The 144179-nt window shown below is 44.0% G+C and overlaps 1 protein-coding gene and 1 long non-coding RNA gene across 4 annotated transcripts; one reads left to right on the top strand and one right to left on the bottom strand.

Annotated features, from left to right (window-relative positions):
* Nucleotides 1–33887: 33887 nt before the first annotated feature.
* Nucleotides 33888–141183, bottom strand: LOC137464438 (vasoactive intestinal polypeptide receptor). 3 transcript variants are annotated; one of them, XM_068175796.1, is made up of 13 exons: nt 141113–141183; nt 98462–98558; nt 83516–83623; nt 73503–73606; nt 67998–68098; nt 65941–66073; nt 52501–52654; nt 50022–50082; nt 47702–47771; nt 43871–43962; nt 38980–39109; nt 38153–38194; nt 33888–36330 (listed from the first exon to the last, which is right to left on the bottom strand). In XM_068175796.1, the coding sequence occupies exons 1-13, from the start codon at nt 141167–141169 to the stop codon at nt 36139–36141; spliced, it is 1341 nt and encodes a 446-aa protein (XP_068031897.1). In that variant the 5' UTR covers nt 141170–141183; the 3' UTR covers nt 33888–36138. The 3 variants fall into 3 exon arrangements, with proteins under 3 accessions (XP_068031897.1, XP_068031904.1, XP_068031911.1); XM_068175803.1 differs by lacking the exon at nt 141113–141183 and adding an exon at nt 109890–110209; XM_068175810.1 differs by lacking the exons at nt 33888–36330; nt 38153–38194; nt 38980–39109 and adding an exon at nt 43095–43312.
* LOC137485514 (uncharacterized) lies at nt 117232–120753 on the top strand. Its single transcript, XR_011005361.1, has 2 exons — nt 117232–118990; nt 120538–120753. It is a non-coding gene; the product is annotated as an uncharacterized lncRNA (long non-coding RNA).
* Nucleotides 141184–144179: the final 2996 nt, after the last annotated feature.

Genomic DNA, 144179 nt, shown 5'->3' with positions numbered 1-144179 from the left:
TGTTAAGTGGCACCAGAGAGCCAGCCTGGTGTCTTGTCCTTCTCAGAAGTTTGCTGTGGGTAAATTTAAATGGGATTTGGGTAGGAATTCTTCCCTGTGAGGATGGTGAGGCCCTGGCACAGGGTGTCCAAGGAAGCTGTGGCTGCCCCTGGATCCCTGCCAGTGTCCAAGTCCAGGCTAGACAGGGCTTGGAGCAACCTCGGACAGTGGAAGGTGGCCCTGCCATGGCAGGGGTAGAACCAGATTTTTAAGGTCCTTTCCAACCCAAACTGTTTGGGGGCTTAATGATTTCCCTCAGTGGATTTGAATGCAGACTGCACTAAAATGTGCTTGAAAACATTTTAAATTTGCAGGCCAAGTTCAGCCATTGCTGCTGAAAACACCAGGGAAGCAGCAGATGCAGCAGTGGATTTTTAGGCTTCTGGATCTTACTGCACTCACCAGATTGATACAGCAGCACAGAGAGTTCAAGCAGTCCCTCAGAGAAAAAGGGTCTTTCAAACAAACAGGAAAGAAATGAATGTTTGCTTAAAATGCTAAACATGTCCTAATTAGTAAATAAAGTGTAATTCAAATAAGGCTTAAGAATTCCTGCCTGACACTGTTATGCCACTTGTGATATTTGTGTAGTAGGAAAGATGAAAAAACCCCACAAATAGATGAAAATCAATGCAAAGGGAAATAAAGCTTTAGATTTAAAATGGAGATTCAGATTCAACTCTTTCTTTGAAGATCCTTTGCAATCAGCAGAAAATAAATCTCACCAATCTCAATAAATTTCAGTGTCCCAAGAGCAGGTTTTTTTTTTTTTTTTTTACAGGTAGGAGCTTAAGCATGGACACAGCCACAACAACAAACCCTCTTTTATTCTCACAAATACAAAATGACATGAACCTGTTAAAGACAATTGTAGGAACGCCACACAACCTTCACCTCTGGGCAGCAGATCCCCAGGACTCTTTACAGCACTGACTTATCTCAGTTTGTATAAGCCAGACTGTTAATAATTTATTTTATTCCATTTTCTGAACTGTGACCAAGCAAAGTCTGTGGCTCAGTTTTCACTCCTGAGCCTTTTACCCCTTGCTGACCCTTTTCAGCTGACATTATTGAAGTCAAGTGGAGCTGTCTATTTTCTCTTATTTGTTCTCCAGTGTGTGTTACTCTCTGAAGCTCTGGTGCATTAATAAATGTACTGCCAATCTTAATGTACCTCATGCTGGTCATGTGGCAGAGCATGGCCTTGGTGAGAGCTTCTCCACAGACAACATAAAGTCAATTTGTATCTCTCCAGGTGACTTTTCACCCCTTATTGCTGGGAGGAAAATCACAATCTTTATTGTCTTAGGTTACAAGATGTGGCTGGGGGTGTGTGTTGTATTCCCATCTGTCAGAGGTGGGGCACTTATCTGCTGTTCCTTGGGCAGTTTTCTTTATCTCTCCCAGAGCCAATCCTCCCTCCAGGAGATCTCTTCTGTTCATGGCCAGTGAGTGTCCCTGCATGGCTGAGAAAATTCCATCATCCCATGGGGAGAGGCTCCGCCCAGGGGAGGAGCCAAGCATTCCTACCTGGATACAATCTGACTCCTGCAGCACCACAGCAGCCTTTGCCCACTGCATTCCCAGAGGAGCAGCTTTCTTCCCCACTGCATTCCCAGAGGAAGCCCAGGCCCATCTCCAGCAGCCCTGGAGCTTCAGAGGAAAACTCCAGCCTTGTCCAGGATCCCTGCTCCAGCAGAAGCACAGCTGGCACTGCAGGAGGGCTGAGCCACCATGGGATGGGACTGCTGCCACCACCCTGACCCAAAGGGTGCCAGGGCCTGTTCTCACTCTGACAGTGTTTTTGGGGTCTCTTTTTGTACTATTGCATTTATATTTCTAATTTTCCTTTTAAAGAACTGTTATTCCTATTCCCACATCTTTGCCTGAGAGCCGCCCTTAATTTCAAAATTATAATAATTCAGAAGGAGAGGGTTTTGCATTTTCTATTTCAAGGAAGACTCCTGCCTTCCTCAGCAGACACCTATCTTTTCAAACCAAGACACTTATGGTTATTGGAAAGAGGTCATGCTGGAAAGAATGGTCAGGGACAGAGATTGGTGTGAACTGAAAGAGGGGAAATTTAGGCTAAATATTAGACAGAAATTCTTCCCTGTGAGGGTGGTGAGGCCTTAGCAGAGGTTGCCCAGAGAAGTTATGGCTGTTCCATCCCAGGAAGTGTCCAAGGCCAGGTTGGATTGGGCTTGGAGCAACCTGGCATAGTGGAAGGTGCCCTGTAGGTTAAAACTGAATTAAGTTCTCTTCCAGCCCAAACCATTCCATTCTGTAATTTCATGTCTGAAGGTCTCCAAGGGTTATGCAGTGCTTTCATCCATGGATTCGCAGGCATGTGGGAGGCACCTCTGATAGTTTCTCCCACACCTGCACTTCCCAATCTGTGTACAACAAATTGCTGTGACACCATTCTGACAGTGTGGCACTTGTTCTGTGACACCACGAGAGCCTGGACGGGACCAGGGGGACAGGCAGGTGGAGCACATCCAGCCCTGGATTTGTGTGCTGTCATTTATTTGGGCCACGTCTGCCCCCCAAGGGGTCCCTGCTGTCTCAGGTGATGCTTTGTGCTGCAGTGGGAAGGGAAGCACTGAACAAGCCACAGGGACTCCTAAATTAACTTCTCCCACATCATTTCCAGGGGTTTCTCTCCTCCTGTTTCAGTCCACATGTGAAGAGTTTTATTATTTCTGAGTCGCTATCAGCTGTAGGGAAGCAGATCATGTTTTATTGATGTCCTTTCAGATTGAACATGGGCTGGATGGCTCTTGGAGCATTTCCTGTCCTCCACTTTGTCAAGGATTGCAAGGCTTGTACCAGCCCTCCCCAATGCAGAAAATCCTGCAGATTTCCAGAGTTTAACTGGCAGTTACTATCAAGAAATTTGCTTTTTAAGGGAAAAAAATCACAAAAACCGAAGACATTTCCCCCCCCCCCCTTTTTTTTTAATAGAAGCTGATAAATACACACACATAAAAAAGAAAGTTTAAAAATGACAAAAATAAGTGACCTCAATTTGTCACAGATCCCTTTAACTCCCCAATTTTTGTGTCTGTGCTGTTACACTGCATGTGATCTTTGACTTTGCATGTTTAATGTGTTACTCCCCTACCTTTAATCAAGGGAACAATTGGCAAATCAGGGCAAAACAGCACTGGGAGATGCTCTGGGACATTTTGGGCTTTAAGAACATTTTGTAAAAGCAGTTGTAAACTCAGGTACTTGCCTTGTACCTTGACTTTATAAAAGTGAGGCTGCTGCTCTGGCTGTGTTAAGCAATAAATGGTGAAATGTGTAAGAAAACAGCTCCAAAATATTCCAAATGCTCCAGTTTCTTTGAGGCTGCTGCATGGATGATACACAGAACTCCAGGCATATATTTTGTGCTTATTAACATGCAAAAAGCAGCAGCTTCTGCTCTTTTCCTTGGAATCCTGCTCTCCAAACCCAGCAAACTGCACATGGCTGCAGTGGGAAGCTCCAGGCTCCCGGAATTCCCAGGTGGGAGCAACAGGATCTGCTGGCTCACAGGGAGTTCCTGTGCTGCAGATGCTGTCCTCGGGGACAGGCACTGACTGCAAACCCACAGTGCTAAGGGGGGAATAAATCCCATTTCCTGGGAAATTTGCAGCATCAGGAGCTGCCTTCCTGAATTTTTTTTTTTCAGACTGACAGCAGAAGTTAAGCATGCAGATGGTGTGCCTGTGGCTGCCCTAGTTTTTGGCAGCTTCAGGAAAATCTGGACAACAGAGGAGAGATGGTTTTGCTGTGCCTCATCCCAGCCCTGCTTTTTATGGAGTCGAGGGTGGGATTGCCCAGCATGGGTTCAGCTCTAGGGAGGGTCCCCAAAGTCTTTGCAGCTGTGTCAATGAGAGAATAAGAGGTGTGGGCTGCAGATTTTTGCTCAAGGTTACTCCCTGGGGAAGGTGCCAAAATTACTGGCAGGTCCTGATGCTGTGAGAGGCTGACCTAAAACACAAGCTAGACAGAGCTACAGAATAAAGCAGGGATTTAGTAAAAGGATCTCCTCCATGGATCCACCTTGGGCAGCACCAGAGCCCAGCCAGGGCTGCACCCAAGATGAACCAAAATGCTCCCAAAATGCACGAGCACTCCCGGGGGCTCTCACTGTGATCAGTTTTGCTCCATTTGCAGATTGGAGTTCATTGTCCCATTCCAGCTTTAGCCCATGCAGTCCCATCCTGCTTGTTTTTCTCTCTCCAGCCCACGTTGTTTGTGCTCCTGGGCCTGAGATTTGGCTCATTTGTCCTTGGTGCCCAGCTGGAGAAGGAATTGTTTTGTCTCCCTGCTCTGTGAAGAGAGCTCACCATCACCTGATCTGAAGCTGAGACCCACACACTAAAGCAGCACAGAATATGAAAATACAAAAGCTAAAACCTGAGGCATCATTTTCCACCAGCCTGGAGCAGCTGGAGGTCAGTGTTAGAGGGAGTGGAGAGGTGGTGGGAGCTGCAATGGGTACATCCAGACATCAAACCTTCATCCTGAGGCTCTGCCTGACCCATAAATATCAGCTCTGTGGGTCAAAGAAGATAAAAAATGTCTCCATCCAGAGCCTGGCCTCATCCTGGGCACAGCTCCAGCAGAAGGAGCTGTTCAGGGAGCTGGGAATGTCTCTCAGAGGGCTGGTGTTTCCAGTCCAAGCTTCCCCTCTTTTCTCCTGCAAGGACAAAGCTTTCTGGTCCCTGCTGCTTGCAGGTCTGCCCAATCTCACGTGTTGAAGGAGAACTGGCCTGACCCTGTCCCTCTGGAAGGGTGGCACCTCAGCCTGGTCCCTGGGCCACAAGAGCCACAGCTGAGCTGCCCATGGTGCCAGCAGTGCTGGGAAGGGCACAGAGGAGCTTGACAAAGTGGGACTGAATCACAGACGGAATGAATCCACAGATTGAATGATTTGGGATGCAAAGAATCTTAAAGCCCATCCCATCCCACCCCCTGTCATGGGCAGGGACACCTTCCACCAGCCTGGCCTTGGACATTTCCAAGGATCCAGGGGCATCCACAGCTGCTCTGGGCACCTGTGCCAGGGCCTCAGCACCCTCACAGGGAAGGATTCCTCCCTAATATCCCATCTAAATCTACTTCCTTCAGCTTAAATTCGGTATGGTTAAAACTGTGCATGGTGCTTACAGCTCCTCTCTCTCCCTGTGGCCACCTGTGCTTCATCCCAAAAACACTTCTTGGAAGACACATCCTCTGGGGATCTTTTAATCTCAGGTCAGGAGGGTTTCATGTTCACTGCTGAGAAGCCATCTCTGGGATTAGGAAAATAACCAACCTGACCTGTGTATTTCTGTGGTTCTTTAAGCTCCATGTGCCTCCGGGAGGTCCCTTCTTATAAGGAATTTGCAGTTCTAACCCAAGGCTCCTCTAACACTCTGCAGTTCAGGGAAGGTTGATCTCCTGGAGGGGAGCCTGCCTTTGTGCTGAGCTGTGGAGAAAATCCCTGGCTTTCTTAAAAGCTGGAGTTGGTATGAAGTGAGCCCAGCTCTGGGATTTTCCCAAACACACCACACTTGCTCTGACTTTGATCAGCAAAGAGGAGTCATCTCAGGAGGTTGTTTATTTTTTTTTTGTCATGGGTTAGGGCTCCAATGTCTTTGGTAGGCATCTTCAAAAGCTGCCCTGGCTCCAGCTGCTGTGCAGATAACAATGAGCTGCTCTTTGAAGCTGGGATCTGTCTGCCTGGTGTGTCAGGCCTTTGTAGCACTGAGCATCCTTGCTTTGAGATCAAGGACCCCTCTGCCTCTGTTAAATTTCCTGTCAGACATGAAGCTGTGTCCCTCTGACTGGAAACAAGAGAGGCTGAACATCTTGGACAAGGAAAGTCCACAAAAATGAAGAGGAAACTGGGGCTCGTTATTTTGTGTCCTGATTTTGGCTGGGACAGAGTTAATTTTCTCCCTAGTAGCTGGTACAGAGCTGTGTTTTGGATTTAGCATGAGGATAATGTTGATACCACACTGATTTTCTGGTTGTTGCTAAACTGTGCTCACAATAATCAAGGAATTTTCAACGTCTGCCCGGGAGGACAAGAACCCATTAGAATATATTTGTTATAAATATTCATTATATTAATTGAAAATATGCTGGTCCCCAAGTTTATTTGTCTGCTCTCAGAGGTGGTGTGCTGGATCTTAGAGCTGTGCTGTGTGACACTTGCAGGGTGTGTTCCCTGATGTGCTGTTTGTCACCTGTGGGAACTGGGATAAGGTTATCCCATTGTTGGCTTTGTAGCACTGACAGGATGGAATTGCTGGTTGTGGAAATAATCTGGTGTTTGTGCTCATTGTTCCCATCCAGACTTTGTGAGCCATCTGTTGGTACTTACTGATCGTTATGACTTTTATCTTTTCCCTTCAGAGACTCAATCCATGGGCATGGCACCTCCCTTTGCCCTCCCCTTCTCCTCCAGGCTAACTACAAATTTTGAATATCCTTGGGATGTTCAAACCATCATGTTCCCATTGTTGTAACTTCTGAATGTGATCCAGGCCTTCAGCTTGAACAACCATTTCAGAATTCCATACAGAGATCTGCCCCAGAGCTGGATAATTCCCAGTGGCAGGATGTGTGGGATGAGCCTAAGACAGTGGGCACCTCCAGGGTTTTGGAATTTCATCTCTGAACGAGAGCAGAATCTAGCCAAAAATATTATCCTGGAAGAAAAGAAGGGACAACCCCATTAAAGTCTTTACCTGAGGTATTTTGGTGTCTCCCTGGTGTGGGATAAATGGCCAAGCTTCCTGTTTGAATAATTTTAAGGTTCTGCAGAGCTCTTACCACGAACGGCTGTGACTTGCTTCTCCGCATCTCCTTCCAAACAATGCTTGGTTTTCTGGAGCCCTTTTCACACTCGTTCTTTCTCCATAGATGGAGCTGGATTAAGAAAAAAGCATCTCATGGATGCCCTTTATCTATTCCTGATGGCGCAGGCCATGTCCTTATCCTCCTAGAACTCATCCAGCCCATCCTGTAGTGGTTCTGTGGTACCAATGCCACCCCCGTAGCTGTGGGGGAGTATTGGCAATGATGAGAGAGATGGGGAGATCCCGAGAGATGGTCAGAAGAATCCAGATTTATTGTGGATTTCATATGCTTATATCCTGTTCTAGGAAGGCTACTAATTTTTTACTACAATGATTGAGTTAATCATTGCATAGATAAACTTATACATTTTACAACATCTCTTGCTTGCAGAAGCCTTGATGTAATTTTCTTTTCTGGTAAATCTTGATGTAATCTTCAGCTAGTCTTGATTCAATCCTCAAAGTTCTGTTTGCTCCTGCCAAGGCATTCTGATTATCAAATCTCTTATGCTATCCAGGTCTTGTGTGTCCCGATAGGGTAGAAGTGTTGGATTTTGGATCCTTTGTATCTGGAAAGAAGGAAAGTGTGAGCTTCGTGTGAAGAGCTCCATGTTCAAGTATGGCCAACAGAAACGTCCATCATCCCAACCTGAAAATGCTTCAGTTCTGAAAATCCAGGCCTAAACCCCTGCAGGCATCAACCAGCACAGCTCCAGAGGTTCTTCTCTGAGGTTCTGAATGATCCCACCAGAGTTTCACTAAAATTTCAGTTCCATTTTCAGTTTTGGAGAAGATGAAGGGTGTAAAGAGTGGATGCATGTAGCAGAGGAAAATCATCGAATCGTGGAGTTTCAGGGTGGTTTGGGATTGGTTGGAAGGGACCTTTACAGTCATCTTGTTCTGAATCTGTGCAGGGACTCCTTCCACCATCCCAGGTTGCTCCGAGCCCTGTCCAGCCTGCCCTTGGACACTTCCAGGGATCCAAGGACAGCCACATCTTCTCTGGGCACCCTGTGCCAGGGTCTCAGGGAGGAATTTCTTCCTTTTATCTAATCCAAACCTGCCTTCCATCAGCTTAAAGTAATTTCCCTTGTCCTGTCACTCCATGCCCTTGTGAGATGTCCTTCTCCAACATTGCTGCCTTGGTGAGGTTAATAACTTATTTGTAATCCTTCAGCCTTGTAAAAAGGGCAAAATTATTTTTCTACCAGCCAGATACTGGAAGATTTAGAATAAATCCTCATCAGTCTTTAATGCTGGTAAAGAGCTCTACTCAAGCACTCTTAAAGCTGCGAGGATCTGAGCTGGCTCCTCCTTCTCTGTGAGATTCCCTGCTCTTCCTGTGCCACAGCTGCAGGCAAACCTCAGTGCATTGGTTATTCTGAGCACCTGTGAGTGTTGAGACACAGTAAAAACTTAATAAGGTAGAAATCCATTTAGATTTAGGTAAAATGTGCTGCTTTGAGCTTACTAGTATAAGTAAAATATGCTGTTTACTCTAGTAACTTTACTAGTAAAACTGCCCTAGCTAAAGAGAAAGAATGCAAATTTCTAAGTTGAAGAGATAAAAGATAATAGATAAGAGATAAGAGATAAGAGGAACTCTTCGAACCTTAAAACAGATAGGGCAGAGTGACCCAGAAGTTCTTTCCTTACTTTCTGATAAAAAACTAGCTACAAGTGTAACCAGCTATAAGTGTAACACTAAATCAGCAAAATGAATATGCATAAACCAATTGTGAAATTCTATGCATATGTTAACTAGTGAGGGAGAATAAAAGGGGATCAAGAGTTCTCAGGGGCACACATGTCCTTTGAAGAGGAACAATCCCCCAATGTGACCAGCGCTGCAATAAACATACTGTCCCTACAAATCTTTATAGGAATTATAGGGTTTTGATTTTTCATCCACGTTTCAGCATGACCCAGTTACTGCATGGGATCTGTCAGTGGAGAGCAGCACAGGGCACACACCTGCCTGGAGCTAATTAGTATTTCCTTTGTGACTTCCTCAGGAGGTGGGGAGAGGGGAATATGTTGAAGAATATATTGGAATAAACGTATTGCAGGAGCTTGCAGTAGTTTTAATTTCAAGCCTGGCCAGGGTCCTTTCTGCCTGCACTTTGGGGCTGAACTTATAAACCCTGAAACAAATCTGTCTCTGTAACTATCCAGACACATGTGTGTGCATAGAAAAAGACAGGAATACATCTGGAAAATCTGTCAAGCTCAGAGTGCCAGCATATAATTAACAAAACGTCAATCTGGAGCATAATAGACTGAGCTGCTCTTACTGTCAGTGAAGAGAGCTTTTCTGGACCAGAAAAGTAGTGGATATTTATATTTATATTATTTATTATACTTATATTTTATTATGTTATATTTATGCTTATTGTTATGTTTATAATTATATCTATATATTTATAGTATATGGATATATATATATATATATATATATATATATATAAAATTACATAATATATTATTATATGATTGAATTGTTATAATTGTTATATATTTATATATATATATATATTCATATATATATAATATTTCCAGTGACGGAAATATTCACTGTTAAGCTGATTTGTACTGAGGAGGGAATGGGCACTGGTGGGGCTTGGAGCAGCCTGGGATAGTGGGAGGTGTCCCTGCTCATGGCATAGGGTGGGAATGAGGGGATCTTTAAGGTCCCTTCCTACCCAAACCATTCTGGGATTCTGTGATTTATCCAGGATTTCTGTCCAGTTTGGGTAACCCACAAAGAGAAGCTGATAATTATGCATTTGCATGAGTGGTGTTAATTAATAGTGGCCTGCCTGGAGGGACCAAAAAAGACACAATGAGGTGTGATTCTGCCAGGAAAAATTCTGCCTCTCAGAGGAGACATCACCCCAGATATTGGATTTCTAACAGCCATTGCCATCAAAAAGCCACTTCTCAAAAGGAAAATGGGCATTTGGCTGAGTTCTCCCTCAAAAAATTACACCAAGGGCCATGAGAGTCTTGACACAGACTTCTGGCTGCTGCAACTTTTGCTGCAGTTTGGAAATTCTCGCTGCTAAATAGAGATGATTTTCAATAATATTGAAAACACATTTCTGTGGAAATGTCAAGATTTTAGTGATTTATTTCTGTGGAGTATATTTGTGCTCCATTTCCAGTTTTGAATCATCCAAGTTTGCTCAGAAAAACTCTTCTCCTGAAGTTCTGGATTCTGGATCTTAGAAAAAAGTGTCTCCTCTGTAAATATTTCTAGGCAGGGAAGAGTATAATGAAAAACTGGGTAACATTTTACAGTTAAAGCTTCTCTTTTCCATGGGAGACTTTCAGATTTAGGGGGCAGAAGGTTTATTCTTCTGGTTTAATAATAAAGCAGAATGTTTATTACTGGTATTTTCATTTTATTTGTGTAGAAATGGTACAAACAGCAATTTTGAAACAGACTTGTATTGCCTCTTTTCCTGCTTTTCAAAATTAAATCTTTCACCTTGTGGATTTGAATGGAATTCTGAATTTGTAATAATGCCATTTGAGCAAAAAGCCCTTTACTACAGAATCCCTTAAAGAAAACATTTGAAGCTGAGACTGAGATTATTATTTACCTCCAAACAATGCTTTTGCACCATTTATTACTTCATTTTTTTAAAGAATGGGATTTGTTTTATCCTGAAATTATTTTTTTCTGTCTGATTTATGCACAAGCTGAGAAAGCAATGCTCTTGGAGCTCTATTAATAAGTGCTGTGAGAGGCCGTGGGCTGCAGCTGATGAAAAGCTACAGCATGAGTAAAACTCCATATTATTCTATATATTTATTAAATAAAATCAGTGTTTTATCCCCTCCTTTGACTTCTGCTGCTTCATTTACATTTGAAAGTGGCATATTTTTCTTTAGGTGCTAGAAACTTCTGTTTGAAGACACAATCATAAACTTGCTTTTCCCTTTTTCCTGCTGAAATCCGGAGGAAAAATAAGTCTGGGAGGGGCTTTGTTTGCCAAAGATACATGCAAACCTTTCTTAAGGTTCTGCATTCATTGGAGTTTTTGGGGTGAAGGGATTTTAGGTAATTAAATGGAATTTTGCTGATATCACTGTGTTGATTGTTGGGTCTGGAATGCTGGGGAATTTGTAGCCAAGATGCCAACATGGACAAAACCCTAATTTGGGCAGCTGGGGGTGTTGATTTTCCAGAAGGGCACAAAGGACATCCTTTATTGGACAGAGAATGGTTCCTGTCCCATGATGGCTCCTAAAGGACACCTGGGCAAGGACTGGAAAGTTGTTGGTGGGAGGCCAAAACTGTAACAAAAGCTTCTCTAAGGGCTTAAAGAGTTTGGGTGAGCCTGTGACAGTGTTTGGTTGCTGGTGAAGATGTTTCTGGAGAGTTTCCCTTTTTTTTTCTCAGGTCAGACTTCTCCAAAGCACCAACCTGCTCTGGAGGGTTTGTAGCTTGGAAAAAAAGGATTACTACTAGTGATAGCACAGAACATACTTTGGAGAGATCTGGTGTTCACCCCTTTTTCAGAATGTACATTTAATGTGAATGCCAAATTACTTCATTAATAATCTCTTATGTAAATTAAATATAATCAAATAATTGTTTTATTTTCTCATCATCTTTGAGACTTCCAGAACAATTATCTGGAGGCATCCAAAACATCCAAGAGAGGATCGAAGTTGTGATTGTTAGCGTCAGGATCCACACTCAATCTGAATTGATTGTATATGAAGGTGTGTTATTGAAGCGCGCGGAAGCCCGGGGGTGAGGCCCCAGATCTGGGCTTCAACGATACACCCGAATCGGTAGCTTATAACCCTTTCTACTCCTCCCCACCCTACACTGATTATTAACTTGTATTGTTCTATTCTAGTTCCCATTTCCACACAGGTGCAGTTTCGCTTGACTTACTGAAGACTATACTTGATTTACTGAAGACCATGCTTGATTTGTTTAAGACAATTGCTGTTTACAGGGCTATCATTCACTCCCAAGGCCTGGCTGTCCTGCAGGTCCAGGCCTGTTCCTTCTACCTGCCTGCTCTGGCCACCACCAACCCCCGATACAGTTTAGAAATCTTTCCTATGATTTCAATTCTAAGCTACTAAATTTAACCCTTACTCTATCATGATGAAGATTCAGTGAGAGACGTATGCCATTCTGGAGCAATATCTGGAGCCTGACGAGGTAGCTAGAAGCCTCTCAAAAGGCAACAGACTTTTCTGTGTGGTCACCTGAGATGAGTTGTTCCTCAAAAATCTCTCAAGAGACAAAATGGCCTCAAGATGGCTGGATAGCCAGCACAGAGGGTGGTGGTGAGCGGTGCTGCATCCAGCTGGTGGCCAGTCACCAGTGGTGTCTCCCAGGGCTCTGTGCTGGGGCCAGTTCTGTTCAATATCTTTATTGATGACATGGATGAGAGGATTGAGTCTTTCATTAGTAAATCTGCAGACAACACCAAACTGGGAGCCGTGTCCATCTGTTGGAAGGTAGGAGGGCTCTGCAGGGAGACCTGGAATAGTTGGATGGATGGGCAGAGTACAGTAAGATGGAGTTTAATAAATCCAAGTGCCTAGTCCTGCATTTTGGCCACAATAACCCCCTGCAGCGTTACAGGGTGGGCACGGCATGGCTGGACAGTGCCCGGGCAGAGAGGGACCCGAGGGACAGCAGGCTGGACATGAGCCAGCAGCGTGCCCTGGTGGCCAAAAGGCCAGTGGCTCCTGGCCTGGATCAGGAACGGTGTGGCCAGCAGGAGCAGGGAGGTCATTCTGCCCCTGTACCTGGCACAGGTGAGGGCACACCTCCAGTGCTGTGCCCAGCTCTGGGGCACAGGTGAGGGCACACCTCCAGTGCTGTGCCCAGCTCTGGCCCCTCAGTTTGGGAAGGACCTTGGTACGCTCAGGTGCGTCCAGAGGAGGCAACGAGGCTGGAGAGGGGCTGGGAACACAAACCCTGTGAGGAACGGCTGAGGGAGCTGGGGGTGCTCAGCCTGGGGAAAAGGAGACTCAGGGGTGACCTCATCACTCTCCACAGCTCCTGAAAGGTGGCTGTGCTCAGGTGGGCTTGGGCTCCTTCTCCAGGAACTGACAGAACCAGAGGACACAGTCTCAAGCTACACCAAGGGAAGTTTAGGTTGGATATCAGGAAAAAGTATTTTACAGAAAGGGTGATAAAGTTCTGGAATGGCTGCCCGGGGAGGTGGTGGAGTCACCATCCCTGGATGTGTTTAACAAAGCCTGGATGTGGCACTGGGTGCCAGGGTTGAGTTGATGTGTTGGGGCTGGGTTGGACTAGATGATCTTGAAGGTCTCTTCCAACCTGGTCATTCTGTGAGTTCTGCGAAGATTTGCATGGGAAGGTTTAGGTTGGATATTTAGGAAAAGTTCTTCACAGAAAGGGTGGTCAGGCATTGGAACAGGCTGCCCAGGGAAGTGGTGCTGTTGCCACCCGTGGAGGGATTTCAAAGATTCAGAAATTTGGAACTTGAGGACGTGATTTAGGGGTGAACATGGTGATGGTTCTGGCTTGATTCTTGGACTTGATGAGGTCATTTCCAACCTTAAGGATTCCATGATTCCAAGGTGGTGGCCATGGCCGTGAGGATGCTGCCTGCAGGTGAGACTCAGGTGTGAAATAAAACCCTCCCAGGTTTTCCAGGGCTTGGAAGGCTGGGCTGTCATGCCATCAGTGGATTAACTCTGAGGAGTATTTCCAATAGGGCTGGTTCCCTGAATTCAAGGAGCAAGAGATTGCTCTGCACCTTTTCCCCTAACAAAAACAAAAACCCCAAAACAAACACTTGCAAAATTCAGCTTAATTCCAGAGCAGCTGGATTGGTTATTTCATCACAAAAGAGTCATGACAATGCATAATCATGGACAGCAGGATATTTAAAAAGATATATAAAATGAGACCGTTTTCAGTGAATAATAAAGGGCAGGGATAACATAAGAAATGATTCTGCCTTTCTTTAGATGTGTACTTGAAAGAATCAGCTTTATCCCAGCTCCTTCAGTGTTAATTTTTTTCAGGGGAAAATCAGGTTTTTGCTCAGGTTTCTCGAATACAGAACTGTTTCTAACACTTGCATATTGATGCCTGCAGCATTGCAAATTTAATAGATGCACCTCATTTGCATAAATCATTTAAGAGCACAGCTCCATGGGGGAACAGAGAAAAATTAGCCTCAATATTTGATCCAAATCCTAATGATGCCAATGGAGAGACTCATCAGGGCCCTCCCACACCACTCCTGCCTTAGCTGGGAAGCCCAGTGGCTGCTGTGGCTGGATTGGGGTGGCAAAGGTGCAGTTTTTATTCTCACCTTTGACCTCTGGGTAAACTTTACCTGAGCTGTTTTTTTATGGCTCCAATTCCTCTGCCTGATAAAGGAGAGAACTGTTAAAGAGATTCTTGGAAAATCATTTAGGGCAGGTTCCTAATGCAGTAGATTTGTTAATTTAGCCTGAAACAGGGGTCTTCAAAATTAATGCTTAACCCTTGCTGGGTACAGTCAGGTGCTGATAAAACCCCAGACTATTTCAGGCAGAGGTATTTCAGCTGCCTCATTCCAAATTAACTTTGATGCCTGCAGGACACAGTAATTTGCCATAGAAACTTGCTCCCAATTCCATGGAGAAGGTCTTTGTGAAGGCACATGTTCTGCTGATGGCAACGTGTTCAACCTGTGAGACAAACACAGATCTTCTGGATTTGATCTCTGAGGTCTTTTCTGACCTTAGAAATTCTGTGATTCTGTGGAGGTTTCAATTAGCTCCCGTCCTTGCCCAGCCTGGTAGATTTACCATGCTGGGGAACTGTTTGCTGGTTTGGGGTTCCTGTGAACAGCCAGGAAGGAATCTGGGAAGTGTCTCTGTGGGAAAAGCCCCCATGAGGCTAAAACCTTGATCCCGGTCTAAAAACTTGATCCCAGTCTAAAACCTGCAGGCAGCAACCTGAATGCCCTGATGTGACTTAGCTGCCAGGCTTGGAGCTTGACAGTTAGATGGAAGGTGATTAATTATCATAAATATTGGAGTATAATAATAATTATATAAATATTGGAGTAAAAAATTATCAAGGGAGATTTTAGACTTGTTTTTTTGAGTGAGCGCTTTTCTGGAATGTCTCCTGCTGAGAGCTCACTCAAGGAAAAATTAATGTCCTTAATTCAATGAATGAAACCATGAATAGAGAAATGTTGCTGCTAAATTTGATATCTGTATTATCTTCCAGAAAAAAGGGAGAAAATTTGCTCCAGTGGCTTTGGACTAGATCCTCACACCTCAGGAGGAAAATCTTCTTGTGCCTCAGAAACCATCCCCTTGGGCCAGGCTGAAGGTCACTGTCAGAGAAAAGTCCAGAGCTGTGACTAACAATGCTTTAGTGGCTTTTGGTTAAATCTAAAAGCATTTCTGAGGTGCTCTGTCAAAGTAACAAAGGATTTTCCAGCACAAAAGGAGCACAGAGAGACTTCAGGAAGATCTTTCTCCCTTCCTGTGCCACTGGTGTGAGAGATGTCTCCATTTGTGCCAGGCTTCACCTCATCCAGCTTTCGCCACCTCCTCCTGAGGTCAAGACAAGTATTTCCATGTATTTCTCTGACTGCTGGATGAAGCCCTCACTGTGCTGACACAACCTTTAAGGGATGTTCAAGAGAGAAGTGTAGTTTCATGAAAACCATTTGCTGGAGTTAAAAGTAGCTGAATGGGGCCAGTTTAATGTTGATTCATTGTTTATTAGCACCTAAACCACCCCAAAAAAATCTCATTTATAGATCCAGTCATAGAACACAGATTATTTATCTGCAGTAAAGACACTCAGCTGACTGGTTTTGAAGCACAGAAGAAAATAAACCTTACCAAGCTCTTTCCCCAGGCACACAGTTTTCCACTTTCACCATCACAGTAAAAATCCCATTTCTCCCCTCTGCCAAAAATTGTTTTGGCCATGAGAAAGGCTGAGAACAGAAAAGGGGCAGTACCAGGAAACACTGCAGGGATCCAAAATTATTCCTGTTCTGGACCACTACCCGGAAATGGATCTATTGCTCTCCCCTGAGTGGAGGTAAGAAGCTGGCCTCACAAATCTGCCTGAAGTTTAAGCCTCCAAATATGCTCCAGACATTTTAATAAAGATAAAAATATTGCTACTTACACTACGCTCACCTCATTTTCCTGTTTTCCTCACAGACGGAGCAATCTGGGCTAGGCATGCCTTTTCATCCTGTTTTTCCTCTTGGGACTGTTTTTACAGGGAATGTGTTTCTGGAATGGTTGAGCAGGTTCCAGTGGCAGGGTCACTTTTCCTTCCTTAATCTTGCAATCTGTTTCTTTGAGGGATTCCAGCCGTGCTGCAGAAGAGGGATGAGAGCTGTCAGAGTCCAGGACATCCCTCTGGCTGCCCTGGCTGTCTTGAGACCCTGGCAGGGGGCTCAGAGACCTTGGCATGAAGTCAAAAACACCTGTGGCTTTGATATGAGCCCTTGGAAAAAACTGCCAGCTCTGCATGAGGAATTACAAGTCACAAGGGTTTGAGTAGTGTAGTAGTTGAATTAACACAGGGTGAAAAAGTAGAATTTTGGGGCCTTTTTAGTCTAGGATTTGGGGGATCAAGATGGAGGGATTTGGGCATGTCCTGAACTTCTTCTCCTTCTTCTTGTCCTCCATGTCTTGGTATGATGGTGACACTTTTCTTTTGGTTTAAGGTAGAGACACACAGTCTAACATAGATGATAGGTATTGGCACGATATTGTAAACAGACTATATGTAACTCGTGATATAAAATGTAATCACCACCCTAGAGGGCACACAGAATGCCGTGGCCTCCTTGCTAGACAGAGCTCGGCAGGTCAGAGAAAGAATGTTATAGATAAGGAAAAATAAACAACCTTGAGGATCTGATCCTATGCATTCCGGCTCCTTCTTTGGCTGCACGGGCTGGGAGAACAAAGACTTTTACAATCTTGGGGTCATCCTGACACTGCAGACCCTGAGAGAGAGCTTGAGGGGTGACTGATCCCACGGGATGGTGTTTCTGCTGTTTCCCCCTTTTTTTATGGGGTATTACACACTGAAGTTGCATTTCAAAAGCACTTTTAAAACTGCAAAGCCAAACCTTCAAAAGTTGGGAAATGCCAATGGGACTTGGGCAACCCTAAACAGAAGGATAAGGGGAAAAATACTCTCACATCTGTCTGCTCATGCTGCCCCTGAGGTGAAATCCCAATAAACAAGTTACAAACCAGACTAATTAATTTACATGGCTTGTCTGCCTTGAGGAGAGACTCACAGAAAAGAGGAATTACAGAGGACTGGAATGAGTCACTGCACTGCCTGCAAGGCTGAAGGGAGCTGGGATTACTGGGCCTGTGAAATATTTGCTGCTAAAAGTAGATAATAGGAATATAAATATCTAAGCATCAATTTAAATATAAACATAAATATGAAATAAGCATAAATATAGATATATTTCTTATAAATAAAACATAGAAATAGAAATATCCTATAAATTCAAAGCCTTACCAGGAGGAGAACATCCACGGTCATCTCATCAATCCTACATGGAGTAATACATGAATTTTAATGCCCATTTCTGAAAAGTCTGGAGAGAACAGAAAGAAAATCATAGTCCATGGAGAGCAGGGGTTGCCCTGAGGTCAGGTTTCTTCCTCATGACTGGTTTTGGTGGCACTTCAGACACCCTAAAGCCAGCTCAGGGATGCTGTTCATGCCATCCTGCTGCCCATGCAGTGCCCTTATAACCTGTAAGGTCTGACAGTGCAAAGAGACCCAGAAACATTTTGGAATAAACACTAAGGAGACAGCTATTGCAGTGGGTGAAATAGGTTTGGGATCCTTCTCTGGTACTGAGGCCTGCTGGAATGGCCCACTGCTATTTTATTATGCTCTGACTTTCCAAAATATGATGTTCCAGCCAAAATGTTCATCAGGAATGACCCACACCACCTTCCCCCATGAGACACTCCCAGAAATTCTTTGGGAATGTGCCATTTATCCTCAGCACAAGGCATGCCAAGGAGCACTGCAGCAATATCACCACAGGATTGATCAATTTGAGTGTCTGGAAATGTTCCCTGGAACTTTGTGGACATAATTTCAGTTGTTATCAGGACTGCCTACGCGGTTAAATCCCACCTGCAAACCTGGTGTTATGGTAGCAGGGTCACAGGGCAATGCACCAATGTCACTGTGGTCTTTCATGGAGCCACGGAATGGTTTGTGTTGGAAAAGACCTTAAAGATCATCTCATTCCACTCTTTCCATGGGCAGGGACACATTCTCCTGTCCCAAGCTGCTCCAAGCCCTGTCCAACTTGGCCTTGGACACTTCCAGGGATCCAGGGGCAGCCATAGCTGCTCTGGGCACCCTGTGCCCGGGCCTCAGCATCCTCACAAGGCAGAATTTCTTCCAAATATCTCATCTAAACCTGACCTCCTCAAATCAAAGCCACTTCCCCTTGGAAATGTGACAAAAGTCCAGAAAACTATCCTTGGACACAAAGAGAGTCTTTGCCACAATAGCAGAAGATGGTTTGGAGGAGGAGCAGTAGCACCTGTGTGAAAACCCTTGATTCTCTCTTTATTTCTGCTCTACCAATACTCAGCTGCTCCTCAGTTTTAATGCAGATGCAGCAGAGATGCAGCAGAGCTTCCAGACCAGGGATCACCCAGGGCTCTTTGAGGGAGGGCAGGAATGCAGCTCCTCCTTTTCCACAGAGGGAGACAGACTGGTGCAGAGATGTGGAAAAAGGGCATTGGACCCACATCCAAACCTGCTCCTCCTGCTGTGTCTCCATCATGGCAAAGCCCAGAGAAAAGGAGGGATTCAGAGAATTAAAGAGTGGTTTGTGTTGGAAGGCACCTTTGGGATCATTCCTGCTTAGTTAGGAACAGTTGCTTGAGGTATCATTCACAGAAAAGAAAAAGAAAGCTTTTTCTTCATGCTGTGGAAATGGGGAACGGGAAAAGGACAATGACTTAATATGCTTTGATCTCTTTTTAAAGTGCCTCCAACAGCTGCCAGGCCCTCCCCCCTCCTCCTTTTGGGCTCCCTGCCAGTGCAATGCACCTCTTGAGCAAGGAGAGAGCAGCTCCTCTGCATATTAATGTCTTACAGCTCCTACAGGGGCCAGGCTGGGCAAGGACACACCTCTCATGGCATGTTTTTAATTTCTAGGATGCAGAAAGGGCAATGTGCTGTGCAACCCTCTGGGACATTATCATTATCACCCCTAATAATGAAGGGATGGAACTATTTTTGGGCTAAGAACTATATATTGCTCAGATAAACATCAATCTCAGAGGCTGTGAGATTTTAGAGGAGCAAGCAGTCAGCCATAGCTCAAGAGTAGTCACAAGTTCTTTGTTACAAGACAATATAGAACTTTCTAACCCAATAGGCAGTTGCTACAAGGTGTATTTTGCTTTTCTAACCCATCACTTTTACTTCTCCTGCACTGCAGATACTTTTGTCCAAATGGCTTCTGTCTCACATGCACACATATGCTTCTATTATAGCTCCTAAACTCTTAATTTACTCCATACAACCACACCCCTACGTGATAAACCCCTCACCATTTTATCAATGCAGTTTCTCTCTTACTTAAGGCGTATTCTTACTTACAACTACAGAAACACAAGATTATTATTTTTCTGCTTAATGTCTGTGTATTGTATTTTTACATCAATCCAAGCTTCACCCAAGGCTGCAAATCAAATTCCTCTGTGTTTGTGGAAGCTTCTATTTTTCTGATTTCCACAGGACATCCCCGTGATGCATCCCTCCTGCACAAAGGCTTCTGCACAGCCTGCAGGAAAGTGCAAAGCTTCAGCACACACAGCACACACCAGAGGATGTGTTTGCTGCTTCTACCTGGCAAGAAAATCCTTCAGGTGCCCTGTCTGCAGTTGTAAAATGGCCCATGAAGGCAATGAAAGCACCTGGTTCTTACCTGTGTCTTACCTGTCATGGCTGCATCATGGATGTGTGTCTTGGTTTGGAAAGACAGGTGTCTGCGAAGGAAGGCAGGAGCCTCCCCTGAAATGGAAAAAAAAAAACAAAAACAAACAAGTAGACCCCTTCCCTCTGAATTGTTATAAATTTGAAATTAAGGGAGGCTCTCAGGCAAAAATATGGGACCAGGAATAACAGTTCTTTATTAGGGAAGAAAATAAAAAGATAAAATAAACAATGCAGTGACCAAAGCAACACTGACAGAGTCAGAATACAACCTGACACCCTGTTGGACAGGGTTTTGGCAGCAGTCCAATTGGGAATTATGGTTGCAGTCCTCCTGGAGTGTCAGGTGTGGTTCTGTTGGAGCAGTGATCCTGTAGAAAAGGGTGTAGTCTTCCTCTGAAGAGGCAGTGGAAGAGGCAGCTGTTCCTCTGGGAAATTTATTGCAGAAAAAGCCGTGTTGGTGTTCCAGAAACTCAAGATTATATCCAGGTAGGAATGCTTGGCGCCTCCCCCTGGGCGGAGCATCTCACAATGGGAGGCTGCAGCTTTTATCAGTCATGCAGTGACATTCCATAGCCCATTAACAGCAGATGTCTCCCTGGAGGGAGGATTGGTTTATGGAAGAGACAAAGAAAACTGCCCAGTTAAGAGAAGATAATTGCCACACCTCTAACAGATGGCAATTGAATGCATCTTGCCTTGCAATCTAGGACAATGTGGCACCTGAGTTGTCACTGCAGGAGCTCAGGTCACGGTGTTTGGTAAATAAATACTTTTGGTAAAAGGAAAAGATTGTCCGAGGTTTTCTAAATTTAGGAATTCTAATTTCTATGTTCTAAATCAGAGGGAGCTCTAGGGACCCCGTGCTTGTTCCCACCACTTGGGCTTTAGCTCCTTCTCTGATTCCAGCTGAGGAATTCACTCTGGAAAAGCTGTGGGCAGTTTTACTGTGCAGTCTCTCCTTGTGCTAAACTGGATTAAGCTGAGTTCAACCAGTAAGCAAATCCTCTTCTATACCAGAGAATTTCATTTTAGGGTAGAACAGAATTATTCTGTCCCAAGGCACACCCACAGAAGGATTGTGTGCAGTGACTCCAGCATCCCAAAATCCCATCTGACCATCCTAGACGTGGATTACTGGAATGGTTTGGGTTGGAAAGGACCTTAAGGGTCACTCAGTTCCAGCCCCCTGCCCATGGAGGGGGTTGGAATTAGGTGGTCTTTAAGGTCTTTTCCAACCCAAACCATTCTGTGACTCTATGAAAAACCACAGTGGGAGAAACGGGCCTGTAGCTGAAGACGGAGCCAAGATCTGTGGTTTTCAGGATGTTCACACAGCTCCTGCTTTCTTCCACCTTCTCCACTGCCTCCCGCTTCCTGCACACGAAGAGCCTGCTTTCAGCTCCTTCAGGAAGGTCCAAAACTGTTTCCCTACACTTTCTAAATGTCTGGAAAAGGCAACTGGCAGCAGTAGAATGGACAACCACTGGATATCATAGGGAATTATTATTATCATTCCACTACCACTTGCATTTTCAATGTGGTTTTCAGAGCGCTTCATCCCTCCCTGGTAACTTAGGAATGTATTTATCTGATATCTTTGCTTGTGTAAAGTGGCAGCTTTATCCAGAATGGTTTTTTCTGTTTGGGATCTTGAAAGCCACAGTGTTGCCCTTGGACTGTACTAGCTTGCCCAAAATTGTTTGAAACAATAAATCAAAATTCAGATTGATAGATATTGCACCCAAAGGAAAAAAAGGCTCCTTGTTTTGTAGCACTTACAGTCAAAAAAAAATCACGATGTGCAACAGTGAGTGAATTGTCCTGGCCAGGCATCAGACATTGCCACTGCTGATAGCTCCAGCTGAGACTGTCCCAAGGAATCCTTTATTCAAGGAAAAAAATGGGCACTTTGCGTGAGGTTTTCAACTAGCCAAAACTAGGCTTGGAGAGGTGTAGCAGATGCTGTGGGGCTTGAAAAGAGAGTAGGTTTAGATTGGACATCATGAAGAAATTCTGCCCTGTGAAGATGCTGAGGCCCTGGCACAGGGTGCCCAGAGAAGCTGTGGCTGCCCCTGGATCTTTGGAAGTGTCCAAAGCCAAGTTGGATGGGGCTTGGAGCAGCTTGGGATAGTGGAAGGTGTCCCTGCCCATGGCAGGAGGTGGGATGAGATGAACTTTGAGGTCCCTTCCAACCCAAACCATTCCATGATTCCATGGTACTGACCAAGTCTCCCATGATTATAAAGAGATTTGCTGTAAAAATGCAACCCAGGAAATAAAAACATGATTTCAACTTAAACAGATTCATGGCAGAGTTGAAAATTGGGCCTGAGAAGTTTGTCTGAGCTGGTTTCATGGACTCTGAACTGTGTTTTTTGTAGCCACAAATTGAACCTGTGGAAAAATGCCTCGATGTGGTCGTGCATTGGAGAAGAGACAGAGTCAGGAGAGAGCAACACACATCTCTTGTCACACGTGCAGCAGGATAAATGGAACAAGCAAAGGTCTAATCTGTTACTGCTCCCATCTGGAGGGTAAACCTGACATTTCTATCTGCCAATAGCAATTTATTGTGAAGCAGAGCTGTGGGGAAATTTTCCTCACGCTAAATCAATGAGCAGAAGAAATGAACCTTGTGTTACAACCAAATAAGAAGCTTAATCACAGCCTACATGTCTGGCTGCATAAATAATTCAAATACATACAGCTGCAATTTCAATATATTAAACCCAAACCTCTCAAACAGCCCTGTGAAAAACAAAAATTAATATTCCATTAGTAAAAAAACGGAATAAATTGAAGTTTGGGTTTGTTCTCATTTTGTCTTTGGGGAAGGAAGAACTTTTTACAACCCACAAGGAAAGTAACTGTATTAATGATCATCCGAGGGTTACTCCCTCCCAGTTAATCTCTTTTTGCTGGAGCCACAGTCAAATTCTCTCTGTTGAACCCACAGTGCCCCAAAAAATTATTCCTGTCACTGAGCCAAGGTCATGAATTTTAGGTGTATTATTGGAGGTAGAAAATGTTTTCTCTACTTTTTTTTTAAAGCTCTGAATTTAAGTTTTCCTTGCAAATGGGAACATTCACTAAGTGCTAATAGTAAAGATAATTATGTTCTTAACAACTGCAGTGTCCTTTTGGCGACAAGTATTTTTTAATACTGTAGTATTCAAGGTTTCCATATGCATTGATCACCAAAAAGTTCTTATTATAAGAATTTGATTTCAATATTAACATAGAGCAGAAGCAAAGCCTAAATATTTCTATGAGGAGGGAGTACTGGATATCCTGTGGGGTGTGCAGGTGTGTATTTCAAATAAAACTATAATTGTTGTCACTTTCCTCTCCCAGCTTTGAAGGGAAATGGGTTTGTGTAACATCTTCTTCATCACACCTTTTTTACTGGTGTTGTTTCCCATGATACACATCTTTCTTCACAAGAACTTGTTGGCAATTTCTGTATTCACTAATCTGACGGGAGCCAGAGCAGCTGTGTCTCAGAAGGCCAAGGACAGCAGTGGATGCTGGTGATCCATCCATTCCTTGGCTGTCCAGTGTTGGAGTTCTGGCTGCTGAGAATTTCGGACTTTCTGTGCTGACAGCCACTGACCCCCAAGAAGAACACTGCATTGACCTGAGGCTGTGGAGAAGCTTCCAAAATGGAATGACAGAACTGGGATTGTGGGGGTGGAGTTTGAATAGAAGTGTGTGATATCACAGGGTGGAAAACTTAGAATTTAAAGTTTTAGAATACAGTAATATATATAAAGCAAGACGGAGGTTTTGGGATGGAGGCTGGGCCTTCTTCTTCACCTTCTTCTCCTTGGGTTTGGGTGGTTTTGTGTAATTGGATAAAAAAGTCCCCATTGTGGGCCACAGGTCATTGGTTATTGTGTTAGAAGTAAAAATAATTCTGGTGTCATTATTAATTGGACAGCTTATCCTTAAAAGGCCTTTTAGGGATAGATACGGGGCCATTTTGTAGCTCGTTAGTGAAATGCTGTAGAACTCATGGCTGGTAGGACTGTGATGTAGATAGGAAATAATGAACACCTGAGTCTGAACACAAAATACCACCTTCAGCACTTTTCATCTTGACTCTGACAGAGGCAGAAAAGAAGATAAAGAACTGATAATCCAGGTTCTCCTTGGCAGCACGTCCGTAATCATCACCTTAGACCTTTGCAGAGGAGTTCACATCCATCAGGAGTCCCTAAATCCCTTCTTTATGGTTTTCATGCAATGCAGTCAGCAAGAGGAGGACTTTGTGTGGTGCACATTTTGCCCTTTTCAAAGAGAAAAATTGGGAATTTCAGTGTCTTCTCTGTCTTTTAGTTTCCAAGGTCCTAAATCAGACAACCTGGGTTTATTTAAATATATTTAAATTGAGTATAAATTTATCTGCTGCACCTGCAGAGATGAATTTTCTCCTAAACTGAATTAACTGCATTGACAAGAACTCCCTAGAAATGAGTTCCAATGCGTGGCTCTGGCATTAATAGCTGCTTAATAGACACCTAAAACCGGGTGAGAGGATTTTCTCCCAGGAAGTCAATACTAAAATAACAAATATGTAAAAATAAAATAACAATTCTCTTTGTGTTTACAAAGCTGACAGTAGTTTTTCACGCCCTGTCCCACCCAGCAGAAGGAAACCAAACCGTTGCTTTTTGTGCATTGAAATGTTTTTCAGCTTCTCTCTATAGAGACACATTGTTTTTCTGGAGAGAAACTGAGTGGAAGGTTTGTCCACATTCTAGGGCTGAATTCCACCTGTGGGATCTATTCCTGATGTGAGGAATTTGTGCTCACCCTGCTAGGATTGGGTGAGGAAAGCAAATCTATCCAACAGAAGTGCTCACACCTGGAGAAGGTCAGAACAGCTTTAAATCAGGGTTCAGAATTAAATGGAATTCAGAATAAAGGAAATTTTCATTGTCCACCTCATCTAGCTGGGCTGTGTTAGTTTTAATTTGGTCATTTATTGATTCCTAAAATATAAAATTTTGGTAGTGAGCTTCTGCAGCCAGATGACAACAGTGAGGACTCTCATTTGTCTTCATTGCTTAAGTGCTTCAAACCTGTGTGTCAGCCTGCACTTCTCCAGCACCTTGCCAGCCCTTGGCTCCTCAAGGACTTGTTCACCTCCTGACAAGAGATGTGTCCAGCTGTGTGTGTGGGACCCCATCTCAAAAGCTCCCTGGAAATTTCTCTCTTGCTGGAACAATTTCTGCTTTGAACTTTGCCTTAATGACACCTAAAATGCTTTTTCCTTGTGAACAGACCATAGCACTTGATGTTGAATCTGAAGAATTTCACTCTTGTTCAATGCTTGGGCAGCTTCCAGAGCTGGCATATTACTATGGATGTGAGCAGCTCTCCAAAGAACATTGCATTAATTTACATTTTGCACTGTAATTAGATTGGATTTGAATGATGAGAGTTGCTGAATTCTATACATCGTTTTTTTATGTTAGAAAAGGTGCTCATTGACTCTTGCTGCTCCTGAGCCCCACAGAACAACCTTGTGTTTCTAACCTGCCATGAGAATGCTGTATATTTTAAGTACAGACAAATAAATCATCATGTGCATAGAAAAAATGAACGGATGCAGTTGGATATTAAATGCCAGAATGGTTTGTGTTGGAAGGGGCCTTAAAAACCTTTTCCCTTTCCTTTCCTCTCCTCACCTCCCCTTTCTCCTTTCCTTTCCTCCCCTTTCTCCTCTCCTCTCCTCTAACAAATGCAATCAGCTGCTCACACAAGCCCTAATCACTGATCCAGCTGATGAATTTCAAATCTTTCCTTGGAGATGGGGGAGCTGTTGAGAGCCCAGAACTGAGTTGTACTCTATAATTTTGATTCCAAGCTTTATCCTTGCCCAGTTCTGGCCAAAATTACAGTAATTGTCTCAGAAACTGAGGGTTCCTGGCCAGTAATGGAAGCAGGGGAGGATAAAACCATCCAGTCTTCTCCAGGTCAGGTAGTTTGCAAAGAGATCCTTGGAAATGTGACCATCACGAACTGGGAAAGGGTTGAGCTCCTACCCAGCCAAGAAGGATCTTCTCCCACCATGGACCATCATGTTTGGAATTATCTCAAAATCCTGAGAATTCCTGGAGCCCCCTGTTTAGACTCTTACCTGTGAACTAAAGAGGGCACGAGGAGAGCTGGAATTTAGTGGTCAACTAGATCACACTTGATGGGAAACAATGGGATGGAATGAGAACCTGCATGCATTCCAACCCAAAAATCATATTACACACATAAATCTCTTAAACATAATAAATTCCTTTCTCACTGCCAACTCAGGTCATATTTCTCCCAGATCCCCATATTTTTTTAGCTGGAAGCAGATAGGACATAATGAAATATTATGGATTTAAATGGCTTTATGCCAAAGAGCTCAGGATTAAGTGGCTGATAAGGAACAGCCATTGAATTAGGTATCCCAGAGCAATAAATCTGTAAGAACTGTGGGAGGCAGATTTTTGGCAGCAGTGCCCACCTCAGTGTTGGGTCCTGTGGCTGGTATTTTACTTCATTTGCAAAATAAGTTTCACAAGTGGATTCAGGTAAAAAAAATGACTATTAGGTGCAGGCACTTTTCAGGAGAGAAAGACAAATCTGTGGGTGTTGGTTCAACCCTAGTTTATTTCACATTGAGTATTGGCATCCCTGTGCTTTAAAAGCCACTTCCTTGATTTGGAGCTGATATTAAGTGACAGAACTTCTGTTTGTCACCCACGACACCTATATTATCAATGTATTGAAGTTCTGAGTTGAATTAATTGTCCCACCCCTGGAAATGTTCATGGCCAGGCTGGATGGGGCTTGGAGCAACTTGGTGTGTGGAAGGTGCCCTGCCCATTGCAAGGGGTGGAACAAAATGAGCTTTGGGGTCTCTTCCATCCCAAACCATTCTGTGAACTTATGATTCCTCTTAATGTTTGGACAACGAAATGTGCTTTAGAGTGTCCTGTCTTCCCCAACATCAAATCACAGGCTTACAAGCCAAATGTTTTCCTTTCTTTTTCCTCCCTCTGTCTCAGTCATTGTACAATAATCATGTAGATTTGCTCTTCAAACCAAGGGCAGGAGTGATTGATATTGGCTGGTTTCAGCATTCCAAGTTACTTCCTGTACCCTTAGGCTGTGTGTGGGAAGGATTCAAGGTGTTGATTTAGACTGGGAGTAGTGGAGATGTTTCCAAGGGGAGAGGTTTAATCAGTATTGATGGGGGGGGATGGACTCTAGGAGAGGTTTAGATCAATAAAAAGGGATTTGTTGCCATGGACAGGAAACTTTTGCCTCTCTGGTCTTTGGATGCAAGGCCAGTTTAATTCTGAGCTTTCCACACCAGTGCCTGACAGGAGTTGGTGGAGTCCCCACCCCTGGAGGTGTCCAAGGAAGGGCTGGAGGTGGCACTCAATGCTCTGGGCTGGTGGCAAAGTGGGGATCAATCACAGGCTGGACTCAGTGGTCTTGGAGGGCTTTCCCAACCTCAGTAATCCTGTGATTCTGTGACCTGGGAAATGGCTATTTTAAGATGACATTGCCACTCACCTGCCTTTGTTCTTATGATCCAACAAAGGAGGAAATGCATAAAGAGTTCTGTGGTATTCACATTCTCTGAACAGAGGGAGACACAATTCTCTCTTCCAGGATTTTTCCTGGGAAGTTGTGAGACGCAGTGAGAAAGCTCAGAGAAAGAAGAAAACAATTCTTACCTCTACTGGCTGCTCCTGTTGTTTGGCACACGTGGGATGTGATATGGAGATTGTCTACCCAAGAGTGATTTGTTAATTGGACATTGGTGATGGTTGTTTGGATTGATTGGCCAGTTGGGTCAAAGCTGTGTCGTGACTGTCTGGAGACAGTCACGGGTTTTCCTTGAGTATATTTTTAGTATGATAGAGTTCTAGTATAGTACAGTATTAATGTAATATAATTTAGATTAATAAAAGCAATTAATTCAGCCTTCTGTAACATGGAGTCAGAGCACGTTATTCCCCCCGCAGGGGAGGGGGGTCACACTGCTTCTGTAGGGTTCTGTAGTAGGAATGATTTCCCTGTGAACCCTGTCAGTGCCAGAAGAGGTTTTTAGGCTTTCTGAAAGTGCAGCGTTACAGCTGTTTCACCATGCCTAGGCTCTTTGCGCCACGTGTCCTCGGGATCCTCGGACAACCCAGCATCCCTCTGAGCTGGGGACAGCAAAATCCCCTCTGTGGATTGTACTGAGTCACAGTTCAGTTTATATCTCCAGTGTGAGGGTGTAGGTACAACCTGCATGTGGTATGAAGATGATTTAGCCACTAGGATTAATCCACTACATGGGAAATTGCTTTAATGTCATGGAGATCACAGAATTCCTCATCCTGGTATTTTGCCATGGAAACCATGGGGCATCAAAGGAAGAGGATGTCATTTGCCATCTTTAAGCATGATTCTTTCTAATAGAGAAAGATGCTATTGCAGTCATGAAAACTGAACTTACAGAGAAGCCCTAAAAGCCAAGCTCAAAGCCTTCCAGAGGTTGTGGTTGCATGTTCCATCAATTTCAGAATAATGTTGTGTGCCTAAGAAAAGCCATGCTTTGCTCTTTGCCAGCCAAGAAGGGACCAAAGAGGGCTGGGCTGATTTTTTTTCCCCAGACTTCTCAGGTGACCTCCATCAAACCCACTTACATTAACTTCTGAGCAGTGATTGGAGTTTCTCATGTGGAAGCTGTTTTTTGGCAGAATGAGATTATCCTCACCTCTACAGACACAGAATAAATGTAACTGGCTGGTTTTCCTTTTCCCCAGCCCTCACAAGCTGTTTTCCTGATTTCTGGCTTAACCCACAGGGAAATCCAGTGGAAGTCAGTACAAACACCTTCATTTATCAGTACACCCAAAGCATCAGACCCCTTGATTTTAAATGAAAATGGTTAATCCATGCAGAAAGAGGAACAAATACAGCCAAGACTTGTCATTTCAAGTTGTAGGTTTGGCCTTTATCAACAGTGTCAGCACTGGGTGTAAGTCAGTTTAAGAAGGGGGTGAGTGGCCAAACTGGCCCTATGGACATGGAGAAGCTCGCTGACCTCTTGTTGACGTCTATTTTTACTGCCTGATATCCATGTGCATCAAATAATGTGTCTTGGATATGAACAATTATGGTTCACTTGTGGTTGCCTGCCGGGCTTTTCTCCAGCACAGAGGAAGGCTTGTGCTTTGTTCTGAGCAATGAAGATGTCTGCTGGAGGATATTCCAGCAACAATCAACACATCTGTATTTGTGTGTGTGGTTGTAAGTTCCTGTGAATGCAGGAATCATCTCACACCTGTGGATTGTGACAAAATGACTGCAGCGTGTTCGTGATTTCATGGTTGTCACCTCCACGCATCAGTCCTGCCTCCAAAGGACCGTCCATGCACCCCGCTCGTGCAGTGGTGGAGGTTTTGGGGTCAGTTATGTTGGATTTGGTACTGGTTCTTCTGCTGGCACAGATGTTCCCAAAGAAGGTCTACACAGAACTCCCATCTACTTGAAGATGGCCTTTAAAGGTCCCTTCCAACGTTAGTATTTCTATGATTCTCTGATTTTAAGAGTGATTTGGTCTATCTGGTTAACCTTTCAAAGTATGAGGTCATTACGCTTAACTCTAAGCAGAAACCTCCCCAGCTCACCACTTCCTTCTTAGTTTTCCTTCTCTGTGTTTTCTCCAGGACTGTGAGGAATAAATTAAAATACCAGGTGGAGCACCTCAGACACAATGTCTTCACGATGGTTTTATTGCTTGTTTTCAGCAGTGTTAACCACAGAGAAGAACCCCCTCTGAAGCAAGGAGGTGAACCAAATACAAAGGAAAAAAAAATAGCCATTTCATTGCATATGTACAGAGTCAGACCAAAAATAAATAACATCAGGCAAAAGGCCATGGAACAAGGCAGAGATTTCACCTGTGCTGAGCAAGCAGGCCTGTTCTTGCTGGCATGGAGGATACATCACAAGCACCTGGTACAGAGAAGCCCACAGAGACAGAGATCCTCTGCTCACAGCCAGTGCCCATCACCCTCTGCTGCCAAAGCCTATTTACAGGAGGGCAGAGCACAGGTGTTTACAGCTTGAGTGAGAAGGGTCAGATGGCACCAGCTGCTGACCCACAGATTGAGGTGTTTGAAACAGGCTCTGAAAAATGCACTTTTGAGTTCAAACTGCCTTTTTGAACTCGATTTATCATCATCATCTGAGTATCAAAAATGCGGTGTTTCTTTTTTTTTTTTCTTTTTTTAAATGTGCTCTTCAGATTTCCTCTATGTACAAATGTACAATATCCACAAAACTTGGGTATAAAACACTGGTGCTCTGATGCTGCCAATGTGTGTGTCCTCAGGTTCTGGCCCTCAGAACACAAGTGGGCATTATTTTCCTTACAGACCTGTAGCCTCCAGTCCCAAAGGTTTGCTTTCTCCCCTGTGATTTCACAGTATTCTAGAAATAACCAGAATTTCAAACCCAGGGCTCTTCAGTACAGCATTATGCAAGTTAGGACGTTCAGGAAGAGGTGGAAAAGATGATCTGTGCTCCAAAGAAACTTCTGATTAAAATCCTTAGTTTACATCTGCACAGGTCTCCAGGGAAAACAACAAGGTCAGTCACTGTAATTTTACCTGATCAGGCTGAAATGCAAATATTGGGTTTAGGGAGGAGACGAAAAGCTGACTGACTGGAAGGAAATTGATTGAAATCCACATTTTGGGACATCTCCTCCTGCTAGACTGGGACTTGAATATTTTCCTTTTTACAGCAGTTTAGTGCCTGAATGATGCCAGCAGTGTCTTTCTGGATGGATGTGGGTGTGTGTGATCCCCTGCTCTTCGAGGCTCATCTCCAGTGAAGCAGCTTTTTGGTGCTGGCCCCATCAGCACCGGGGTGGGAAAAGTGCAAATTTGCATTGTGAGCCAGGGAATTCAGGATTGCAATCCCTGTCCCCAGGAGTTTGGCACATTCATGGCTGCAGAGATGCCATGGGGGGAAGAGCGAGGCTGGGAGGGAACATGGGCTGTGCCAAACACCCAGCCTGAAAGCAGGAGCTGGGACACAGCAGGAGGAATGTTTTACTGTGGGCTTTCCTGTTACAGCTGCATTCACCTGCCAGAGAAGGGACATTGCTTCTGGCCTGTTTGCACAGGCCATTTATCAAACCAAGATGTACCTCTGTGGTCAGAATAAAATAAGCTTCATGGAGACACACATTGGCACTTCCCAGTTTGAGAGATTCCCTTTTAGTCTGAAGTTGTGTTGTATTTCCCTTCCTCTTGTTTAAACCCTTCACCCCTGGGGTGAAGCTGGAAGGAATGGAGACAAAAAAATCCCACCAAACCCTTTTAATCCCTGCCATGGAGCCAAGTGGTGTTCATTCTCTCCTGAGCTTTCTTTGGAACTTCATTTTGCTTTTGAAAAACTACCATCAATCTTTCATTAATCAGCAGGTGCATTTCTCTCTGAAAGCATTTCCATCAGATTGGAGCAGAGATATGGGTTTAATCCCTCTGCCCTGTGGCACACACATGACCCTCATTGCTTTTGAGATGAATGAGAACCCAGTGGGATATAGAGAAAGAAGGAAATCTGATGATTATTTCATGTATAAAATATCTTTTCTGCAGCAACACCTTCCTGGAGAAAAACCTAACTTGTTTCCTAACAAGTTCCAAACAAACAAAAAATAAAGCAAAATGCTCAGGTCTTTCATCTTCTGGCCCTTCCCCCTTTTAATTCCACAACTGCAGTAATGCTGCTGCTCCTGCATACATAACTCTGATTTTAAAAACTTGTTTGATTTTAATGCCCCTAAAATTCTGCAACATATTTTCTTTTCTAAACCCTAAACATGGTCATATTCTCATTTCTTTCTATTTGTGAGAGGGTCACAAAGCAACACAGGTCCCAGCTGAACAGAAATACCTACAGTCCAATGTTAGCATTGAACCTGCTACCTCTAGACCTTGACAATAATTTATTGTTTATATTTTAAACGTTCTATATTTATGAATAAATTTAATAATTCAATCACTGAAGTATAGAACAGGAGGGGGTCACTCTATCCCTGATGTAAAAAGGGAGTAAGCAGCTCCAGAATGAAGAAAAAGGGATTATTTTTGAAGGCAAATCCCAGTTTAATGCTGGTGTAGTTCAGGAGTCACTGCAGTGAGCTGATTGGTGCAAGCAGGATCAGAATTTGGCTTTATTTCTATAAAGAGTTTTGGAGCCCAAATTCATGACCCTCAAACATATCTGTGCCTTTTTACAGAGGCAGAAGAAGCTTTAATCCCTTTTAAGAGGCACGCCTCAGATCTTATTGTGCAGCAAATGGATGCAGTTGCCCTGCTGGGGTCTGCTCTGGGGTCAGGGGGTCAGGCTGGAGCTGGGGGAGCAGCAAAAGTGCTGAGCTCTGTTCTGTGTTCTGTGTGGGGCCAGGTCATGGGGCCAGGACAGGTCACTCCACATTGTCATCTGCAGTGAAGTCCTTGAATTCCATTTTATTGATGAGTTGGATGAAAAACAGAGGAGACCAGGCCAAGTTATGGAGCCAAATTCCTGCACTAAGCCAGTCAAACAGGGCCCGATCCCAATGTCATCATTCGCTTGATTGCTCACGTCCCCAGAGTGAGAAGCTCTGATTTCACCCCCAGCTCCTCTCTTTTCCTGGAACACGGGGCCAAGGCAGCTGTGCTGGCAGCTCTGCATCGCTGACATTGCCGTGCCTGTCACAGCAGGTCCATTCAGCACGTTCATTTAATCCCTCAAACACCCCTGACAGCAGAAAGGCGGCGTGGCTGGATGTTCCATAATGAAATAATTGTCAGTAGGGTGCCTGGGGGCACAGTTCTGGCATGCTGATGCACTCCACACTTTTTGAAGGAGCTCCTCAGCTCAGGAAACATCCCATCTTCAGGTTCCTGTGCAGAACAGCCTGGTGGGGATTGTGACAGGCTGCAGAGGAGCCTGTGGTGAGGGTGAATAACCAGCTGGGGTTTTTCCCTGTCACATCTCCAAAAGGCAAACCTTTCCTGGCTGTCTTTGGCATATGGCTGGTGCTGGCATGGGTTAGCACAGGGCTGGAACACAGGAAAAGCTGCAAACACACAAATTTCCTCCTGCAAATGGAGAGGAAAAGGGAGCACAGGGAGAAGAAAGGGAAGGTGAAGAGCAGAGGGAAAATGCTCAGCGTGTCTCAGAGGTGGTGGCTCACAGGCTTTCCCCCAGCAAGGCTGCCTGGAACAGATGGGAAGAGATTCCCTCACATCCCACAAAGGAGGCTGCTGGCAGTGGTGCTGCACTTCTGCTCTACAGCTCTGTGCTCCAGTTCCTCTGCTGCTTGGCTGGGACCTGAAATTCCAGTTCACACCTCAGTGGATGCATTCCCAAGACTGGGCAGTGCTCCTCTGCAGCCCATCAGTTTTGTTGGGTATAAATAGTTACCATGACAGATGAACAGAGGGAATGGGTTTGCAACATGATGAATCCAATCTTTCCCAGACTGACATTGCTTCAAAACTCTGAACCAGTGAGACAAAGCATTTTACACCAAGTGGAACAACTTGGAAGCTGAGACAGATTTTGCCCTTGCTTCTTCTGGGCTTCCTTGAAATTAGTCATTCACCTGGAAAAATGCAGGTCAAATCCTTGCTTTGAACCAGGTACAGCAGAAGAACTGGTGGTAATGGTGGGATTTCTCCAGTATTTCCTGGCTGAGTCCTAATCCAGGTCTGAAAATGCTCAGCAGAGCAACACAAGCACCAAACGCAAAAAGAATCGCAGAATATCCTGAGTTAGACGGGACCCACAAGGATCATCGAGTCCAACTCCTGGTCCTGCACAGGACAACCCCAAAAATCACACCAAATGCCTGAGTGCATCATCCAAACTCTTCTAGAGCTCTGACCAGGACCACTTCAAATGTTCTTGCCTCTGAGAACCTTGTGGATTTCAGTGGGATATTTTTGAGGGGTGTCAAGGCATAAGGGCTTCACTGCAAGAGAAGTGGGGACATTTTGAGCATCATCTTGTTTTCTCTGCATTTTGGGAATCAAGGAGCTGCGTTTTGATAATCTTGTGGCACATCAGAGCTGGATCCTCACTGTTGATGTGGGCTCAGTGTAAAATAGCCATAACAAAGCTGGCTTACACCTGGCCAGCCTGGGATTACCAGCACTGTAATTCCAGGAATTTTCACATCTTCCTATCCTTTAAGGACCTACAGGCTGGGTAGCCATGGCTACACTGTGACAGGACCTGAGCTGGCTCCCTGCAAACTCAGGACTCCAAGTTTGCCTTTGGTGGATCACAGTTCTTCATGGCCCTTTACTGACTCCAGGCCCCCACACTGTTCTCAGTCCCAGAGCTGTAGAAATGCTTTGGGAGCATCCAGCCCAGCTGATAACATGCTCTGGGAGTGGTTATGGCATGGAACACTGCCCTGTCAGGACTCAGAAAGGATCTGCAAGTCTCCTCCTGGGCTCAGTGTGGTTTGTTGTCATCCTTTGCTTAAGGCCAACAATCCCCCAACCCCACCAGGCTGCAGGTGCTTCCCTCCAATGAACTGCATTTCATTGTGGAGAAATAGAACTGGTGAGTTGAGATCTCTGAGCTCTAAAAGAGGAGCCCATCTCCCTCCCCAGGTGCCTGTGTTGGTGACCCAGACACTCTTTCATGAGGACATGTTTTAGTAGGATGGCAGCAGCCCAGTTACTGAGCATAAAACCGTTTCAACCCCACTTGATGCAGTTGAGTGGGACACAAACATGAGCATCTGTATCCCTGTATTTTCTGTCTTCTGACTGAGTTTGGGATTGTGGGGTTGCCTCAAATGAGCAGGACTGGGCTTTAACATTTTTCCTTTGCCTCTCCACCACGAAAACAAGAATTAAAAAAAACCCTACTCCCTTGGTTTTAATGGGATCCACGTGCATTCTTCAAGTAGGAATTGCCCCTGTATGGAAACTAACAGGCCTTCAGAAAAGAGGTAAAATGCACACACACATCTTAAATATCTAACAATGCCTTCATATAGGATGAAAGCTCCCCAGAAAAGCTGAAGAAGAAATCCATTTAATATCTCCTTCACTCCTTCCTCCTTCCTGGAGTGCCAGTTTTGTGCCGAGACAACCTTGTTCTGATGAAAGCAATTTTATCTGCTGCTGTGATGCTAATTTTTTTCATCTGGAGAGTGGCTCCTTATGGCAGCTCTGATTCAATTAAGGATTACAGGGCCCTGTATTTCCCTTTCCTGACAGTGTGTGCTAAGCAAGTGCAAATGAATTACAGCCCAATTATTTTCTCCTGATCCCTAATGATCCTGGGTGCATCCATGCACCAAGATCTACGGGAGAACTTAAAGAGAATGAAAAAACCACAGCCGTGCTCTGCTTTTGGCATCTGGCCCTGGTTTTTATACATGTAAATCGAGTTTCCTGTTCGTGGAACACCACCAAGCAAAACACCATGTCACCAACACAGTGCAGAGAAGGGCTGGTCCTCCTCAGTGATCTGCTCTTCCACAGGGCACCCAAGGGTGTCTGGAAAGCTTCTGCTCCCAGGGATGGTGGGGAAATAGCAGAACACACTGGGGCATCCTCCGAGGGGTTCTCCTGGTGCTGCAGCTTCATCTCCACCTGTGAAAATGTGGGGGCCATGTGCTGGCCTCTCCCTTCCTGCTCATGTTCCTCCTGTCCCTTCTCCCTGTGTCCCCAGCACCATCTTTGGTGCTGTATCATCACCTCTTATCCACAGGAATTTTGGCACATTCATATGTTTGGCATTTTTTTTCCTGCTTCCTGCCTCTGTTTCTCCTTTACAGGCTCATTTGTTTGTTTTTTTTTTTTTAAAGTGCAATTTATCTGTTTCAGAGATGCAAGTTCTGGTAAAGCCACTGAGGACTGAGGTTCTCCCTCCCTTATCCCCAGTACTTCATTATTTATGACACACCAGCATCTCCCAGGCTGTCCTCAAGCAACTTGAACAATTCCTCAGAGTTATCAACACCTGAGGGCTTGAAACTCAAGAGTGAAAGGCCTGAAAAGAGGGAGAGCAAAAGGGTTTCTCTGCCTCTTGGTTTGTCCTATCTCATCCTGGATGCCAGCGTCTTTTCCAGTTGTGTGTCCTCTGTTGGCTCATGTGGAGCAGGTAATTTCACAGGGATTTGTCATGGGATCACTGATTCCCGGGGGTCCTCGTGCCTCAGTTTTGGATGCTCAGTGCCTGGGGAGCCTCTCACACCAGGGAGAACTCAGCCTGGAAGCTGGAGCAGCGGCGTGTCTTTGGCGAGCACTTGGTCAGCATAGAGATCTGGGTGCTGAAGTTGGTGCCGTTGCTGCCCAGGGAAGGGTGGTGGTACTTCATGTCCGAGCCCAGGAACCGCTCCAGGTGCCACCTCCGCCACTTCCTCTTGAGCTCAGCTTGCACCTGGGCATGGGAAAGACAGAAAAGGCAGCACAGGGCATCACTAGATGTTGTTCACAGAATTCCCAGAACGACCAGCTTGGAAGAGACCTTCAAGATCATCCAGTCCAACCCAGCCCCAACGCCTCAACTCAACCCTGGCACCCAGTGCCACATCCAGGTTTTGTTAAACACATCCAGAGATGGTGACTCCACCACCTCCCCGGGCAGCCATTCCAGAACTTTATCACCCTTTCTGTAAAATACTTTTTCCTAATATCCAACCTAAACTTCCCTTGGTGCAGCTTGAGACTGTGTCCTCTGGTTCTGTCAGTGCTGCCTGGAGAAGGAGCCCAAGCCTACCTGAGCACAGCCACCTTTCAGGAGCTGTGGAGAGTGATGAGGTCACCCCTGAGCCTCCTTTTCTCCAGGCTGAGCACCCCCAGCTCCCTCAGCCGTTCCTCACAGGGTTTGTGTTCCCAGCCCCTCTCCAGCCTCGTTGCCTCCTCTGGATGCGCCCGAGTGTCCCAAGGTCCTTCCCAAACTGAGGGGCCAGAGCTGGGCACAGCACTCGAGGTGTGCCCTCACCTGTGCCCAGTACAGGGGCAGAATGACCTCCCTGCTCCTGCTGGCCACACCGTTCCTGATCCAGGCCAGGAGCCATTGGCCTTTTGGCCACCAGGGCATGCTGCTGGCTCACGTCCAGTCACTGTTGACCAGTACCCCCAGGTCCCTTTGGGCCTGGGCACTGTCCAGCCACGCCATCCCCAGCCTATTCTGACCTGGCTATGTGAGCAGCCTTGGGTAACCCACCCACCATGGGGTCAAGAGTTACTTTATAAAGGCCACTAAACATGGCTTGGCCAGAACTTTCAACCACATAAAAGGGACACTCCAGTCAGTAAATTACTGGAGCAGAAATCCCTTAGCTTCATCAGAAAGGAAATTCTTATTGATATAGTCAAGGTGCCAGACTATTTAACTTCAATGACAACACTTGGTGAGTATAATTAAGACACTTTCCTTTTCACTGCCCTGTTTTTGGTCCAAATAGAAATGATTTGACTACAGCTTGTTTGTAAAGCTGTCAATACAGCTGTGCTTTTTTTTTTTGACAGAAGCTGCTTGCTGCTGCTCAGAGTGTTTGCAGAAATAACCTGGTTCACAGCATCCCAATTCAAATCCTGGACAAACCTGGCCACTGTCCTTGTCCCGTTCTGCAGCCCTCCAATGAAAATTTTTAGGTAACAGCATGAATTAGATGAAACAGCTGTGTCTGAATTGCTCTGGGATAAACAAACACAGGAACAGCACAATGCCAGGATGAGAATGTCAGGACTAAAATGTGGGAAAGTCAAGATTATTCCTGCAAGGCAGAAACACGTTCACCTGCACTGCTCTGTGCAGTCACACCAGTGCCTGGGCTGGTTTTGGCTGTGGGTGTGATCCTGGGGAGGATTCCTGGAGGCACTAAGCATGAACAGGGCTTCGATGGGATTTATCCTGCCCTGCTGAAGGTGGTGCTTTGGATCAGGGATTGTGCATGTTCACACAGGAGTTCTGCTGATGCTGTCTCATGAGGAGAGGATGGGCTCAGCAGCAACGCTACAGTGCAAGGACAAGTCCTGATTTGTTTACTGATTGTTTTTATTAATTGTGCTGAAAACTGTCAGGCAAATGGTTGAATTGTTTTCCTGGAGAGAGAGAGAGAGGTGATTTGGATGCTTCCCCCCAGTATTGTAACACCAGCATCAGGAATGGGACACTACTCAATCCACTCTCCACATGCATTCATTTTGTCCTAGCTGCAAACATTAACCAAAAAACCCTGATGGTCTGGTCTTACCTCTCCATTGAGAAAGCAGTACAGAACAGCCACCACAAATCCCTGGGGAAAGGAGAAAACAGGATTTTAGCACTACAGACAAGGAGAGAGTGTAGATCCATTCAGCTCCCAAAGGAGAGATCACACAACCGCAGAAGTGTTCAGGTTAGAAAAGACCTCTAAGGTTACCAAGCCCAACCATTCCCTCAGCACAGCCAAGTCCACCACTAGCCCATGTCCCCAAGTGCCACATCTGCACAATTTTTGAACACTTCCAGATGTGCAGTGATGGTGATGTAGTCAGGGATGTTAATCATTCACTGCTGAATGAAACTTGCTGCTCAAAGCCCCATCCACCCTGGCCTTGGACATGTCAATAATACAAAAACTGAAACTGGGGTGCTTCTTTTTCTCCCTTAAGTATGAAAAAACACAGAGACACCAATGTACAGAGGAACATTTTCTTTTCATTTCCTAAAATGAGGGAAGAGAATCTCCTTCTGGAAGGCAAAATATCACAGAATCACAGAATCACAGAATAATGAGGTTGGAAGAGACCTCTAAGATCATCAAGTCCAACCTATGCCCTAACACCTCAACTCGACTATAGCACCAAGTGCCATGTCCAGTCTTTTTCTGAACACATCCAGAGATGGTGGCTGGACCACCTCCCTGGGAAGACAATTCCAGTACTTTATTATTTATACATTTATCTTTCATCCTGGCCAGGCTGGAGTGAGTAGATTTTCCACAAAGGTACAAGAGCAGTATGGGGCATGTCCAGCTCACTGCATTTCTCCCTGGTGACAGACCTAGTGACAGACCTGGTGACCCAAATGGTGGCTTACCTGGAATGACCCAACCACGAGCTCAAAGACCAGCTTCACTTCTGCTTTGAAATTGTCAGGGAAGAAAGCAAACATGATGTAGTGAATGCCAAAGAGAGGGATCAGCAGCAGAGTGGACTTGGCCAGCCTCCTGTTGGAAAGACAAGCATGAGCCACGAGGGGAGAGGGAAGAGGGTGAGAGGCTGAGGAATCCTGCAGCTGAGCCCTGAAATAAACCCTGAAAATTTATTATTGCTCCTTGTCCCATAGACTGCAGATGGCTGGTGATTTCAGACCTGGTGGCACCATAAAATGTGACATTTTTATTCCCAGTAGCTCCACTGGAGGTATTTCTTTCTCCCTCCTCTCTTCTTCCCCTCCCACCAGAGATCTTTTTTTCATCTCCACAAACTAAATCATCATCTAGCAATGTCTTTGTTTGCCTGGGATTTCTGAAAATTACAGCTTCTGGGAGAGAAATGGTATGTTTAGCTCAGAATAATGACAGGCTACTGCACAATGAATGTCTCCAAAGGAGGGGGATGAACAGTATTAGTGCTTAATGGCATCATGCTGGGTAATCAGGGGTCTAATTAAGAAGAGATGATAATGTATTGGATCTAATCATTATTAAAAAGTAGCTGGCAGAAAGAAAATTAAATCAAGGGTCTAAGGATGCTTGTGGAGGTTTTGGCTCCCTTGGTCACTTGTATCCTCTGACATCTCTCCCTCTCTCAGAGGCTCCTGGAGGAAATAAAGCTAAGGCTGGGATGTTGGAAATACTCATTTTTCCACCTGCAACCTCCAAAGCCTCCTCAGGCTCAGACCTCTCAGACCATCTTCATTTATTTGCCACCTGCAGGAGCCCACTGGGAGGCTGATGTGGCAGCTTTGTGCAGAGGATGCTCATCCCTGTGCCTCCCAGAGCTCCTCTGTAGCTCTCCCCGGGCCTGGCCCAGAGACAGCTCAACATTAAGGCTGTGATTGAAGGCTGTGGCTCATCCCAGGCAAAATGAGAGCCTGCAGGAAGATGAGGAACTTTACAGGAATTTGCCTTTCCCACCTCCCTCACTAGCAGGGATCCAAAATCTGAGTTCTCTTGGGTGCCTCGCTCTGCCACAGGACTGTCACTGTCTCTGGTGAGCATCAGTGTTCCCTGTTCCTCACTCCAGGAGCAGCTCTGTCCAGTGGGACCCATGCTGGCATTACCAAGCCCTTATCCCCCCAGCTATGTGGGAAGTGGGAAGTCACTCATTTCCCAACCAGTTCAGCAAATATCAACAATGGCTTTGCAGAGATCTCTCCTCTCTCCCCAATCTCTGAGGAACATCAGCCTAGAGAAGGAGATGTGGGGCTACCTTTGTGTCCTGCATTGACAGAGATGCTGTTTGCAACCTCCAGTGGGTTAGAACATTTTATCTTACCATTGTAGACAACACTGGGGCCTTAATTACAATATTTTCCCTCCTGGCTGGACTGTGGTGATGAAAAGGACATTAATGACAAAACTTGAGCCCCCTCCTCCAATTTGCACACCTCACACCAGTCTCTTGCTCCCAACACTGAGCTTCACCAGATACTGAGTTTTAGATTTTATTTTGGCATCAAGGCAAGGGCTTTGAGATTTTTAAAAGACTCCACCACCTAAACACTTCACTCAGGAAAATCTTCACCTACACCCAGTGTAATTTCTCCCAGGAAGCTCAAGCCTGGCTGTGCAGGAGGCAGAACTGCTTGGGGGATTGTCTAAAGCTGGTTAAATCTGCTGGAAACCACGGATTCTCAAATCCTCATTACTCTGATTCCCAGCACATCCCAGACCTCCCCTCTCTGGCAGGTACATGTGGTGACAGGTAATTCTGGGAGAACATGTGTCCATTAACCTTCATGGAACTTGCTCCTGTCCTTGGAGTGGGCAAGAGTGAACCAACATTTCAGTCACCCTCCTTGAAATCATAATGGAAAAGTTACTGAGAGGATTTTAATGACAATATTGATCCACAGACATGGACAGAATGAAGAGATGAATTTTGCTTAAGTTTTTTGTTGCAGAAGACAAATTCTATTTGCCTGAAATATTGCTGTCCCATTCTTGCACATGTCCCTGTCATTTCCACAAAACTGTTTTGGGAGACTTGTTTTTAGAGCTTCCTGTACATGAAAGCCCAGTTCCCTGTCTGCAGCATTAATGAGGGAGTCAGCAGCACGCCTGAGCTTCCAGCCTGCAGCTAAGCTCAGACCTTTTGGAATTGAACAATGCTGTCAGCACGTCAGCAGGCTGTGTGTGTAGAAAATAAACAATATAAAATACACATGAGAAGGAGGGAGAAATGCAAATGAGATATCCAGGATGCTGTTAGTTTAAAACAGATTTGTATCAGATTTGGCAGGAGGAATGCACACAGAACCACAGAGGTATTTGGCTGGTAAAGACCTCCCAGACCATCGAGTCCAAGCTGTGCCTGATGCCCACCTTGTCCCCAGCCCAGAGCACTGAGTGCCATGTCCACGTGTTCCTTGGACACCTCCAGGGATGGAGAGTACAAACCTCCCTGGGCAGCCCCTTCCAATGTTTCACAACCCTTTTGGTGAAGAAATTCCTCCTGATGTCGAACCTGAACATCTCCAGGCACAACTTGAGGCATTTCCTCTCATCCTGTCACTTGTTGCCTGGGAGAAGAGCCCAGTCCCCATCTGGCTGCAGCCTCCTTTCAGGGAGTTGTGGAGAGCAATAGGGTCACCCTGAGCCTCCTCTTCACCAGGCTAAACACCCCCATCTCCCTCAACATTTCAGCAGCAGTTTTCTGCTAAGAACTGTTGGGTCCTGCAGTCAAACCCCAGAAGCCTCCACAGATTACTGTCTAAAAGTAAAAATCTTAGGACCACACTGAGAACTCGCCTTGGTGGGGTCCAGCCTTCAGTTACAGACAATTTATATTCATTTCCATAGGAAAGTGTGATGTCTTGTACCTACTGCAGTGAATTCAGTCAACAGAGTTTTCCAGATGTCCCAGCCAGATGTGGCTGGTGGCCAGGTGCTACTGTGCAAGGGGACAAGTGTCCCATAGGTCCTATGTCCTGTCTGACAGGTCCGTGCAAGTATTGGAAGTGTCCTAAAGCACCTCACATGGCTTGGAAACCTAAAATTTTAGGGCCAGGTTGGAAGGAGCTCTGAGCACCCTGGGATAGTGGAAGGTGTCCCTGCCCATGACAGGGGTTGGAACTGGATGAGCTTTAAGGTCCTTCCCAACCCAAAATGTTGCAGGATTCTATGATTTTGTGAAGTGATTAATTCTCCGGTGAAACTGAGCCATCTTTCCAGGAGGTAAAGGAAGGTGAGGATCTGTAGATGTCAGGATCAGTTGTCCTTCAGCAGAACTCCCTGTTGAGCAGGTCAGTGAGGGGAAATCTGTGTTTTACCAACATGCCCTACGTTTGTTTACAAGACAAAAAGAGCTTTCTTGACTACTCCACCTCCCTGGAAAATGTGTCCTGAGCCCAAAGCCCAGCATGACCTCTGAGATAATCTGGGCCTAACTCATCAGGTGCACGTTGGCAGCACTTTTGCTGAGGTGAACAGGAGCCAGCAATGCCAGGACGCTGCTCAGTACTAGAATGTATTTAAATATGCTGATTTAATCTGTGCACCTGCTGCAAAGCTGGTGTGCAAAGATAAAATTCCCAGTTGGAAATCCAGAAGGGCAGGTGGTAGAAAGCAAAGGGTCTGGTAATGTAGGTGTCTTGTGATGACAGAAAAATAGGTAATTGGCTTTGGCTGCTGCCAGGAAAATTAAGGTCAAAACCTGGCATTTCCTTTCATAAATCTGAGAATCTCTCGAGGTAGATGAAATGAATAATTCACCATCACCAGAGAGAAAGTCTCAGTGCCATGGCTGGGCAGGATTTAAGGAACATATTGTTACCTTTTTCCATCCTGCAGGAAGATAAAGTGAGATTTTTCAGGGTACCCAAAAGCACACCTCTTTCCAAAGACAATGACTTATAAGCAGTGACCATGCAGACACTTTTCATTTAATTATTTAATTTAATTATTTTCATTTAATTATTTAATTTAATTAAACATTAATTATTTTCATTTAATTATTTTCTAGAAAACAGTTAATAAATATCCAGGATAGCTGAAAAGTGGAGCCAGAACAGTGGGAAGAGTCAAAAATAACCCGGTCTGGACTTTTATTTTATTTGCATTGAAGCCAGAATAAATCTATGCAGATAGACATTTCTTTCACTCTTAAAATACTGCAGCTGAGACCAGCCTTGGCCACTGAGAGATCTTGATCTCTCTGGCATGTTGTTCATTGTATAAAGCCCCATTAAGGTCAACCTCATATCCCTGGAATAAAAGTATTAAGTCAAGTAAAACTTCTAAGACAGTGATCCTTCTCAACAGAGCAGAGAAATGGATCGAGTTAATCCAATCTTGTTTAGAGATCTCTTTTAGGATGAGGAAAATTTGTCATAGATCCTACTGAATGGTAATTTTCTCGATCTCGCCTTTAAAACTGAGGGTCAGGAAAAAAAGCCTGTACACTGTGGAGAGCAACTTTTTGTTTTCCATCAGGGTTCTTCTGCCATCAGAATCCAATAAATATTAAATATTCAAAGAAAAATTATACTTGGTTTCATGATCATTATTATTACTCTCATTTCTTCATCATTAATCCCAGAAGAAATCCCTCTCACCTGCCACAAACTGCCATAAAACCTGCCCAGCTCTTTTAGCAAATGCTCCATTTCCTGATTTCTAATCTGCTTTAAGCAATTAAAATTAATTGATTTTGATCAGCGCAGACAGACACAATCATGAAACAAGACACAATAAAGAACTATCAAGCAGCCAGGCAGGTTTCCCAAAAAGCACAGGATAGGCTTGGAAAAGTCTGGGACTTACGAATATTGACTGGTTTCGTTGTGCCCAACATCTGGGGAATGCAGCTTCTGGACTAAGATACGGATGATGCAGATGAAGAGGATGAAATTCACCTGTGGAGATGAAAAGAGAGGGGTAAAAAAAAATCAGCATTTTTCTCCAGGGAAAAGAGCCCATCACTAGAGGGGAATTCCTCTCACTGGAATGGTTTTTGCCATGGAAGGAGCTGCCGTTTAACAAGCCATGAGCAGAGAGAACCCCGCTCGGGGGCAGGGAGCACATGGGAAACCGACACAGGATGGCATCTTGGGCCTGACATCAGCCTGCTTGGGACTTCGTGTCATACATCCCAAGTATGATGATGTCAAGCCCATCGAGCACAGCTCCGCACGACGTCCTGCTGCGCGCGCGGGAAGGAGCCGCGGCGCCCGGCGGCTCGCGAGGCGGTGACATGGGACCAGCTGCTGAGCGTGGTGAGCCAGGGAAACCAAACCAAAACACGAAGCAGGATCCACTCCAGCTGGCCTCTGCATCAAATCCTATTTGATGCCGTAGGATTTAGCTTTCATGTTTTTCAGATCCTGTACTGCTTAAGGGTATAGCTCTAAAACTCCATAGCCTGTCAGCTGCTGTTCTCCTGCTTTATTCAGACAAAACAATTCCTCTCTGGGCCTGAAACTCAAGGACACCTGACTGTCTCAGGCCCTGAAAAGTATAAACAAAAGTGAGGAAACTGGGGGTGTATGACTTTATTACCTGAAGCTGTAATTGGAGGATTTGATGCCTCAGGTTTTAGATTTTTTTTTTTTTCTTTTCAGATTCTGTGCTACTTTAGTGTGTGTATCTGGATTTCATATAAGGGGATGGTGAGCTCTCTTCACAGAGTAGGGAGACAAAACAATTCCTTCTCTAGCTGGGGACCAAGGACAAATGATCCAAATCTCAGGCCCAACAGCAAAAACAACGTGGGCCGAAGAGTGAAAAAAAAAGGAGGATAGGACTTCATGGGCTGGAGCTGGCAATTAACTCCAATATGCAAATGGACCAGAATATATAAAAATGTAAGATCTTATGACCAAGCCCTCTTTTGCTTCCATCTTGGAGCCACCCGGGCAGAGACAGGACTATGGCTCTGGTACTTCCAGTGTGTGGCCTTTGAAGGCTCTTCAGTAAACATCCTCTTTATTCCCTTTAACTCTGTCCAGCCTCTGTTCCAGCTGCTTAAGGCATCAGTTTAACCCTTTGGTATGTAAATGGACCAAACTTGTAACTCATGACCATTGTCCATCCTGGGTGTAGGCCTTCTTGGGGGCTTTTGACTGCCCAAGGAGAACCTATTGAAGGCCTTTAATAAATACCCACTTTTATTCTTTCAATCTTGTCTAGCCTCTGTGTCAGGCAGCCACTCCAAGGCATCGTATTGGCCATGTTCAGTCTTGTGCAGCAAGGGAAAGGCCTCACCAAAGCAGCAGGGAACGTTCCCTCCTGGGATGTTTGACCAGAGCAGTCTGGCTGATACCCAGATTTTAGGTGGTTCTTTTCACCCCAAAATCTCACAGTGCTCTACCAATGTACTCAAGCAATGTGAACCTTATTTAACAGCAAAGGTGTAGAGCTAGGAATGGGAATGTCCTGATGGCATGAATTGAATGCAAATCTGCTTCTTTCAAGGTCCTCTGTTGAGTCATCCTGTTACTCATGCAACACAGACAACAGAAAAGCAATGACAGGTTTCTGGGGACTTAGTTCAGTTTTAGTTTGGCACACAACCCCTTTCTTTATCCTTTCATGGTCAGTGAATGTGGAAATGATTCTAGTTTTTAGGGGCTCAGCAGCTGGAAGGGATTGTGTTAAACCAGCCAATCTGATTCCCTGTAAAAATAGATTATAAGATTTCTTCCAGCAATTCCTACACTTATCACAACAATAGATGAATGAAACAGACTGAAGCCCATCTCTCAAATAGACACTCTTTTTTCAAAGCCTATGAGTGACTGGATATCCATTGCATTTCTTGGTTATAATGCACTGCTTAATCACTTCTTACCTATCCTGAGCAATTTATCATAGATTCTGTTTGTATTTATTTCCTCAAAAAAATTGTTTATGCATCTGATTTGGTGGGAAGTGAAATTTATTAGTCCAAATTAGTATTACCTAGATCGACTACACTAATAAGCATTGATAACACACAAGCTGCTGCAAGGAAGGCAAGAATGGAGCAATTAATAAATTAATAAATTCTGACTGTATTGGCTTGGAGTGATCAAGAGCAAACACAGAGTGGAGTGTAATATGTGAGCTTGGTATAACCTTGGAATTCCATGGCAGAAGATACAGGAATCAGGATATTGGAGAAGTTGTTTAGGTTATTCTTTATCCCTAGAGTATAACCAAAGGTAATCAATGTGTTCCAGTGCTTAACACCTTGTACACAAGATATATCTCATGTACCTTAAAGATCTTATAGATCTTGTCTATGTATTTCTTCCTTACACTGAGATACCAGCTGTATCCCCATGGATTTGGAGGAAATGCTGCATTACCCCCTGGAGAAACCTGCTGTTCATCAGCCAGTGGCTATCATGCCCTTCCTTTAGGACAGGTTTATAGCATATCTGCTGAAGGAAAATCAGGAACTTCTGGGTAAATTCTGTTTGGTAATGAGGAAAAGATTTATTGGCTAACAGAAAATACAGACCCATTGATCTGAGGAGAATAAAAGGGTGTGTTTTTTGACTGAAAGCTTATCTCAGGAACGGGAAAATACTATCTATAGCTTCCCAGGATGATATAAATATTTGGAGTTGTGTCATCTAAGTACTATATTTCTTTCCAGTGAGGTAAACAGAGCAAGATGTCATTATTGAAACTTTCAGTCTGGAATCCCTGCATAATAAATGCCACAGAAAAAAAAAAAAAGTCTTCTTGTAAAAGTCATAATTTACATGGAATAAGAAGGATATCTAAGGAAAGATTTCTGTTTAAAAGAGATATATTTGCTTTGATTTATGTTGCTTTTTTTTTTTTTTTTTTTTTTTTTTTTTTGCTTCCCTTCCCACATCCTTGACTTCATTTAAGAAAACTCAAAACTAAGTTTAACTCCAGTTCATTTGATTTTAAGATTTGGATCCATGCCCAGCACAGCAATGTTCAACAAGGATGGAAGGCCCCAGAGTTCCTGAGAAGTGTTCTGGTTGCTATGTTCAGGACTGATCATATCCAGAGAATTAAAATCAAAAACTTCTGTTGATTATTCTGGAAATCAGCCAAACTCCTCTAGAAATTACTCCAAAAATACACAGCTGGAATGCAACTCTGTACTGCATGCAAGAGGCAAATTCCTGAGGGAATTCTTCTACTCCTTTTTTATCTAAGTGGAAATTCATGGTAGGACTGATGTTAATTTGTAGTGTTGACATCTACAACTGAACAAGTCATCCTGGTCAGCTCAGAGAAACAAAACCACCCCTAGCACAGGTCATCTGATGGAATTCAAGCACCCACTGCTTCCTGAGGCAAAATGAGCCTTTCCTGGATGTCCAACCACCTTCCTCCATCTCCCATGGCCACCCCACCAAGGAGACGGAGGTGGTCAAAGCTACATCTAGTGAGGTCCACCCTGGTGGCCTGGTCACTGAAACTCCTCCCGTGGTCAGTGCTGCAGGTGAGGGGGTTTATCTGGAGGAAGAATTTCCTCATCTTAAAGCAAATAGTCAATGCACAGTGGGATTTTACCTGGCAGTGCATTTTCCATGGACATTTACAGGACACTTCTCAACACCCCTTCACCCCCTCCCCAGGTAGGACTAAAGATGGCTTTGCAGCCAGCAGAACGTGCTGATACTTTACCAAAATAGACACCAAAATAGGAGTTTTAATGATCCACCAGAATGGGGATTCCACTATTTCCTCCCAGCACCTAAAAAGAAACAAAGCCAGACTTAAAACATCAAGCACAGCAAGAAAGGAGGTCTGTAACCTTCTCAGCTTTCCTTAAAAGCTAAGTTTTGCTAGGCTGGGTTGTGTGAAGAGGACTAAACTGAATGTGAATGGACTGGGAATGGCCAAAACTTGCTTTGCAGTGGCTGTGAGCACTGGTAGGTACAAAATATCCCAGATGTAATGCCTTTTTTTTTTTTTTTTTCCCCTTAGCCATGGAATGGACTGGAGGATGTTAAGCAGAGTGAACATGGTGGGGGATGGTGATTTTCTTAATTTCTCCCACACTGAGCTCTGCTGCAGGGAATCTATGAAAAGATTCACCAGGGCTCCAGTGCTCTCCACCAGCCTGGATGGAAGGGGTTTGATAAGCACAGAGCAATTGGCACCAGCAGAAAAAAACCCCATCACATCCTTCTGAAAAAAATACCAGCCAGTGGTGGGGTTAGTGCCACTAAACCCAGCAAGCTGCACCGGAGCTATGCATGGAGTTAGGAAAGTGCCCAGGGTCCAGGGTGGGATTTATTTAATCCTGAGCTGTCTGCACACACCACCCCTCACCTGGGACTGCATTTTAAAGCCAACGAGGAAATGAGAGGAAAGGACTGATGTGGAAATGACTGATATTGCTTGGGACACACTTATCTGCACAGTCAGGTGATGGAAGGGACATTTTCAGGAAAGCATTCAGGGAAATTGGGCTGCTTTCATGTAAGAATAGATTAGTGGAGCCTACTGCAGACAATTTCACCCAGATCCAGCTCCTCTAATTCCAAATGTTGGCAGTAGGAGATGAAGAGAGGCACTTCTAGGGCGCAGTTCTTAAGACCTATTTTAAGCATCAACTTTAGGGTGATAAAAATTGCACTCCATGGGTTACACTGACTACATCTGCCCTAACTCTACAGGGAAATGAAGCAAATTTCTCCCATACAGCTGCTTCCAGTTAGGTGTATGCTGCCCTTTCATTTAGAATTAAAGTGGCCCTAATTATGTCTAGTGCACTTCATTTTTGAAATAAATTGAGACAGTCTGAATAAAGGTCACTTTCACTTGGAGTTAGAATGTTTAAATAAAGTCTTATTGTTGTTTAACCAATCTTACCTAATTAGGGTTTATTTAATCTGGATTAATTTCCTGTAATTTTTCTCTGCAGGTAATGAAAAAAAAAATCTGTCTTAGGTATTAATATATTCTGTAAATTCATGCTCTGTTTTACTTAGCACAAAAATATAGGGCTTTAAAGCCTCCAGAAAATGCAAAGAATTCTGTATTTTTATTAAGAATTTTTGGAGCTGGATGGGATTATATAGTAAGAAAAACTGGTATCCAGAATGGTTAAATCCTCCTGTCTCTGTCTCATTGTAGAGGCTATTTATTAACAGGGTAAATAAGGTCAGTTTTATGCAGATAGAGTGAAACCATAAAGGAAGTGAGTAGCCCTCAGGAAATGTGTTGGCATGACTATAAATCAAAATGCAGTGAGAAATCTGAGCTGCTTCTTGTCGTGAAAAAGGGGCAAATCAGGACACATTTGGAGGGGAAGAATGCACGGGAGAAAATGGACTTAACTCCAGGATGCAAATGCAAGAAGTGAGGGAATGCACACTGAGGACAGAATAAGAACTTGCTTCTGCATCTCTCTGGGGTGTTTTCCTATAAAACCCTTTCAAATTACTGCAGTCTGACCACTTGAAAAAAAGCAAGAATGAGAATTTCAGAATCAAATCCTCTTTACTTGCACGCATCCTTGGATAACTCTGGTGTCTGCCTCATTTTCTCAGCTGCATTATATATGCTTCTTATACAAAATATCAAAGGCTGCTGCTAGGTTAAAAGGGATGAAGAATAGATCCTAAAATCTGCTTGAGAAAAAAAAAATAATTAGCCTTTTCCTGTGGGAGAGAATTGGGTGTGTTTATAAATTCCCTGCTGCATGTTTAGTGTCAATTCTGCAGGGTGCAAAGCTCTGCTCTGAGCACGGGGCCAAATGCAATCATTCAGGTCTGCTCACAAATTCTCTGCAAATATCCTGACCAAGGCACTGGGAAGTAAAAAGGGGGAGTGATTGGCCTAAAATGACATTTCAGAGAGACCTTGGAGTGTTTCTTGGTGGCAGGGGAGAGGTGCTGCTGCTGCTGGGTTTTGGGTTGCTAAGGCTACAGGGCTTTCCTTGGCCACAAAGGAAAGCAGATTTATAAAGGAAAGATAATGGAGTGCACAGGCTTACCCAACATCAAAAAAGTAAATCCTGACAATAGTCCAGGCAGTGATGAACACGGAGGGGGCACCTGAGGAGAGAAGAGATGGTCTTGCTGTCAGAAATCATGATCAAAAGGTTACCTGATTTCATTATCAGATTATTGAAAATCTGCCTCATTTCTCAGGGCTGTTCTCCCTCACACTCCACCTCTCCTGAGTGACTGAGGGGATGCCTTCCCTCAGGGGTGGGAAAATACTTCACATTTTCAACCCTCACATGCCAAACTGGCAACGTTGGCTTTTCCTCCCTGTGGCCATGCAAGAACAGCTCTCTGGAACTGCTCCCAGCATGCTGATATTCCTGTTGCAGTGCCCAGAAAAACCTTCCAGGGGTGAAATGCAAGAAACAGAGATCACTTGAGCCACCTGCAATGTGGACATGTGTACCTAAGGAGGTCACCACAGGCTCTCCTTAGCGCCAAGGGGCAGAATTGAGTGTTTCTCACGCACAGGTCACTCAGCTAAATGACCTGTGTGCTAAATAACGTTAAATGTTTCATTCAGAACAATAAAAATGAAATATCCCTGGACTCTTTTGCCCTGTAAGGGAGCCTGGAGTGCCAAGTTCACACACAGGTGTCTGTAGCTGGCCAGGTGAAGCTCCCTCTGCTCCTCACTCCATGGTCTGCCACGTTAGGGTGGTCTTGCCCCATCCTTGTGCTGGCTCTTTTCTCTCTCTTATCTTTAACTGGATTTAGGTTGGAAATACTCCAGGAAGGACATGCCTCTTTGCTCTGTGTTACTCACAGATTGTGTACACTTTATTACCAGGGATTTCCAAGTGCAATGGTACCAAACCCAGTAAAAATTGTAATTAGCGCATCCAAATTATTAATTCATGTGCAATCCATTCCAGATCCATCCCTGATGCTCTTGCAAATGATGACTGAAAGGCCAAAAGTCCCCTCAAGCACTTGCCATGCTCTGGAATTGCCCTTCTGCACCCAAGCAACCTCAGGACACATCAGGAGTGCAAGAAATTTCCTTTGATTTTAATCATTACCTTCGTGCACCTTTCTGTAAAACCTGCCAGCTCTCCAGTGCTGAAATAAAGAATATCTGGAGAACAAGGTGAGTTTAACAAAGGTCTGACCTGAGTAACTGAAACGAGACCTGCTCCCGTCATCCCTCCTTCTGCCCAGAGCACGGAGAATCATTTCTCCTTTGCAGTGTGAAGCCGAGCGTAGCTCCTGTCACTTTCAATGGAAGTTACTCCATGGATAATTGAGCAAATCCTGAGTCCTGACATGTCCCTGGACATGGCACAATTTTATTTTACCTTTTCTTCTCAAGATTCTTCCCTGCTCTTCTTCTTTCTCAGTTTCAGCTATTGAGAGCAGGCAGTAGAAAGTTATTTGCTTACTTAAATAGAAATCTTCAGCTAAATGGCATGAAGGGGAAAAAAGATCTCTGTTGCCTTTTCAGAGAAATAAAAGAAATTATTCTGGCAGGATTAATTTGCATAAATCAGCAATTCAGTTGTGAGTTACTTTGTGAAGAGCTTAATTCTCTCTTCCTTACTATTTTTCTTATTTTATTTTGTTTTACTTATTTTATTTTATTTTATTTTAGTTCAGTTTAGTTTATTTTAGTTTATTTTAATAATTTTATTTTATTTTCATTATATGATTTTAATTTACTTTTATTTGATGCATTTGAGACCAGATTTGCATTAAGGCTGGAGAAATCACCAATGCAGTGAGCAGAAGGTTATCAGCATTAGCACACAGGTGATGGGATCTCAGGACAGCTGGCTGGCCTGAATTCATTGTCTGGTTCAGTCCAGTTCTGCTTTGCTGGGATCCATCCTTACAATTTAAAGTGATGACATCAAATTTGGAATCCCAGTCAGGATCAAGGAATTCCTTCCCAATATCCAGTCTAAATCTACTCTGTCAGTTTGAAGCCATTTCCCTTTGTCCTGTCCCTTCATCCCTTGTCCCCAGTCCCCCTCCAGCTGTCCTGGAGCCCCTTTAGGCCCTGGAAGGGCTCTAAGCTCTCTGTGGATCTTTCCCTTCTCCAGGTGAACATTCCCAACTCTCCCAGCCTGGCTCCAGAGCAGAGGGGCTCCAGCCCTGGAGCAGCTCCGTGGCCTCCTCTGGAGTTGCTCCAACTGCTCCACATCCTTCTTATTTTGGGGACCCCATGGCTGGATGCATGTCTGCAGGTGGAGTCTCAGAGGAGGAGAGCAGAGGGACAGAATCACCTCCCTCAGCCTGCTGGTCGTTCCTTTTGATGCAGCCCAGGTTTGCATCAGTTGGGTTTTTGGGCACGTTTTGAACTCGTGTCCAGCCTCTCATCCACCAGCCACTCCAAATCCTTCTTGGGACTTTAGGGGAAGCTGGGCGCTGTCTACAACACCTCTGCCCCACCTGAGTCCCCCGGTATCTGTGCTAAATTCCTGGTAAAAATGCCAGTCAGGATCCCCTCCTGGGGGAGATGCGTACCCCAGCCGATCAGGATGTACCACCAGAAGTACTTCCTCTCTGAGAAGAAGGAGATGACCAGCAGGGTGTGAAGGTACAAGCCCTCCACCAGCAGCCAGAAGAAGTTGGCCATGACACAGTACTGGAAGAAAACCATCATGGCCTTGCAGCCCACCTGGAAGAGAAGAAATGAACAGTGGTGAAGTGTTGGAGCCCTGGTTACTGAGAATTTTGGATTTTCTGTGCTGCCAGGCACTGACCCCCAGGAGAACACTGCATTTGACCTGAGGCTGTGGAGAAGGCTTCCAAAATGGAATGACAGAACTGGGATTGTGGGGGTGGAGTTTGGATAGAAGTGTGTGATATCACAGGGTGGAAAACTTAGAATTTAAAGTTTTAGAATACAGTAATATATATAAAGCAAGATGGGGGTTTTAAAGCAGAAGCTAGTCCTTCTTCTTCACCTTCTTCATGAGTTTAAGTAGTATTGTGTAATTTGATTCAAAAAATCTTCACTACAGACCATGAGTATTTAGTTATTAAGTTAAAAGTTAAAAGAACTTGTGTCATTTCTTAATTAGAGAATTTATCCTTAAAAAAACCTTATAAAGAAAAAGATACAGCTCCATTTTTGACTTATTAGAAAGAAGTACTATAGAACTCACACTTTATGAGACTGTAATGTAAATAAGAACTAATAAACATTGGAGTCCAAACAAGAAATACTATCTCACACATTTAATCCCAACCTCAACAAAAAAAAAAACCCAAAAAACAACCAAACTAAAAAATCCACATGAGGTGCCCTGTGTGAGGAATTGCAGCACATTCCTGCAGGAAGGAAATTTCCACCAAATTCCCAGTGACCCTTGCTCTGGGTGTACCTTTGGGATTGCTTTGTGCAGCTCCTGAACTCCTTATAGAATTAATTCTATGGTGAAAAGTCTACAAGAAGTTGCTCCTCTTTAGGAAAAGAAGGACTGGGATATGTGTTTTTAAAATAAAGGCTAGGCAGGAGAAGCAGGGCAAGCACACAAAAGCATGCACAGGTTTTATTGCTCTGGAAGGGGAGAGATTTGAAAAGGGAAGGTGAATTGTTTACCTTCAGGAAATGAATAATTAAACACAGTAACTTGCTGTGTGGAGATTTCACTGAAGCACAGGTAATGGGAACAGTTCCCTTAGCAAAGAAATAAATACAAATGGAAATTTCTGACACTTAAGGGAAATTTCTGACACTTGGCACCCACTGCATCATTACACATCCTCGAGATGTTGGCTTGGCAATTGCCCTGCTGCTTTCGGTGTGTCTGCCTGGGTCATACTCTGCATTTCATGGGGCAAGTGTTTGCTCTCACTCCCTGGTTGGGGACACTTCCCTGGTGTCCTGCATGTGTAGAATGTTTAATTTAGTGCAACAATTTTAATTTAGAGCAACAATTTTAATTTAGAGCACCAGTGACAAGACCCCATTTTCCCCTCCTCTCCTGCTGAATGCAGTTGCTACAAAACACTGGTTAAAAGGAGAAGTGTGGAAAGAGTTTCTTCAATGCCACATGTTTTGGGGGTGACTGTCCCCACCCTCACCCCTAAACCCATCAGTGTGTGACCCTGGGGACCCTGATGGGCTCCTGATAACCAACTTCTGTGCACATCAGCTGCCTCCTGTGAGGCACAGCAAAGACACAGCCTTGTGAGGGGTGCTGATGGGGGAAGGTGGAGGCAGAGGAGGAGGTGAACTCCCTTCCAGCTCAGAATATTCTGTGTGTGACTTCAGGGGCTGCCTGAAGGAGGGAAGGTGGCACAGGGCTGGGCTGGCAGAGCTGGGGATGCAGCAGCCCCATCCCGATGGCATCACCACACCTTTGGTTTCTCTCTGACTTTGTGTGCACGTGGCTGTGGGACCTTGCCACCTCTCCTTCCTTTCCCCCGAAGCCTGAGTGCCTGCTTGGTGTGTCTGCAGCCAGCAGGGATCTGTGTGTGAGTGAATTCCCTCATGGTTTCACTCTGAGGGTGTTTGGCCCTAATTCAGCAGCTCCCAGGGGAGGTTAAAGGGGGCAGATCTGCTGCGTCTCAAACTGTAAAACATGGATTTCCTTTGGGGATTGTACACCAGGGCATCACTTCTGGGTGGCTGCACTGAACTCATGGCAGAGGCAGGACACAGCACAAGGGGCTGCAAGGCTTCACAGGACAAGGGAAGGCTGCTCACAAGCAGTGCACGTGATTTCTGCCCAGCAGAAAAGGAAAGGAAATCCCTCAGGAAGGGATTTCCAGCCTGACTCTGCAGAGCTATTACTGTACAGAGAGGAAGCTCTGCTGAACTCGGGCTGTGGCAGCAGAAACTGCAGATCCAAATCCATCCCCTCTTCTCCCAGCAGTGGCAAACATCAATTTTGTGGCAGTCTCTGGCCCCAATTCCTCCCTTAAAGGGGTGTTGGCTTGTCACAAAGCGGAGGTGGATAGTGGTTAACAGTTGGATCCAATCATCCCCGAGGTCTTTCCAACCTTAATAATTCTATGGTTTTAATTAATTAATTTATTTTATGGTTTTATTTCTCCATGCACATGGGCAGCAGCTGGGTTTTGGCAACTTCTTCTCTGCAGGACCTGCAGCAGATCAATTCTTTGCTCCTTGCTGAGGGATATTTGCTTATTTGAGCACTTCCTACCACTCCTGGAATTTTTGGTTTTACCTGGAGAAAAGACCTTTTTGTGCACCATTTTGAGTGCATGGCAGTAATCCCAGGGATTTGTTTTCAAATTTGTTTTCATTGCAGCCAGGGATCCGTCATGGCACAGGGATGTTCTGCACTGGAATAGAGTTGGATGCACTGTCCTGTCCTTAAAATTAAATAATGACATTTTTCCACTCCCTGGGTTTGCTACTGCTGCCTAAAGTGGGTAAGTTTAAAGCAGATATTTCCATGAGAGGTGCAGCTTGATTGTTGATGATCCCATTGATCCTCTTTGACAGTGGCACATTTGGAAAACAGCCCTTCCTGGCTTTTGGGAGAACTTATTCCATGCAGCACTTGGTAAAAGGTCTTCACCTTCCCGATTGATTAAATTCAGCCTCAGAGAGGCTGGTTTAATGCTGGGCAATAAAATCCTCTTTTATGTAAGAAATCTTACCCTTTAGATGACAGACACGGGGCAGAGATGAGCCATTACATCTCTAGAATTTATTTTTTTCCATAAAGAGCAGACCTCACGATGTGTCACTGTTGAAAGACTAACATGGGCTATTTTTAGAACAGACATTTTCAAGAGAAAAAGCTGAATTACATCACTGCTTTTGCTGCTCTCTTTTCTTCCACAGGCTCATTTACAATTTATTTCCTTGTCTTTCCTCAGGGATCTTGCTCTGCTCATATCCACAGGAGATGTGGCAGGGATGATGGTTTTTCCCTTAATTTTGTGGCTTCTCTCTTGTTCCTCTCTTTAGAGCTGCATCAGGCATGTGCCATTTGCTTTTCCCATGAAAATCCCTCCTTTTCCACATGTGCTTCCAATGGCTGAACTCTGGGAAGGGCTCTGCCTCCAGCCAACGAGGCATTGGGCTCTTGGCCCCTCCTGTCAAACTCTTGGACCCCAACACATTTGTGCTTCTCTGCAAATTCCTCACTGTCAATAAGAAAATTTCATTTTGATTATTGTAAAAGCTTGCTTGAGGATGGGGCCTGTCTTAGACCTGCTCAAGGGCTTTCAGGTTGAAGAGGCAAAGAGAAGGGACACAAGGGTGGGAACAAGACTGAGAAACAGCCCTGCCAGGCTTTTTCCTTGTGCCCAGAAGCACATTTTACTTTTGGGTAACGTTAGCCCTGAGAAGAACATCTTTCTCTTCATTTTTTAGGAGGGTCAGCTGGTCACTACACCAGTTTTATGACCCACATATAAAAATACCGTTCAGAGGCTGGCGGCAGTAGTTAGCTCAGAGCTGAATCTGTACTGAATATACATATATCATTCTCCTCAGTAGCAGTAGCTCAATCATAGTTCCTGAAATTTGTCAGTCTGGACCTGCTGATGAATCTCTCAAGCTCAATAAAAGCAGCTTAGTTGGACAAGAATTGGTCTGAGTTTTTGAGGTACACACACACCCAAAACACATCCATGATCAGCCTCCTGTGAATGCAATAAAACTCTATTAAAAAAGCAATAACTCCACAGAAATGGCAACACAAGCCTCCCTTGTCTTTAGCAGGGATATGGTTTATTACAGGTTTGGGATTTGGGTTCAGGAAGGATTTAGACCAAAGAAGTACAAAGGAGCGCGTGAGTGATTGATTCCCCACCTGCCACAGCTGGACTGGGAACACTGGAGTCTCACTGCCCCACGAGAATCCCCCATCACCTGTCCCTCCCTCTGTACAGAATCATGGAGTAGTTAGAGTTGGAAAGGACCTTTTAAAGGTCCCACCCTGCATGACCTGTCCTGTGTATGGACACAACCCCAGTGCAGACCCCATGTCCCTCCTTTGTACCCATAAACTCTGCGGCTTCCTGCCCTGTGGAAGGTTTGGGGCAGGCCACCAAGACTTCTTTAAGTCAGATGAAAGATATATTGAATACATCCTATGCAGTCCTGGTCAGTGATGCAGATCCTGGCATTGTTTATGTAGTTGGGACAGTGCATCCAGCAAAAAGAGTGGGCTCAGGTTTGCCTCAATCCATCAATCATGAAACCTTGAGACCTCAAAATCCTCCTTTAAGGTACTTTGGTGCTGTTACCTGGGCTACCACCAGCACTGCAGCAGGAAGAGATTTACACTGAGATTCCTGCAGGTGTCTTCCGTGGAAGACTGATAAAACCTCATTTTCCCAGTGACAGATTTATCCAGCACTTTTGTTTTATGTTGCCCAGAAGACATGACCTGTGGAAGGGCTGCTGACTGACTCGTGCTGCATTTTCACACAGCAGGAACTGATCTTCTACCCAGCCTGGTCCAAGAGGTTTCCTTGACCTAATTAAAAGCTTTTCATAGATCCCACTCATGACCTGGAAGATGGGACAGCACTGGGCAGGTATTGCCTGCTTTGGAGATGCTAAAATTAAGAATTTTCAGCACAGGGACTGTCCATAACTATAGTTCCACTTTAGACACTCATAATCATAATTACATTCAGGAATATATCACTTTTGAGCTGTTCCCACCCCACCCCTTCTGTTGAGACATTTACTTTAACCAAAGCATAATGAAATCTGTAATAATGATCCAGTAACCAAATAATTGCTCTGCTTGTAAGGCCATGCAACATGATTAATTCCTCAGCTCACTATCATGGCACTGGAATTCATGTAAGTGTCAAATTCCCAATAATTTGATAATCTAACTGCTCTGTCCATGGCTAAATGTGACCCATTAATTTCTGTGCATATGCCATGGAGATGTCAGGATGGACTCAGTTTCCAAACATGTTTTTTCAATTTTCATGGGGGATTTTTCTCTGCTTTTAACTTTTAGATCACAGAATCAGAGAATCATTTGGTTTGAAAATGAATTTTATTATCAGAGTCCTACTCTAAATCCTGCACTGCCAAGGCCATCACTAAACTGTGTCACCAAGAGAAAGAAAAAGGAAAAAGAGAAAGAGAAGGAAAAAGAGAAAGAAACAGAGAAAGAAAAAGAGAAAGAAAATGAGCAAAAGAAAGAGGAAGAGAAAGAAAAAGAGACAAAAAGGAGAATGAGAAAGAGAAAGAAAAAGAAAAAAAAAAGAAAAAGAAAAAGAAAAAGAAACTGACTTATGCTAACTTAAGCTTAGCACACCCAACGTTTTGTGTAACAAAAGCAAAAAAGCAAATTAAAAACAAATAAGCCAGACTGCTTGGCAAAAAGCCATCTCTTTAATTTCTTCCCTCAGTTTAATTGCAGTTGTAGTCCAGGCTCAAACAGGTGGGCTATAAAAAAGCCCCACAAAGTTTATGTTTGATAATGAAATGAATTGTCTTCAAAAACTCAAATGAGAAAACTCCTCCTAAATCAATTGGGTGCCTTTGACTCCTTCCCTCCCTCCCTATCACGGGCTGTGACAAGCAGGGGATTTCAAACAATAAATTGCTGCACTAGTGGGTGGCTCTGCAGGTTTTCCTGGGAGATGCACAGAAATTTAGGATGTTAAGAACAATATCTATGAATGGAGAAATGTGATTCAAGAAATTCTTAAAAGGCCATCTTGACAGAAGCAAAGTGGCTCACGATGGAAGCACATGGACTCCGGTCTGAAAGTCTCTGTTAATGCAATTTATGATCTATCAGCACTTATGAAAAATAAAAGATCTCCATGGGAATAATTCTCTTATGTCTTGATGATGAACCTTTCAGAGTCTTCAACTCTAAGTGTAAAAATGTACTCTTAACAGTACAGGCAGATCAATTTAACTGGATTCATGGTCACTGCCTGCCTCAGGCACAGGAAGAAGAGGTCCCAAACTCTCATTTTCCCTGTTAACTTCCTGCTCTGCACCCATGGTGCCCCAGAAACATTATGCAAGTGCACTCTAAAGTCTTGCCAGTGGCTAATTAATTCCATTTATCTTAACCTGCTTTCCTTCAGGTCACAATCCATTACATTTTCATGCACCCATCATTGCCCCAAGAGCATGCCCTGCAATACGTGCCTCATGTCAGCTGTCATTGGGAAATTTATGAAGCCATTATAACCTGGATTTGTGTCTGGGCTCGTGGATTTGTTACCACTTCATAAAGCAGAAATGCCATTCCCAGATGGACGAGCTGGGCTGTACAGCCTGACCCAGGCACATCCCCCTGCCTCAGCCAGATAAGGCTTCCCTGCTTCCATCAAAAGTGTGGAGCAATGGAGACATCAGGAAGAAGCTTTTGGATCAGTTTCTATTTATTTCTATTTCTATTTCTATTTCTATTTCTATTTCTATTTCTATTTCTATTTCTATTTCTATTTCTATTTATTTCTATCTCTATTTCTATTTCTATTATTTCTATTTCTATTTCTATTTATTTCTATTTCTATTTCTATTTCTATTTCTTCTTATTTATTTCCTGTGCCTCTTCCATCTGCAACAAGGTTGGGCCACTGATGAACCTGCATGGAGCATTGTTCTCATTAGAGAATTATTTCTGCAGAAAGAGCTCAATCCAAAGTCATATGAAATCCAAAATCCCAAGACTTAATTTAAAGCTGATTTAAACTTGGTTTTTCTCTGTACTTTCACCTCCTCAGTGCCAGCTGAAATCCAGCTGAAAATGGCAAGGCATTTATAGAAATAGAATCCCAGAATGGTTTGGGTTGGAAACCTTAAAGATCAACCAGTGCCACCCCCTGCCATGGGCAGGGACACCTTCCACAATCCCATGCTGCTCCAAGCTCTGTCCAACCTGGATTTGGACACTTCCAGGGATGAGGTGAGGATTTACAAGGAAATTACATGAGACAGCCTCTATTTCATGTGCAAAGCATGGCAAGGGCAGATCCTGCACTGATTAAAATAAATGGAGTTGCACCAGTGAATTTTGTATTAAAATAAATGGAGTTGCACCTGTCAATTTTGTATTAAAACAAATTGAGTTGCACCAGTGAATTTTATATTAAAATAAATGGAGTTGCACCTGTAAAATTTATATTAAAATAAATGGGGTTGTACCACTTTACACTAATGAAAAATGTGGTGCACATGGCAGTTCTTCATGCCTTGCCCACTTCCCATACAGGCTTCCTCAAATCCAACACTGGATTCAGGATTCAGGAAGAAACTCTTACTTCTGCTTTCCCTCACATGAGAAGCAACTTTAAGCCCCATGACTGTGACCCTCGAGGCTATTTAAGAATTTCTCTTTGCTGATTTTAACAGGGGTTATGTAACTGTCAGTATTGAAGGACTCAGCCTTTCTATTTTGTCTCTTAGGAATTCCTGTTTGATTTTTGGGAGCCGTCTTGTGAGTATTTCTGTGATGCTGATTAGCTCTGGCTGGTCTAACCTAGGTGTCAGATGACTCAGAGTTGAGTTCAAGTGTAAAAATAGAATTATCTTGGTAAATGGGTTAACAGTGCCTGTTTTGTGCTCATAAATCACAGGATAAAGGCACTCATGAGCAGTGAAACAAGTCAACCACAAGGCAGCAACTAAAAAGAGAAGGTGCTCATGGTTTTAATAAAGCCCTTCTTCACACTTTTCCCATTTTCCCTATTTTTTTGGTGTGTTAAGGTGCCAGCCCATGAGGGTGGAACTGCTGTGTCCAGGATTACAGAATCACTTAAATAAAGACAATTTCTCCTCCAGAGCTCTGCCAGTCGGACCTTCCTTCATTCCTGGGTTATTTCCTTCTGCCTCCATTCCTGGGTTATTTCATTTCCTTCTTTCTCCATTCCTGGGTTATTTCCTTCTTCATTCCTGGGTTAATTCCTCCTGCCTCCATTCCTGGGTTATTTAATTTCCTTCTTTCTCCATTCCTGGGTTATTTCCTTCTGCCTCCATTCCTTCTCTTTGCTTTCTTTCTGTTGTTTTGCATGATTTACAGGACCTTTCTCTAGGGCTTGTTTGGGGTTTTTGTTTGTTTTGTTTTGTTCTTTCTTTTTTTCCTTCCCCTCTGTTTTGCTGTAAACCTTAGATTGTAGCAGTGATCATCAGATATCACCCAAGGAAACAACTGACTCTCTAATATTTGTTTTGCTTTAACACAAGTACATAAAAAAACCTTCTACTGTTTCATTTCTCCATCAGCCTGCATATCGTGGTGCTCCCACATTGATCTGAGTAGCCTCACTGCTGGAAATGAAAATGCATCTGTCTTCAACATCCATAAATAAAATTCATTTAGGGGCCTGTAGCTGTTATCAGTTTGTCCTGAGGGAATGAAAGTAAAAAGCCACCAATTTTTCACTCTCAAAATATGAGATATGCATGTAAATTCTCAACTGCTGAACTCCCACTCTCCTTTGCAGAGAATAATTTTTGTGTTGGAATTTTTTGTTTTACTGGTATAATACAAAAGGGAAAAGATAAATGATGTGGTCTCCCTTGGCTGAATCTCCAGCAAGGGCAAACTTGCAGAGCTCAGAAAAGAATGTCAGCCTGAATTTAATCTGTAGAATCTGATCTTTATTTATGGCAAACTGTTGGATTTGTCTTCAGCGGGGCTGGAAATGTAAGTGGTTCATAATTATTATGCCATCCAGATATGACAGTAATGAAACTATGTCAAAACCTATCCCTAAACCCACAAAAAATGACATAAAACAACTATTGAAGTGTTCAGTTCAATCTTTCTACCACATTTGTTGTTTTGACTGTTGTTTTTTACAGGGTGTTCCCCAGGGAGAGAAGGAAAGGGGAAGATAAATTGTGGGAAGATAAATTGTGGGAATGCCAAGAGGGAAGGGCACTAACCCTGAGGAAATCAGTGAGAAAAATTAAAACTTCTGAGGAGGCCTCTTGAGTCTGGCAGGAAAACAAAACAAAACAAAACCAAACCTGGAAAAATTAAGGCAAATCCAGACTGTAAAATGGTGCAATTTTTCACACACAATGAACAATTTGCAGATGTAACAAAGCCACATGCAACGAGTTTTCCACCAGAAATGACCAATTTGTGAGACAGAACATCATCTGAATGAGTCAAAACCAATATTGGAGGAAGTTGAATTGAAGGATTATTGAAGAAGTCTGAGTGGGTGGCTCCAGAGAGCCCTCTGAGCCTCATCATCTCCACATCCAAGTGCTTAAAGCCCCAGCTGACAAACACACTCGAGCAGATGCCTGTTTTTAATCCATTTAAGCCAATAGGATGATTCAGTTACCTATAATTACAATTAAAAAGCTGCAGAAATACTTTATGAGAAAGAGGGAGGGAGTGGGTTTGGTCTCCTCGTGGTACCTTGAGCAGAACGTTGTGTCTGAGCGTGGCCATCACACCCCTCTAGAAAATTCCCTGAAGCATTTTGTTTCTTACTGGAAAAATCTGACAAAAATCCACTTTTGGAAGAGGTCTGTCTAAGAATTCTCCACGAGACATGAGCTTTAGTATAAGTCTCTATTAATTTGGTGAGAGTTCTTTATTTGACTTCTTATAGTATGTACTGTGAATCTGTTAAGATTGTGGTGGGATATTTGCAGTCATTAGGAACTAGTCATAATTACTAAAAGCGTTTTTTTAATAGTTGCTTGAAGTAGGGAGAGCTTAAGCTGCTCTCTTTAATTGTTTGTCTCAAGTCTTTAATTATGTCGTGTGTCAGTGGACATATTTGGGATTTGTATTTTGTTTGCCCTATTTTATTGGTATGGCTATTATTTGTGTTGATGCCATGCCTTCCTTTAATATTTTTTTCTTTTCTAATCACTGCTTAATTGGTAGAATTTGGTATATCTTTTGAAGGATCTTTTGTATTATTATTTGAGATGACTCTTGGAATACCAGGAAATGGGACTAATTCTCTCTTTGTACTCCATGGGTTTGTGCCTCCTTCTTCAGGCTTTGAGGCTGTATTCATTCCCTCATTCATTGTGCCTAGAAACAAACCCAACAGATTTGGGACACCTGGGAAGAGGAGAAGGCGTGAGGGATGTTGACAAAGCCACCTGTGCTGAGTTTCCTTGGTGTGGGACAAGGGGCCTTGTGCAGGTTCTGGGTTTAAAATTATTTAAACCTGCTCCATTTGGTCATAAAAACAAGCCCTGCTTGTCAGCTCAGGGTTTCTGCCTAATGAAAATGGGTTGCTTTTTTCACCCAAACAGCAAGACTTTTCTTTCCCCCAGGAGAGAGTTTATCCATAAAGTAGGACCAAGGACTGCCCATCACTCTGCAAACACCACCCAGTGCTGGCTCACACCATCACTCAATTATGCTCATCACATATATTTTATATTTTGGCTGCACTGGCCCTGAAATGCTTACAGCCACATTCTCAGGCACTGTGGCCCAGAGAAATGCTCAATAAATTAATTTTTCAGGGTGTTTATTCATGTTGAATTCAGTAGCAATACAACTGTCTTAGAGTTTAAAATGCTGGAGAGTTAGCACCACACCTGAAGTGTCCCAAACTAGGTAAAATGAAGTAAAAATGCAGTAAAGCTTATTAAAAAGAGATTTTTATTACATATACATCTTCCTGTGTTGAAGTTCCTACTTGATTGAAGCATTGACACATCTGTTGGTGGAGAGCTTAACGTATTTTTGTGTGGCTAGAGCACAAAACATAATTTAAAGTCTTCTTACTGCAGCAGGTAATATCCAATTGAGGACTTTGGTGCCTTCAATAGAAATGCTGGGAGAGGTTTCCATTCATTTGGATTTTATAGCCTTAAATCTGTTCTGGAAGGAGGATGTCTTTACCCTTTCATTCCCTAAAGGAACCGAGTGTGGTACTTCCTCTTCTAATGAAACACTTTTATTGCTTTGTGTTTGCCGTGTTCTAAAGCAGAGTATCAGTGAGAGCTATTCAGCAAATTGTTTGTTCAAATCTCTCCCCAGACTGAACGAGCTCAAGGCCACATCCATTACGCACACAGCCTTCAGTGAATTGTGTATAAAATCCTGACTATGTGAATTAGCACCAGGTCTCCCAAGTCAAGCTTTATCCTGCAAGTTCAAAGCACAAACTTAAGCCAACCTAACCTAACCCAACCCAACCAAGCCCATAGGAGCACAATGCATTTTATAACAATTTTTCCTAGCAGATGAATGTTAGGACAAGCATTTTGTGTCAGAATTTTTAGACTATGGCCTAAAAAGTTGTCCAAAATTCTGGTTCAAGACTGGTGCAGGTTTTGCAAGGGGTATGCTCAACCTAATGTGGTAAAGACAGATTTGTCCCACACAATTTTATAACTGTTATGTATCATCCAGCCATTCACCCCGAGCTGGCAATTAACTCAAAAATCTTCTTATGGGGAGAAACACAAAAAATGTAGCCATGGGCTACCTGAAAGTACAGGTATTCTGGATTCTGCAGGAAAATTCTGTATTTACACCCAGAAACGTTTCTGCATGGATGAGAAGCAAACACTTCTCACTCAGCTCTCTGCAACTGTGCCTCAGTCCTGATCCAGCAAAATCCAGTGCAAACTCCCACAGGGATGAGAGGTGGGTTCACACTCCACGACTCGTCCTGGCTTGGCTCCTCTGCCAATTGGCATTAACAATTCATCTGTGGCAATTTATTCCAGTTTCCATGTCTTTCTACCCATTCATGGACCTTCACAAGAAAAACTCATTCCAAGAATCCAGATCTTAGTGAATCACAGAGAGGAAGAAGCACACAGGGAAAGGAATCATGCTGCACACAGTTCTTGGGAAAAGCTGAGAGGAGGCTGCTCTGGGTTTCAACTGAGAGATGCTCAATCAGAAAGGTCATTATAACAGCAGGGATAACTCAGGGTAAGGATACAGGAAAGCCAGCAAGCAAGGAAGAAATTGGGTGGATGGAAAAGAGAATCTTTTTTTTTCTGGTGGTGTATGACATAAAAAACAGGTCCAGAGGTATCAGCAAGCAGCTCATCTAATGCTCGGAATTTACTATGGAGGTTTCCTTTTTTTTTTTTTTTTGCCTGGATAACTTCTGATCACATCTCTTCATTTTGATGATTTCAATTTCCTGCCTAAATTTATTCATGACTGGTGTCCTCTTACGTCAGTGTTGCCTTTAGATAAACAGCCCTTCTCCCTCCTTAATGTTTGCTCCAGCTGATAACACTGAGTTTGAAAGGCAAAAAAATAACCCAACTCCTTTATTCCCATTATTTATCATCCCAGTAGGGAAATCTCACAGTTGCAGACAGCGAGCGTGGGATACTGATTCAGATGAAAAATGGATGATGATGTCTGCACCTAGATTTCCTGCCTGAAGTCCTGCAGGGATCTGGTCACTGGAGCCCAGAGAATCACCCACATGCAGGTGCCTTCTCCCAAAGGGTTGAACAGCATTCCAGACTCCAGGGAACAGATTAATTACAGCCCACTATCTATGGATGCACGTAGCACACAGAGCTTGTGTGTAAGTAGTTACCCCACAGATATCTAAAATTAGTTACATGAATTTGGATTTGACTCCTATCCTCATGGAAGGAAAAGGTTTTATTGAATCCCTAAACACAAACCTCATTTGACCAGGATATCCAAGAAATTAGCATGTGGCTGGGAGATGGGCACAGGACTTACAGGAACCCCCAAATCCTGTACAAACTCACTTGTGGGTTTGATCTGATAAAATCCTTAAGGTTTGAAAACACCTCTAAGACCGTCAAGTCCAGCTTCAAAAAGGACCAGATATAAAATGTAAATCTATACATTTTGGACTCTAATAATCAATTTATTCCTTCTCCATATAAGTCAAATGGATGCAATCATGGATATTTTTTTTCCTTTCAAATGAGAAAAGGATTTGAAACCTTCCCAAAGTACTACCTCACATGCATTTGCAAGGTCATTTTTGGTGTATTGCTTAAGAGAGGCAACAAAATGAGGTGGAAATTTCAAGGCTACTTACTGAACTCACGAAGCAGTGCTCAGACTCCCCACTTTCAAACAGGATGACATCCTTGATGAAGACTGCGATGGCTCTCATGATGAAGGACATGAAGAGGTGCATGTGAATGTAATTTCGAGTACAATGTAGTTTTCTGTTGGGAAGAAATGAAGCATTTCTGAATAGCAAATCTTCTCAAAAGCATTATTTTTATATTTACACGTTTCTTCTACCGTGACATAGAGTCCCAGTTAAACATTAGAAACCCTGGGACAAGCTCTGGTCTGATAAACATCACCACAAATCCACTTAATTCTCTTTAATTCCACAGAACGTGGCAATTCATGTATCTGCAGCAGTACTGCTGCTTTTTCAATCCTCAGAAAAACAGGAAAACAACAGGATGACAGGAAGCAGGTCCATCTCACTGCTCTCCACTGGAAAAGAAATGTTTTTGACTGAGCACACTGTGCTCATGATAAAGGGCTTTTTTCTACAGAATGTTTCTGCTGCAATAATTATTTTCAAAGTGAAACATCTCTTCAAGCAGGCAAATAAATTCTTAGCATCTGTTGCCAGATTTAACACATATTACAGACTTTGTGGAGCAGTGTGAACTATATTTTCACTTAAAAATTACTGGTTGTTAACGATACTGAGAACTACACCAGAGTTTTTCTATCCCTTGCCTGCTAATATTTTGAAGATGAATTCTGATCAAGTAGGAGGCTTTTTTCAAGAGAGAGTTTATATCAGCTAAAGTGAAAGGCCTAATAGTCTGGAAATGGGTACTTTGTACAGACACCAGAACCATACCAGAGCTCACTCAGCAGCACAATCAAATTACCACCTCTTAACGAGCCACTGGGCACTGGCAGAAGTTGTGCTGCTCATCTCTGATGATGGCAAGATAATGGGGCTGAGTTGAGTCCTCTGTGCCTGCAGGCCAAGGCAAGACAAGTTAAGCTGTTTCCCACCAAGGAAAAACAGGATCCTCAATGGTTTCACCAGCCTGGCTGGCACCTTGTACCTTGTGGAGGGATTGGCATGTGTTTGATTGACTCCTCCATTGTAAGAGGAGTGGAGAGAGCACATGGGAGGAGAAATGCTAAATTCCTGTAAGGTGAGGCCAGCCTTGGTGTGAGTTTCCCTAGAAAATGTGCTCTGTCTTACATGAGATGGAGACTCATCCAAAGGGTTCTTCCATCTCAGCTTGTTGCTGATCTCCCTTCACATAAATTAATTTATAATAGGAGATTACGTACATGCAGACTTCTTCATTAGAGGCCAAATTGAGATGCCTGAATCTATTGCAAAAAATAGAGAGCAAGAATGAATCCATTTCCTGCAATCTGGGATTCCAATGGCACTTGATGAGCTGCAGAGTATCTGCCCATCCATCCCTGAGGCCCTGGGTCTCCTGAAGGCCCTGAATCCTATCTGCCACACTTGTGCATAACTCAGGGACACCAGGAAGTGTAAATGGTCCTGGGTGTCTCTGCCATGCCATAGAGTGACAGCAGGAAGTGTTTTTGGAAAAGGCTTTGGCAGGAAACAAGCTGCCCAGAGAAGCTGTGGATGTTCCATCCCTGGAAGTGTCCAAGGCCAGGTAGGATGGCGCTTGGAGCAACCTGGGATAGTGGAAGGTGTCCCTGCCCATGGGATGGGATGAGATGATCATTAAGGTCCTTTCCAACCCAAATAATTCTGGGATTTTGTGATCCTGGATATTTTTGGATGCAATTTTGGATACCATTTTGAATACCTACTTTCGGTAGAAATTCAATGGTATCCATATACAGGACTCTGTGGACTGTAACCTTCTAACAGAGATCCATCATAGAACAGTCTGCCTTTGGTGAGATGAATCCACCCAAATAATTAGATTTGGGTTACAACCCCCACAAAAATGCCACAAATCATGCACCAAAACACAGTGACACTGAAAGATGGAAGAACCTTCCTCCCCTATCCAACGCAGATTGACAGAAATCTTGGCCATCTTTCTGTAACACTCGTAGCCTGTACAGCCTTTGAGTCATCCCCCTCACTGTGCCTTTCTCTACTGGTGGCCTTACCTGAAGAGACACAGAATGATCATGGCAGCTGTGAGGGCGATGAGGGATAAGGTGTGTCCGATGGTGTAGCCGGTCTTGACCGTTCCGTAGAACGCTGTTTGCTGGTGTGAAAGAAAGAAAACAGGGCTTTCCAAGAGGTCCAAAAATCCTAAACACAGCATCACTGACTGCTGGGACAAGGAAATCATCCTTCTCCACTCTCTTAAAACACCTCTGACTCCTTCACAGTTTAAAATCACATCAAGTAGCACACGTGACTCAAACACCGACAGTGTGAGTGTGGAGAACTCATCTAGCTGCAGCAGGGCTTGGGCCACTCCAAACCTGGGTTAAAGCTACAAAAGGGGAAGGTTCCTACTGGAGGGAGGCTGATTTGACACCTGCAGAGACAGCTACAGCCTAAAACCTCGTGGAACGGGAGTGATCAATGTTCAGCTAAAGAGTGCACGACACTGGGTCTGACGTGAGAGTGGTGAGATTAATTTTCTTAACAAGGTCAGGGCAGAGCTGTCTGGGAAATTGGTTTGCTTTTGTGGGATTTACACTGTGTTTAGGTAAGTAAAAGGTTCTCACTGTTAACTCAGATATATGCGCTAAATTGGAAATTGGTTCATGGTTCTTCTCTTTGACAGGACACAGAGGAATGGCGCACCACAGGGCTTGGATCCAACAGGGAATCCCAGTCTAAATAAAATGGGCAAATAAGCTCTCCAAAGCTCTCTAGCAACACTCTAAATCAATAGGTTTTTATTTCCAGCTTAAAAAAAATAAAAAATTCAGGAGGTAAAATTATTTAGATATTTATAAATTAAAAAAAAAAATTAAATTTTTACAAGAATCTAACTCAGTTTATGGAAAAAATTATTTTTTCCAGTTCTTGATTGACTCTCCTCTGCCTTCCTTGTCACCATCTTCTATAAACAACCCAAACAACCACAATCACAAAGAGCAGGTTAGGCAGAAAATCTAAATCCAACCTTGTTTGGAGAAATACTCTTCCATAACATTGAGAGTTGACATTATTATGTGCTATTTTCACAGGCTTTGAAAAGTATTTGGTACTTTACAGAACCAGGGAGACTGGGATGAGTTGCAATCCCTTAGCATTTGCACAAGCCAGCTTGGAGGGGTGTTAAAACAAGAGAGTTTTCAGAGATACCACTGGTCATATCTTTGACCACAGATCTCAGAGGTGGTTTGAGCACTGTATCCTTCCAGACACATCACTGAGAGCTTTGGGTCACTCTGAATAGATAATTCAAGGGTTTCAGGACAATTTATCTGCCTGGTCTTGCCCAGATAAAGCTCTGCAGGTGGGGCCTCACCTGAGGGGAGCAGAGGGTCAGATCCCCCCCGTTTCCCTGCTGCCCAGGCTGTGGGATCAGCTCAGGATACAATTGGATTTTTGAGCTACAGGTGCACATGGTCAGCACGTGTCCAGCCTCTCATCCACCAGCACCCCCAAGATAAAGTCTTCTTTCCAGCCTTCCTGGAGTTTGGGATCCCAAAGGCAGCTCTGACTTTTCTAATTAAAGCAGTCAGCCTCTCTTATGTTGATTTCATCTTTCTCTATTATCTCTATTTTTGATGGCACCAGAGGAGAACTGTTCCAAGGAAGACTTGGCCAGCAGAAGGAAGAAGCTCCTGGTAGGAGACTGTAGGAGGAAGAGGTTGTCCCACACTTCATTAGGAGAGCAGAGAAAAGCAGGCCTTCTGCTTCTTAGGGTTATTCCCAGGAGCAAGTGATGCACAGAAGGTTCCTGGTGTTATTCAACAAGCAATTCCCTGCTTTCCCCCCATATTTTATGGTGACTAATCCTTTTTGTGCAGAGAGGGATGGTTCTGCATGCAGCTTTAATGCAGGATGTGGGGTCATCGCTGTTCTGCAAACAGCACATAATGACTTCTCACTCCTCACTGCACTTGCTAATGAAAATTGGTTCCTATTTCAGAGATATCAAAGCAGAGAATTTGACCCAAGATCATAAATGGAATTGAAATTTCACTCAGGGTCCAGATTATAAAATATTCTTATTAGAAAAGAAAGGGATAAGTGAAGGCAATGCATGCCAGGATGCCTGACTTACAGAATGAAATCAGGCAACTTGATCATTGTCTCTTTGACTTCTAAAAGCTTCTGCTTAATTTCACAGGAGTTTGATAATAACAATTATTTGAGGTAGGTGCTAAATTGAGATTAACTGAGATTTATTTTCCTTTGTTTCTATTCAGTAACCTCAAAATTTGTCCCTTGGTTGACAATGGGAAACATTTACAATTTTGAGAGAAAAAAAGAAGAGAAATACTGATATAAAGTCTTTCAGGAGCCAAGTGTTTTGGGGTTCATGTCATCCAGTCCAAAGTCAAAGGGGTTCCCTGGAGAGTGAATGAAAAGAAATTTATTTGGAGAGAAATGTGGGCTGAACTGACCTCTGGAGGTGTCTCTTTATTTCACCATTTTCAGGCAGAACCTACAGAGACCTGATGCTGGAACCCTGGATAATGACAATTTTAGACTTTCTGTGTTGAAAGGCACAGATCCTGAAGAGAACACTGCATTTGACCTGAAGCCATAGAGAAAGCTTCCAAAATTGATTATTATTATTATTATTATTATTATTATTAATATTATTATTATTATTATTAATAATAATAATAATAATAATAATTTTAACACAAAGATTATGAGTGTATAGTTTAAATAGAAGTGTGTAACATCACACAGTGGAAAACTTAGAGTTTAAAGTTTTAGAATATAGTTATATATATAAGGCAAAATAGAAGTTTTAAAGCAGTAGCTAATCTTTCTTCTTCACCTTCTTCTTCATGGGTTTAAGTAGCATTTTATAATTAGATAGAAAAGTCCACATTGCAGAACACAAATAGTTATTAAGTTAAAAATAAAAATAATTTAAGTATAATTTCTTAATTAGATAGTTTCTCCTTAAAAGACTTTATAGAGATAAATACGAAGCCATTTTGTAACTTCTTAGTGAAATACTGGAAAACTCACAGCTTATAAGACTACAATATAAATAAGAATTAATAAACATCTGAATCCAAACACAAAATACCGTCTCTACACATTTAATCCCGACCCTGACCAAAGCAAAACAAAAAAGAAAAACAAAAATCCCCAATAACCCTGGGGTGGCTCCTCTGAGCAGATGGAAGCACAGCAGGGAGAAGAGCATCACATCTGACAGAGGAGCAGGATAACAGCCCCACTCCCCGTTTGCTAATGCACCTTTTAAAGGTCAGCTTGGAGAAGGGTTCATCATCACTGCATGGACCCCAAGAGCAGCACTTTGGTGCCTACATCATCTGCTGCTTTGGGGACTGCCAGAATTCACAGCTAGAACCTTACACACTGCCCTTATTTATTTTTCATATTTTTTTCTTGCTGTTTCTGACCTGAGACCAAAAGTTCATGAAGTTCTTTTTACTCCTGGAAGCTTATCAGTCTTTCCTGGACCTCGTGTCCTGTACAGTCTGCTGTTCTTTTTTTTTTTTTCTACTCCCTTTACTTCTTGCTCCCCAAACTTACTGCCAATTCAACAACAACAGAACAAAAACCTATTCTTCTTCACAGGCTGCTACTGAATGTTCACCCCCCCCCCAGCCGCCTTTCACACAAATTGGACTTTAACAGCAAGAAAAAAACTGTGGAAAGCAAGGGAAAATAATTAAGAAAGAATTTAAAGAACACAATAGAGGTTCTCCTGGTAACATGGCACTCTGGCAACGCTGCACTCTGGCAATGCTGCAACCCGTTGGGTGGCAGGAGCATGTCCCAGGAATTCCCAAATCCCCTGTGCAGCAGGAACACAAAGCAGAGCTCTGGGTGGGGGTCCTTGCACAGCAGAGCTGGAGCAGTGGTTTCTGCAGGCACACAGCTCAGTCTGAGGGATGGACACTTGAGGATGTGAAGTGCTGGCTGACACCAAAGGCAGACTGAGGCTCTCTTCAGCACAGCCCTCAAGTTCTTTATGCACCTCTGCCTTTGCTGTTTTCTTTCACACTCAGAGATGGCTCAGTTCTGCTCAGATCCCCTGTTAACTCTTGGAGTGCCTTGGCAATGTGTGACCATGCACGGAGACCTCTCACCACATCGAGTCACAGAATCCCAGGACAGATTGGGTTGGAAGAGACCTTAAAAATCATCTCATTCCACCCCTGCCATGAGCAGGGACACTTTCCACTATCCCAGGCTGCTCCAAGCCCTGTCCAACCTGGCCTTGGACACTTCCTGGGATGTGGCAGCCACAGCTTCTCTGGGGACCTGTGCTGGGGCCTCACCAACCTCACAGTGAGGAATTTCTTCCCAATATCCCATCTAAACCTGCCCTCCTTCAGCTTAACACCATTCCCCCTTGTCCCATCACTCCATGCTGTTGTGAAAAATCCCTCTCCATCCTTTTTGTAAGCCCACTTTAAATACTGGAAACACATATTAATTAATTATTGAGATTCCTATGTCCAACATTCACTAACACTGAGGTATGTCTTAAACAGCAACAACAACAAAAAAGCATGACAGAGGTTTAATATAAATACCGCAACATATGATTGCAGCGAAATATAACTTTTTTTTCTTGCATAAGCTTTTTCTTGTTGACTATGGGACTGCTACAGGTGATTAGTTTAGATTAGATGCTGAACTTTGAGTTAGGTGAGGTGAATCTTGCTTCTAACATTTGTTATCCTCTTTAGACTTTACCCTTCATGTCTCAGCATGCAGCAAACCAGTAATAAACTCTTTCCTGTGGAATGACAATACTCTGTAAAGCTAATTATGCCTAGGTCAGCGGTTGCTAATTTATACACAAACAATATCCCAGAGAACTTTTGGATTTTCTATCAAATCTAGTAAAATTTCATGAAAATTTGTGTTCCCTGCAGTGAAGGGAGCACATATCTAACAAATATCTAGATATGGGAGCAAATATCTAACAGCTAGATATTAGCTGGTTAGATCTGCAGAGCAGCAAAAGATAATTTTTATCCCTTTAGAGCTTTAGATGCTTATGCTGCCATAGAAAGACTGGAATCACCATATCTACTTAAGCATAAATACAAATGTGGAAGGCTTGTTTCAAAGTGTACTGTGGAAAATGAAACATCTGAAGTTATGTGTGGGCATCACACAGACAATGGTCTGATCTTCTCCGGTCCTGACATCCTGGAAATTTTGGATGTCCCACCCCTGGTAGTGCTCAAGGCCAGGTTTGGAACAGCCTGGTCTAGTGGAAGGTGTCCCTGCCCATGGCAGGGGGTGGAATGGGATGATCCTGAAGTTCCCCTCCATCCCAAGCCATTCCGTAATTGTATGAGTCTATGACATTGATTCCTTGACCAAACATCTGAACTCCAAGGACCGTCAAGAGGATCCTTCCCTCTCAAGGAATCAGAGGGGGAATGGGGAAAATTTGGCATGGGAAGATCATCCAGTTTGGATATTGATCCCTGTTAAATCTTCATGCCCACCCATCCAGGTTTACAGACCTCTTCCCCTGGAGTGCTGTTGGAATCATATCCACAAGCTACGGCGTAGGGTGCAGGGTACACATCTGACCAGCCCTGGCTTGTACAATTCCTGGTCACATTCCCTGGAAGAAAAGAAAAAACATTATTTAAAAAGAAACCTTCAGCTCACTGTTAAAACAACTTCTGCCTGTTGTGGTATAAGTGCCAAAGCACAATTCTTGTAACACTTAGAGAAAAACTCTCTTACTTTTTCCCTGTTATTAATTTTTCATATCACACAGAGCTTATAAATAGGAGGCATCCATTTTGTTTTAAAGTCCAGACCTCAGTAAAAAAGTACATTTTAATACAGAGGTGCACACAAAACATCTCTTCCAGTGGTACCATGCTGCCAGTTGTACCCAGACCTTTGGTTCCTGGCGCTGCACCAGTATTGTTTGAAAGTTTTATTGTCACATTGACTTTGTTCCTGGAAAATTTTTATCTAAACAGAGCAGTGAAGTATTTATGCCTTTCACTGTGCCTGTGAGAAGCCAGGACGGGGATAGATAAAGTGCTGATTTCACACCATGCAGATAAGGCTGGGGGTCTGGGAACTGAATCCAGTCCTCCACACCCAGACCTTGCCTACAACTGAGCCCTGATCAAATGTGATTCCTGGGAAATGTACTGCACTCTGGTTTGTGAACAAAACACTTCAAAACTTGGCTGTGAAGGGAGAAAATCCACACACTGACAACCTGCATTGCCTGTTTTAACTTGTATACTCCAGGGCAGGAAGATTTCCTGGACTGTCAAGCTCGCTGAGTGCCTGGGGCCTCTGACTAGCTAAAAAGAGCTTTAATTAACACAAGAACATCTCACTCCTTCAGCCAAACTGTCAAAACTGAAATTCACGTGGCTCTTTGGTACTCAGAATTGCCTGATCCATCCAGGATTGTAAGAGCAAAGCACTTCTCACTCGGTAAAACATCTCTGCTTCCTGTCCCAGCTGGACCTCAAACCCATATCAGCTTAATCCAGAAAAGGGAGAGACCAGCACTCAGGACAAGCCTTACCCCAAGAGGTTTGTAGGCTAAAAGGCCAAGATATGGGTTTGTCAAAAAATAACAAAGCAGAAATGCACCCAACAGCACGTTATAAATTCCCCCAGCACCTTCCCTGACCACCAGTCCCCACCCTGCCCAGCTCACTAAGATCCCATTCCACTGGTGCCATTCACCACACAAAACTGGAAAACTGGTCAATTCACCAGAATGAACAAACAGAAGTCAAACCTTGCTTCTTAAGGCGAAAAACGACACCAGTGAAGCTCAAAGAGCTTTGCAAACATTTCCAACAATAGAGCTCTTTGCACACAAAAGTAAGAAAACTCCTGCAAATGGGACCAAATCAATTATGCAGCTGTGAGTCACAAAAATATTTGAGTATCACCTCCAGCAATTTCTGACACTTGAGTCATCTGAGCATCTTCCCAACCGTGGGCCTGTTCTGCACTGAAAGCAGCAGCAGACAATCCCCTGCCTGAAGTCACTTCTCCAATCCCTGTGACAGATGGATTTTGACATTAAACTTGCCCCTTAATCTGTCTTTGCAACAGATCCAAGTCTGGGAGGGCTCTTGAAGGTGCCTTTGTTCATTTTCACAGCTGCTCCAGAAGAAGCATGTTCAGCACAGCTCTGTGGGCTGCCGTTCCAGGCTTTCCCTGCACTGTTTGCAGCTCTTTCCACCAGAGTTCATATCAGGATCATAAAGGATCTTCTGCAAACAAATCAACGACTGTTCAGTGCTTTCAGCTTTTTTGAGGTTATGCAATTTCTGTTGTTTCTTCTTTGTTACAATGGATCCCATTATCTGAACTTCACTGCTTCCCATTTCCTGCTCAAAACTCTGTTTGGGGATGGCTTAAGATTTCACGGTGGTTTTAAATCTTTGTTTCTTATTCTCAGTGAGCTAAGGTGTGTTTCTTTCAGCTTATTTTTCTCCTGTTTCTTCTTTTCAATTGCACTTCCTCACAATTTTATGATTATTTAAAAACTCTCACCTCCCTCAATACTTTCAAAAATTGTCCCAATACTTTATCAGATGTGGAAACCAAGGTAGAAAGAAGAACAATGGCAAAGCATCAGTGGGATTAAAAAAATAATAATAAAAATTACTCTGACTTTAGGGAAACTCACTTCCCAGAGTTTTTCTACCTTTGCTGCTCATGTCACTTTTAAATGTGGAAATTCACACACATAGTGTGATACAAGACAGCTTTCTAAAACCTCTCATGTTCACCTGATATCTGAGAGGAACAAGAAGTAGAAGGTTAGAAAACAAAGATTTTATCACACCACAATTTGCCTCAAGTAATGGATGATGTCTCTCCTCAGAGCAAATAACATTTCTAATCACTACTATTTAAAATATCACTTTCTATACTGAAAATGAGCATAACATTTGGGAAAGTGCCCCACACAAGCTTAGCTTTCCTCCGAGGTTTACAGGCTTACGTTAGACTGAAGTATCACACAGATTTTTATGTTCCAATGTCAAATCCCAGCTCTGCCACAGATCCCTGATTTTTTGTGGTCTCACTGGCCCTTGGTTTTTCCAGGCTCTGGTCATAAAGTCTAATTATTTGTCAATGGAAAGGCAAATTTTTCAAAGCACCAGAAGTTGTATTTGCCGTTTTCCAGAGCTGTTTCTCACTAATTTGTGTAACACAAGTTCTCCCCAAAATGAGCACCAATGGAGTACATTGAAAGTCTGGAGTACATTGAAAATTTGTAGTACATTGAAAATGACAGTATCAGAAAACACAAAGTTTCTGCACGTGGAATTTCTCTCCAGCCTTTCAAAGTTCACTAGATTTCCCAAATGTTCCCATTTCCTATCAGACTGCAGCTAAAATTTTCAAACTGTACTCCTGGAGATTTAATGAGAAATGAGACCAGGGGTTTATAACTACATATAATTAGCAATGCAGAATGGAGGAGATTCACTGAGAGATGGAAAGTATCCCAGTACCAGTAGGTTTATGCTTCAGGCTCTCCTCTGTGTTACAGAATAAAAAGAGGCAAGTCCCTAGTGAGAACACAGTCCACTCATTCTTGTGGTGTTAGTTAAAGCCATGATAAAAAGCCATAATCTGGGATTATTTGTGGGGTTGTATTTAATTTGTTCAATGTTACCACTGTCAAACTGGTGCGTCTGTTCCTAAAAGCAATGAGGTGAAGTTTTCCATTCAAAAAGAATTGAAAAAGCCACAACTAACTCTCATTTATTTTAATAATAACCTCATAATGCCTTGCAAGACCTCAGTGCTCTTTGCTTTCATAGCATCCCAGAATGGCTGAGGTTGGAAGGGACCTCTGGAGGTCATCTGGCCCCAAACCCCTGCTCAGCTGTGGTCACCTAAAATGGAAGCATGACCAGATGCCTTTTGGATATTCTTGGAATCCTTCAAGGATGGAGGCTGTACAAGCAAATCTTGTCTCAGAACTTAGAATCGTGAAATCATCATGGAATTCTTTGGGTTGGAAGGGACCCTAAAGCCCCAGTTCCAACCTCCCTGCCATGGGCAGGGAACCTCCTTGTTGCCACTGAGAGGAATTTCCTTCCACGATTTATTCATGACGCAGCAGAAGAGGAGGGAGGAGTTTGTGGAACAGAGATAAAACCAGAACATTTTCTTTATGAGAGGTGTTTGATCTGGGTGGGAGTTAAACACTGAACAGATGAACTGAATAAATGCACAGAGCTGCTGTCTTGCTCCTTAGTTTTTTTCCTCTTAATTTCTTTCTGCCTCTCATCTGTTTCAAACACACCCTTCAATCTCTGAGACATGTCTGAAAATTCATATTACAGGTGAAGCTGTACCTCTTTGATCTTCTTGGAAAAAACCCTCTTATTGGCTTTTAATGGGAATTTGAATTCAGACAAAGAGATCTGAGGTCAATCATGGCTCAGGGGTGTTGGGTTTTGCCCCCTTCTTGCTTTCCTTACCCTTTTCTGTAATAACTTCTAAAGCAGAGGGGAAGGTGTGCTCTGCCCAGCAATCAGTCCTGCTTCTCTAGCATCATATTCCACAGACATAAATTGATTTTTTTCAAGCAGAAACTATTAAAGCAGTAACACTTCTATTATTTACCATTCCTGAGACACTGCTGAGCCCACTGGCACATCTCTACTTTCATTTTTATTATTGATCTGCCCCTCTGTTCCTGGGAAACACTTGAAACCTGCAGACAGCTTGTACTTAGCTGGATGCTGAAGTGCTTGGGCCTGGGAAAAACTTGTGGGGAAAGTCGTGACAGGATAATTTCCCAGTTTGCTTCCTCTGCCTCAGTTGTGGTCTCACAATATCATTCCTTCAGTGCAATTTCTGCCCAGTGTTTAATGTTATTTTATATTTTTGTATTTCATAACTTCGTGTCATAGTAGAACCTGTGGCATTGGGTCAGCACAGCAAACAAGACCAACTTAATTTTCTTCCTTGGTTGCTTTTCACATCACTTGGCCTGTAGGTATTACTGCCATATGTCCAGTGCCCTGAAACTTCCTGCACCCCATTTTTGTGGCAAAACTCAATTTTCCCTTATTTTCCTTTCCCCTTCCTGCACCTTTCACTTCTTAGAGTGAAGATCCTGATCCTTAATACAGATAATTCCTCCTTTCTTAACAATAACAATGTGCCCCTTGATTAGGCATCTTTTGTAAACCATTTGTTTTCTCATCCTAAAAACAGAGCCGCCAGATTTTAGGGCAACATTCTCTTTAGATCTTTTAATCCTGCAATTATAGGATTCCAGGAAACATTTAGGAGAAAAAGATGCTTATTTTTGGGTAGAGGTGGAGGTGTAGCACCAATCCTTCAGAGGAGTGGGACACAAGCATTGTGACACCTCAGGTGCAAATAAATAATGGAATTATAGAATGGTTTAGGTTGGAAAAGCCCTCTAAGATCATCAAGTCCAGTCATTAACCCCACACTGCCAAGGCCATCATCAAACCATGTCCCCAAGTGTCACATCCACACGTTTTTGAACACTTCCAGGGATGGTGATGCCCTCTCTGAGCCTCCTTTTCTCCAGGTAATTTTGCCTTTCTGATATGAAGGACAGCAAGACACCTGAGCAGGTCGAAGGTTCTCAGTGAACTCCACAAAAACCACATTCAACTTCTTGGGTATTTTAATGACCATTGCAGCAAATAAATAATGGGTATGGTACATTTTGGGGTTCTTTAGAGAGGCGGTGTTATCTTCTTCTCATCTGCTGCTCTCTGCTCATCCCTATCCTCATTTTATTCAATTTTTGCTCCAGTTTCAGAAGCAGTGCAGAATAAAAAAGTGTTCATGAAGGAGGGGAAATAAATTTAGAACACCCGAGGAAAACAAGGAGTTTGGCAAGCCTAAAACTCAGATGGATCTCACCTCGTTGAGTGGGATTCCAGAGCTTGGTTTTGCCCATCCCCACCCCCTTAGGTCAATTAATATCAGAGCTGAAGCTTTAAAACTGTCAGTGCTAATTTAACTTCTGCATGGTGGACAATTTGCTTTTGGAGAAACTGTGAGATGTAAGTCCCTATTACAAATGTCATCTTCCTCCTATGGAAAGAGAGCTGGAACACTCTGGTCAAGGGGTGGAAAGCAATGCACCTTAATAATGAAAGGTGCCAAAACTATTTTCATCCATCTCCCTCACGTGGCACTGACGAACGTCATGAAATAATGAAAATTTTCTGGGTCTGTGAATGCCATAAAAAATTAATGTCAAATGACATCAGGACAGTTTAAGGTTTTTAAATGCCACGAGACATTTTATCCTTTATTAACCATGAGATGGGATATTAGTCATTTGAAGAGCTTATTCTCCATGAGGCAGGAAAATCACATTAACTCTTTGTTCGCTGGCGTTTCACTCTTTTCCTGCTATAAATACATGAAAAAGATTTTCTCTGGCTCACAACTTGATAAAAGCTTTCACGTTCCTGCAAAGGTATCAAAGAGTATGACACAAACATTACCTAGATGATTGAGTTCCTTGAAAGCTGCTCAATGACACTCACTGCTACAAAGGAAGAGCTGCTTCACAACATTTAATGGCATTAATTTTGCAACAAATCCTATAAAACAGGAGGCAATCTTCCCCTCCCTTTATTTTTAAGACCATAGCTTCTTTCCCTGTTTGTTGATGTTTGTGTGCAAAGTGTCTTGACTCAGAGAGAATCAAAGCTGCTGCTTCTGCTTTGGGAATGGCATCAGTTGTTCTGTTGGTGCTCTGCTGAGGCGGAATTCAATCCTGTTGGAAGACATTCCCATCTGCCAGAGCCACTCCACAATATTTTGGTTGAAAATGGAGAGAAATATGTGGTTTACAGATGGTATTGAACTCATCCTGGAGTGGAATCTAAAAACCAGCTAACTGTACCTCTAAAGGAGCCTGTTCCTCACCTCTGACTGTAAAACCAGCTCAGAGATAGGTTGACTTCTGGAAAACTCTAAAATCACTTGATACAAATGCCATTTCGGGTTGGAAATTTGGCTTCCTGAATATGGGTATCTTAACACCAGTTGGGGAATCCTTGTGGATTTTAGATCTTCCAGCATTTATCAAGTGGTACCAGATGTTTATGGCTGAAAACCTGAATGGAGCCCTCGGTGTCTGTGCATTCCTACTCCAGTCAACAAAAAATTAATCAATAGAGCCCATGGTACCTCCAGAGCTGTGCAGGTGCCTCCACAGTGTCTTTAGCCAGTGCTGACCAGATTTCTGTGGACATTAATGGGGTCCTGGACACCAGACTTGTACAGACACCCCAGCTTTACAAACAGCAGAAATTAAGAGTCCTGACTCTGCTTTCTCCAAAGAAACTCACCCTGTGCTTTACCAAACAGGTATTTTTGTGCTGCTGTTCATCTGATCACTGTAAATGGCTAATTCAAGTTGAAATTAATCACTGACCAAACCATTCAATCATCAAATCATAGAATGGATTGGAAAGGACCTTAAAGCTCATCTCATCCACCCCCCTGCCATGAGCAGGGATGCCTTCCACTGTCCCAGGTTGTTCCAAGCCCCATCCAACCTGGCCTTGGACACTCCCAGGGATCCAGGGGCAGCCACAGCTTCTCTGGGCACCCGGTGCCAAGGCCTCAGCACCCTCACAGGGAAGAATTTCTTCCTAAAATTTAATCTAACCCAGCCCTCTGTCAGTTTAAAGCCATTCCCTCCTGTTCTATCACCCTTGTACAAACCAGCCAGCTTTCCAGTGACTGGAATCCCTGGATGACAACAGTCAGCTGCAGAAAAACACATTAAACCAGAGGAAACTCCTCCAAAGCAACATGAAATTGCCCCAGAAGGCTGCTGACCTTGCCAGCTTCAAGGCTGGGTGATATTTGTTGAGGTCATGGCTCCTAGGAGAGCACAACTGGCCACAGAGGGGTGCAGGGAAGGGTCATGTCTGAGGCTTTATATTGGCTGGGCACAGTGAGAGAAGGGCACAGAGAGCCCAGATAAAGCTCTGAGGGAAGTCTGGGCTCCTCCCAGAACAGAATTCACTCATACACAGAATCACAAAGTCACTCAGGTTGGAAAAAACCTCCAAGGTCATTGAGCCCACCCTGTGACTGATTCTCACCTTGTCCCCAGCCCAGAGCACTGAGTGCCACCTCCAGGCCTTCCTGGGACACCTCCAAGGATGGGGACTCCAAACCTCCCTGGGCAGCCCCTTATAATGCCTCACCACCCTTTCCATGAAAAAAAAAAGTTATCCTGATGTCCAATCCGAACCTCCCCTGGCACAGCATGAGGCCATTTCCCCTTGTCCTGTCCCTTGTTCCCTGGGAGCAGAGCCCAGCCCTCACCCAACCTAAAGTTTTTGAGATACTCTGAAGTACCTGACAGACCCAATGACACAGAAACAATGGGAGATCTGCACCTTTTTGCAGGGGAGCTTGGAGACTAGGATGTCCTGGGACATGTCAGAGAACAGCAGTTGCAGCTGAACAGGCAAATTTATTGAGTCTTATAAGCCCATCCTGCCACAAAATTAAAGATACCCCACTTTCCTTAGCTTAAGTACAACATAGCCCCAATGATTTAAAAGGAAAAAAGAATATACACATAAAATGAAATCTTAGAGTCATTGAGATTTAAAAAGACTTCTAAGAACTTCAAGTCCAACCATTAACCCAACACTCCCTGGTCTGCATTAAACCACATTCCTGTTTTCGAGCATTTCCCCTGAGAATGAATCCACCTCTTCCCTGGGCAGCCTGTTCCACTGCTTGACCTCTTTATATAATCAAACATACACAATATTCTCCTGATCGCTCAGCTCTGGTGGGATGATGTACTAGAAGGCATTTTTAAGAGATTTTTCTTTGTGTTTTACTAACTCTGCTGATATGTAAAACCCAGTGAGTGAATGCTGTGCTCGGGGGAGGGCGCAGAGCAAAAACAGCAGGAAATTATTCCACATGGCTGATCCAACGCACAGGGGTTTGTCCTGCAAGGTGTGATATCACAGCAGCTTCTGCCTCTTCTCCCTGGGTGTTGACACAGGAGTGATGAGCTACCAGGGAATTTTGGAAACAAGGAAGTCAGGGCTAGGATAGTGTTGGAGCCCTGGCTGCTGAGAATTTTGGGCTTTCTGTGCTGCCAGGCACTGACCCCCCGGAGAACACTGCATTTGACCTGAGGCTGTGGAGAAGCTTCCAAAATGGAATGACAGAACTGGGATTGTGGGGGTGGAGTTTGAATAGAAGTGTGTGATATCACAGGGTGGGAAACTCAGAGTTTAAGGGTTTAGAATACAGGAATAGATATAAAGCAAGATGGAGGTTTTAGGGCAGAGGCTGGTCCTTCTTCTTCACCTTCTTCTCCATGGGTTTGGGTGGTTTTGTGTAATTGGATTAAAAAGTCCCCATTGTGGGCCACGGGTGGTTGGTTATTGGGTTAAAAGTAAAAATAATTCAGGTGTCATTTCTCAATTGGAGAGTTGATCCTTAAAAGGCCTTGTAGAGAGAGAGATGGGGCTCCATTTTTAGTTTGTTGGAGTGAAGTGCTGTAGAACTCAGGGTTTGTGGGATGGTGACAGAGATAAGAACTGATAAACATCTGATAAACAACAAGAAATACCATCTCGTGATTTAATTCCAACCCTGACAGAAAAAAGAAGCAAAGAGTCCAGAGGATAGGACTCCAGGGATTTTGAATTTCCCTTCTGTGCCTGCAAAGAGTTCTGGTGTGTCCTTGGGCACGTCATGTAATCAGCATGTGCTGGTTAATGAGTTCAGTGCCCAGGCCTGTTGAACAGGGTGATACTGTGTCCCTACCCCTACTCCTAATTTATCCTGTGTGTTTGCACTACAAGGCTTTACAAATGGAGGGTCAGCTCAATGCAGCATCTCCAGTGCAAAATAACTTAATTCTTTGTTAAGGCCTTCAGGGCTTCTATAATAAAAATAATGAAAAATAACTATGAACTACCAGGAGGCACAATCAGCCCTGTTGCTGCACAGCCCCTTGAGACCTGAGTTTTAAATTAAAGCTTCTCAGAACACCCTGAACAGTGAGTTAAGCTACTTCCTCCATTCACCTCCCCTGCCCATTATTTGTCAGGTTAATTCCTTGACCTGTGGTCAGATTTGTCATTCCAGCAGGAAAAAACCCAAAACTTTATTACGTCCAGTTCCAGTTTGTTCATTTTCCGTCAGAGACTTAATTAATGATTGTGCTAAACTGCTCATTTTGCACAACAAACACAACTGTTCCACTGGCTGATTCAATTTTCACCGCACAACATCCATATTATTGGATTTCACCAGGAGCCATTTTTGCGTCCCTGTGATCCATAGCAGTGCTGCTGCAAGCGCAGGGAGGTTTTGATGTTAGGGAATTCATGAATGGCTTGGAGACCTCTTTCACCTTGGGCTAAGAGCTGGTTTCTCCCTCTTTATTGAGATGTTCCCCCTATGGAATGATGAGAAACCCCACTGGGAGTGAAGCTGTGGAGCTGATTTGGGATTTGCTTACCCAGGAAGGAGGTCAGGAATCTGAAGTACTTGGGGCATGGCCGTACCACGACTTCTCCCACCTCTGCTTCAGGCCAGCACGTGATGTTGTCCCACTGCCTCCTGCAGCCTGGGAAAGAGAGAAGAGCACTCAGGAGTGCTGGATGCAGCAGAGCAGCTCTGCAAAGGTGTGTAGAGCCCCTCACCCTGGTACAGGCACCTTTTGGAATGAAACACCCTGAGTATTTCCTTTAAACACGCAGCTTTTAGCTCCCCCAGTCCCTAAAATTCAGCACTGTAATGTTCCAGAAATCAGTATGGATAGAACAGCAGATAAGGGGGAAAAAAAAAAGCAATTCAGGCTTGATACAAAACCAGTGTCTTCTCCTAGATTAAAAAGGCAGAAATTCTTAATTAAATATCTCTCTTCCTTGCCCTTGTCACTCCCTTTTGCATTAAAACACCTGATCTGAACCTGTGAGGCATTGTCCCTTTCCTTCTGTGTTTCCCCAAAATGCCATCATCTTCTCCTTCCCATTGTGCAGCTCTCCCAGCAGGAAGGGGACACAGATGAAAATCAAGGGATCAAGGAACAAAATCCCTTCGCCAGAAGCAGTTTTCTTCTTAAAAAGGGAAAAGGCACAGAACACTGCTGGAGGCTGAGCAGGACAGTGCTGTGGCCAGGAGAGGATCCCTATGGAAGAGTGAGGGAAGGTGGCACATCCTGAGCTATCCAAGCTAGGAATGAAGGAGTAACACAGGAAGAAAACACAGGGTTTTGTCAAAATGAGGCACGGCTGAAGATTTTCTGGGTAGAATAAAAGCTTTAGTGGAAAGAAAAATGCCACGTCCTTTCCACAGATTTCTAATGTTTTGATTTTGCCCTTTTATTTCTCAAAAGGCATTAATACCACCCCAGGCATGCTGCATTGTTGGATCACGTAACATTAATGCTGAAGCCAAAAGGAGTTGGCAGATTCAAATTAAAAAAAAAAAAAAAAAAAAAAAAGGACTCAAACACATTTTTACATCGATATGTCACCCTTTTATAGTTCTTAGCAGAATTTTGACATTTTCCCCCCTGCTTTTTATTTCCAGCAGCCAGGCACTTCAGTTGCTGCCTGGGTGAGATGGATGGGTTGTCAGCAGAGCTCCCTTTTCCCAGCACCTCTTTATTTGTCAGTTATTTGTCACAGCCCATCAGATGGAAACGCTCCCCCAAATTTGACTCACGTGCTGTTGAGGCCAACAGCCCCACAGGAGAGACACTGGGGTGTGAGGAACAAAGTGGTGACAAAACCTTGTGGAAATACTTCTCAGTTGCCAGCAAAAGGAACTATGAGAACCCCTGTCAGGCCGCACTTGTTGGTAATTACACCCAAATTCCTCCTTTAAATCATCTTTTACTCCTTGAGCTAAGGAAAGGGCTGGTGTCATCACCAGCCTGTGCAGAGTGAGGCAGATCTGTCTCAGATCAATAGAGAGCACACAGAAATGCTTTGAAGCTGAAAAAGAAACCTTAGCTCGCTTTCAAAGTGATTTTACAGGTTTCCCCTCCCTCTTCTTTCATGAACAAACTGAACTTTTCAAATAATGAAGTCCTGAGCTGAGTTTATCAGAGCCTGAAAAATGGAATAACTGATGGTATCTCCTTCGTGCAGCTCTCCTGCAGAGCTCATTAAAAGCCAGGTTTCAGGTCCTTGTGTCAGGTGCCCAGCTCTGCTCTCACAGCCTCACACTTATCTCCCACCAAGCAGCCAGCAGCTCCAACAGTGTCAGGATATTAAAGATTCCATGGAAAATGATTCCACAATGGAATATTTCACATTCTACAATCTTTTCCTCCACCAAGTGCAATAAATTAGAGTGCAGCCATTACCTCATGATAGGTTATAATACAAAATAAAAGCCATCTGATAGCATCAGATGGCTGTTTAAATGCCCTGGATTATGCACTCTGAGAGTTTTGGTGATCTGTATCTTTTTCTCTGTTGACATTTTTCAGCACCACCTGTGATGTGTGAAGAAAGCTTTTAGGGGCTCTGTTTTGTATAAAAAGCTTTTTTTTCTGATAAAAATAAAGTGAAACTGGCCTTGCAAGACACATAAAGTGTATTTTTACAAATTATTGCTTCTGTAAACACACCTTGTACCTGCCTGTTAGCTCTTACCACACCAATCTTCCTCATCGCTGCCCCAGACATGCTGAAAATATTTCTGCAATAAATAAAGAAGGGAATGGAAAGCAGAACTCTGGCTGGCAGTGCCTGCCACCACAGGATCAGTGAATCTTGGAATGGTTTGGGTTAGAATGGAGCCTAAAGATCATCTCATTCCAAATCCCTGCCACTATCCCAGGCTGCTCCAAGTCCTGTCCAGCCTGGCCTTGGACAGTTCTAGGGATCCAGGGGCAGCCACAGCTGCTCTGGCCAACCTTTTCTAACAGGTCTGTGTCTTTCTTGGGCTAATTATCTGCAGTTCAGGAAAATCAGTAATTTTTAGTGAGTAGAAGAGAATAACTGCAGTTTAAAGAATTGGAACAATGGAAGATTCATACCTGCAAAATGCTTTACATGCACAGTCCAGTGCTGTAATAATCCCATCACAAGTTCAGGTAAAACTTTGTGCCCTTTCATCTGACCCAGCACACAGACAACATTTATCAAAGAGCCTTACAGAAAATGCTTTTCTTCCTCCCAAACTGATAGATTTTATCCTGGAAAAATGCTGGGATTGGGGGCTTGGCAGGCAAAAATCCATCCGAGAGCAGAAACAGCTGCACTGTGCCTTGAAAGAAGGAAATCCCTCTCTTCCCTGTGGCATCACTTGGCTGCAGCAAAGATGACAAGTTTGGCCTGATCACGTCGTGTTTGGGGATTGATAAGTGCTTCCCCATTAATTAATTAATTATAAATGTTGTCTTCGACCTTGCGCTCAGTGTCTGCAGGGAGGATACAAAGGTATTTATCAATCCTCACCCAGTGCAGCAAGTGCCAGTGAGTTAAAAACACACCTATTGTAAATGCAGGTGAACCTGGTGGGGAGAAATGCTGATGTCTGACTCCAGTTCAGAAGAATGAATGATTTTTATTATAACTATGCTACAATACATTAATATACTATTTAAAGGAGATACTAACACTACAAACCTACTTGTTCTAACTGCCATATCTAACCCACAACTCATGGCCCTCTCTGAGAGTGCAGACACAGCTGGACTGGATTGGCCATCAGGCTCAAACAATCCTCACCAGAATCCAATCAATCACCCCAGGTAAACAATTCTCCAAACACATTCCACATGGGAAGAACAAGGAGCAGAAATAGAATTTGTTTTCTCTTTCTTCTCCCTGTGCTCCTCTATGAAAAAAATCCTGAGAGAGAAGAATGTGCCTGCCACAGACACCTACTCTCCATTTCCATCAAAAGAACTCTGCTCATGTGCCTGTCCCAAAAAACCATGGGATGCACACTGCCATGGGCTGTGCTTTGCCTCGGGAAGGATCCCAGGTGAATCTGGAGGAGCTGTATAAATATAAGTGTGTGGTTTTTCTAAGTTAGAAGCACTTAGCACCTCTCTGGGTGTCTCAGGTGCAGTCTTTAAACCCTTGTCATTATAAAAATAAGCTTAAAAATTAAATATTTTTAAAAATAAGAGGTGTTTTTTTTCATTTAAATTATTTAAACTGTGACTCCCATACCCTCAGCCCTTCCCTTCCTTGCCTGACCATGAAGTGCTCTCTGGAGCTGAATATCTTCTTCTGGAGGACTGCAGGGAGAAATCCTTCACGCCTCTAAAGAAGCTGGAGCTCAGCTCCCTCTATCCAGCAGCTCAGCCTTCCTCTCTGCAAGCCAAGTACCCCACCAGCAAGCCACCAGCCTCACTCAGAGCCCTCCTCTAAGAGGTTCTGGCTCAGAAGAAGCTGCAGACCAGTGACAGTGCTGGCTGCAGGGCATCAGGAGGCCCCAGCACACCTTTCCCACTGGCTCTGCTAGAAGTGGATCAGAGCTGTCATTTCCTGTCCCTTTGAAAGGTTAATAAACAGAAAACAGATCAATTCTCACAAGGCACACTGGTTTGCAGGACTGGCAGACTGGAGCATAAAAACCCATTTATTGGAGTCATATCTACATTTACAGCAAATTGTGGTCAAAGCTTATCTAGGAAGCAGCAGAAAATAACTTTCCCTCATGAATAAACATGAATTCCAGAGCTTTGGCACAGCCCTGAGATGGGATTTGGTCTGGCTGTGGAAGAGATGAATGGCAGCAGGCTGGTACCAGGCACTCTCTGAAGCCAGGTGAACTCCCAGTTCAGGGAAAAACCCTTTCAGCACATCAGTCTTTCACTGAATCTTGGAATCACTGAGGTTGGAAAAGACCTCCAAGGGCACCAACCTCTGATGGAACACCACCCCCCAAACCCTCACACCACATTCCCCTTAAGGCTTGGGGTCACTCTGGGTCTCTTCTGAAAGCCATTCCCACACATTTTGCTCTTGGAATCCCTGTTCACGTGCAGGGATGCCCATTTGACTCCTGGGGTATCTCCAGAGCTCTCAGAACCCTCAGGGATGACAGCAAGGCAAAGGCACAGCTCAGTTAAGCCAGGCTGAGCTATCCCAGGGCACCATCACAGCCTGGTGTGCTGCAATAAAATCTCAATTTCACTCCAATTTCATACCAGCAGGCAGTTTCCAAGCTCTCAGGACTGTAAACAGCCACGGGGGGACATTTATTGTCCCCCTGACAAGCCCAGCCTGGTGTTCACTGTGGCTTGCCTCGTTACAAGCATCTAATTACAGCCAATTATCACTGCATCAATCTCCCTGTCCCAGCTGAGCACTGATCTCTCCCTGACTGAGGGAAACAGACCCCAAAAGATGGTGCCTGCAACAATCCATAACTCAGCACCACCCAGGCAGTTTGGATTTAATCTCAGTGGAGGAAAACCCATCAGCCTTGGGTCACCACTGCCACCACAGGCTCCAGAGAGCAGAGACCTCCCAAATGAGGGATGATTTTCTGTTTAAAAGTTGTATGAAATAATAAAAAATACCGTAGATAGATTCTTTTTCTGCCATAAATCTTGTAAATTAAATGCAATTGGATTTTGATTCTGAACCCAGGATAATTTTTAGAATTCACAACCTCCCGTGCTAAGGCATTGCGTAATTTAAGTGCCCACTGACAGAAAAATTAAATCCTTTTCTGAATTCACTTTGAACCCGCTCATTGCTGCTTTCACTAGAATTGCTCAGTTCTTTTACAAAGAGAGAAATATTCCCAGCCTAGCCACAATATCCCTTTCCTTGGGGAGAAAACCCACAAAATCCTCTTTAACATCCCTCCTCGGGCATCTCTTTTTCAAGCTGAAGTGTCCCAGCCTATTCAGTAGCTTCTAGCATGGAAACAGCTCCCTGTCATTTCCCCCCTGTATCTTTGGTGGGTTTAATTCTACCCCATCCTGCCCTGGGCTTGCAGACTAGGGTTTTACCCTATTTTCCTGTGACAGATTGGGTTTTCTGGGGCTAGTTTGGCTCTGAGGTTTCACTAAATGCACCCTCCCTCCCTTCTCTGAAAAAGTCACTGCTGTGCCCTCCTGTCCACAGTCCCACTCACACTCCAGCATCCTTTGGGCATCTCTCCTTCCCCCAGCTCCATCTCCATCACCTTTTTTATTTTTCATTTGTATCACCACTGACAGTCTGCTCTGCAGCAACCCCATCCCCTCCCAGCTTTCCACATCTTTGTGTTTAATTTGGGTATTTTTTGCCTGTTGTGCTGCCTGCTCTGCCTCCAGCCCAGCAGGCAGGACGTGACAGAGAAGCCAAGCAGCTGCAGGAAAGCCACAATCCTGCCAGGGCTGTGACCCCTGGCACGGTGGCATTTCCTTCCCACCACCCATGAGCTCTGCTGGTGCTCTGATGCTCCTTTGCTCATCGCTCACTGAGGGATTTGCAGAGCCAGTTGAGCAGAAAAGCAATCACAGAAAGCAAAAAGGATCCCAAAATTCAGGATAAGTGAAAAGAGTTTGCTTTGGGCTTTGCCTCAGTATCTGTGGCAAGCCTGTGATTTCAATTTTCCCACAAGCTGGACTTGATGATCTTGAAGTCTTTTCCAACTTAACAACTCCATGATTCTATAACAGGAACACCATTAATTACTAAAACCTGGTTTATACTTCTGCAAGTATATTGTAAATGCAGGTGGACCTGGTGGGAAGAAATGCTGATGTCTGACTCCAGTTCAGAAGGATGAATGATTTCTTTATTAGAACTATGCTATAATACATTAATATACTATTTAAAAGAGATACTAAAACTACAAACCTACTTGTTCTAACTACCATATCTAACCCACAACTCGTGCCCCTCTCTGAGAGTCCAGCCACAGGTGGGTTGGATTGGCCATCAGGCTCAAACAATCCTCACCAGAATCCAACCAAGCAATCACCCCAGGTAAACAATTCTCCAAACACATTCCACATGGGAAAAACAAGGTGCAGAAATAGAAATTGTTTTCTCTTTCTTCCCTCTGTGCTCCTCTATGAAAAATCCTGAAAGAGAGAAGGATGTGCCTGCAACACAAGTAGAAGCTGTCCAGGCACTCAACAGGAATATATTAAAAAATGACTTTCTTCCTAAATGTTTGCAGAAATTTGACTCAAAGACATAAGACGGAAACCTCACCTTAAAGCCCCCAAACCGAGTCATTCTAATCAACATGAAAGAAATCACCAGTGACTGTTGCTGGAGGGTGATTTTTACGCATGAAAATCCTATGAGATTTTCCATCAGCATCTACTGGGAAACAATTTTGTTTTCAAAAAAAGTTTGTAATCTTTCAGCCTTTTTAAACCAACAAACTAAATAAACACTCGGCTTTTTTAATCCCTCTTTTTCATAAATCAAATTTGTGAGCTGAGCCCTTCTGCCTAGCTCCAGAACATGTAAACTGAAAGAAAAGATCCCAGATTTAAGACGAAGGTTTACACAGGGCGTTGCCAAAACCGTGATTTATCTCCTCAGCAGCCTCTAAACAAGATCTCCAGTGCTCTGACACAGAGCATGCTTAAAGGATTATTCCATGGTTTCCTCACTCAAATCCCTCTGCTCTTCCAGGAATTGTAGACAACTGGATTTGAATTTAGGTACCTTCCTAGATGGTTTTTCCCACGTTGGCGTCTCCAGAGAGAAATTCATAGCAAAGATGAGCGGCTCAACCTCTAGGAATGCTTCCCCCAGCTTCACTTCTGGTGTGTGCAATATTCCCCAGTGTACTCATCCCAGGTAAAAAGGGGTGGATGCTATCATGAAAGTGCCCTGATACAGTCAATATTAATATAAAAACTAAATGAAAAGATGAGGAAGGAGAGTCTTTAAAAAATCTCATGGAATTTGAGAGGGACAAACACAGGCCTCTGTCAGAAACAAAACCTCTGCATGGATGGATTTAATCTGAGCCATTATCCAGAGCTTTGAAAATACTTGGAATTTATTTTGCATTGCACCAATGACACTTTCTCCTTATTTCTATAACCTTTGCACGGCTAAGGCTGTGTGCATTTATCTATTATGTAAAAAAAAAAAAAAAGGAACCAAAATTTCTGCTGGCATTTAAAAGTGTGGGACATTCTCCAAACTAAAATGCCTTTTCCAACATAAATTTGCGTCCACTAAGTGGCTGCTAATCCTGACAAACCCCAGGACAGCTGTTTCCAAGTCAAACAATCCCTGCTGCTTCTTAGAGAGCTTCCAGCCTGGAGTCAGCAACAGGCAGAAAACAGATGTTGGAACATCTTAATATCTGTGGAAAGGTGATGTCAAGGTGAAAATGAGCTCTGAGCTCCACAGGGAGGAGTGATGAGGTGCTGTGTGGGTCTGTGCTGGAATTTCATCCTGTTTTTGGTGGGTGCCTGCACTTCAGGTGGGTGGGTGGGCTCAGTCAAGCAACTGAGGGACCATTGTTGGAAACATGGAATTGTTGAGGTTGAAAAAAACATTTTAAAGGCATTGAGGCCAAGAGTTAACCCAGCATCACCGTGTTCACCACTGAATCACATCCCCAAAATTCAACTGGGAATTAGCAGTGCTCAAGGGAGAGATGGAGCTAAATCCCAATCCCAAGCAACTGGAGCTAAATCCAAATTTTCAGTGAGGCTGGGATTGCATTCCTCCCTTCTGAAACACAGAATCATGGAATAGTTTGGGTTGAACGGGATCTTTAAAGGTCATCTTGTTCAACCCCCTTGCCATGATTTCACCTCAGCTGGCCAAATCCCCTCCAAGCCACTGAAGACCAGCACAGAGATTTTCTGTGAAATGTGGTTTTTTCCCCTACACACCTGAGCTGCTCACTAAGGTTTTAAATATTTAAACATCCCCTCATTTTAAATATTTTGACAACAGGCAAGACAAGCTGAACAGGATTCATCATATCCTGAAAGAGCTGCCTACACCTGGCCAGAACACACCAGAGATACCCAAAACCAAGTGAAAATCCCTCGCCAAAAGTCATTCCCCTGCCATGGCTGTTTGCCCATGGAGTAAGGATAGACAGAACAAGAACCATTTTTAGGGAAAATTTTGCTGATTACTGCTTTGCCAGAAAGAAACTCCTGGTCTGGAAAACAACATCAGCTTCAGGCTGGATCAAAGCAGCCGACATCAAAGTCTGGGGTTGGTTCTCAAGGTTCAGGCTGGTTTTACCACTGTGACAAAGCTGCTCCTTCCTCATGGTTCAGGGACCAGCTTTCACAGCAGAGTCTGCAAAAGTTCTCCTCTGAAAAACCCATGGCAGATTTCTTTATTTTGAGTTTTTGGAGAGTGGATTCCAGCTCTGTAAGAGCTGCAGCATGAAGGTGTTTGGGAAGAGTCCCAGAGAGATGAGGGAATGGTGAAGGAAGAGCACTTGGAAGGACCTGTCCTACTGTGTATCGTGATCATTGCCAAAGAACTGGGAGAAAAATTCCCATTAAATAAAAGGGAGCTTGACTTTGGTACTGATCCTACATGAGAGTCTGGGGTTTAAGGTCTTGATGTCCCATGGCTGAATTTTCTACTGTCGTAGGAGAGGCCACCCTGCCAAGGAATGGAGGGGACTGATGTCACATATGGGAGTTGCCCAGTGCTGCTGGTCAGAGCAAGAATGAAACTAAGAGACCTTTTGTATCACCTAGGCTGGAGTAATAGGGGAAAAAAAAAAAGTAAATTAAAAATTAATAAAAGAGAATGTGGCAAAAACTCCAGCAAAATTAAAAATTAAATTAAATATTAATAAAAGAGAATGTGGCAAAAAGTCCAGCAGGTCCTTTTGCCTTTAGAGAGACCATCAAGATCAAACACATTTTAGACTGAGCTAAACTGTTTTTCTTAATATGTTGATTTAGGGTTTGATTTAGTAGACCAACAGCTGCCATTTTATGCCATTCCTGTTGTCCCAGGATTTTTTAAGACATTGATCAATGTGGCACAAGACTTAGGAGAGCTCTACACAGCTCTGAAATGACAGAATCACAGAATCTTTGAGGGTGGGAAAGACCCCTAAGGTCACCAAATCCAACCACCAACCTGGCACCACCACGCTCACCACTGATGCACGTCCTCAAGTGCCACATCCGCAGATTTTCCCCACTCTAGTGTGGGCACTCTCTGGAATTCTTGAGCTGGATTGGCCTTCCCCAGCACCTGGAGAGCTGCTGATAACAGGATTGTCCCACAAATCCCATTGGCACCTCATCTGCCCCAGGAGGGCTTATGCAACGGGGAGGTGAGAATTCATTTGAACTTTTCCAAGCAAGGAACTAATAATTATTTCTTATCTTGCTGCACTATAAACAGATGGTGATGAATAAACAGGCTCCTAATTTAAACTTCATCAATGTTTTTTTTCCAGCTTGATTTTTAATTTCCATATGTTGTTCACTGCTTCTCCTCCCATCAAACTTGATTTGACTTCTTTAGCGGGGACTGACAGAGACCCCCCCATGCTCTAAATTTGGTTTCTTTAGCGAGCCTCCACTGTGGAACTGCAAAACCAATATTCAGAGTTTAAACAGCATAGGCCATTTCCCACCTGGATTTTTTTCCATGTCACAGTGGTGATGATGAGCTTGCAGAACTCATCTTTATCTAACAAGTGTGAAGCATGTGCAAGGTAAGCAGATATGAACAGGCATTGGGAGGTAGAATGGCACTATTTTTCCCTGTGTTTTCCATTTTTTCAGACTTTTTAAATTGGGTTTTATTCTTTTTCCAAGACAGACAAGCCTAGAGGGTAAGCAGAAAAGTGCAGTGTTGAAGGACTCGGGCTATCAGGCCAGGCTGGATGGGGCTTGGAGCAACCTGGGATAGTGGAAGGTGTCCCTGCCCATGGAAGGGGGTTGGAATGTGGTGATCTTTAAGGTCCCTTCCAACCCAAACCATTCCATGATTCTGTGATGCCATGAAGGCCATGCTTCCTGCACAGCTCTTGGTCTCCAGAGTTGCTCGTCCCACCCAGACACGAGTCATGGTTCCTAATTCAGCTGTTATCCCCTCAATAACTCTCCTGCTTCTGAAGCAGTATCTGATTGCCAAGTAAATTAATTAGCAATAATGGGATAAACAGATAATGAGCTGAGCCAGCCGACCTAGACCTGATTGATTTTCCTGCCTTTTTAAAAAAGAGAGGGCTACTTTTAAAAATTTATTATCATGTAGTTTGTGTGCTTCAGTTTAAGCTGAACTGTTTGTAAATTAAAACCATGGAGAAATGAAGCTTTCTCAAAAAAAGAAAAAAACCAAAAAAAAAAACCAAAAAAACCAAAAAAACAACACCAAAAAACCCCAGAAATACTCCTTTTTGCATGACATAAAAGAGGCAAGTGAAAGTCAGCAGGAAGCAGTGCCATGGTGATTCCTGCCTTGCAACCTTCAGGAGCTCAACCACACTTCACGGAGAGGGATTTGCCTCTGTCTGTGGGTCTGGGAAGAAAAGCCCCTTATCCCAGCCCTTGGGAGAGCTTCTCTCCTGCTGCTCAGTGCACTGTCAGCTGAGCAGCCACTGTGCTGCACACGTATATCCTAGCTGGAAAAGCACCTGGAGCTAAATCCCAGTTTTCAGTGAGGCTGGGATTGCATTCCTCCCTTCTGAAACACAGAATCATGGAATAGTTTGGGTTGAACGGGACCTTTAAAGGTCATCTTGTTCAACCCCCTTGCCATAACTTCACCTCAGCTGGCCAAATCCCCTCCAAGCCACTGAAGACCAGCACAGAGATTTTCTGTGAAATGTGGTTTTTTCCCCTACACACCTGAGCTGCTCACTAAGGTTTTAAATATTTAAACATCCCCTCATTTTAAATATTTTGACAACAGACAAGACATGCTGAACAGGATTCATCACATCCTGAAAGAGTTGCCTACACCTGGCCAGAACACACCAGAGATACCCAAAACCAAGTGAAAATCCCTCATCAAAAGTCATTCCCATGCCATGGCTGTTTGCCCATGTGAATCTGGTCCACCTATTCCTGATTTTAATGGCAAAGAACCTATCCCTGTGTTGAATCACATGTTGCATTTGACATCTCTGCCAGTTATTTCAGCATGGGAAGAACACCAGGGCAGAGGAGTGCAAGGCCAGTGCTGTTCTCCAAATTCAGCCCTGTGCTGCAACACAACTGCACCCCACACACCCCTCCAGAAACTGGGCAAGCCCTGCCACCAAATCCATAAAACTGTCCTTCCTTCACACCTGCAGAGAGGCTGTTGGGTGTCCTCTGATGCTTACAAACTTCCTCAAAAGCCCAGACTTTGATCTTGCTGCTGTTTGGTTCTCCTCTGTATTCACTGCCAGCTTCAACTGCTTTACCCTGTGGATTTCCCCCTCACTGCATCTTCTGCAGTCTTTCCTGTGCTGGAAAACAAATTAAATAAACTTCTCATCAGAGTTAGGCAATATTTAGTAACCCCTGGGCTGTTGAATCACAGAATCATCAGGGTTGGAAGAGACCTTTAAAATTATCAAGTCCAATAGTCAAACTTCCTCAGATATGAGTAAATCCATGGATACTGAATCACACTCCTAAAAGGGAATAGATTTACATGGGTCATCTCCTTCCAACCCCTTGCCAAGGGCAGGGACACCTTCCAGTATCCCAGGTTGCTCCAATCCCCATCCAACCTGGCTTTGGACACTTCCAGTGATGGAAGAAATTTAATCTGAAAAGACACCTGGATTTCATGCATCTTCAACCCCTGTGAGGAAGGGATGGGTGTTTGAAGACAAAAAAAAAAAAAAAAAGGGTTAAGAAGGACGTTGTTGTTTATCAGTGGAAATCTACCTGCTTAGCCCAAGCCAGTGATCAACCTCAGCACCATCAAGGGCTCTCAACAAGTGACTAATCTACCTGACACATAAATTACAGCTGTGATTAAGCCCCTCTGATCAATGCAATTGATAATGGCTCCTAAACAAAGCTTTCTTTCCAGAATGTACTGAGACACTATGTTTATTTCCACTCATTTGATTAGAAAGGATAACAAATTGCTGGTTAAACCTCAAGTGATTCTCCTTTTCCTGAAAAGGGTGGGAATTACAGAAGGCAACACAACCACCTGGCCATAAATCAAAGTGTAACACTGCAGATCACAGGGAGCCTCAATTGCTTTCCATCCTCCTGTTCTGGGGGATGGAACTGGTTTAAAATCATATTTTTCCTCAGAGTTTTACTAGGATTTCTCTTCCCAGCAACACTCAGATAAAACAGTCATGACCTTCATATGATCTCATATCATCACCTTCATGAGATCTCTCTCCAGCAAACTCTTCCCTTGCCCCCACCCATCAAAGTTCAAAGTTTAATTTTACAGCTCAGCCACACTTATTGAGTTATGGAGCCCCACTCCAGAAACACACATTCCTTGACTTACTTGTGCTCACATGCTTTGAACACTCTGAAGGGGAAACACAACCTGTGTAGGCACTTGGAAATTAGCTGTGCACACAGCACATAACAGAGTTCTCCATGCACTCATCCACAGTCACCCATTTAAGATCCAACAAATCTGTTTTGTTCTGTTGCCTCCAGGGCAGGTGTGAGTGTCTGGATAATAAAGTCAGGTATTGAGCTCCTAAATACCTGCTGATGTTTTGGGGAAAATGGATGCCAAATGCTTCCCACAAAGGTAGGGACCTTAAAATCATCTCCTTCCACAGGCAGGGACATCTTCCACTAACCCAGGTTGCTCCAAACCCTGTCCAGCCTGGCCTTAGATACTTCCAGGGATCCAGGAGCAGCCACAGCTTCTCTGGGAACCTGTGCCAGGCCTCACCACCCTCTCAGGAAGGAATTTCTCCCTAATATCCAATCTAAACCTGCTCTGTCTCAGTTTGAAGCCATTCCCCCTTGTCATTCCAGTTTCAGTACTGTCTCCATGGACAAAGCCATTTTCCTGCGCTTAAATCTGCAATTTCTGAATCAGTCCAATACATCAGAGGTGGCTGGTGGAAATGCAGATTTATCCCAGTCCAATATTTCAGCATTCCATCAAGGAAAAAAACCTTCCAAAGGATTGCTATATAATTGCTTTGGGCATTAATGACTTGCAACATGGCTGTGTGTCTTTAGTTCAGAATTGGGAAAAATACTTCCAGTGGTTTAAATCTCTTGCTACAAGAAAAAAAAAAAAAAAAAAAAGCCAAAAAAAAAAAAAAAGCTGTTTTGGATTATACTTTCCAATGAGAAAAATCATTTTAGAAAAGCAGAAAAAGCATCATCACTTCAACTATTTTTCCCCTTTTAATGTATTATATTTAATTTAATTTCTTTAAATATCCATGAAAATGAATTAAAGCATTTAGCTGGCTTTCAGATGAAGGTTTTTATCCACCCTGAGTTCTCTCTTCTCTGGATTCCAGAAGAATGCTTCTTCAAAAGTCTCCATTTAACTGTACAGGGGCACCTGAAACAGCTTCCAAATCCAAGACAACCATCCCTTAGTAGATAAGAGCAGGGGCCAAAAGCCTTCCTGGCATCCAGTGAAGCTCTTCCTGGGATCATCTTGTCCCAAGATTCTGCTCCATCAGAGCAGTCCTTCACTCTGTGGCCAGGCTGCAAACATTGCCAATGGAGAGTTTCCTCTTCCATTTTCCCTCTTTTGGGAGGAGGGATGCAAATCTCAAGCAGGATTTCAGATTCACCTTCCCAGCCCTTTTCCCAGCAAAATAATCCCTTCTTTTTGGATCCTGGCAGTCTCACCTGGGTTCCTACACACCTTTTGCTGACAGACACGGGGCTGGTAACTTGAAAGAGGCATTTGGAGTGTGAGAGATCCAACTGGATGCCTTAATTTGGGGTTCTGACAGCTCTGCTGCAGGACAGGGTTGGATGGGATGGGGCAGCACCAAAACCTCCCTCCTTTCCTGATCACTGAAGCAGGAAGAGGATTAAAGAGACTGGAGACCCTTCCAGGGGGATTTCTCAGTGTGGTGAGTGCTCCATGAACAAGGAGAGGATCTCAGCTGCCTGTCCCAACTCCAGAAATTCTTCACAGCCTTGGAGCACCCTCTGCTTCACCCCCAAGAGAGGAGCAATTTTGGCATAGGAAAGGGAGGCCAGTTCAGTCAAAGGAGATGGTCAAAGTGACTTCCTTTAGAGTGATCCAAGACTTAGGAGAACTTCTGACTTTCAATTCCCAAGGAAAAATTGGAAAAATGCCAGTTCAGGGAGGTGGACAACTGTGATTAAACCCACTGAAACACCTCAGTCAGGCATTCCCAGCCAGGAGGCTGCAAGGAAACCTGCAGAGCTGCTGGAACTCTTGGCTGACTTTGGAAGCACCTATATCTCTCCCTCCTGAAGAGCAGCTGGAGGAATCCTTGCTCCAGCAGCAGAAGGGCTGGGAAACGGCCAGGACAAGGCAGCTGTGAGGCTGGGGGACGTGGGTTTGCTGGCCAGGGAAGGACAGAAGCGTTGCCATACCTGAGGTCTGGTTGTCCCAGGTCAGCTCTGCCAGGCACTGGCTGCGCTCCTCCTCAATCTCCTGCATGATGCTGCACTCCGGCCGCGTGCTGGACGCCTGTGGGGAGGGCACAGAAGGAGACAGTGAGCAAAGCCCATCCTCAGGGAGGCATTCCTGGGGAGTCACGGCCTCGTGGAGCAAGCTGGAGCTCTCCAGGACCATTGCACAGATGTGCACCCAGCCTTATTCTCTGTTCACTCAAGAGGAGGGAGAGAAACCCAGACCCTGCTGAAAAATCAGCATTTCCCTCCATTTCCATAGGAAAAAACTCCCACAACCTATTTTTTTTTCTGATGATCAGTGTGATAATTCACTTGTGGGGAATTTTGGAAGGAATTTGAGATGGGATCTCTGAATTGTTTTTGATGATGTGGTTTATTTATTTTATCTTCTACACAGGCAGGAAGGGTAAGTTTGACTCACATCATTACAGCATGGCTCAGAAGGTCACAAGACCTTAGTTACAAGGCCTTTTAAGGAGTTATTGACCAATAAAACACTGCCAATAAGGATATTTATGTTTTTGACCCAATCCTTAAATATTTAGTCGTACAGACTCACGCTACAGTGTAAGCTTTCTTAGCCAATCCTGTTATGACACACAAACCTACAGTACTGCATTCTAAACTCCTTGTTACCTCTGTAACTACTTTTATTTTTTCTATATCTTAAACTCTAAAACTCTAAACTTTCCTTTACTTAGCTCAGTGTGTCTCTGCTTTAAATTATAAATCCACATTCTCCCTTCTAGCACCTCAGTTTGGAAACCTTTTCCAAGGTCTCAGATGAAATCCTGGGTTTAATTCTAAGCTTTGGCTTACAGGCCCAAAGTTCTGAGAGTTCCTTGCATTTCGGATTCCAACAGATCAGGAGCAATTCTGCTGTTTTATGCTCTGGAAACCCTGCCTGGCTAACCAACACCACCAGCTATGTAGGGCAGGGCAGCTTTAATATTTATGCCAGGAGCAGTGGGATCTGTACTTCGTGGTTTATTCCCTGGCTCTCACGCTAATTCAAAGCACAACAAACCCCAAATCAAATAAGAACAGAATCTCTGATGCAGATTAGGCGATCAAGGAGCTAAAAAGCAGGAAATTCCCAGTGACAAGGCTTTTTCCCTCTCAAGTGGTTTCTCCTGAGTAAGCCCTAATCAAGTTGTGTTTGTAATACAGCAATGTCCACAAATGTTCAGGTAATTAATTGTGGACTGCTCACAACATGCAATTCATGAACTGCCTCAGTCATAAAACATGGAAATAGTAATTTTTACTCCAATAAAAGGAACTCATATCTCAGTGTCCCCTTGTCACCAACACACTCTCAGCTTGGAAGGGACACCTTGACCATTGCTATGGGCAGAAACTGAGGCTGCTCCCAACCCCAGCTCTTCTAAAGGGATTGGAAAGGGAAACTTTTCAGAAATCCAGCTGCAAAGAGGTGGAGAGAAGGGAATGATGTCAAGAGAGCCAAGCCTTGGCTTGAGTGTATACTGTCCCTGTTAAATGTAATGTGGGAAAAAACATCCATGGGGTGAACTTCAGGAACAGATCATGAGACAGAAGTGATTGATTCAGTGTCCCCTCTTGAGGGTTTTGGGATAATCATGTATTTTCATCAGAAATAGGCAGAGAAAATAAATCAAGAAAACAAAAATAATTTCCTGTCTTGTTCCAAAAAGGCGTTGAGTTATTGCTTTGTTGATATATTTGCCAGTCAAGGTTTTAAGACAAAAAAAAAAAAAAATGACCAGCAATCCTTTGGAGGAACAATTGTTTAATGTAAATTTGGGTTAAGATTATAAAATAATTTAACACATTAATCTTACTATTTCCTATTAACCTATCCTGCTCTCTTCCCTGTTTCATGCCATGCCTGGTTTAGATTTTAATTTCCTTTAGATTGGGAATGGGCCTTGATTAGTAGTGTATAAACAAATATTTGTGGTTTTCTAGTCAAATTAAAAATAAATAAAAATACAAACACTAGAAGAAGGGGAACCATTTGGAGTTGTCTTCATTCTCAAATATTTCTTTTCCCCAAAGGGAAACAGATCTTTGGAAGTTTCATCTTGGCTCATCTGAAATACCATAGAGTAATTTTGTTTTGATTTACAGTTCTTCTTGCCATTTTATTTTAGCCTTAAAAAGGCACGAGGGGAAGCGTGAGAGATTTGCAGAACACTTGCTGGAAAAATAAAGATTGAAATGTTTTCAAAACATTCTGACTTTTTCAAGGGGAAGTTTTAACTCTCTGGACTTAAACGTTTGCCAAATTCATCTCACATCTATGAATACCTCTGGTTTTGACTTTATATATTAATTCATACGACTCTAACTTTGATCAGGGCTGGCAAAGCACTCTGTAGTTCTACAATATATCTGAATTTTTTTAGGCAGTAGATTTTACACCAAGCCTGTTACCAAGTACTTCACTGCCACTTCTTCCCTTCACCAAAATCTCATGCTTGAGCTGGATAATTGTACATTCACCTCAATGGTCCAATATATATTTCTGAGTAACTGGTTTTATCCCCTTTAAAAATCAAATGAGGCTCTGTTTTGAAAAGTGGGCTTGTGACAGGCTCAGGTAAACTTGAATATACACAGAATCTTTAAAATCTCTTTTTTTTTTTTTTGCAATACAATCTTAAAGAAAACATATCTGTGTTAGGTAAAACTCTGAAAAAAAAGAGTGTCCAGCAGCTAAATACCAAAATAGAGAAGAGCTTGGATTTGTGGTGCTGGTGCTGACTTCTTGTGAGCTTTTAGGGAAGGTGGGTGCTCACAATAACCCCAAGCCAAACTGCAGTTTGAGGGCAGAGGGGCTAGAAAAGGTCCTGGGGGTGCTGGTGACAGCAGCTGAACATGAGCCCAGGTGTGCCCAGGTGGGCAGCAAGGGCAATGGCACTTGGACTGGATCAGGAATTGGGTGTCCAGCAGGATCAGGGTGGGAATTGTCCCCTGTGCTGGGCAGTGGTGGGACCACACCTCCAACTCTGGGGTCAGTTTTTGGCTCCTCATGACAAGAATGACACTGAGGGTCTGGAGCATGTCCAGGGAAGGGAATGGAGCTGGGAAAGGGTCTGGAGCACCAGGAGAGGCTGAGGGAGCTGGGAAAGGGAAGAGGCTCAGCCTGGAGAAAAGGAGGCTCAGGGGGGACCTTGTGGCTCTGCACAACTCCTGACAGGAGGGGACAGCCAGGTGTGGCTCTTCTCCCAGGTAAGAAGTGACAGGACAAGAGGGAAGCGCCTCAATTAGCACCAGGGGATGTTCAGTTTGGATATTAGGGAAAGTTTCTTCACTGAAAGGGTTAATCCTGGCACAGGCTGCCCAGGGCAGTGGTTGAGTCACCATCCTCTGGAGATACTTAAAAGCCATGTAGATGTGGCACTTGGGGACATGAGCCAGTGGTGGCCTTGGCAGTGCTGGGCTAATGACTCCTCTTGATGATCTTGGAGATCTTTCCCAACCTTAATGAATTTATGATCCCATAAAGAAAGAGTGGGATGTACCTCAGCTTCTCTGTCAGTGGGACACATCATCCTCAATTCTAGCTGAGTCAGAGCTCTATGTTTAGTCTGACCTGATTTTTTTACCATTCCTCCAAGTCCACAGAGAGCAAGCAAACACCAGCTCTGAAGGCTTTCATCCCGCTCCACTGCCTGTGGTTGGATGGCTTCAAACTTAAACACCCAGCACTCAGCTGGAGAAGGTCAGTGATGTGTGAATTTAATGTCCACAGACCTTCAACTCAATCAAGGTCAACAAACAGATTCACACTGCAGGACATAGAGTTTATGGCTCATTTTGCACATTAACTAAAGAAGTAAATAAATAACTCTATCATTCGTTATTCCTCCTTCAACCTCCTCAGTGATAACAGCAACAACCCTCACATGTCACAGCAGTCACTGCTACAGGCTGACAAAGGCAGATGGAATAAAAATAACCCAAAAAGATCACAGTTTTGGACCTCATTAGGAAACAAAGTGTGGGTTTTTTTGTTGGGGGGGTTATCAGGGACCATGTTCAGCTGCCTTAATTCCCCCGCAGGTGACAAAATGCTCATGGCTGGAAAGAGCCTTGAAGAGCTGTGAGTCCTGCCTGGCAAAGGGGATATTCCCTGGAGGAGGGGCTAAATAATTATCTTTCTTTGGTCTATTCCTCCTGGAAAAGTTGAATTAGACTTTATAGACAGCTTTGTACGAAATCACTTTAATCCTCCATTTCCAGGCTGTTTTTTACTATGTTGTGTTGTTCTTTTTGGGTTTTTTTTTCCTATAGAAAAGACAGAAATTTTGGGCTTTGGCCTCTTTCACGGCAGTGAAGACTGGCCACACAGACAAAGGGCTGGGGAGCACATGAGTTCACTTTTGCCATCCAAAAAGTAAATACAAAGCAAAAAGCAAGACAAGCTCTGGTTAGCTCACATTAACATCAGAGGGTGAACTGTAATCGAGTTTCTTGGGAATATCCATTATGGGTGAAGCTGAAACATGGTAACCACCCCTCAGAAATCCCTCCTGGCATGCCCAAAACACCCTGTAAAGCTGTGGTGGGCTTGTCAGGGATTTCCCCACTCATACTCTGATGCCTGAGCAGAAAGATGAAGGGAATGTTTTTCTGGATGTGGTTTCTTGCAGCCCTGAGCTCTGCAGCAACCCTCACAAAACAAGGAGTTGTAACCAAAGTCTTTATTAATGAGAGCTTTCCTTCCCAACAGATCCCAGGAGTTGTTAGAGGATTACTGTGCAGTCTGCTGCTGCAAATAAAGCCTTTGTGTCCACTCTTTAATTAAATACAATTCCAAGGGTTGCCACAGACTGAAGGAGCTGCAGAAATGTTTAGTCTCATCTGCAGGGCCAGAATGTCCAGGGGACGTGTGGCAGCTCCTCAGAGACAGGTGGGAGTCACAGAAGAAGGGCTGTGAGCCTCAATGTGTCCCTTTCTCCTGACCCCAGGTGTGGAAATGGGTTTGTAGAGAATTCTCCAAGCCTGACAGGAGGCTCACACAGTGTGTGCATCCGTGTGCAAACCTTTAGATAAGAAATGTGACTTAGAAATGCCATGGAATAGGACAGACATGGCTGAGAGAAATGGAGCTAGAAACAAGTTTCAAAGGATGGCCTTGCAAATAAGACCAGATACTCTGGAGAAACAGAACTAGGAAAGATGCATTGTAGTAGGACCCACGAGGGGTAATTCTAGATGATTGGCTTTAAAGCATTTACAACATAGTGTAGCAAAAGCTGATAAGCCAAGAAACTCTTATAATGTATTATAATTAAAAATAGTTAGCTTCATAATTATAATAATGTAAATTATAACATCTGTATTATCTCACCCTTCACATAAAGCTAAAATTAAAAGTTTTTAAACACCTCTCAATGACACCATCTCTAAATCAAAACCAAAAATCCAACACCCAGGGTGTTCCTGGGCTCACCTGGAGCTCTCTGGATGGAGACTCCAGAGATGAGAACCAGGGTGACCACAGTGATAACAGGATGTGGAGTCAAACAAAGGAGGAGAAGAATTGAAAAGTCGTCAGGTGATGCAATCCCACCCCTCACCCATTTCTGTTCAGCTCAGTGGAAGTGGACACAGGTTCACTTCCAGCTCTCTGAGTGACAATTTCTCCCCATCCCCACCTTCCCAGAGCTTCTGTGAAAACAGGAATGCAATAAGACAAGAGCAAGTTCCCTTCCTAGAGTTTCTGTAACTTGACTTCAGTCACTGCTCGAGGTGGAGATGAAGTTTTTTAACCCTTTCTCATGTGAACCACAAAGGAAATGAAAGATTTTAGCAGGCAGGTCTTATTTCAAGCATCAGAAATCTAACTTCCCTCTGGCTTTCATCCATACTCATTATTTGTAGGAACACAGGACTGAAGGAACTTCTCTCAAAACAACCCTAGCCTTGATTTCTTCCCTAACTTCATTCAGCTCTGTCTTAAAACTAGATTTTCAGATTATTTTTTCGTTTTTTTTTTTTTCATTTTAAACATCCTCAGGAAAACACAGCTTTAGTCCTAAAACCCCTCTGAGTCAGCCAAAAAAATACAGTGTAAAAGTGCAAGAATGACAAAAGACACCAAGGATTTTTTTTTTTCCTATAGTGATGAGTGACACAATTTTCAACAATAAGGCTGTCAAAAGCTGCAAAAGCTCTGGAGGCCTGGGGAAAATAATTTTTTTTAAAAAGGGAGTATTTATGAAGTATTATAATTATTTGCTCTTCTGAAGGACCTTTGTGTAAGAATCCAAAGCCACATTACAAATGTCGTGACAAAGCAGGGAAGTAAATTTTAAATATTAGTAATATAGATAGAATGGAAGAAATATCCACGTTTAAAACACCCCAAATCTCCTGTGTACCCTTTGTAGGACCACTCCGGGAGGATTTGCAAACCCAGTGGTTTTTAAACAGAGAAAAGTTGTTTTCTCCTGTGACCTCTCTTGCGTTGTGAATAAATAAATTTCTCTGTGAACAACCTCCAGTGAGGGACCATGGGCAGCAGCACATGTTCCTGGGAGACTTTCCCAAATAAAAGAGGTGCAGGCAAATGCCCAACTCTCCTGAGTCCCACTTAGCTGCTCAAACCTCTCCACTTTCTCTTCCTGCCAAACATAATCCTGCCAGTGACAGATCCATCATTTGACAAGGACAGCAGATGTCTTTTCCCAGCTCATCCAAGCAGGCCCTGTCAAACAAAGGCAACTTGGCCAAATCAATCCAGCAGCTTGGAGGCTCAAGAGCCTTCTTGTAGTCAGATTGGCCAATTTCTGTGGGAGGGGTTGGAAGAGCAGGGAAAAAGGAATATTTTGCAAAGGGCTTGGAGAGCCAGAGGGAAAGGGAAGCTGAGCAGCTGTGGTCCTCAACTCCTTAGGGACAAGCTTAGAAATGCCTCTGCTGGGAAAAAAAAGAGATGAATTGGGGTTTTTAAGGCAGAAGAGAACCCTGGAATTTCAGTTATGCCACACAAGTAAAAGAGAGGCAGTGCCTGAGTGAATTCAAATGAGCAGGAGACAGCTCTGATGGCTGGGTAAGCACCTTCTGCTCCTTAAATGATCAGCTGGAGTAGCCAAGGATGAGTTCCCTCTCCAGGAAGCTCAGAGTGAGGATCTGAATCCAGGCTGTTGTAGGAATAGAGGGATGCTGCAACACTGGGAACAGCAGTGCATAGATCTGCAATTACAGAGCAAAGTGCTGCAATATCCCTCATGGCTGAGGGAAAATAAGAGAGAAACAATAATTATCCCAAAAATGGTAGGGACAGAAAGGAGGGAAATAAGTGGGCTCCACTACCTGGAGTGCAAATTCTCTTGTAGTTTTTGCTGAACTACTGATCATTGACTACTTTTAATTTCCTTTTCCCTTGTGTCCAAGAAGCCTGATTGAGGGAAGTCAGTTCTTTTTAATAAAAATGTTCCAAAATTTACCCATTAAAACTATTTAAACCTTCTGGATGAAATTCACCTCCAAAGCATCTGCTCAGTCAATGACAGGAACAGCAGGAATCCAAAATAAAATGCAGATCCAGACCTGCCTGACCCCTAGGACTCAGGAACAGGATTTGGGGATCTGTGGGCAAAAATCATGTTTGTAATGTAAACATCTCACCTGTCCACAGTGATTGCCCTTCCTCGCCTGACGAGAGAAGCAGGAACTTTCAGGGCATGAGTCACTCCAAACTGAAGGAATTGTCTGAAATAGGCATTAAAAGAAAACTTGCCCTGTTCTGCTCCATCCAGGGAGCCTGAGGCTGGGTGGGTGGATGCCTACTCTGCCAATATCTGAAGTTAAATGATCCAAACCCCACAGACTTGGGCTCATCTAAACAGAATAATTCCCCTCCAGACTGCTCCATCCTCCCCCAGGGTTCTCTAAGAGCCTGTGGAAATCGTAGCTGGCAGGATCCCTATAAAGAAGTAGAGTGAATACTTGTGAGTGCTCCAATTTGTTCACAGGATGAGATTTTTATTCCAAGATACAGCAACTCTGACATGCTGCTATTCAGGAAAGGCCCTGGGCTCCAGCAGAATGTGCAGGTGATCTGTTAATACTGTCCTGAATTTCTGCTCATCCAGCCCCGAGTTAGCTCCTGAGCAGCCACCTCTTCACTGCTGTGCACAGGAAAGATGTTTCCTAATTCAGATGCAGGCTCAGAAGGGACTGAAAATCCTCAGATCACAATTCCTGACAGTCTCCATCCATCCATCCATCCATCCATCCATCCATCCATCCATCCATCCATCCATCCATCCATCCATCCATCCACCCACTTCTCATTCTTTCCCTGGGCAGCCACAGAGTGCCCCCAGCCAGCCCTGCCTGCTCCCCACTGCACCTCCAGTTCACTCCAGCTGTGCCACCCGAGTCTTATTTTACTCCTGAATCCAACCCGGATGTCACTCCCCAGCTGGTCCACCTGCCGTGGCATTCAGCTCTGGAGTTGAACTCAGATCTGGTCAGTTCCCCAGAGAGCTGGGGAGGCTTTTTGGGTGGGGGCATTGCAGGGGAGGGGGAGGGGTGGGGGAATCCCAATTCCAGAGGAGTTGAGTAGGGCAAGTTGTCCAGAAGAATCCACAAGCTGGCAGGTGGGACTTCAGTTCACAGCCTGGCACAAAATTAGAACTTGATCTAAACCATAGTGAAATCCTTGAGGTTTCTCTCTTCTCTTCTCTTCTCCTCTGTCATTCCCCAGACCTCTCCCGCTGCCTGGGACTGGTGTACACATATCACATCCACAAAACCTTTGGAAAACAGGACCCCACAGGCCTCCTGCAAGGCTGGGTATGTCTCGGGGTCTGGGTGTTGGGGTGACCCCAAGAGTGTAAAAGTCCTCGTTTCCCAGCCTGCACAGCCAAAGGAGTCTGAAATGCATAGGATCAGCTTCTCAAGGTTGTTTATTTTTCCTTATCTATAACATTCTTTCTCTGACCTGCCAAACTCTGTCTGGCAAGTTTGCCATGGCATTCTGTGTGCCCTCTAGGGCAGTGTTTACATTTTATACCAAAAACTATGTGTGCTATGTTTACAGTAATGTGCCAATATCTATCGTTTATGTTAGACAGTGTGTCTGTACCTTAAACCAATAGAAAAGTGTCACCATCACAGCAAGACATGGAGGACAAGAAGAAGGAGAAGAAGGCCAGGACACACCCAAATCCCTCCATCTTGACCCCCTGAACCCTACTGTAAAAGCCCCAAAATTCTACTTTTTCACCCTGTGTTAATTCAACTGCCACACTACTCAAACCCTTGTGGCTTCTAATTCCTCATACAAAGTTGGCAGTTTTTTCCAAGGGCTAAAATCGAAGCCACAGGTGTTTTTGACTTCATGCCAAGGTCTCTGAGCCCCCTGCCAGGGTCTGGAGACAGCCAGGGCAGCCAGAGGGATGTCCTGGACTCTTTCAGGTATGGAGTATCACTTATAATCAGGGAGCTGGACAAAGCAAACTGGGCATGCTCCAGTTCTCAGAAAAGCTGCGGTGCTTTGGTTTGAGGAACAACAGTTGTGGTCACAAACACAGGCAGCTCCTCTTAAGTTTTAGGGGAAGTGAAAGCCCTGAGAGTGTCTAGAAATCCAGTGTGACCACACCATCAGGAAAGGAAGGGCTGGAGTTACAGACACCAGGCTTGCCCTGCGTTCCTGCTGGAAACCCTCAGAGCTGGAATAAGAACCAACTTCACCTGGAGCTCTGGGACTTTTGGAGAGGAGACAAATCCTGTCCACAGCTTCTCCCTTTTTTTTTTTTTTTTTTTTTTTTTTAATGCAGTTAAGGACAGCAAAGGGATTTGTTACAGACCAGACTGAAAGAGAGTGGATATTAGGAAGGAAATGATTCATTGGTGAGGCCCTGGCACAGGTTACCCAAGGAATTTGTGGCTGCCTCATCCCTGGGAGTGTTCAAGGCCAGGTTGGATGGGGCTTGGAGCAACCTGGGACAGTAAAAGGTGTGTCAGTATCACATCCTGAAGAGCAACCAGGAGGAGACAGAAACAAGAAACAGAAAACAAGAAAAAGGGAATGCATAAAATAATCCTTCCTATGGGCTGTGTTATCCAGCAGTCACCCCAGTGCCCTTCTAGAACGCAGTTTGGGATAAGGTTTTAAGGTTTTAACCTGTCCACATCTTTTATCAATCTTTTATCAATCAAGTACCTTCCACATCTTTTATCAAACCAACCTAAGAGCAATTCTAGGATGATCTTACTACTCATACATCTCTTCCATTCTAAGCTAGTGGCCCTAAACAGGGCTTGTTTGTGCCACTATTCAGAGCTTTCTGTGAAAATCCAGGTATGTTCCTGGAACAACCCATAACCACGTCTTCAAAGAATTCACTCTCAAAGGGCTGCTTCCCTACAAAGGGTAGCACAAAAAATACAAAGTTTTTGGCACAGGATGAGTTTGGTTCATTCAAACATTGGGCAAAAAAAGGAATGTTTCCTCTTTCAAATGGAGCAGAAGTGGCTCAGTCAAGGCACTGGATGAGCACATTACTCATGGGTTTGTAAAGCATTTTTATCAGAGCTCTCTATGAATGGTTCTTCACAGATGGTCTGAAGCATCCAAGGTGGGTCTTCCAGGAATCCCCATCATGCTAGGATGAACTCTTAGCCTTGGGACAAAGGAAAAAGTCATTGTTCCTAAAAATGAAGGAGTCAAGAGTGCCCCAGTGGTTTGGAGCCACTCCAAGTACAAGACCTTCTCTGACAAAAATCAGGACAGGGCCACCTCTCCTCCCTTGGCCGAGGAGGGTGGGAAACAAAAGGACAAGTCATTGTCAATGCACAGCAAGGTTAGGACAACTGCAGGGAACAATGCTGCCATGGAGACAAAGGATACACAAAAAAAGGGGAAAAGCACGCAGAGAGCAAGTGAAGAGATCCTGACCTAAGCCAGCACAGGATGGACACATGGACAGAGTTGAAGCAGAAGAACAGAACATGCTGGAGAACACTGGTCTTCCAGGGATCTCCTAGAGGAAAGTTTCTAATTGCATTTAAGTTTGCCAGCTTTGAGTGAAGACATTTTTCATGACCCTCCTGTGCCCAATGTCCAGTGCACATGGAGGACATCATGTATCTGAGCAGCTGCTGAAGAGGGACATTCTCATCAGGACTTAGCAGCCTGACTACAGATTTCAGGAGGAATTAAACAGCCCCAGAGGAGTAAACATTACTGGACTCAGTAAACAAAGCTATCAGCACTCCCCCTGCACAGTCCAGTGTGCAGGGTCAGTGTGAAGACGTGGGAATAATTCAAAACGTGGTTCCACTCCTGGTGCCTGAAAAGGGAGTTAAAGCCACAGCTTGAGCAGGTTGTTACGTGAGCCTAAGAGCCTGAAAAGGTGACAAATAGGACATGACACACGCTCACCCACACTGTCTAAACCAGGCATGTACACAGCTCTTCCACCTGAGGAGAGCACTGATGCCTCCCCAGGAGCCCGAGGGCCACATTTAATTCTTCTGACAGCTCCCACCACCTTCCTGCTGATGGAGGGATGCTGTAACAGGGCTGGACCCACACCACTGACACTTCTGAGCACACAGGTGAGTGCCAGGTGGGACAGATGATCCCAGTGAAGTGTCAGATGATGGAAATACCCACATTCCAAACCCAAACAACCCCAGCAGCTTCCATGTTTTAAACACAGAATCATGGAATGGTTCAGGTTGGGAGGGACCTTGACGTTCATCTCATTCCAACCCCCTGCCATGTGCAGGACACTTTCGACTATCCCAGGCTGCTCCAAGTCTCATCCAACCTGACCTTGGACATTCCCAGGGATGGGCCATGGTGAGGCTCGACCAGGGAAGTGCTTTCCAATAGCTTTAAGGAAGCCTCTTGCTTCCTGCAGGGATTCACCACCCCAGCTTGGCTGTTGGATGGGAGCTTTGCTGCTCATCCATCCCCAAAGCCAACTTCCAGCACCCTCAGACTGTGCACCAGCTCGTGGTGAACCTGATGTTCAGGCAGATAATTAATTCTGCTTTATTCCCCCAGGCATTTCCTTTTGTCACTCCTTACCTGCTAACAGCACAGAATGGGGAAAGAGATTAGAGGGAAGATGTTTCTGCTTTGTCTGGTTAAAAGGGAAAATATAGAACAGCACAAATGATACAGAAAATGAGTGCTTTGATGACAAAAGCAAATCTTAGTGGTACAGCATCACCAGACCTCTCTCAGGCGATGCCACTGGTTGTAGATCTCAATGTTTTACAAAGCTTGTGTCTTTAATGTCTTTTGACAAAAGGAGAATCTAAAGCAGAAAACCCAAAATAAACCCCACATAAAACCAACAAAAAACCCCCCCCAAACTCAAAGGAGCCTAAGGAATCCTCAACCCACAAAAACCCCACAACAAAACTGTCAGTTGGTCTCTGCCTCCAAAACTCCTTCTTTATAGAAAAAAAAGTAGACAAAGTAGTAACAAACACCCACTAAATTCTTCACATTCTCTGTTCCCAGCATTTGAATGTCTCTAAAAGACCTTTCCATGTGCCAGGCTACATTGATAGCCACATCTGCCAGAGATACGAAATATTGAAGTGTTCTCCTCAAAATACCCTGGTCTGCCAGCAAAGAGCCAACAGAAAAGCAGAATTTGTCTGGAAAAAGGAGTGGGAAAGAAAAGAGTTGGGCTCTTTTTCCGTGGGAACAAGGGAAAGACTTCAAATACCAACTTAGGAATCTTGGATATGAGAAAAACAACAGATTAGGCAATTAGGAAGGTAAAACCTGAGATGGGCATCAGTGATCAGGACACCTGGGAAAAGGATCTTGGAAAGAAAACAAAGTTTAGAGCAGCAGGAGCAGAAAACCTCTGAGCATTGCTAGAAGTCTCAGCCTGGCTGTCAGGATCAACTCAGCTGAGCAGAAAATCCCTTTGAGCAACAGGGCTAAAAAGAGAACAACAGGAAAAGAAACTGAGTGAGATTACTATGCAAAGAGCTGAAATTCAAGAGAAAGCCAAATATAGCACAAGAAAAGGAGAACTCACATGGAGCCCCACCCCAGCTTCTGTTCACTGGCTTCTCCAAAGAACTGGAGGTGAAAATATAATTTTACTAATGCAAACTGGAATAGTTACACAGGAAAATGATTTAGCTTGAATAACTGAGAACAACAACAGTGAAGGTGCATGGAAACTGATGTGAGGTGGAAGCCACTGAGACAGGAAAAACGTGCTCAGATGGGATGGTGGGAGTGGCACCAGCTGGCTGAAAGTCAACCAAAGTAAAGCTTTTTTATATGTAGGAAGGAGAGGGGGAAAAAGATCCAGACAGCTCTCAGCAGGGTAATCTGAGTTAAACACACAGGACTTTTGAACATGACTCGAAAGAAAGAGTGATGGAAATTGGCAGCAAATGGAGATGGGGACAAAATAGAAAATGTGGTTTATTGAGAGTAAACCATGGCAAGGTAACTCATAAAGTTGTTTAATAGCATAATTGTTTGGTTTTTTTTTTTTTTTTTTTTTTTTTTTTTTTTTTTTTTTTGAGGGGAAGAGATGAAAGTCAGTGGATTTCAACTTTCTGAACCTTGGTAAAAAGTCTGATTATGTGCTAAAAGGAATTTCTGCCATAACAATGAGCACAAGGATTAATAAAACTGGGAGGAAACTAAAGGAGATGGCCCAGTGAGGCTGTGAATTCCTCATCCCTGGAAGTGGCCAAGGCCAGGTTAGATGGGGTTTGGAGCACCCTGGGATAGTGGAAGGTGTCCCTGCCATGGGAGACAGGGGAATGAGCTCTCTTTTAATCACTTGTGTGCACACACCTGAAATGGCCTATCCAGATCTGCCTACAACTAAAGATGAGGCAAACATCCTTAAAAAGGGACACAGAGGGGTAATTTGAAGGATGCTGATGGTGCCTTTGGAGTAATCAGCCCTTCACAGCCACCTCCTCCTTGCTTTAGCAACCCCTACACGCCTGGCACCTTTTCCATCAGGAGTTGGACCTTTCCTGGCTCTACCCCAGCATCCCTTGGTCCCATCAAATCAGAACAGCAATAACACTTGACAGCTCCCCCAGAAACTGCAGTTCCTGCAGCAGGGCTACAATTTCCTGACTGGAAAGAAATGAGAAAAAAAAAAGAAAAAAAGGAAAATTAAAAAAGATAGCAACTGAATTGAACTTTGGTTCTGAGGAAGAAAGTATGAAACTAAGGCAAAAAAAAAAAAATTCTGAGTCTCCAAAACTCTTCAAGTGTGTAAAGTCGGTTAGCTGAGAGACAGGCAGCAGCATGCTGAGCAGCAAGAACATCAGTGAGGGGCACAGGGAACACCTCCTTCCACAGCAGTCACCTCCAGAAGAGTGAGAGAGGAGGAAAGCAAAACTGTTGGGAAGCAATCAGATTATTTATGCTTCTTCTTAAGTGCCTTTCAAACACTGACTGTAACATGGGATAGCAGAGGAGGAGGCTCTCAGGTGTCCCTGTGAGGTCACCAGGATTTCAGCTCCCAAATGTCTTTCTGAGGTGGGGTGAATTCAGACTGACACTCAGCCCCTCTGTGGATGCTTAAACAAAAAACACAAACAAACAAACAAAAAATACCACAGCCCAGCACAAAGTCAGTAAAAAGAGTGGCCGTTTTTGCTTTTTTGCTGCTATGGCCTAGGGAACTCCTGACACTCTCTCAGTGGTTCTCAGCAATGATCTGACAAACACAATTCTGAGACAGCCAGGAGCTCTGGGCAGCTGAATGCAAGAGGCTGAGCCTCAGAAAATATTCAATCCTCTATTGATGACACTGTCATTGTCCCCCCCCACTAAACACAACCAAGGCCTGATTAACCGATCCTCCTCACTGGAGAGCTGCTGGAAGTTCATCCAGCCCAGCAGCAAAGTCTCACAGGTGTGAGTTATCCCTTCTCTTTATTGTTTTAACAACCTGTCCTACAGTAAATCTGGCCAAGGGATGGCCCCAGTCACCCCCAAGGGGAGGATGCAGCAGAGGCGTCGTGGTGACCACAGCACAGGCAATACCCGGTGCTGTCTAATCACTGACTTGCAGAAAAATTGGCTGGAAGGGATCTCAGGAGGGCTGGCCCAGCCTTCAGCTTGAAGCTGGACTCACACCAATATTAGTCTTGCTCAGCCACAGATTTCTCTACCCAAAAAAACCTTCCAGCATGGAGATTGCACAAGCTTTCTGGGTGATTTGTTTTGTTTTACAGCCCTTGTAGTGCAGAAAACCGCATTATTTGTAGCTGCTTTTCAAGCACCTTCTGACTACCTCGTGTAGAACTTTGAGGTGAAAGAGGAGCCACATCTCACCCTTTTACACAGCAAATATTCACCTACACAGCCAGGTGTCCCCCTTTTCACCTCCACAAATAAAAACCATGAGATTGGCATTGGCAGCCTGCTTGCAGGGTAAATTGTAAGACAAAATGAAGTCACAGAGATTTCCAATGACTTGGAAGGATTAGGCAGGATTACACCTTGGTTTCCAGGTGGCTGGCACAATGTACACCCTGCCTCACCACTGAGAATGGCATTGTAGGAATGATTAAAAGTCTGGAAAACCTAGAATAGAAAAGTAATAACAAAAAAGCTAGGATAAAAAAAAAATAAAGAAACAAATAAGAAAAAAGCCCATCTAAACTTAGGGAGAGAGAAAGCAAATGTGTAATCAATCACAACCAGCAAGTGCCTAAATTACAAGATTTCTTCCCAAGGATATCTATTTAATGTGGGGAAAAAAAGGCTTAAATTCCAGGGACTGAACACTCTAATGAGACAAATGAGGATTAGAAGCACAGCTTTGCTTGGGGATGGTTTAACACTGCCTGGCAGGACTGGCCAGAAGAGCTTTTCTGGAATGTCTCTCCCAAATAACTTGGGTCTGTTTGTACTGCAGGTCCAAGGAAGAGCCTGATGGTTGGAACTATGCAGGTGGTAAAACTAAACTTCACAGAGGCAAACAGCTGAGCTCCAGGGGTCCCTCCCAAACTCAGCTGACCTGGTTCTGCATGAAAGTGATGTTGAGTTTGCCAAGAGTAAAGGGAGAAGGTGTAATTCTTGGGATTTTTCTTTTAACTATCAGAAAAAAAACAACAAATATTCGGACAGTCCATAAGAGCCTGACTATTTTATCTCTGTTTAAAAGTAAGAAATCCCAGAAATGGTTTCTATAACCTTTTGTCCCATCCTTTATCAGTGTGCCCATAGATCCTAACCCATTCCTGGACTTCTCTCTGCTGACCATCAAAAAGACTTGGCCTATATTTTGACACTCTAGATTTCTGTGGCTGCAACTTAAGGCTTAAATTTGTAGTTCTACCCTACTAAATTTGTGGTTCTAACTAGACTGGTTATGGAGATTTTTTTTTCCTCCTGCTTTCTATTTGCAGAAGTTTTACCAAATACTTAAAGACAAGTTGTGAGTTGTCCCTCAGTGTTTCATTTTTTAGAATAAAAAGCCCCAGTTCTTTCATTTTATTCTTCCATGGCATTATTCAGACCTTTTATCATTCTTCTGGCCTGCCTGCACTCCAGTTTCAAGTGTTTTTGCCCCAGAACAGATACACATGCTCCACTTAAAAGTCTGTCAGGGATTATTTGTTTCTTTTTCCTTGGCCAAAACAAAAGCTTGGTTCCAATTTATTGTTTATCTTACTTGCAGCCTAACAGTCAGCAGCCAAAAGTAAAAGGGGCTGTCTATGAGCCCAGCCCAACCTCTGTAGAAAATGAACTTAAACAGATAAAAGACCTGAGAAATTCTGATTTTGCAGGTGGAGAAGTGCATAAAGCTGGGGAGGACAAAAAGTTCGGTCAGGAACAGAAACTCAGGGTAATTTTTCCAGGTTCCTTATTTAAGTCTGAGTGATGTAACCACCTTTCAGCAAATTAAAATATCGGTATACCAGATGAACTTTGTGTTGCAGAGTCACAGCTGAACATGGAAGATGAACTGCAAGGAATAACATCAACCCCAAGGATAAAGCAGGAAAAATCCCAGAAAAGGGCATTCCCCTCCCTCCACCCCCTCAAGCAACAGCACATATTCCAATAGCTTTTGGATATGTATTCATGTTGAAACAGAAGGGTAAAAATACAGCCTTGTCCTGCAAAATCAACACCAAATGATAAAAAAGGAATTCTTAAAAAAAAACAAACAAACAAACCAACATTTCCTCATTTTAGTCCCTCTCCATTCATACAGCCCAGCAGCTCACATGCACATGAGCTAAGGTCACTGAGGACTACCCAGTTTCACAAATTCCTGGGAATTCCCTGTTTAACAAGGGCTGTATTGTGTTCAAACATCAGGAAGTTCGGACATTGAAAGAATGAAGAAAATCAGGGAATCACAGAATCAGTCTTCTGTGGCTTTACTTTTCTCTGAGGGTCTGTACAGCTAACAGGACCAGTCAAACCACAGACCTTGACATCACAGAATCATATAGGGTGGAAAAGACCTTTCAGACCATTGAATCCAACCATTATTGAGGCTTTCATCAGTAAATTTGATGAGAACACTAAGCTGGGAGCTGTGTCCATCTGTTGGAAGGTAGGAAGGCTCTGCAGAGAGACCTGGAACGCTTGGATGGATGGGCAGAGTCCAATAAGATGAAGTTTAATAAACCCAAGTGCCAATCCTGCATTTTGGCCACAATAACTCCCTGTAACATTATAGGCTGTCACAGCACATGGCACAGTTGAGACAGCCACAATCCACGGAACATCACCACACAACTTCAGAAGGCTGTAAGCATTCACCCATAGAGAGCATCACTTTACATCATAAGAAGGCATCTGCTCATGCAGAGTAACACCAAATCACTCCAGAAAACTTCAAGGACCTGCCCTTCTCGTTCTTTAGCCCAAACTTTTATACCCCTCATGTTGATGCATTGCACCTGTGGGCCCTCTGTTCCCTCTGTGATTGGTCAGCACACCTGGGTGCTCCATGGCTCATTACCTTCAATGCTGCTCACCTGCTTCTCACAGCTGTACCCACTGGGGATGAGGCTGGGCTGCAGCCCCACTCCCAGTCACCACAAACTGTGTCCCGACAATAGGCTGGGGATGGTGTAGCTGGACAGTGCCCAGGCACGAATGGACCTGGGGGTACTGGTTAACAGTGACTGGACGTGAGCCAGCAGCACGCCCTGGTGGCCAAAAGGCCAATGGCTCCTGGCCTGGATGAGGGATGGTGGCCAGCAGGAGCAGGGAGGTCATTCTGCCCTGTACTGGGCACAGGTGAGGGCACACCTCGAGTGCTGTGCCCAGCTCTGGCCCCTCAGTTTGGGAAGGACCTTGGGACGCTCAAGCACGTCCAGAGGAGGCAACGAGGCTGGAGAGGGGCTGGGAACACAAACCCTGTGAGGAACAGCTGAGGGAGCTGGGGGTGCTCAGCCTGGAGAAAAGGAGGCTCAGGGGTGACCTCATCACTCTCCACAGCTCCTGAAAGGTGGCTGTGCTCAGGTGGGCTTGGGCTCTTTCTCCAGGAACTGACAGAACCAGAGGACACAGTCTCAAGCTGCACCAAGGGAAGTTTAGGTTGGATATCAGGAAAAAGTATTTTACAGAAAGGGTGATAAAATTCTGGAATGGCTGCCCGGGGAGGTGGTGGAGTCACCATCCCTGGATGTGTTTAACAAAGCCTGGATGTGGCACTGGGTGCCAGGGTTGAGTTGAGGTGTTGGGGCTGGGTTGGACTGGATGATCTTGAAGGTCTCTTCCAACCTGGTCATTCTGTGATTCTATGTGATTAGCCCAGCACTGTGAAATCCACCACCAAACCATGTCCCCATGGCACCTGAAGAGCAACCAGTGTAAGATCTTCACCTGCAATCCCCAGCCAGCAGCAATGTCCTGTCAGAATTTTATCTCAGGATGCAACTGGAAATGTGACACCTGCAAAGCCACGTAATGGATGACTCACAATGAATCCAGCCAAGTTTACCCATTCAAGAAGGATAAATATTGGGGCTTCAAAATGGTCTGGACTGGGCCATGGGTGAGGGATGGGGTTGGCATGGTTAAGGGTTGGGCTTGATGATCTTTGAGGTCTTTTCCAATCTAAACATTTCTATGATTCTGTGGATGAAGAGGTGAAAAAAAATCTGCACAAACAGATTAAAAACACTTTTAAAACTCCTTCTGCCACAGATTGAGCTGCCATCAAAGTTTCTAATCACAAAATGCCCTAGAAGAAATAACTACAAAAATCATCCTAAAGGATTGAGGTGCTTCATTAAAGAATAAAAATAATAACAATTAAGAAATCCAGCTCCTCTTCCCTCCAGAGTTTGATCTTGAGCAGTTTTCTCAGCCACATCACACCCTCCTGGATATCCCAGATTTCCCACAGAAGGCATCCACCACAAGAATACTTAAGTATGGACACCTAACAAACATAGCCCAAGAATTTTCTGAAAGCATTAACTGACAAAACCCAGCCAAGTTCTTAAGCTGCCATCCATGCCTCATGAAGAGGAATATGTTCCATAAACACAGAGATATCTCCACAAAGAGTGACACCAAACAGGAGATCCCCTTTTGCCTGGGTTCTACTGACTGGGAGCTGAGTTTAATACGCAGTACATTTTTTTTTTCTTTGATTTTATTAATTGTAGCAAGTGTAAATCTGTTACTGAAACAGCACTTAAATTGTTCATAATAACATTAAAACCGCCCCCCTGTGAAATGAATGAGGTTCCCCTCTCATGTCCTCTCCGTGGACTGTGGGAAATTTCCCCGTGCTGTTTAGAATGTTTATTAAGGTTGGGTTTTGAGTAAATGATTGTTTAGGGAATTGACCACTGCTCTGTCGATCCTCTGCACCTTTCCAGGGAACACCATCCCAACAGCGCCTTTAGGATGATATTATCCTACTCCCACTGCCAAATTGCCATCACTGTCTTCCAGAAAGCAACACCAGAATGCTGTAGGAGCCCATTAAAATATCTCTGCTGTTCCCCAAATGATGATTCTGTAATAAAACTCATTTTCCTCTTGTGATCTCTGCATCCTGACAAAAACCTTCCTCCTCCTGATGACCAGGCACCAGTTTGAGGATGGGGGACCTCCTTCACCTCATCTTGCTTGTCCTGTTTATGAAATCATGGAATCATGGAATGGTTTGGGTTGGAAGGGACCTTAAAGGTCCTCTCATTCCAGCCCCTGCCATGGGCAGGGACATCTCCCACCAGGCCAGGTTATTTTTTGCACACAAGTCATAGTTCTCCTGGAAGGAAGGGCCAGGCCACCAAAGACACGATAGTGATCCAAGCCAGGCACAGTTTTCCAATGGAAATGATTAACTTGGAGTAAAAACTTCATCGCAGCTCAACCATGAATTAAAAAGGGGGGAATCGGAAGTGAAAATAAATAAGTGAACCAACAACCCAGTGTTTACTAAACTAAAGCAAACAGAGATGAAGAAATACAAACAAAGCATCATGAAATTTAGAAGCATTATATGAGAACTTGAAGATATCAGGAAAACTCTGCAGCTGGTAAAGATAAGAGATTAATGAGAAGTTAATATTTTTAGTTGTTTTGCTGGTTTGGATTTTTTTTTTTTTTTAATTTGATTTGAGTTTGGTTTCTTTGGGGTTTTTTTGAGTTTGGAATTTTTTTTAACAAAAACATTACAACAAAAAAAATTTAAAGACTGTACACTCCAGCAGAGGAAAGTTCAACATGTAATAATTTTGATCTGTATTTGGATAGCAGCAGGGCAACACACATGGCTCTGCTGATGACGGAGAAGCTTTTTCCAGCTCATTAGTAACAAAGGCAGATGTTAAACAGCATCCACGAGAGATAAACATTTAAAATTAGCAGGCCTGGACAACTTGCACCTAAGAGCATTTGTAAAAGCTGGCTGAGATCTGTTTGAACCCAGCCAAATGCAAAACCTGGACTCAAGAAAGAACAGACTCAGCGCAGACCTCCAGTATGGCAGTCCGGATTTTGGGAAAGAAGTGATGTGGCAGAGAATTTGGGGATTAAAAGAGGTAAATAATTCTACATTAACTCCCAGTGTGTGCTTCTGGGAAAAGGCAAACACGAGTGTTTGCTGGATAAACTGAGCAGAGAGGAAGGACAAGAAGAAAATTCTCCGTTTTTATACGGCACTGGTAGATCTGTCCCATGACACCACGTCAAGAATTTAAAAGGCCAATAAAAACCAAAGGAGGGTGTGGAAAGGAAGTACAAAAGGAAGTAGAGGAGCTCTGCATCCTTCTGGATGCCCTCAGGTTATCTCAGTAGCCACTGGGAGCATGTTCAGGCAACTTAACCAGGTGTTAAATGTGCTCAGAGGCCCTTTGCTATCAGAAAATTCAATCTAGCAGAGTAAAGCACAATGGGACATGAACTGAAAACACCTGAAAAACTAAAACCCTCTCTAGATTATCTCCAATAATAGCAAGGGCCAGGGGAAGTGTATTGGGCTGCCCATCTCAGCCGCTTAAATAGAAGAGTTCAGCAGAGCATGAGTTACATTTTATCAGGAACAGGTTGTTGGACTCGATTTACTGGAGGTAACTGGTGAAAATTAGCTGCTTTTAAAAAGTTGCCAAATAAAATAATCTGTCCTTCCCATCAGGGATTACACTAATCTAAATATAGCTCCAACTGCACAGACTTCCTGGGTTTTGATGTCAGATTTTGGCCCAGGCACTGAGATGTTACATTTTCCTTGGACTTTCCCAAGTAGCTGCTGGCTTCCACTCATGAAAGCCCACTTGCTCTTGTTTGGAAAAAAAAAACAAAAACAAAAACAAAACCACATTTAAATAATGAAGCTTCAATAATGTTCTCAACTGCAAGAGGAGGAAATGCTGCTCAGATGTCCTTGAAAACTCCACTTCAGGGGCACTTCTCTTTGATTAACATCTTTGGGTTGGAAAAAGCCAGGTCAAGGTCTAACTATCAACGTCATGGAGCAAGAAGAGGCAAAGAAAAATCATATTGATCCTGATGGAGCCACAGGTGTTGCCAGTTCCCAATGTTTCATCAGGAAACTTGTAGTATCTTCTTTTTTTCCCATGGTGAGTACATCCTGGTCTAGTGGAAGGTACCCCTGCTGAGAGCAGCAGCTTGGAATGAGATGAACTCTAAGATCCCTTCCCACCAAAGCCATTCCATGATTCTGTGATCCCAGCCAACAGAGGAGCAGCAGCAGCAGCCTTCACGTCACCTTGGTGGCACAGAGAAGAAAGATGCCAAACCTCTGTAATCCAGCTGATAAATAAATTAGAAATTAAACTTTTTTTTTTTTCCTGAATAATTTAATGATTTGTGCCGCTGGTTTTGCTGTTTTTTGCATCTGCCAAAAGTGGCCAGGAGCTATTGGTATTTCACCAGTGCAGACAGTGACATGGAGCTGGTCCCTGTGCATGAAGGAACAGACAGAGAAATTGCACTCCAAGGCCGAATTCCTGTGCCTCAAGTTTGCTGCCCAAGGCCCAGGTGAAGTTCTCGAGAGTTGAGAGAGCCCAAGGTCCAAGGCAAGGTGTCTGAGGGACCTGTCCCCTCTGCTGCCCTCAGCTTCCTGAACTGTTGGATTTATCTACAAAGGGGTAAATAAATCCAACCTCAAAGCTCCAGTGACTGTTGGATTTATCTACAAAGGGGTAGATAAATCCAACCTCAAAGCTGCAGTGACCACAAAAGCAGAGTTTGGCATCTTAATCTGCAATCCAGTCCCACCCTGGGGATGTTTTTACAGGACAAAAGGAGGATCTGATCCTATTCTTGCTAAAAATGAAGGATGCCTGGACTCTCCCTGTCCTCTGTATAATATCTCACTCTGTTCAATGTGTGAGAGAAAGAAATCCATCTTGAATGAAAGAGATGCTCTGCAATTCCAGGGAAGAGAAACCATTCCTACTCTTTTTTTTTTTTTTTTTTTTTTTTTTTTTTTTTTTTTTTTTTTTTTTTCTGCTGTTTTCTGTTCCTCAAAGCAAGAACATCCATGTCATCAGTTCTGGGCTTGCTGGACCCCACAAGCCCAGCCTGGGGCTGGGGACACAGTGAACTCTGGCTGCACCTGCCCCTCAGGAGCTATTTGGATGTTACAGAAGACAGTGGGTTGTGCAATCCCTGTGCCTGCAGATGTGCTGTGGGATCCCACTTTAACCCTCTTGCTGTCTGAGGTGCCCCATCCCATAAAAGAGAATTGCACTGCTCGTGGTTTATCAGACTCCTCTGGGTCTTAACCTGGGAGCAGGGATCTAAAAAGCATCTTCAGGGCTGGGATTTCACAACCCAATTGTTTTACTCTTCTGGCAGAGTTCAGCCTTTTCCCTGAGGATCCTCAGAGCTGAAAATGCCTCTCAGTGGCACAAACTCACACTGCCATGGCCAGCAAGGGAAGATCTTCCAGACGAGAAGTTCAGGTTATTGCCAACAGGAAAACCATGTTTAAGGTCAGGAGTCCTTCAGAAACTCTTCCCAGCTCCACAGCCCACCAGCCAGCCCAGTGAAAAATGAGGATTTTCTGTTCCACAGCCTGTGCTGCTTTGCTCACTGCAGTGAACATCATGTTCACCATCATCTGGTTCCTACCATTAACTTCCCTTAACTGGGTTTCCTGCCCCCAAGGGGGTTGCTTCCTGCCCAGAACATCCCATTCCCAGCCCTGTACACATTATTGAGGGTCAGATTTTGTAGATGAGAATTTATGGCACTTTTCAATCACAGCCAAACCAGCACCAGGATCCAGCTGTGCCCTGTCTATCCCTCACAGGTTTAGCAGGCTGTTAGCTTTTCTGGGAGAAATTGGCTTCTCCAAGTGTGGAAATGCAGCTTTGCCCCTTAATTTCACTCCTAAATTCCCAGCCTTGGGCTTCAGGGAATCACACAGAAGGCACAGCAGCAGCAGAACAGGGTGAGGAAAGAGAAGAAGCACCAAAGCTTAAAATCAAAGGCCTGGGATCATTAGGACCTTTTTTTACAAGGCTTGTGTGCTAATGTCAAGGCTGTTATTGCTGTAATTATAGCTGTGCTTACTGTCACTGCTAATTGATGTTTCTTCCATGCTCACAGGACTGCAGGCAGGGAAGGAATATTCTTCTTCCACAGCTTTCCCAACCTGGGCATGGAGCCATCCATCCACAGCTCCCAGCATGCCCAGAACTGAGCCTTGCAAAGAGCTGGAGGAAAATCAAACTCAGTAACCCTGCCCCACGATTTACAGGGACACTCCAGACCATAGCTGTGCTTATGCAGTCTGGAAATATTCTCTTCTCGTGGGTGAATAAATGATTTTTTTTTTTTTTTTAATTCTGCACGAGCTTTCAGAGTTCTGGATTGAGTTTATAGCCATCACCTTGCTGTGTTTCTGGTCTTTTCTGTGTATCAGCCTTCGGGGGAGATTTGTGTCTTTCATCTCCTTGGTGACACAAGTTGATATCAGACAGTTGTTTCTGGTGGTATTTGACGGCAGCATATCATGCCACAGCTAAACCTGGACCAGGTAAGACTGAGAGATATAAAGAGCAAAATAACCTCTTTATTTTCTCCTAGGTGAACACACATTTTCTACCAAGCATGGCCAGAAATCCCCTGGATTCAGCCGAGCACCAGCTCCAGGCTTTGCTCCACAAAATTAAATACACGATAGGAAATAGAAGTGCTTTCCTCAGCATCAAAGTACAGCAAAATGTGCAGATCTTCCCTGAAAAGCCTTCATTTAAAAGCAAAAAAATCAAGGTTGGCTCCCCAGAGTGCAGCATCCCCCTGGGATGGCACAATGAGCTCCTTAACATGTGGAGACAGAGCAGGGATGTTAAAGATGGGAGAGAAAAAAAAAATCGCATTTCTTCCGAGAAGCAGGGAAATTATCCCTGACCTGGGATCCGAGCCACTGTGGATTAAAACTCTTTGGAACAAGAAGAGAATCACACTTTTTTTCTCCTTATGCACAAAGCAATTTGCCTCTTCAATGGCATAAGAATTAAATCCAGCTGGAATGGCTTTTTAATTAAAATCATACTTTGCTTATCAGAGTGAGAGCACTTAGCTGATTACAAAGGGAAGGGGCAAACTCTGGCATCCCATTCCCCATTCCCTGTGCCCCCAACTCTCTGTGCTAAACCCTGTGTAACCCTTTGCAAACTGGCCCACCTGAGCTCTCCTCACCCCACTTATGGACCTGAAAAAGTCATGAACCCTGGGAATTTCCTAAGCAAAGAATCTCCATACATTTAATTTCATCTCCTTGGCTGTGCTTTTATATTCATGGACAACTGAAATGTTTCTCACTGTCCTGGAAGGGCCCTGAGCCCATTCCTGGCAGGTCCCCCCCACTCCAATGGTTAAGGAGCCCTTTCTCCCCAAGCATCATCACCCACACAAAATTCCCAGCTCAGGATAGGGACAAGGCTGGCTCACACCCCCCTCGAGGTGTTCCCACATCCCTGGGGTCACTGGGACGTGCTGCCTGTGCCACACGTGAGTCTCAGCCCCGGGCTTGCTCCTGTCACACCTTCCAGGAGCATTAATGTGGCACAGCCAGGCTCAGTCAGCCCAGCTAAGCTGATTCATCCTGGCCAGGCTGGTGGCTGCAGGGCAGGATTTTCCCAAGCACAGCCAGGAGTTAAATTCCAAGGGCCCAATGAATATGTGACCCAATTCCTGAGGGCTTTTATCTCCCTGTGTCCTTTGCCAGCTCCTGTGAGGGGAAGGGATGCTGGGGGAGATGCTTGAGCTGAGGTCTTGGGCTTGTGCTGTTTGCAGTGATCCTCTGGGAATTCCCTTGAAATAGCCACAGGAACTCAGGAGCACTTTCCTTACAGACAGAAAGGAGATCAGATGCTACTTGCATCAGGAAAAATTCATTTTTTAGCTCCAGTAAAATGATTTCAGCCACAAGGTGCTGATTTAGGATGAGATAATCACCTCCAGGTCAAACCCAAGAACACGTGTGTTGCTCTTCATGTGTCTCCCACCTAATGAAGAAAATGCAGCTTTTCCCTTGCACTCCTCCTGCCCTCTCTCTCCTGACACCCAGGAGTGCTGCTTTCCACCAATGCCACCATTCTACAGGGAAACACAACCCACTGATAAACCCCACAGGGGACACCTGATCTCAGTGGCCCGAATTTCTTAAGATTCCTAAATACTTGTAAACTCCAGACTTATCCCAGTATTACATTTCTAAGCCTGAAAATGTTCTTCCCCAATGAAGTCTGCTGCTGTTGAAGGGAGTTAGGAGAACCCCAGACCCCAAGGCTCAATAAGATTGAAACTGATAGTTGTGACAGAACTTTCAAAAGTGAAACTCTTCCACTGTCTGATCTGTGGCACTGGTCATGATCCCTCCGCTGAGCTGGTCAGACTGACAGCCTGAGAATCAGGAAAGTGGCATTTCCCTCCTTCCCAGAAATGGCTCTGCCATCAAATAAAGATGTGGCCATCCTGGCCATGTTCTGGCCTGAAAAGAAAGTTTAAAACCAAGACTATTTTCTTTATTTATTCACACCTCTGTTAAGGAAAGTAACTTAGGACTTCTGAACATATCCAGTCTCTTGATGGGAAGAAAAGGGGGAAAGGCTATTCTGGTTTTTCTCCCTCATTAACTAAGAATGAAAATGATAAATCCCTTCACCCGCCCAACTTCACAAAATAACCCACCCTGGTGAGATTATACCTCAAGTGAAGGTTAGAGCTTTTGTTAAGGGAAAATATCTTTGGAAGGCAGAGTCAGCAAGGTCTAAAGTGAAGAGACCACTCACCAATCCTTATATCTTGGCCTTAAGATCAATTAAATCTCATTTCCCAGTGGCCACATGCCCCAGTCTCAGAGGGCAGCTCCGGTCACTCTCTGTGAGCTCTGCAGAATCTTAATGGGTTCCCCACTGCAGACCTCACTGCTGGGGTACAAATTCAATTTCAGATTTCTCTCCTTCCTGCCCCTTGTAAGCAGCTCATATCCCTGTGCATGTGGGGCTGGAGGTGCTCACTGCATCGTTTCTGGTGAGAAGCACAATTTTTAATTTTGCTGCTGTTATTTTAGCACAGTGTGAAGAGTCTGGGTGAGACTCTCTATTGCTCGTACAAGGACAATCCAAAATATTAATCTTCCTCTCCATTTCAATTATTTTACAGGAAATGGGCCACATCTGCTGGGTAAAACACCGTGCTGGGACTGTCACCCCACTCCTGTGTGACCACTGAGCCCATGGCCTGTGCCATCCTGATGGAAACCATTCCCTGGCTCTGCTCCCTGACAAAACACCCCTTTCCCTTCATGGCCAGGACCCCAGGACACTTAGCTGGCCCAGGAAGGCCAGATGGATGGATGGATCCCTCAGAACAAGGGGTGATGTCGGGAGAGGGCAGTGAGCCCTGTCACACGTAGAGCAAAGCTGTCCAGTTGGCTTTGAGCTTCTGCCACACCCCCCCCCCCCCCCAGCATGTCCACACACAATTTCCAAAATAATGTCACAAATTCCAGAATAAAGAGCCTAGAGGAAGATTGTCGAAAGAGGAATCATCAGTGGGAACCTTCCACCAGGGATCTGGCAAATCCAGAGCACTGGTGGGACTGGACTCTGAGGAGACACCACTGAAGTCTCCCAGTACTTAAAAGGAGGTTTATAAAAAAGAGGGAGAATAATTCTTCACATGGGCAGATAGATATAGGACAGGGGAGTGGCTCTAAACTAAGAGGAGAGATTTATTAGATGTCAAGAAGAAATTCTTCCCTGTGAGGGCGGGGAGGCCCTGGCACAGGGTGCCCAGAGAAGCTGTGGCTGCAGCTGGATCCATGGAAGTGTCCAAGGCCAGGTTGGACAGGGCTTGGAGCAACCTGGGACACTGTAAGGCGTCCCTGCCCAGGGTAGGAGGTGGAACTGGATGATTTTAAGATTCTTTCCAAGCCAAACCGTCCCATGACTCTGTGCTGACTACACAAACCCCTTGAGAGATCCTGCCCATCCCTCAACAAACCACACTGGATTTCTGCACTGGATTTTAATTTCTAAACCAGAAGAAATGTTCCTCTTTCCAGGATGACCTGTTCCTATCTCCTACTCTCACCTGGCTGAAAGTCAAACCCAGATACAGCTCCAAGCTTCACCAGGCTCCCATTCCTGCCCTGCCAGGTAGATCCACAACTGCACTAATGATTTGCTCCTGCTAAAGGTGGTTCTGCCTTGCTCAGTTTTTCCTGACAGGACAGCAGGAGGGTGAGCACAGCACTGGGAACAGGATCACATCTCACTCCCTCACTGCTGCAAGCCTTCCCACACCCAGCTACATCCAATCCCTTCGAGTATACAACACTCCTGCACCAGCACTGAATCATAAATCCTTATGCATAGAATCATAAAATCCTTAAAGTTGGGAAAGGCCTCTGAGATCACTGAGCCCAATCATAAACCCAGCACTGCCATGTCCACCACTAAACCATGGCCCCAAGCACCACCTTTACACATTTTTTTGGACACATTCAGGGAGGGTGATTCCACCACCAACAGGAGCAGCCTGTTCCAAAGCTCGACAACACGTTCAGACAAGAAATGTTTCCCTACACTTCCATGAAGAAAAAGATGCTTCCAATCCCCGATGTCATCATGAGTCCATGTGTATAGGGGGTAAGCACATCATCCCCATGACATCAATTAGCAGTGCTAATCTAGCCAAATGCTAATTACAACGCCTTTAGGATGTAGGCAGAAAAAAGTGAAAAGAAACAAGGCAAAAGTAAGTCTCATTTCCAGGTTGGGTTTTAGGCATTCAGCCACAAGACCACCCCCAGCAGAAAGTTCATTTTCAGAGCCTGGAACTGAGCTGAGCTTCCCAGCTTTATCCTGAACTCTCCATCTGTAGCTGAATTTCTCGGTTCATCTCCTTCTCCTGCTGGTTGCCCCAGTGGATGCTGTTCCTTGCCTGTACTTTTCCCCAGGCTACTCTGCAAGGGAAATGAGCATTTATTTTTAGGTCCATTGCTCTCTGACTGGTTGGGCTCTCCTCCCAGGGCTGCAATATATATTTAATACTTGTTTTCAGAGCTGACAGCCCAGGAACTTTGAGTGGTGAACTGGCACATGCAAGAAATCATTATAAAAGAGAGGGACATCAACCTGCCAAACATTTTAACTCGCCTTCTGGAAAGAGAGACTTGAACCCTCAGCAGTCCCATAGTAGGGAAAGAAGCAAGAATCAAAGACACAGTTGCTGTTTGGTGACGATGATGATGGTGATGATGATAGCTTCACTGTGCAGTAACAAACCAGAGCTGCAGCAGAGGAACATGAGGGGGATACACAATCAGAGCAATTTGCAGAGGAAGAAGAATACCCACGCTGGAAAAGGGCGGTGCAGGAGAGAGAGGTGCACCTGGGCTGCTCAGCATTCCCAGGACAGGGAATGTCCCTGGGAGTGCTGGAGCTTCTGGACACTGGTGATCCAGGTGGGACCAGCAGAGCCAGGGCTCATCCCACACCAGGGATCCAGCTCAGATCTGTGATCACTCCACAGTGGATGTTCCCAAGGGCTGTGCTTCCCAGCCCTCTGCAGCTGGGGGTCAGGACTCCTGCCCGTGGTCACCTCAACCTCCATCCTCTCCCTCATCCCATATCCCCAGGCAATTCCGTGCTGGGATCAGCTCCTGGCCAGACCCTGAGCTCTCCCCCAGAGCCTGCAGCAATCCCATGGATTCTTTTCCCTTCCCACCTCTCTTTCCAAAGAGCAGGGACAGTGCTGGTGAGTTGCATGAGGGGTCTTCCCTTCAGGAAAACACAACCCTCAGGCCTTTACTTTGCTCTTCTTCCACAACTCAATTGTGGTTTTTGGAAGATGTCCCCTCAATAAATCCTGCATTTGTTCCACCTCCCTGTAACAACACTCAGCAAACAAATTCGCACAGACAACCAAAGCTTCAGCTCTGGAGCTGGGTTTAAAAAGATTTCCAGATATTTTCTTGGTCCCTTAAGGCTCAGGTCAAGTAGACCCAAGGCAGCGAGCTCCAACTCTAATTTCATTTTCTGTCTACAAAACCATCAGGGCTTGGCTAACACAGTTTAACCACCAGAGATGTCTGGCTCTGGGAACAGCTTTCCAGTGAAAGCAGCACAGCAAAAAGGTGGATTTCAAGAAAATGAAGGTAAACAACTGTATGGTTAAAATGGGAGCCCTGTGTTGGCAGACAATTTAAGGAGACAGAAAAGTTGTTCCTGTTATTTAATATAATAAAATTATTCCTGTTATTTAGTATAAAAAATATTTATTTTAATAGTTTATTATTTAGTTTAATTGCAATTTTAATAGTTTTAATAGAATGACGTAACTTTAATTTTTTAACTTTAATAGTTATTTTAATAGTTGTTCCTATTCCTTATTAAATAGTTATTTATTAATTATTATATGAATAAATATTCTATATTACGCTAGTTTAATAAATATAAACTATTATAATAAAATTATTATAATAATAACTATCATTAATAATACATAAATATTTTAAAATATTACTTTCCTCAAACATTTACTACTAAAATATTAATATATAAAAATATATATTATACTATGTATTATATACAATATACTATAATTATAGTTATATAAATATATATAATTATATATGATATATCTGTATATACTATATATTGTATTATTAATATAATAGAATATAATAGAAGATAGTATAATAGAAGATAGTATAATATAATATAATATAATATAATATAATATAATATAATATAATATAATATAATATAATAATATATCAATATAATATGTGTTATATATGATATTACTATTACTATTATTATTACTATTAATATATAATACAATATAAATATTATTGTATATTTATATGATAAAGGTAAATTTATTATATAAATATTCTATTTATTATATAATATCTCATATACACTATATTATATTAATATAGTATATAATATTATGATATTATGTATAATATTATATTTATGATAATATAATATTTATGATAATATTATGATATTATGATAATATTATATTTAGTATATAATATTATTATATTTAGTATATATATTATATATATTATATATATTATATATATTATATATATTATATATATTATATATATTATATATATTATATATATTATATAGTAAATATATTATATTTAGTATATAATAATATTATATTTAGTACATAATATTAGATATATTATGCAACATAAATTCACTAATTTTTATAATAAAAATTATTCATAAAATAATAATATATGCCCAAGTTTGTAAGATCCAAATGAAAAAAACAGCTGAGGTGGAAGGCACAAATACACACCCCAGGACCAGGAGTCCCTTCCTCACGGTGTATAAATGAAATTATAGCGTAGATCACACACTTCCAGAGCACCTTCAGCCTCTGGCAGGCACCAGTGAAGCATCTCCAAAAGAAGGAGGGACCAAGAAGAATGGATCTCTGAAAGCAACATCTCAAAGCAGAGTTTTATTAAGTGCACTTCTAGCCGTGATTGACTGCTGATGTCTCACACAAGGTATTTTTTATTTGGCTGACCAGCACAGCCAGAAGCAGAAAAAAGCTTTTAAGGCTCTTTACCCCCGGAACACAGCGAGCAAACTTCCAGCTACGCATACCATGGGTCTGAAAAAAACTGTTCTGAGTTCTGTCAGGATCGTTAATTACAGAAATAAGAATCAAAAAAAGAGCGATTAGCACCTGCAGAGACTAAATCAACCAGGCAGGGAGGAGCTGGTGGGACCACCAGCCCTTGGTGGGGCTGTGAAGAGTTATCACCTCTGGGGCAGCATGGAGCAAGCAGGTGGGAAGGAAATTGTGGCATGACATAAAAATCCACATCTCCACGGAGTTTGAGGCGTTTAGTGGCCAGAAGAGCCATGAATGTTGATTTGGGAGCTTGGCTGTAAATCTGTGGCTGTCATGAAGGATGGGAACGATGGTTTTGCCACAGGACACCCTCCTCAGGCAGCACTCTGATTTCATAATGGGTTTTTTTGCTTCTATATACAGATAAAACAGTAATATTTTATATTGATCCCTCCATTATTTTAGTACTCTGCACCCTCATTTATCCTTTTTACAGAAATTAAGTGTGCTTTTAACATCTGGGTATCCAAAACTTGGATAGACTTAAAGTTTTACAGAAAAAAAAAATCCATTTGCATCATACATGAGTCTAGGTATTCTACCTTCTTAGTAAGCACTGATTTTCAGGCTAAATCCACAACAATGGCTACTCAGCCTTTATTCCCCTTTTATCCCTCAGCTTTACCTGAAAGCACACATTTTTCTAAGCATAAATATATGTACATATATATAAATATCTATTTTTTTTTTCCAATTGAAGCTGTTATTTCTCTTGATAAAACCTTTCCTCATCTGCATTGCACACAAAGAGGTAAAGATAAGCCTTTGGTACACCCTGTGCTGTGTGAATTCCCTGGAAAGGGAGAAGAGAGAGGGGCAAGGAGGAACAAAGCTTAATTTTGCTGGAGATGCTGCTGAAAACAAAACTGTTTGAACAGTTCCTGCGCCCCGAGCACAAAGCATCACGTCCAGCAGGTGAAAAAAAAAAAAAAAAAGCTTTGCACAGAGAAACTCTGCAAAAACCAAACTGTCCAAAGAGAGTCAGCGAGCAGAGAAGAGCAGAAAGGGTGGACAATTTCCTTGAGAGGGATCACTGGAATTAAGTGCATGGCTGAGACCCACATGCAGACATGTTTAATGTCATTCCCCCCCCCAAAAATGCACTCAGCCTTGCAGTCAACACTTGAGCACGTCAGAAATTCCTCATGTGGTGCTTGGCCTCCTCTTGGTGCCTTGGAAAGCTGGGAGTTCTCTCAGCAGCAGCGTTTTTCTCTGCCTCTGAGGATGTCAAGCAAAAAAAACAACAACCTGTTCCTATTGTGAAAGCAGGCTGGAAAAGCCTAATTGTTCTTAAAAAGCAGGAAGGAAATGGTAAAACCAGAATAGATGGATCCAGATGTGGAAGGAAAAAAAGTGGAAGCCTAATTGTTCTTAAAAAGCAGGATGAAAGTGGTAAAAACCCAATAGATGGATCCAGATGTGGAAGGAAAAAAAGTGAAAGCCTAATTGTTCTTAAAAAGCAGGATGAAAGTGGTAAAAACCCAATAGATGGATCCAGATGTGGAAGGAAAAAAAGTGGAAGCCTAATTGTTCTTAAAAAGCAGGATGAAAGTGGTAAAAACCCAATAGATGGATCCAGATGTGGAAGGAAAAAAAGTGGAAGCCTAATTGTTCTTAAAAAGCAGGATGAAAGTGGTAAAAACCCAATAGATGGATCCAGATGTGGAAGGAAACAAGTGAGTTGCCTCAGTGCTGGCTCTTTTACCATTTCCATATTGCTTTGGAATGACCCCAGAGCAACAGAAAAAACTCTCAGGGAGGGGATCCCAAAACTCCATCACCCCTCCACAGAACTCCCAGCACACCCTCAGCAAGTGAAGCAAAGCAGCCACGTCATTCCTTGCTGAATTGTCCCAAATTACGTGGGAAAAAATACAGCCAAAAAATGCCAGGCACAGCTCAGGACTGAGCCCAGCCGCTGATGGTGAGGAGCATGAAATGGCTTTAGCCACTTTGAACCAGGCACAGGTTTAATCTCCACTCAGGAAACTCCTGAGGGCAGTAAAAGGTGACTTAAAATTAAAAAAAAAAAAAAAAAAGAAAAAAAAAATTTAAAAAAATTTAAAAAGCAAGTACATGTGTCCCACACAGCCATGTGCAGGATGAACGAGTTCCCCTCTCCCCTGACAAACGGGTGGGGTAGAAGATATAACAAAAATCACCACATCCACTTAAAATGAGAGGTGGAAGTGACAAAATAAAGGTGACAGAGGTGTAAACCCCAGCAGGGTTTGGATCCTGGCCATTTCCAAGCTGAGTGCATAAAAATGCTGAGGGTCAGCCTTGAGGCTGCTTTTGATTTTGGTGCAGATGTGCAGAGCTGTGTGTTATGTCCTTTTTTTGAGGGATGGTGATGATCACAACCAGTACATTTCATTTGATTTCATTTCCTTCCTGCCTGGCAAGGGGATGTGTGTCCCTTAAAGTCTGAGCTGCCACTTGGGAGAGATGAAATAAAACCTGTTCTTGGGTAAGGAATAAAGCAGGCTGCAGGGAAGAGCTCAGCATGGAGGAAATTTCCTTCTTTTTTTTCACTCTTACACAACACAAGAAACCAGTTTGAGGCTTAAGATCACTAAAGAGAGGTGTCTGCCAAAGGACTGAAGTGCCACTGTATCTGTGGAAGGTGCAGAATGAGGTAACTTTAATTTTGGTGTTCCCAGCATCACAGAGTCCCAGAATCCTACAGTGGTTTGAGTTGAGAGGGACCTTCAAGATCATCTCCTCCCAACCCCACAGAGCATCTGCAGGGCCTTCCCTCTCTGCAAAGGGATGGTGTGGGGATATTTTTCTATCCCTCCAGTGGTCTGAAAGTGGTCAGCAGCACTGACCCTGCCCTCACTGCTGACCCCACAGGAGCTCAGACCATCCCGGTCACTCAGACACCCAAAGTGCCAAAACTGGGGTGTTCTCATCTGCCTGGAGAATCCCACCTGCAAGGGAGCTCTCAGGCTGAGCATCTGTGACAGCCAGTGACATCTGGGAGGGCCCTGGGGACACTGCTCAGATGTGGCTGGGATGCTCCAGATCACCAGGGATTAATTGAAACATCTGTTAAACACAGAATGCAGGCTGGAGCCTCAGAGACACGTCTGTTCAAAAGACACCCAATGGATTTCAGCTTTCAAAAGGAGACACCAGGTATTGATATTTGGCCCTCCAGACAAGAATTGTGTTTAAATAGATTTTTTTCTCCCGCCATCACTCTTGATGAGATGACAGGGATGAGGATGAAAAAAACCCATGGAGCTTATAGAGGAGGAGGAACACTCCTGCTGAAAAAACAGAACAGGATCGTGGGAGTGGTGGCTCAACAAACAGAGTTGGGATCTCTGTATTCAATTCCTTTGGCTTCTTCTCCACTTTAAATCGATGCAAATCAACGGAGCCAGGCCAGGACAGCCAGCAGAGTTTATCAAAACCACATCACCCACCCAGCTCGTTAGTGAAACGTATAAAAAAATAATCCCACTTTGGCCCTGAATTAGAAAATAATCACAATTCTGCGCAAACACTGGAATTTAAACGCCAAGCAGATTTCCAGAAGTGTAAATCTCCAGCTCCCAGCAATGCAAACAGTGAAATGGAGAGTTAGGGACTGCCCTGGGGGGAGGAGAAATCCACCTAATGCGACTAATGGAGGAATTTAAAGCTGTTAATAGCCACTGGTGCTGTTGACTGAAAAAGTGACTGTGTTAATTTAAAATACATCAGGGTCTCTAAAATTCCTGTAGAGGAACAGGCCTTTACATCCTGGAAATCCTATCTATCTATCTATCTATATATATATATTTATACACACACACACACATATATATACAAATACATATATATATATATACATATATACATTTATATACATATATATATATATAAATATAAATACAAATGTATAGGTAAAATATAAATATATGTAGATATATAAATATAAAATTAAATACATATATATGTAACAGTCAGTGCTGGAGATAAGATCTGCCCCAATAAAGTGCCAATAAAGCAGCACTAATGCAAGCTCTGCAGCCCTGAGCAACCCACAGCACACATCCCTGCTCACAGAAACCTCCCTAAATTCCCTCCACAAACCAGCCAGCTCCAAAGGACCCAGCTGAGGGCTGATGTCGCCCACGCCAGCCTCCAGCCAGGGCTGCACTGACCTCGGGGCACTGCATCTGCCTGGCACCCACTGCACTGGGGGCAAAAAATGTGGCAGCAGCTCTCTGGCCACAGAGAGCAGGCACAGACTTTCCTGGGGAAGGCTGTGAGAAGATCAGAGGGAAGAATGAGAAACAATTCTTGTCTCCACTTGTTGCACCTGCTGTTGTGCACTTGTGGAATGGAGATTTGTGATTTCTTAATTGGGCACTGGATGGTGTTTGGGTTGATTGACCAGGTAGGTCAAAGCAGGATCGGACTGGCTGCAAGGGTTACTGAGTTTCTTAATAAGTATAATATAATATAGTATAGGATGATATAATAAAGCAATTGATCAGCCTTCTGCAGTCATGGAGTCAATGCTAATTATTACCCAGCTGGGGGCTTGCAGTGACACAAAAAACAGCAGAGACAAGGGCTGGAAGAGCAAGGAAATCTCACATCTGCTTGCTCCTCTCCACCTCACCTGCTCACTCCCAGCGGGTCAGGACTCGTTCACAGGGATATTTATTTTTGTGCAGATTGGCAATTATTAAACAGAAGTGATTTGCTATTGTAACTCTCGCCTCGTCAGGGTTTATGCATGGGGTTTATGCATCAAAGGGATTTGTGGCAAAGCCCCAGCTAAGGGGATGCTCCTAATAAAGCTGAAATTTTGGGGTGGAAAATATTTGTGGTGTATTAACAATACCCTCATCAGAAGGAAAGTTACTGATTCGTCCTTAGAAAGTTACATTTCTTAATTAAAATATATTTATCCTTAAAAACCCTTATTAAAAAATACAACTCATTTTTTTAACTTATTAAAATAAACTACTATTAAAACTCATAATTTATGAAACTATAATATAAATAAATACTAATAAACATCTAAATCCAAACAAACAACACCTTCTCACACATTTAATCCTAATCCTAACAAAACAAACCCCAAAAAAACCCCAAAAAAAAAGAAAAGCCTCAACATTCACCTTTTTTTTTTTTTTTTACATCTTGAGGAGCTTTTAGCTTTTCTAGCAGTGCTGAAGCAGCCTGGTATTGCCCCATTTAACAAATAAATGGGTTTTATAACGATGCAGGGAGCATCCAATGGCTCTGGGAGCTCATCCCCTCCTCAAAAATCTCCTCCAAACCTTCCCCCGGGCACTTCCTGGGTGCTAATGAACGAACTCTCCCTGTTTTAGAGCTCTGGATGCTGAGGAGTTTAGACTTTCTGTACTAACAGACTCTAACCCCCAGGAGAACACTGCATTTGACCTGAAGCCGTGGAAAAAAACTTCCAAAATTGATTGATAACACTAAGGTTACAGGTGTGTAGTTGATTCGAAACGTGTAATATCACAAAATAGAAAATTTAGACTTTAAAGTTTTAGAATATAGCAATATATAGGGGACAAGACAGAAGTTTTAAAGCAGTAGCTAGTTGTTCTTCTTCACCACCTTCTTCCTTCTTCTTCATAAGCTTGAGTAGTATTTTGTAATTAGACAAAAAAGTCTGCATTGTGGACTTTGAGTGATTAGTTATTAAGCTAAAAGTGAAAATAATTTAAGTGTCATTTCTTAATTAAATAGTTTAGCCTTAAAAAACCTTGAAGCAAGATTGTGAACCATTTTGTGCCTTGTTAAAGACTACAAAACTCACCACTGTGAGACTGTAACATAGATAAGAAGCAATGAACATCTAAATAAAACCAATAATAACAATAAATTATCCAATAATAATCTAATCTAATAATTAGATATTAATAAATTATCTGAATAATAAACATCTAAATAATAAACTATCATCTCAAGTGCCTTCAATCCCAACCTCAACAGAACTAGAAAAAATCCTGGAAAGGGTGAAGGATGTGCCCAGAGAGAGGAATCAGCCCAGAGAAATCCCTGGTGCTCATTCTGCAAAAGGAAATGGTGACAAGAAGGCTGCTCAGGTGGCAACAGCCTTCTCCAGCCGTGCCCAGGACCTCCCTGCCATGGCAGGAGCTTTGGAGCTCTGGGTGGGTGCCACTCTGAGGGCTGGCATCACATCCCTGGCCCTCTCACAAACCCAAATGTTTGGGTTTTCTGCCACTGCAGCCCTCTGAGTTCTCATTTTCAGAGGCAAAAGCGTCTCCCCTCTTGGCTGAGGTCCCACCCAGCTGAAGCTGTGGGAGCTTGTGACTTCTGGAGAACATCTGGGAGTGTGGAGGGGAGGGAGCAGTGGAGAAGCTGCACTCACAGAGGGAAACCAGCACAGGAGGACAAACCCCTGCCATGGCACAAGCCAGTCTGTGTGTCTATCCATCCTGCTGGGCCACAACTCCAGCCCCTCCTGCTCTGGGCTCTCCAGTCACCTCCAGCTCCTTTTGTCTGTGGTTTTGGCCCCTGACTTGGGGTTTTTTCTTGGCTGCATTTCCTGGATTTTGATTCTCATAAAACTCTTTCCTCTTCTTTCCAACGCCGAAGAGAGAAAGTTGATGGGAGCAGGGAGTGGGGCCATATTTAATCCCACAGCCTTTCCCAGGCATTGGAAAACCACAAATCCATGTCCCCTGAGGCAGGGTCATGCAGCAGGGGAAGTGACAACAGCACAAAAGTGACACTGCCACGCTGGTGCTGACCTGGTCTGAGGGCAGGGAGTGACCTCCTGCGTTCCCAAAACCCAGCTGAATCCTGCTCCCCACCAAAGCCTGACTGAGAGTTTTTATTCTGCACAGATAATCTGAGCCCTTTCCTGAATTTCAGCCACTCATGGTGTGACAAATCTCCTCCAAGTGCACTCGGGTCTGTCTTAAAAAAAGATCATCAAATCCTGGGTCTCGTTGATCTCCACAGTGTCTGGTGCCCTTCCCCAGGCTGCCAATAAATGGGACACTTGATGAACAGAGAGATCTCCCTCCTGTCCCTCTCCCCTCTGTTCCCAAAGATTTGTGTCTATATTCTAGCCCAAAGAGCAGAAAATTCCCAGTCCTCCCAGACTATCAGCATAGCATGTGGAAGATTGATTTTGACAAGTCACCAGTCTCTCCAGTTGATTCTGCTGGAGACCATCTGGTAAAGGCAAAAACCTCTTTATTTTTTTTTTTCCCTTTCTCCCCCCTGTTAAAATGAATACAAACTCTGCATGTTTGCCATTTCTAAGGCAGCCTCGCAGCTGAAACACCTCTCTCCTGACACGGTCCCACCACTCCCTCACTCATTCTCCACTTGCCCATTTGCCAAAGGTGCAGAGCATCCCCCGACTGCCCCGATCCCTCCTTGGAAAGCCAAGTGTGAGAGACAAAAATCCTGCTCCACAAAGTCACTGTGACACACTGAGAACTGAACAAAATATTTTGTCAGCCTCAGGAGCCACCACAGGACAAAACGCAACTCACCTGAATTTGCATTTCTATCCGGAGCAGCCCTCTGGCTCTCACACCTCTCACTGAGGGGCTGGGACCAGAGGATTTTTAAAGCGCTGTAAAACCGGGGGAAATGCACCTCCACACCCAAAATTCACAACCCAGGCGGCTTTCCCTGTCCATGGTCCCACCTGCCTCCTGCTGCTGAGTGCCTGGTAAAAATTCCTTTTTTAAATAACACCCCGGTGGACTCTGCTTTTACAGCCCATCCTAATTCCCGGCTGGTGGTCTGGAGTTTTCCTCCGGGAGACAAACCCCTGGGCTGCGGGGAGGGTGTGATAATGATGATGTGAATGCCCCTGCTGACGTGCTGGTGAGTAAAACACAGCTTGAAACAGCTTTAAGTATTTCCCCTAGCACATTTTTCCCCTCAGATTCTGCTCCCCCCCACTATTTTACAATTTTGTCTTAAGAGCGCCCACAATGTTATTATTGCCGATTATGTGTCCTCTCTGAAAACTTTATGGAGAGGCTTTCAGAGCTACCCAGACACAGGGTTGGGCAACTGGTTCTCCTGAATAAAGTCAGTCATGCATTTATACAAGCATAAATGGAATAAATCATACACCCAGAGATACACTCGGGATTTGTGGCAAGGCCTTTGTTAAACACATGCTGTTATTGCTAAAGGATCTTTGTGCTGGGTGCAGGAACTGGCCTGGAGGATTCCAGTGAGAACCTTGTCTTTTGGCCAAAACCAGTGGTTGTTTTGTTTAAAGTATAATGATGTCACTTCACAGATTCTCAATCAATGACAGGAGGAAAGAGGTACAGACACAGCTGAAGTGGTTGTCCCGATTTCCGTGGAGCTCAGATTTCACTGATTTTCCACACTGATCACATTTCCAGCATTTGCACTCCGACTGATGAAGAATCAGATCTGAGTTGTTTTATTCTTTTCCATCACAAACCTACTTCAAGGCTGGAACAGAGCAAAGCTCTGAAGAAAAGCACAAATTACACCAGCTGTGCAGATTTGGCTAATTTAAGGAGCTTGAAGTCTGAAGGCACGTGGAATCCACCAACTGCTTCAAATTATCCGCATCTCATGTTCTAGACACACACTGGGGGAAAAAAAGTGTCTAATTTGTAGCTCTTCAGGCCAAATTATTTTAATTACACCCCAAAAACCAACACAGAAGAACCTAAAAGGGATTATTGTGCATTTACACCACCACCAACATTAACACTTTTATTCCAACTTTTCCAAGGTGCCCCTGGCAGGAGGGCAGGACTTTGGTGAGCATGGCCTGATGACCTCAGCAAATGAGATCTGCCCTATTCCCTCTTCTCCACAGCGTGCGCGATGAGAGGTGAAAGTTTATAACAGCAATTAGAAACCACATGGCTGCAGGAGTTTTATGGTGCTGAACTTGTTGATCAGCCACTTGTTCAGAGTTTTTTTTTTCCCCAAGGACATACCAATAAAAATTATCACGAGAAATTATACAAAAGAAACCCAAACCAACCAAGCTCTGCCGAGCCATCACAGGTCCCAGAGTCGGGCTGTGACTGCAGAGCTACTTCTGCTTTAAAAATCGGCACCAAATCCCAGGTTTAGGCTGAGAAACAAACCAGGGATTTTCTCCAGCACTGAGGCAGTTCAGTATTAGTCACCTTGCAGATCAGTGCTGATAAGGAGCATGTGAATCTTTTTAACCCACCAGCGTGAACCAGATCCCAGGAACATTACCAACAGCAACAGAATAATAAAAGGGTTGGAAAGGAAGCAGTTACAGGATTGCACCCAGTTTTGTGCTGTCCCAAAGCTTTAGGGGTTTTTGCTTATTGATGGCAACCCAAGAGCATCACCCACCACCCCAGGATCCTGCCACCCCTTGCAGGGTGAACTTCAGCAGCCCTGCGACCTCACCCTCTGCAGGATCTGGCCCCAGAGGAGCCCCTCATGCCAACAATCTTTAAAGAAATGGGAATTTTGCCAAGGACTTCAGTGGAAGCAAGAGTTGGAGCAGCTCCAGCAGCTGATGAGAACGCTGCCCCCTTCTCCTTTCCCCAGCTCCAGCCCTGGACATTTGGGCTATTTTGGATCTTCCCTAAAGCAAGCTCTGTAGAATTCCAAGAACTGATTGCCTGGTCCTTTTTATTAGTACTTTAATCCATTTTCCCAACCTGTTCAAGCTCTAAGAAAGTCTTTGGCAATGCAGATTGATGGGTGGCTCATAGTGACAGCCAAAAAAATTACAATTAAATCCATTTGTTTCATTCCTTGTGGGACAAGGGGAGAAAAAAGGCAAGACAAGTGATGCACTGACACATCTGGGTTAACTTCCACTCTCTGAGGCTCAGCCTGCTTGGTCTGACTCTGCTTTAAGACAAGACTGGATGATGCTCTGAGCAACTGGTCTCCTGAAAGCTGTTCTGTCCACAGGGCTTTGGAACCAGATGCTATTTATTTCCAACCATTCTACAATTCTGTGGTGGTTCTGTGACCATAGCCACTGTCACCAGCCCAGCAGAGCAAACACAGGTGACTTGCAATGGATGGTACAACCCAATTCTGGTGGGCAACCTCACCCAGCCCTACAGGATGCCGGGGAGGCAGCCTCACCTTCCAGAGAGAAAACAGCTGTGGGAGCAGTTACAAGTGAGAGGGAAACTCAGCCACAGCCAGCACCAAATCACCCCCCAGCCCCAGGCTGCTAAATTAAAACCAGCCTCGTTCTAAACCAAACCCTGCGAGGAAACAAGCTGCGAGAGCAAAGCTCCAGCGAAATCAGAGAACTGCAGACTCCCTGAATGGTCAGGGTTGGAAGGGACCTTTGAGATCCTCCAGTTCCATCCCGTGCCATGGCCAGGGACACCTTGCCCCGGAGCGGGGAGCTCAGATGAGCATGCAGAAGCCGTGCCCTGGTCCTCCTGCTGGCACGGAGGATCAGCTCCGCTCGCACGTGTGACTGTGCAGGGCACACACAGCTCCAGCAGAAACAAACCCCCTTCGCTCAGCCTGCCCCCACCCCGGAGCCGACCGCGGGGACATCACAGCCAGCAGGGACACGGCAGCCCGGACACATCCCCGCTCCCGGCTCCGGCTCTGGAGCGCTGGAAAGCGGCGCTTTGCCCAACTTCTCGTGGGCAGCTGCAGGGAGAGCGCACCCCAGAGCCCCCTCATCCCGCGACAACCTCACCCCGTTATCCCCAGGCTCGGGGCGAGCGCTGCCAGGACTCATCGAGCTCCTGATCAGAGACCAAAGCGAACCGAAAGCCAGCAAACCTGAATGACAGCGAACCCAGGAGCCGCTTGTGAAACAAAACGCTAAAATCCCGAAAGGGAATCCCTGCCGCTCAAAGGGATCCCCTCACCCCCGAAGGGGACGCGCACCTGAACCTAAGGGCGAACCAAGCGCTCGCTATTCCCCGGATCGCCAGGGCACAGGGAAAGGAGCAGAGCCTCCCAAAGTTGCCCGAAGTTTGCCCGAGGCGTGCGGCGGTCCCCCGGTCACTCACCGCGGCCAGCAGGCAGCCGAGCAGCGGCACGGCGCCGCGCAGCACCGAGCCCCGCATCCTGGCCGAGCCCCGCATCCTGGCCGAGCCCGCAGCCCCCGCGCCGCTCCGGCATCCAGCGGGCACGGCAGCGGCAGCAGCAGGAGGAGGAGGAGGCACAGGAGGAGGAGGAAGAAGGAGGAGGAGGAAGCAGCGGCTCCGAGCCCGCTCCGCCGAGCGCCCGCACCGCCCCCGCCGCCTCCTGCGCGGGGCGGCTCCGGCACCGCCCCCGCCCGCCCCAGGTACGGCCGGGCCCGGGGCGCAGCGCTGCTCGGCCGCCCCGGCTCCTTCCCCCTTCCTTCCCACCCCACTTTTTTTGACCTTTATTCATTTTCCCTCCCCCCTTTTTTTCCTCTTCCTTCTCCCGTTTTTCCTTCTTGCCCTTCCTTTCTTTCCTGTTTCCCTTCTCGTCCCCCTCTTCCCTCCTTTTCCTTTTTTCCCCTTTATCTTCTTCCATTCTGCCCTTTCTTTTCATTTCCTATTTCTTCTTTTTTCCCCTTTTCCTCCTCTCTCTCCTACTTCCCACATTTCCTTTTCACTATTTCCCCCTTTCCTCTCTCTTCTCTTTTTACTTTCTCTCCCTTTCCATCTTTTTCTTTCTGCCCTTCTGTCCCCCCCCCTTTTTTTTTTCTTTCCCATTTTCCCCTCGTTCTCTATTTTCCCCTATTTACTCCTTTCCTTTCCTTTCCATTCCCTTTCCCTTTCCTTTTTCTTCCCCCACTGCTGGGAAGGGGAATGAATGAATGATTGATTGAGGCATTTGGCTTCCTCTGAAATAACTGCTTGGTAAGAAGTGGTTAAATGGGCCAAAAATCCCAATTTAGTGATCTGTATGTATACTTTCCCCAGAAAAAGGTAGAACAATTCCATGTTGTAGGTCACTGACATGGAATTTCTGGATTTCTCAGACTGGAAGAACAGCTCAAGACCAGGCTGACCTTCAACTTTTAATAAAAATGTGGAAATCTTTCCCCTTTCCAGCACACTGTGCAGCAGTGATTTTAATATTAAGGGCAATGCTCCTTTCAATTCAAGACAACCCTCAGGTCTAAGCTTGCTTTAGTGTAGAAAGCCAAACAAGTCCTGTAAATAAAGGTAAAAATATGAAAAATAATACCCTTCTTGCTGTTCCTTTCCCCCCAACTCCACTAGATTTTCAAGCTCCAACAGATGGACAGATTTCTTGTCTTGTGAAGTACCTGCTGAAGAAAAAAATCAAAATCCTCAAGGAAAGAAAATAAAATCCTGATATTTTGGAGGCCCTTGAGACAGCTCCCTAATTCCAGGCTCTTCAATTTACTGACACAACCAAGAAAAACACAGTTTTTTAGGGAAAAGGCTTAATGGTTAAAAATCCAAAGTTATGTCCAGTCTTTAGCTCTTGTTAGCAAATTACTAAACCATCCACTTTTTAAAGATAACCTGCAAAGGATGAGGAAAAAAAAAACAGTTTACTGTCTTTCCCCCCACTTTTCTGAAAAGATGTGAATTTATTGGTATTGAAAATATTTCCCTTTTTTTTTTTTTTACATTTGATATGAAAAATCCCCATCCTCTCCCTTATTTCTCATCATAGATCTGATGGTGGCCTATAATTGCCCATGTAAAAAGAGGAACAGATGTTAATTACCTCAATTCGTTGTACAGAGGTTTATAAAGCTATATAAAGCTCAGTTTGGATCCTAAAATAACAGGGGGAGAGCTGATTAGCTGGTCACTGCATCCTCCCACTAATTACAGCCACTCTGGGTTTCATTATTTCATTTATTAATGCAGCCTGAATGCTTTCAAGTAGCCTGTTAAGGGTAAATTTTGGGGGGAAGGAGGAGGGGAGTAAGGTATTGGTAGGTGCTGCTTTTTGGGTTCTTTGCAGAGAGTAAATGTGAAGGATTTGTGATTTTACAGGAAAAGTCTGAAGTACATTTTGCCCTGTGCTGGATCGAGGTCCATCTCGTCGAGTGTCCTGTGGGTTTGCTGCGTTGAGGGTATGGAATTTTAGCAGAATATAACCCTCTTGTGGTGCTGCTGGTCCTCAGGGATCAGAAGGGCTGGGTTTAATTCTTGATTAAAACCAATTCAGCTCTCAAGTCTGGTCCTGTTCAACAAGAACTTCCACAGATTCACAAAGAGTTTGTTTTCAACGCCATAAATCTGGTTACATTCAATGAAGGAGGGGAGACACAGTCCTGAGCAAACAGAGCTGTTTTCCCCTTCCCTTTTTTTCTTTTTTCTTCATATTTAATTTTATCCAGACTCCTTCTGTACTGTAATTTTTGGCCTTGCCAGAGGGTTGGAACAATCACGTGTTACAGGTGGGGTTTTGCTGTCTGCATCCTCAGGGGTGTGGAAGTTAATATGCAAATGAGCATTAATGAGGGGCTTGGCTACTTTCAGTTAGAATTGACAGTGAACACAACAGGTAAAATGAACACTTTGCTCCTCCTCCACCCTTCTGAAACAACATCAGGCTGTGGGACTTCTGCCTCCCTCCAGACATCATCCTGTTGTCACTCCTTGCTCTGACCAGGTGTGAGACAAAAGAGGGTAAAGCTCATGTTTTTCTCATCAATTCTTCACCAAATTCACATAATTCTCAAAAAAAAAAAAATCTGATAATTTCTTACAAGGCAGCGAGTGAACTCCACAGCATTAGGAGAAATCTGCTTGTTTGATTTGATCCCACCTCCTGCTCGTTTCATCCCATGCCCCCAAATCGTACACTGCCTGTATCAGTGAAATCACATTCCCTTCTGCACATGGCTAAAGGCTCTGTATCAGTGCAGACTGAAAAGCCCCAAACTCTCTGGAGCCCCATGCCTGGACTCTGTGCCATGCCTTTTTTATGTCCTCTTCTTATCCCTATGTATCTTCTTTAAAACAATTATGGGTGCCTGAAGAATTCAAAATGTCAGGTTTATGGCATGGCCTAGTGCTGGTCATGGTTTAAACCCTCATTTTTGCCTTGGGTGGGTGGGAACAAGAGAATTCCCAGCTGAGTTACTCAGGTATTACCATTCCAAGGTGTATTTCC

This window comes from Anomalospiza imberbis, chromosome 1, assembly GCF_031753505.1.
Source record: "Anomalospiza imberbis isolate Cuckoo-Finch-1a 21T00152 chromosome 1, ASM3175350v1, whole genome shotgun sequence".
Taxonomy (NCBI): Eukaryota; Metazoa; Chordata; class Aves; order Passeriformes; family Viduidae; genus Anomalospiza; species Anomalospiza imberbis.
The sequence above is the reverse complement of the archived record's forward strand: the minus strand, read 5'-3'. Positions and strand labels throughout refer to the sequence as shown.

What these genes read in the sequence shown, in the direction of transcription:
- LOC137464438 (XM_068175796.1), bottom strand. Translation starts at nt 141,169, where the DNA reads ATGCGGGGCTCGGTGCTGCGCGGCGCCGTGCCGCTGCTCGGCTGCCTG. An exon ending in ACAGCACTCCAGGGGAAGAG is followed by an intron (nt 68,099 to 73,502) that starts GTCTGTAAACCT and finishes CTTTCACACCAG; the next exon opens with CAAACAGCGTTCTACGGAAC. An exon ending in AACGAAACCAGTCAATATTC is followed by an intron (nt 39,110 to 43,870) that starts GTAAGTCCCAGA and finishes TCTTTCCAACAG; the next exon opens with GAGGCTGGCCAAGTCCACTC.